This window comes from Callithrix jacchus, chromosome 22, assembly GCF_049354715.1.
Source record: "Callithrix jacchus isolate 240 chromosome 22, calJac240_pri, whole genome shotgun sequence".
Lineage (NCBI taxonomy): Eukaryota > Metazoa > Chordata > Mammalia > Primates > Cebidae > Callithrix > Callithrix jacchus.
The window spans coordinates 10,322,034-10,451,603 of record NC_133523.1 but is presented as its reverse complement, the minus strand read 5'-3'; the positions used below and the strand labels follow the sequence as shown (position 1 = coordinate 10,451,603).

At 52.9% G+C, this 129,570-nt stretch overlaps 4 protein-coding genes across 13 annotated transcripts; 3 read left to right on the top strand and 1 right to left on the bottom strand.

Annotated features, from left to right (window-relative positions):
* Positions 1 to 9,637: 9,637 nt before the first annotated feature.
* On the top strand, positions 9,638 to 10,693 carry LOC100387458 (small ribosomal subunit protein eS10-like). Its single transcript, XM_002761752.3, has 2 exons — positions 9,638 to 9,681; positions 10,243 to 10,693. Exons 1-2 carry the CDS (start codon positions 9,638 to 9,640, stop codon positions 10,691 to 10,693), a joined length of 495 nt encoding a protein of 164 aa, XP_002761798.3.
* Positions 10,694 to 31,670: 20,977 nt separating this feature from the next.
* Positions 31,671 to 92,476, top strand: DOCK6 (dedicator of cytokinesis 6). 8 transcript variants are annotated; one of them, XM_035287006.3, is made up of 50 exons: positions 31,671 to 31,783; positions 40,559 to 40,646; positions 41,298 to 41,473; positions 42,308 to 42,376; positions 42,612 to 42,741; positions 43,350 to 43,562; positions 45,009 to 45,094; positions 47,581 to 47,647; positions 47,747 to 47,896; positions 49,293 to 49,373; positions 49,468 to 49,621; positions 49,785 to 49,912; positions 50,018 to 50,111; positions 50,959 to 51,121; positions 54,850 to 54,967; positions 55,039 to 55,109; positions 55,361 to 55,499; positions 55,583 to 55,684; positions 56,235 to 56,321; positions 56,533 to 56,764; positions 57,028 to 57,189; positions 58,302 to 58,465; positions 59,531 to 59,635; positions 62,726 to 62,818; positions 63,078 to 63,173; positions 64,892 to 65,032; positions 68,040 to 68,153; positions 68,250 to 68,420; positions 69,820 to 69,959; positions 70,048 to 70,217; positions 73,947 to 74,107; positions 74,547 to 74,729; positions 75,966 to 76,092; positions 76,421 to 76,505; positions 77,254 to 77,350; positions 77,494 to 77,628; positions 78,586 to 78,738; positions 79,717 to 79,875; positions 79,992 to 80,092; positions 82,151 to 82,343; positions 82,426 to 82,569; positions 87,249 to 87,380; positions 87,469 to 87,483; positions 88,946 to 89,071; positions 89,172 to 89,261; positions 89,541 to 89,777; positions 90,564 to 90,707; positions 90,794 to 90,900; positions 91,147 to 91,308; positions 92,234 to 92,476. In XM_035287006.3, the coding sequence occupies exons 1-50, from the start codon at positions 31,740 to 31,742 to the stop codon at positions 92,271 to 92,273; spliced, it is 6,339 nt and encodes a 2,112-aa protein (XP_035142897.3). In that variant the 5' UTR covers positions 31,671 to 31,739; the 3' UTR covers positions 92,274 to 92,476. The 8 variants fall into 8 exon arrangements, with proteins under 8 accessions (XP_035142897.3, XP_078216723.1, XP_035142901.3 ...); XM_078360597.1 differs by having other exon boundaries at positions 41,168 to 41,473; XM_035287010.3 differs by lacking the exon at positions 41,298 to 41,473.
* On the bottom strand, positions 51,223 to 53,540 carry ANGPTL8 (angiopoietin like 8). Its single transcript, XM_008987291.5, has 4 exons — positions 53,224 to 53,540; positions 52,863 to 53,024; positions 51,612 to 51,721; positions 51,223 to 51,506 (listed from the first exon to the last, which is right to left on the bottom strand). The coding sequence occupies exons 1-4, from the start codon at positions 53,518 to 53,520 to the stop codon at positions 51,479 to 51,481; spliced, it is 597 nt and encodes a 198-aa protein (XP_008985539.1). The 5' UTR covers positions 53,521 to 53,540; the 3' UTR covers positions 51,223 to 51,478.
* A 1,186-nt stretch (positions 92,477 to 93,662) lies between the features above and the next one.
* KANK2 (KN motif and ankyrin repeat domains 2) lies at positions 93,663 to 127,109 on the top strand. Of its 3 annotated transcripts, none has more exons than XM_017967812.4 (13): positions 93,663 to 93,812; positions 95,556 to 95,778; positions 96,734 to 96,849; positions 97,279 to 98,490; positions 113,824 to 113,991; positions 114,097 to 114,199; positions 116,378 to 116,617; positions 117,240 to 117,327; positions 119,367 to 119,586; positions 120,840 to 120,982; positions 123,231 to 123,431; positions 123,512 to 123,601; positions 126,592 to 127,109. In XM_017967812.4, the coding sequence occupies exons 3-13, from the start codon at positions 96,813 to 96,815 to the stop codon at positions 126,643 to 126,645; spliced, it is 2,556 nt and encodes an 851-aa protein (XP_017823301.3). In that variant the 5' UTR covers positions 93,663 to 93,812; positions 95,556 to 95,778; positions 96,734 to 96,812; the 3' UTR covers positions 126,646 to 127,109. The 3 variants fall into 3 exon arrangements, with proteins under 3 accessions (XP_017823301.3, XP_035142902.2, XP_035142903.2); XM_035287011.3 differs by lacking the exon at positions 93,663 to 93,812 and adding an exon at positions 93,948 to 94,021; XM_035287012.3 differs by lacking the exons at positions 93,663 to 93,812; positions 95,556 to 95,778 and adding an exon at positions 93,948 to 94,021.
* The last annotated feature ends 2,461 nt before the right edge of the window (positions 127,110 to 129,570 follow it).

Genomic DNA, 129,570 nt, shown 5'->3' with positions numbered 1-129,570 from the left:
GCTTTCTCTTTCTCTTTTTCTTTTTTTGAGACGGAGTTTCAATCTTGTTACCTGGGCTGGAGTGCAATGGCGCAATCTCGGCTCACCGCAACCTCCGCCTCCTGGGTTCAGGCAATTCTCCTGCCTCAGCCTCCTGAGTAGCTGGGATTACAGGCACGCACCACCATGCCCAGCTAATTTTTTGTATTTTTAGTAGAGACAGGTTTCACCATGTTGACCAGGATGGTCTCGATCTCTTGACCTCGTGATCCACCCGCCTTGGCCTCCCAAAGTGCTGGGATTACGGGCTTGAGCCACTGCACCCGGCCTTTTTTTTTTTTTTTTTTTTGAGATGGAGTCTTGCACTGTCGCCTGGGCTGGAGTGCAATGGCAAGATCTCAGTTCACTGCATCCTCCACCTCCCGGGTTCACACGATTCTCCTGCCTCAGCTTCCTGAGTAGCTGGGACTACAGGCATGCGCCACTACACCCGGCTAATTTTTGTATTTTTAATAGAGACAGGGTTTCACTGTGTTAGGCTGGTCTCGAACTCTTGACCTCGTGATCCACCCACCTTGGCCTCCCAAAGTGCTGGGATTACACTCCTGATCCAAGGTCAGGAGTTCGAAACCAGACTGACCAACATGGAGAAACCCAGTCTTACTAAAAATACAAAATTAGCCTGGCATGAGGGCACATGCCTATATTCCCAGCTACTCGGGAGGCTGAGGCAGGAGAATCACTTGAACCCGGGAGGCAGAGGTTGCAGTGAGCCGTCAGCCGAGATCACGCCATTGCACCCCAGCCTGGGCAGCAAGAGCAAAACTCCGTCTCAAAAAACAAAAAAGAGGTCCTTGGAAATAAGGAGCCTGAGAGCCAGGGGCTGAGGGCCTGGAAATGGGGGCACAAAAAGAGGTGATAAATAGGTATACAAGAGAGTGTGGGAAAATGTAGGGTGCAAAGGAGGGCTGGGAAACGTGGGCTCAAAGCAAGGCAGGAAATGGGGGTGCAAAGGAGGGTGCAGGAAAGGGGGACGCAAAGGATGCGAGATGGAAACTTGGCTGCAAATGAGCGTGGGAAAACAGGCTTAACCGATGGTGGGAAAATAACGCTCAGCTGCAAGACCGCAGGGTGAGTAGCAGAGGGCGCTGTAGACTTGGGAGCAGCTCCTGGAAGGAACTGGTCAGAAAGGAACCTGGGCCGGCTGCACGCGGCCACGCCCCTCGACCCTCCGGGCTTCACTCCAAAGCCGCATCTGCAGCCTCGCGCGTCCCCTGGCGGCGGCCAGTGGAAGCGCGGCCCTACGTGCCGGGGCTGGGTGGGCCCGGGCTCTCCCAGCCAAACACGTCCAAAGGCGCCCCGGTACCCCAGGGACCCCGCCGCCCAGCCCGTCGGCGTCAGAAAATGAAGCAGAAATAGCTTTCCCTGCCCCAAATCCCTCCATCATACACACACACAGAATTGATGCGAAGAGACAGAATTGTGCAGGAAACCGACGAATCACGGGCTTTGTTGTTGTTGTTGACACGCGGTCTCGCTATGTCGCCTAGGCTGACCTCTAACTCCTGGGTTCAAGCAATCCTCCTGCCTCGGCCTCCCCAAATGCTGCAATCACAGCGATGAAGCACTGCCCGGCCAAGAGGAGATTTAATATCACTGTCCGATATATTCTTGTCATGTGTTGAGACATTTATCTCTCTACATGCTTGGTCTCCTTATTTTTAGGGGATTGCAATTTTTTAATTTTTAATTTTGTGGGCACCCAGTAGGTGTATATATTTTCCAGGATGACATATAGTTTTTAAAAGCACAATTAACCAAAAAATGGAATGTGTTGAATACAATCACACACAGAATATTTATGTCAACGACCCATATTAGTCTACGAACTCTCCTTTTTTTCTTTTTTTCCTTCACGTTGAGATGGAGTCTTGCTCTGTCGCCCAGGCTGGAGTGCAGTGGCGTGATCTCAGCTCACTGCAACCTCTGTCACCCAGGCTCAAGCAATTCTCCTGCCTCAGCCTCCCAAGTAGCTGGGATTACAGGCACAATGTCACCATGCCCGGTTTATTTTTGTATTTTTAGTAGAGATGGGTTTCACCACGTTGGCCAGGCTGGTCTTGAACTCTTGATCTTGTGATCCACCCGCCTCGGCCTCCCAAAGTGCTGGGATTACAGGGGTGAGCCACCCCATCTGGCTTAACTCTCCTTCTTAAATTCATGTGTTTGTTGTCAAGTGCAACAATTGGGTGCTAGGAGCACCGAGCAACAAATAGCAAATGAGCAAGACCTCAGCTTGACCTCCCTTAAGGTCAGAGAGGAGCTCAGCAATAGGCTCACCTGGTCGCTCATTTATGTAAAGTTTGCTGCAGAGATGTACTTGTTTACGCCTCACAAAACCAGGATCCATCCTTGACAAACGGGCATTTTATGGTTTCAGGGATTTTAGTAGCAGCTGTTGGGGAAGGAGGCCAATCAGAATCCACCACCCAATGAAAAAGTCTGGGGCGCACAAACGAAAGGTGCCAGTCCATCCCCTTGGCATCCATCAGTCACCCATTCCGGGAGTTCCCAGGTCATGGACCTCAGCCCTCACTGGGGACGAACACAGCTGTGTCACCAAGTTTCAGCATCAGGGGTTGACACTGTGGCAGCAGAGGATCACAGTGGTAATCATTGCTACCAAATGAAAACAGCATTTCCACCATTAGGGATTTTTTTGTTTGGCTGGTTATTTTGTAACATTTTATTTGTTTGCCCATGTTCACATTCTGCCTTACGGTTTAAGCTTTGTGCTCTGTATGGTGGGTCGGGAGGCACTGAGGAGTGAGCTGAAGACCCTTGTCAGGCCGGGTGCCGTGGCTCATGTCTGTAATCCCTGCACTTTGGGAGGCTGAGGCTGTGGATCACTTGAGATCAGGAGTTCAAGACCAGCCTGACCAACATGGCGAAACCCCACCTCTACTAAAAAAACTACAAAATTAGCCAGGCACGGTGGCTCACACCTATAATCCCAACACTTTGGGAGGCGAAGGCGGGCAGATCACGAGGAGATCGAAACCATCCTGGCCAACGTGGTGAAACCCTCTCTATTAAAAATACAAAAATGAGCTGGGCATGGTGGTGCATGCCTGTAATTCTAGCTACTCGGGAGGCTGAAGCAGGAGAATCGCTTCAACCAGGAAGTTAGCGGTTGTGGTGAGCGGAGATCGGGACACTGCACTCAGTCTGGACGACAGATTAAGACTCAGTCTCAAAAAAAATAAAAAATACAAAATTAGCTGGGCGTGGTGACCGGTGCCTGTAGTCCCAGCTACTTGGGAGGCTGAGGCAGGAGAATCGCTTGAACCCAGGAGGCAGAGGTTGCAGTGAGCTGAGGCTGTGCTGGAAGCCTGGCGATACAGTGAGACACTGTCTCAAAAAAAAAAAAAAAGAAAGAAAGAAAGAAAGAAAGAAAGAAAAGCTCATAAATAGCTTGTGGAGATTTATTACAGGCAGACCTGTAACAACCGCAAACGGACTTTTAAAACCTTCTGGGGAATGTTTTTCCTTCTAGGAATTCCTTCTACAGATTTATTCAATTGCACATAGGCCAAGAGTTGGCAGATTTTTCTGGAAGGAGCCAGAGAGTAAATATTTTCCGCTTTGCACACCATACCATCTCTGTTGGGACTGCTATTGTAGCCATAGAAAATATGTAAATGGACAGTATGTAAATATATGTAAATGAACAAGTGTGACTCTGTCAAAATAAATGTTATTTATAATAGGAAATGGTTTTGTTATTTACAAAAAACGGCAGCGGAATGTAGTTTTGCTAACGCCTGCTCTTAAGCCTAGCTTGACTTGTGAATAACTGGAAACAAGTGCCCTTTTTGTTTTTTTGGTTTCTGGGGTTTTTTTTGAGACGGAGTCTCACTCCATCACCCAGGCTGAGTGCAGTGGCTCGATCTCAGCTCACTACAACCTCCGCCTCCTGCGTGCAAGCGATTCTTCTGCCTCAGCCTCCCCAGTAGTTGGGACTACAGGCATGCCCCACCACGCCCAGCTAATTTTTGTATTTTTGTTAAAGGACATGGTTTCACCATGTTGGCCAGGCTGGTCTCGAACTCCTGACATCAGGTGATCCACCCGCCTTGGCCTCCCAAAATGCCGGGATTACAGGCGTGAGCCACCGCACCCAACCTTAAATGCTCTTTGAATGTATTAATAGCTCATTAAGATTGTCCAACTAGAAAAAATGCTAAAAAGCTGAAAAAATGAATGCAGAATTCTTTTTTGCTTTTTTGGAGACAGAATCTCACAGTGCTGCTCAGGCTGGAGTGCAGCGATGTGGTCATTGTTCACTGTAGCTTCAAATTCCAGGGCTCAAGTGATCCTCCCACCTTCTGAGTAGCTGAGACTATGGGCACACACCACCCTGCCGGCCTATTGCTTTTTTCTTTTTTGGTAGAGACAGGCTCTAGCAATGGTCTTGAACTCCTGGGCTGGTCTTGAACCCCTGGACTCAAGTGATGTGCCTGCCTCGCCTCCCAAAATGCTGGAATTACAGGAATGAGCCACCATACCTGCTCAAATTCTTGACTAAAAGAATTGACAAGGGTCGGGCGTGGTGGATCATATTTGTAATACCAGCACTTTGGGAGGCCAAAGCAGACGGATCACTGGAGGTCAGGAGTTCGAGATCAGCCTGACCAACATGGTGAAACCCCCATCTCTACTAAAAATACAAAAACTTGGCGGGGCATGGTGGCTCACACCTGTAATCCAAGCACATTGGAGGCCAAGGCAGGCAGATCCCCTGAGATCGGGAGTTCAAGACCAGCCTGACCAACATGGTGAAACCCCATCTTAAAAAAAAAAATTAGCCGGGTGTGGTGTTGGGTACCTATAATCTCAGCTACTCAGGAGGTTGAGGCAGGAGAATCGCTTGAACCCAGGAGGCAGAGGTTGCAGTGAGCTGAGATCACGCCACTGCACTCCAGCCTGGGTGACAGAGCGAGACTCCATTTCAAAAAATAATAAAATAAATAAAATGGTTAAAATGACAAAATTTTAAGTTACATACATTTTGCCACAATAAAAAAGATAAATGTTGTAGAAGGAACAGGACTTCAAGGCCTCCAGGTGGGAAGGGAGGGAAATAACTCGGCCCAGTATCTGTGAACGTTCTTGCAATTCCTAGAGAACTTCACATCCAGCTCCAGTTACCTTGGGCCTTGTGGGTTGAATCAGGTCACCACAAAACTCATATCCACCTGGAGCCTCAGTTGTGACTTTATTTGAAAACAGGATCTTCAAATAAAAAAAAAAGAAAGAAAAAAAAGGAAAACAGGAGATCTTTGCAGATGTCATTGGTTAAACATCTTGAGATGAGGTCAGCCTAGATTTTGGGCAGGTCCTAAATCCAATATCTCGTCAATATCTGATGTCCTTATAAGAGACAGGAGCACGGTCGGGGGCAGCGGCTCCTGCCTGTAATCCCAGCACTTTGGGAGGCTCAGGCAGGTGTACTGAGGCGAAGAGTTCAAGATCAGCCTGGCTAACATGGCAAAACCCTGTCTCTACTAAAAATACAAAAAAATAGCTGGGCGTGGTGGTAGGCACCTGTAGTCCCAGCTACTCGGGAGGCTGAGGCACGAGAATCACTTGAACCCAGGAGGCAGAGGTTGCAGTTAGTCGAGATCGCGCCATTGCACTCCAGACTGGGTGACAGAACAAAGTGAGACTCTGTTTCAAAAAAAACAAAAGGGAGAGAGAGAAAGAGAGAAACAGGAGAGGAACACTTGGACACAGAGGAGAGAAGGCCACGAGATGGAGGAGGCAGTGACTGGACGTGGCCAGATGCCAACGCCCACCAGGGGCCACCAGAAGTTTGAAGACGCAAGGAAGGAAACTTCCCCAGAGGCTTCGGAAACAGCAGGGCTCTGTCGGCACCTTGATTCAGACTCTGGCCTCCAGAACAATGGAAGAATAAATTCTTGGTGGCTGGGCGCAGTGGCTCACACCTGTAATCCCAGCACTTTGGGAGGCCAAGGCGGGCGGATCACCTGAGATTGGGAGTTCAAGACCAGCCTGGCCAACATGGTGAAACCCTGTCTCCACTAAAAATACAAAAATCAGCCTGGTGTGGTGGCGCAGGCCTGTAATCCTAGCTACTCAGGAGGCTGAGGCAGAAGACTTGATTGAACCTGGGAGGCGGAGGTTGCAGTGACCTGAAATTGCACCACTGCACTCCAGCCTGGGCGACAGAGGGAGACTCTGTCTCAAAAAAAGAATAAATTCTGGTTTTAAGCCAGCAAGCTGGTGGTGATTTGTTACGGCAGCTCCCAAGAATCTTACACAGACAGGAAGCAGTGGGTGGGCTATGACATATTTCAGCTGCCTGTGGGGGCTGAGGAACACAGCACAAGATTGGGGAAAAGGGTCCACGTCCGGAGAAGGAGAATTTTTCTTCCATCTTTTTAAAAATTATTTATTATTACTTTTTGAAAAGGTCTCACTCTGTTGCCCAGGCTGGAGTACAGTGGTGCCATCATAGCCCACTGCACCCTCCAACTCCTGGGTTCAAGGGATCCTCCCAGCTCAGCCTCCCTAGAAGGTGGGACCACAGCCATGCACCACCACACCCAGCTAATTTTTTTTTTTTTTTTGAGACAGAGTTTAGCTCTTGTTGCTCAGGCTGGAGTGCAGTGGCGCCATCTCAGCTCACCACAACCTCCGCCTCCCAGGTTTCAAGCGATTCTCCTGCCTCAGCCTACAGAGTAGCTGAGATTACAGGCATGTGCCACTGCATCCAGCTAATTTTGTATTTTTAGTAGAGACGGGGTTTCTCCATGTTGGTGAGGCTGGTCTCGAACTCCCCACCTCAGGTGATCCGCCCACCTCAGCCTCCCAAAGTGGTGGGATTACAGGCATGAGCCACTGTGCCCATCTTAATTTTTTTATTATTATTTGTAGAGACAGGGTCTCCCTATGTTGCCTAAGCCCCTGCCCCTGGTCCCTTTTTTCCTTAAGAAGAGAGATAATGTGGCCGGGCACAGTGGCTCAAGCCTGTAATCCTAGCACTTTGGGAGGCCGAGGCAGGTGGATCACGAGGTCAAGAGATCGAGACCATCCTGGTCAACATGGTGAAACCCCATCTCTACTAAAAATATTTTTAAAAAATTAGCTGGGCATGGTGGAGTGTGCCTGTAATCCCAGCTACTCGGGAGACTGAGGCAGGAGAATTGCCTGAACCCAGGAGGTGGAGGTTGCAGTGAGCCAAGATCGCGCCATTACACTCCAGCCTGGGTAACAAGAGCGAAACTCCATCTCAAAAAAAAAAAAAAGAGAGATAATGTTCAGATCTCGCTGGTGACTTTGACTTTTAAAAACTCAAGGCACAAGGCCAGGTGCAGAGGCTCACACCTGTAATCTTAGCACTTTTGAAAGCCAAGGTGGGAGGATCGCTTGAGGCCAAGGGTTCGAGACCAGCCTGGCCAACATGGTAAAACCCTCTCTCTACTAAAAATACAAAAATTAGCCTGGCCTTGTGGCAGGTGCCTGTAGTCCCAGCTACTCGGGAGGCTGAGGCAGGAGAATTGCTTGAACTCAGGAGGTGGAGGTTGCGGTGAGCCGAGATGGCGCCATTGCACTCCAGCCTGGGTAACATTGAGATGCGGCCTCAATAAATAAATGAATAAAAATAAACTGTGACGTCTGAACAATGTTATGCTCATTTTATAGATGGGAAAGCTGAGGCCACAGCCTCTAGATAAACTAAGACTTTTTTTTCTTTTTTTGAGACAAGAGTTTTGCTCTTGTTACCCAGGCTGGAGTGCAATGACGCAATCTCTGCTCACCGCAACCTTCGCCTCCTGGGTTCAAGTAATTCTCCTGCCTCAGCCTCCCAAGTAGCTGGGATTGCAGGTGCCCACCACCACCCCCAGCTAATTTTTTGTATTTTTAGTAGAGACGGGGTTTCACTATGTTGACCCGGCTGGTCTCAAACTCCTAACCTCAGGCGATCCACCTGCCTTGGCCTCTCAAAGTGTTGGGATTACAGGCGTGAGTCACCGCGCCTGGCCAACAAAGACGTTTTTATCAGGCAGTACCATTGAAGAGCGTGTAAAATCCCTTCCCAGGAGCTCAAGGCAAAGGCCGAATAATTCTTTTTTTTTTTTTTTTTTGAGTTGGAGTCTCACCCTGTCACCCAGGCCAGACTGCAGTGGCACGATCTCGGTTCACTGCAAACTCCATCTCCCGGGTTCAAGCAATTCTCCTGCCTCAGCCTCCCGAGTAACTGGGACTACAGGTGAACGCCACCATGCCCAGCTAATTTTTGTATTTTTTTCTTTCTTTTTATTTTTATTTTTATTTTTATTTTTTTAAGACAGGGTTTCACCATATTGGTTAGGCTGGTCTTGAACTCCTGACCTCAGGTGATCCACCCGCCTTGGCCTCCAAAGTGCTTGGATTACAGGCGTAAGCCATCCTCAGTACAAAAATTACAGGCCTAATTTTTGTATTTTTAGTAGAGACAGGGTTTCACCATGTTGACCCGGATGGTCTCGCTCTCTTGACCTTGATCCACCTGCCTCGGCCTCCTAAAGTGCTGGGATTATAGGCGTGAGCCACTGTGCCCGGCCTGAGATGGGTTTTTGTCATGTTGCCAGGCTGGTCTTGAACTCCTGACCTCAAGTGATCTGCCCGCTTCGGCATCCCAAAGTGCTGGGATTACACTTGTGAACCACTGCGCCTGACCCAAATTAATTCTTTATTGCCTAGTGCTGGGCACCAGGCCCTGGAGGCCGAGAGCCCAAGATTAAGCCACGTCAGCTCAGTAGTGATCCCAGGTGAGGGCCCTACCCTAGCCCAGAAGATCGGTCACCGCAAGATTAGCAAAAATGCAGATACGATGCAGGATGAGCTGCTTGGTGCTGTGTTATTCAACCTATATCCCAAAAGAGAAAAGCCCAGAGGGTTACATTCTTCAGTGATTTGTAGTTCCACACTAACAGCAATAATAGTAATAAAGGGCCACGCACGCTGGCTCACGCCTGTAATCCCAGCACTTTGGAGGCTGAGGCGGGTGGATCACGAGGTCAAGCGCTGGAGACCAGCCTGGCCAACAGTGAAACCCCGTCTCTGCTAAAAATACAAAAAAATTAGCTGAGAGTGGTGGCAGGTGCCTATAATCCCAGCTACTCGGGAGGCTTAGGCAGAAGAATTGCTTAAACCTGGGAGGCGGAGGTTGCGGCGAGCTGAGATCGTGCCACCACACTCCAGCCCAGACGACAGTGCAAGACTCCTTCTAAAAAACAACAGTAATTATGAAGGTAGGTACAGTGGCTCACGCCTGTAAATCCCAACCCTTTAGGAGGCTAAGGAGGGCAGATTCCTTGAGGCCAGCAGTTCCAGACCAGCCTGGCCAACGTGACAAAACATTGTCTCTACTAAAATAACCAAAAAAATTAGCCAGGCATGGTGGCTCACTCCTGTGATCCCAGCTACATCGGGAGGCTGAGGCATGATAATTCCTTGAACCCAGGAAATGGAGGTTGCAATGACCCAAGATCACACCACTGCACTCCAGTCTGGGCAACAGAGCGAGACTGTCTCAAAAATAAAAACAATCGTAGCTTCCTTTCCAGCCCTGGTCCCTGCAGCGGCCACGATGTTGATGCCTAACAAGAACCAGACTGTCATTTATCAACAACTTTTTTTTTCTTTTTTCGAGACAGAATCTGGCTCTGTGGCCAGGCTGGAGTGCAGTGGCACCATCTGAGTTCACTGCAACCTCTGCCTCCTGGGTTCAAGCAATTCTCCTGCCTCAGCCTCCCAAGTAGCTGGGACTACCGGCAGGCACCACCACGCCCAGCTAATTTTTGTATTTTTTAGTAGAGACCGGGTTTCGCCATGTTGGTCAGGATGGTCTTGATCTCATGACCTGTGATCCACCCACCTCGGCCTCCCAACAACTTTTTTTTAAGACAGAGTCTCCAGCCTCTGTTGCCAGGCTAGAGTGCAGTGGCAGTATCTCAGCTCACTGCAACTTCTGCGTACCAGGTTCAAGCAATTCCCCTGCCTCAGCCTCTCCAGTAGCTGGGACTACAGGCATGTGCCCCACGCCTGGCTAAGTTTTTGTATTTTAGTAGAGACGAGGTTTCACCCTGTTCGCCAGGATGGTCTCAATCTCCTGACCTCATGACCCACCTGCCTCGGCCTCCCAAAGCGCTGGGATTACAGGCGTGAGCCACTGCGCCTGGCCGCATGACCTCCTTTTAAGGAGGAAGTCATGGTGGCCAGCAGGGATGTCCACGTGCCCAAGCACCCGGAGCCGGCAGACAAGAACGTGCCCAACTTTCATGACACGAAGGCCGTGCAGTCTCTCAAGTTCCGAGGCTACCTGAAGGAACCATTTGCCTGGGGACATGTCTGCTGGTGCCTTACCAATGAGGGCATCCAGTATCCCTGTGACTACCTTCATCTGCCCCTGGAGATCATGCCTGCCACCCTATGCCACAGCCGTCCAGAGACTGGCAGGCCTCGGCCTAAAGCTCTGGAGGTGAGTGACCTGCAAGACTCAAGAGGGGAAGCCGACAGAGGTACCTGCAGGCAGAGTGCCATTCCCCCTGGAGCCGACAAGAAAGCCGAGGCTGGGGCTGGGTCAGCAACCGAATTTCAGTTTAGAGGTGGATTTGGTTATGGACAAGGTCAGCCACCTCAATAAAATTGGAGAGGATATTTTGCATTAAACTCATAGTGAAAAAATAATAAAAGTAATAATGGCACGGGCTGGGCATGGTGGCTCACGCCTGTAATCCCAGCACTTTGGAAAGCCGAGGTGGAAGGATCACTTGAGCCCAGGTATTCAAGACGAGCCTGGGCAACATAGCAAGACCCTGTCTCTACAAAAAATACAATTAGCTGGGTGTCATGGCATGCACCTATAGTCTCAGCTACTTGAGAGGCTGAAGTAGGAGGATCACTCGAGCCCAGGAGGTGGAGGCAGCAATGAGCCATGTTTGTGCCACTGTACTCCAGGCTGGGCACAGTGGCTCACGCCTGTAATCCCAGCACTTTGGGAGGCTGAGGCAGGTGGATCATTTGAGGTCGGGAGTTCAAGACCAGCCTGACCAACATGGAGAAACCGTGTCTCTACTAAAAATACAAATTAGCCGGGTATCGAGACCAGCTGGCTGTACAGACCCCCACCCAGGCGGTGCTGAAGGCATTAAGGAGCAGACATCCAGATAGAACAGTAGAGTGGGGCTGTCCGGGGGCCACCAGCCTTCCGAGCTGAGAACCTCAGGGGCTGACGGCATTCCGGGCTGAGGGCCTGGAGCAGACACTGACCCGTGTAGTTACACTCTCTGAATAGGTGATTATTATTAACAAACAGGTGTCCTGTGTTTTCTCACAGAAGCAAGATAAACCAGGTAGGCAGCGGGTGCCTATTTACCACAGATCAAGGACAAATGAGAGAGCATTCTCCCCAAGGGAGCCTGGGTGCAGGGTCACCTATCCTGGGCTTAAAGAATTGTTTTAACCCGTGTGTGATATGTGTATACTGTTTTGCTACTTTAGAATGCCCCAAGCAGTTTTCCACTTGACAGGGGCGGGGGGTGGGCGGCCAGGTGTTCGTTACCATCCTTCTCAGAAAACAATATAATTTTATCATACAGTCAGCATTTCTCAACAGCCAGGCATGGTGGGGGGCACCTATAGTCCCAGCCACTCGAGAGACTGAGGCAGGAGAATCGCTTGAACCCAGAAGGCGGAGGTTGCAGTGAGCCAAGATCACACTACTGTACTCGAGCCTGGGCAACATAGTGAGACTCCGTCTCAAAAAAATAAAAAGAAAAAGAGAAAAGAAAATCCAAAGTCAGAGACAGCAAGGGGTAGAGGCAACATTTGAACTCAGGGCCTCAGTCTTAAGCACCAGATTTTGGGATGCACCTGTCTTGTCTTTTTCCTCATAGTATTTACAATCATATTTTGAAGCCACCACAGCCTTGGAAGTTCAATGGTGTGGAAAAGCCATCCCAATATGGTGCTAGTGGACACAGCAATTTCCAGTGTTGTTTTTCAGGACAATTCCATCTCTGAAAAACTCACACAGGTACCTGATCCAAAGAGAACAATGGCAAGAAAATAATCCACACACGTGCCGGCATTGGCGGGCAATGCTGTAGTCCCAGCTACTCGGGAGGCTGCGGCAGGAGAATCGCTTGAACTCAGGAGGCGGAGGTGGCAGTGAGCCGAGATCGTGCCATTGCACTCCAGCCTGGGCGACAGAGTAAGACTCCGACTCAAAAAAAAAAAAAAAAAGAAAGACTTATTTTGGCCTTTGCTTCGAACTTTTTCTTTTCTCTTTTTTTTGAGACAGGGTCTCTCTCCGTCTCCCAGGGTGGAGTGCAGTTGTGCAGTCATAGTTCACGGCAGGCTCAAACTTCCAGACTTTTTAACAGAGACAGTGTTTCACCATGTTGGCCAGGCTGGTCTCGAACTCCTGGACTCCAGCAATCCACCCATCTTGGCCACCACACCCGGCCTTACAACTGTTTTTAAAGGCTGGCCCAAGTGCTGTCCGAAGCTGAGGCCTCTGCATTCTTGGGAGGGTTTACTTGCTGTCTCAGCGGATGCTCCCTGCTGAGCCTGGCGGGAAGGGTTGGGGGACACTGGGAACCAGGATCTCAACTTGGACCAGGGCAAATGAGAGGTAATTTGGGGGGAAAAAAACAGCTCTGACCTGAAACTTAGCCAGGCCCTCATGGTTCACAGAAAACAACCCACCCAGCACAGGAATTCTCAGGGGTTGGGTCCACGCTGTGTTCTGTGCTTCTCTTTCTCTTTTAGAGGATCTGGGAGATTTGGTGCATGAATCTCCTCTTTTTTTAAACAGTCTCCATCTGTCGCCCAGGCTGGAGTGCAGTGGCGCAGTATCGGTTCGCTGCAACCTTCGCTTCCTGGTTTCAAGCGATTCTCCTGCCTCAGCCTCCTGAGTAGCTGGGATGACAGGTGCCTGCCACCATGCCCAGCTAACTTTTTGTATTTTTAGTAGAGACGGGGTTTCACTATGTTGGCCTGGCTGATTTTGAACTCCTGACCTCGTGATGTGCCTGCCTTGGCCTCCCAAAGTGCTGGGATTACAGGTGTGAGCCACCGCACCCGTCCGCCTATGAATTTCTTGAAGCCTTTACTTCATGCCAGGTGCTAGAATGATCTGGAATCCTCAGATCCATGCTTAGAGGTAGGTGCTACTGTTATGCCCACTTTACAGATGAAGCTTGCCTGTCATCCCAGCACTTTGGGAGGCCAAGGACAGCTGATCACCTGAAGTCAGGAGTTCAAGATCAGCCTGGCCAACATGGCAAAACCCCGTCTCTACAGAAAATAGAAAAATTAGCTTGGCACCATGGTGAATGCCTAGAATCCCACCTACTCAGGAGGCTGAGGTAGAGAACTGCTTCAACCTGGGAGGTAGACATTGCTGTGAGCCGAGACTGTGCCACTGCCCTCCAGTCTGGGCAACAGAGCGAGACTCTGTCTCAAAAGATAAAAAAACAGATAAGGCTCACTGCTTGAAACAGGCCCAGATTTGAAGACGGGTCTCCTGACTCCAAGGTCTGCGATTTTTTTCTGATGGGTGACATCTGCTCATTCACTAATTCATTCAGCTTTTCATTCAATAAGCATCCATTGAGCACCTAGTGTATGCCAATTGTCATGCCAATAAAGACGGAGGTAGTCCCTGCCATCTTGCATTCAAATCTTTTTTAATTTTATTTTTTTGAGACGGAGTTTTGCTCTTGTTGCCCAGGCTGGAGTACAGTGGCATAATCTCGGCTCACCTCTGCCACAACCTCTGCCTCCCAGATGCAAGTTATTCTCCTGCCTCAGCCTCCCAAGTAGCTGGGATTACAGGCATGCACCACCACACCTGGTGAATTTTGTATTTTTGGTAGAGACGGGGGTTTCTCCATGTTGGTCAGGCTGGTCTCGAACTCCCAACCTCAGGTGATCTGTCCACCTCTTTTTTTTTTTCTTTTTATTAAGGCAGGGTCTCAGTGTGTTGCTGAGGCTGGAATGCAGTGGCGTGATCCTGGCTCACTATGGCCTCAGCCTCCCCAGGCTCAAGTGATCCTCCTACTTCAGCCTCCTGAGTAGCTGGGACTACAGGCATGTGCCACCATGCCCAGCTAATCTTTAGAGGTATAGTTTTTTATGTTTGTTTTGTTTTGTAGAGATGGGGTTTCACCATGTTTCCCAGAATTGCCATGAGTCTGACATATTCTCAAACTCCTGGGCTCAAGCGATCATCCCGCCTTGACCTCCCAAAGTGCTGGGACTCCAGGTGCATGCCACTGCACCGGGAATTGGCCTATTATTATTATTATTATTATTATTTAAGCAATCTGAGTCTTTTCCACATTGGTTTGCTCACTGTGTGTCTTCAGTGCTTCGTATGTAATAGGACCTCAGTAAAGACCCACAGAGTCTTCATTAAAGCCTCAATGAAACGAGGAAATCCTGATGTCTAGAGTCTGAAGTCTAATTCCTGAGTACCAGCTCCAGCTCCGCGTCTCAGTAGCTGTGCCACCTTGGGCCCATCACTGGGCCTTATAGGTAAAATTGGTTCAAGAAGTGTTTTCACACAAGGACACAAAAAAATCAGAATTACCCCGCTGGTAGGAATGTCCACTGGGGTAGCAGCTTTGGAAAACAGTCTGACAGCTTCTCAAGAGGTTACACATAGGGCTGGGTGGGGTGGCTCACACCTGTGATCGCATCACTTTGGGAGGCCAAAGTGAGTGGTTCACCTGAGGTCAGGAGTTTGAGACCAGCCTGGCCAACATGGTGAAACCCTGACTCTGTCTCCAAAAAAAAAAAAAAAGAATGGCCAGACGCCACTCAGGCCTGTAATCCCAATGCTTTGGGAGGCTGAGGTAGGAGGATCGTTTGAGCCTAAGAGTTCAAGGCCAGCCTGAGCAACATAGGGAGATTCCAGATGGCTCACCCCGGTAATCCCAGCACTTTGGGAGGCCAAGGTGGGCAGATCACCTGAGGTCAGGAGTTCAAGACGAGCCTGACCAACATGGAGAAATCCCGTCTCTACTAAAATTACAAAAAAGTGCTGGGCATGGTGGGAGGGGGTGCCTGTAATCCCAGCTACCTGGGAGGCCGAGGCTGGAAAATTGCTTGAACCTGGGAGGGGGAGGTTGTGGAGAACCAAGATGGTGCCATTGCACTCCAGCCTGGGCAACAAGAGCAAAAGTTTCAAAACATTTTTTTTTAATTTAAAGGAATGATACAGTCATACATGCTACAGACGAATCTTACAAACCTGAAGCTATGTGAAAGAAGCCAGACTAGCAGATTCCTGGTTGCTTAGGGCTGAGGCACAGGGACAGGGACAAGGGGAGGGACGGCTCAAGGCCGTCGGGCTGCTTTTCGAGGAGATGGGAGTGTTCCAGAATAGAGTGGGTGATGATTGTACAACTCTGAATATAGGAAAACCCACTGAATTGTACACTTTGAGTAGGTGAATTCTATACTAGGTCAACCATATCTCAGTAGAGCTGTTTTTAACAAAAAGAAGTTTTTGCCTCTAGGCTGAGAGTGAGGAGAAGCTGCAAGCCAAACCTCGTCCCAAAGCCAGTGGTCCATCCAAGAGGCTAAATGTGCAGCCCAGGGGCTCAACCTAAAATTAAGAGTAAACCGGCCGGGCGCGGTGGCTCACGCCTGTAATCCCAGCACTTTGGGAGGCCGAGGTGGGCAGATCACCTGAGGTCAGGAGTTCAAGACCAGCCTGGCTGCAGTGAGCTATGATTATGCCACTGCTGTCCAGCCTGGGTGACAGAGTAAGACCCTATCTCTAAGACAATAGCAACAAAAATGAAATACAGCAAGCTTGCTTATAAGTGATCAGCTAAGTTTACGAAAAAGTAAGAGAAATCTCCAAGAGACGCAGAGGAAGGGAAGTTTCTGAGGCTCTGACTCCCTTAAGGGATTTTCTGGGAACTCCATTCTAGGAAATCAAATGAAAGTAGTCCCTGGGATTCCTGGCAGAAGAAAGAGCAAATCTTCCCTGAAAAATCAGACCCTCAGTCAGGGCCCTCAGGATTCTTGACTGTTTGATCACAGTCAAAATCATAAAACATACAAGAACATAGGCCACCATGAGTGAGAGTCAGCAGAAAAAACAAACAGTAGAATTAGGTCCCCTCAAGACGCCTGGCACTGGAACTAATAGTGATACATTATTTAAAATATTTTCAGTGGTTCTTCTTCTTCTCTCTTTTTTTTTTTATCACCGATTCTTACTCTGTCACCCAGGCTGGAGTGCACTGGTACGATCTTGGCTCTTTGCAACCTCTACCTCCTGGGTTCAAGTGATTCTCATGCCTCAGTCTCCCGAGTAGTTGAGATTACAGGTGCATGCTGCCACACCTGGCTAATTTTTTGTTTTGTTTTTCTATAGAGATGGGGTTTCACTATGTTGGCCAGGCTGGTCTTGAACACCTGACCTCAAATGACCCACCTGCCTTGGCCTCTCAAAGTGCTGGGATTACAGGCATGAGCCACTGCACCCGGCCACGTCTACCTACTTCCGAAGGGCAACCTGCTTACTCACAGTCTTACTGATTTAGACCAGGCACAGTGACTCGCGCCTGTAATCCCAATGCTTTAGGAGGCTGAGATGGGAGGACTGCTTGGGACCACGAGATTAAGACCAGCCTGAGCAACATAGCAAAATCCTGTCTCTATTTTGTAAAAAAAGAAAAAAATAATGTCATCTAGCCAGGTATGTTTTTTTTATGCCTGTGGTCCCAGCTATGTAGGAGGCTGAGATGGGAGGATCACTTGAAACCAGGAGTTTAAGACCAGCATGGGCCACATAGCAAGACCCCATTTCTTTTCTTTTCTTTCTTTTTTTAGGCACAGTCTCGCGCTCTCACCCAAGCTGGAGTACAGTGGCATGATCTAGGCTTGCTGCAACCTCTGCCTCCCAGGTTCAAATGATTCTCCTGCCTTAGCCTCTGCCTGCCAGGTTCAAGCCATTCTCCTGCCTCAGCCTCCCAAGTAGCTGGGACTACAGGAACATGCCACCATGCCCTGCTAATTTTTGTATTTTTGGTAGAGACAAGGTTTCCCCATGTTGGCCAGGCTGGTCTTGAACTTCTAACCTAAGCTGATCTGCCCACCTCAGCCTCCTAAAGTGCTGGGATTACAGGTGTGAGCCACTGTGCCTGGCCACAATACCCCATTTCTACAAAAAATTTAAAAGTTAGCCAGGTGTGGTGGCATGCACCTCTGGTCCCAGCTAGTCAGGAGGCTGAGGAGGAAGGATTGCTTGACCCTAGGAGAGAAAGGCTGCAGTGAGCTGTGTTCACACTACTGCACTACAGCCTGGATAACAGCCTGGCTGGGCACAGTAGCTGGGCACAGTGGCTCAGGACTGCAATCCCAGCACTTTGGGAGGCTGAGGCAAGTGGATCACTTGAGGTCAGGAGTTTGAGACCAGCCTGGCCAGTGTAGCGAAACCCCATCTCTACTACAAATACAAAAATTAACTGGGCATGGCGGCACATGCCTGTAGTCCCAGCTATTTGGGAGGCTGAGGCATGAGAATTGTTTGAACCTGGAAGATGGAGGTTGCAGTGAACTGAGATTGTGCCACTGCACTTTGGCCTGGGTGACAGAGGAAGACTCTGTCTCCAAAACAAACAAAAAACACAAAGGCCGGGCACAGTGGCTCACACCAGTAATCCCAGCACTTTGGGAGGCCGAGGTGAGTGGATCACCTGGGGTTGGGAGTTTGAGACCAGCCTGACCAACTTGGAGAAGCCCCTGTCTCTACTAAACATACAAAATTGCCGGGTGCAGTGGCTCACGCCTATAATCCCAGCACTTTGGGAGGCCAAGGCGGGTGGATCACGAGGTCAAGAGATCAAGATCATCCTGGTCAACAAGGTGAAACCCCATCTCTACTGAAAATACAAAAATTAGCTGGGCATGGTGGTGTGCGCCTGTAGTCCCAGCTACTCGGGAGGCTGAGGCAGGAGAATTGGTTGAACCCAGAAGGCGGAGGTTGCGGTGAGCCGAGAATGTGCCTTTGCACTCCAGTCTGGGTAACAACAGCGAAACTCCATCTCAAAAAAAAAAAAAATACAAAATTAGCTGGGCGTGGTGGTGCATGCCTGTTATCCCTGCTACTCGGGAGGCTGAGGCAGGAGAATTGCTTGAACCTGGGCAGTGGAGGTTGTGGTGAGCCGAGATCATGCCATCTCACTCCAGCCTTGGCAATAAGAGTGAAACTCCATCTCAAAAAACAAAGAGAAAAGATGGGGAGGTATGGGCACAGAGACAGGCATGAAAGGAATACTGTGTGAAGACACAGTAATAAGGCAGCTGGCTCTGAGCCAAGGAGAGAGACCTCAGAAAGAACCAACCCGGCTGACACCTTCTTGTTGTAAATCCCCCCTCCAGAACTGTAAGATGCCCTGTTGTATAAGCTGCCCTGTCTGCGGTGCTTGGTCCTGACAGCCTTAGCAAACTCATACACGTCCCCTCTTCCCAACTGGTACTTCCCGGCATCACCACCTCCCAGACAAAGTACTTGTACTGAATCCTTGTCTCAGTGATGGCTTCCAGGGAACCCAAACTAAGACAAGGACACCCCAGGGTGCAAAAGGTGGCATGGGGAAAGAAGAGAGTCTCAGGGGAGCACTGTCATGCAGAGAAAGGAGAGGAGAGGTCTTGAGGGAAGAAGAGCCAGACCTCAGTGACCGAAGCTACCGTATTTGCTCCCGGAACCCATGAGAAAAACTTAACAGTGTGGTGGTGGTGGGGAATCCCAAATCGGAACCTTTTCTGTGCTTTTGAGCCACAAAAGAAAGTTGTGGCTCATTGGTTCACAGCCACAAAGGAAATGGTTTCCAGTTGGGTGATGGTTTGCTTTTGTTGTTGGGGAGGATCTAACCTCAATGTTCCTGCTGCATCCTGGGCAATGGGCTCCTTCTGGCATGTTCTCTCTCCTGTTTTTCAAGTTTACTTTTTTTTTTTTTTTTTTTTTTTTGAGATGGAGTCTAGCTCTGTCACCCAGGCTGGAGTGCTGTGGCACAATCCCAGCCTCACTGCAACCTCCACCTCCTGGGTCCAAATGAGTCTCATGCCTCAGCCTCCTGAGTAGCTGGGATTACAGGCACATGCCACTACGCTTGGCCTGTTTATTTTTTTATAGATGGGATCTCACTATGTTGCCCAGGCTGGTCTCAAACTCCTGACCTCAAGCCATTCCTCCATCCTCACCCTCTTGAGACACTGGGGTGTGAGCCACCACGCTCAGCCTTACCTAGCTCACATATAGGATTTCTGTGGGTTTTGCTTATTTGTTTGTTTGTTTGTTTGTTTTTGAGACACAGTCTGGCTCTGTCGCCCAGGCTGGCGTGTGGTGGTGCCATCTCAGCTCAGTAATGCCTCCACCTCTCAGGTTCAATTCAGATGAATTCTCCGTGCAGCCTGGGCTGGGCAGAGCACAATCTAGAAATTTCATGCACAATCTGGAAGAGTTAGGGAGAGAAGGAAGGGAGAAAGGAGGGGGCATGCGGAAGCCGGAAGATTCACCAGTTAACAATTGCCCACGCCTCCCTCGGAATGCGTTCTGCTTCTCCCAGTCATGCACCCAGAAAGCATTGAGCATGTACTGTGCTCCAGGCTGTGTGCAGGGCGATAGAGACAGAGTGAGGCACAAGAAACCACATAGCCAGCTGGGTGCAGTGGCTCACGCCCATAATCCCAACACTTTAGGAGGCTGATGCAGGAGGACCACTTGAGGCCAGGGGTTTGAAACCAGCCTGGGCAACATAGTGAGACTCCGGCCTCAACAAAGAAAACGAAAAATAATAGAATTAGCCAGATGTGCTAGCATGCCTATGGTCCAAATCCTTGGCAGGTTGAAGCAAGAAGATTGCTTAAGCCTGGGAGTTTGAGACCAGCCTGGGCAACATAGCAAGACCCCATCTCTACAAAAATCAAAATAAATTAGCTGACCATATGATGTGCATCTGTAGTCCCAGCTACTTGGGAGGCTGAGGTGGGCTGATTACTTGAGGTCAGGAGTTCGAGACCAGCCTGGCTAACATTGTAAAACCCCGTCTCTACTAAAAATACAAAAATTAGCTGGGAGTGGTGGCGTGCGCCTGTAACCCCAGCTGCTAGGGAGGCTGAGGCAGGAGAATCACTTGAACCCAAGAAGTGGAGTTTGTAGTGAGCTGAGATGGTGCCACTGCACTCCAGCCTGGGTGACAGAGCAAGACCCCATCAAAGAAAGGAGAGAAAAGGGAGGGAGGGAGGAACTTTGCAAAGTGGGCTGGCTGCAGTTTGTACGGTGGGTCACCCTATTGTCTCAGCAGGAATGACTGGGATTTTCGAGGATAAATAACCACATTCCCAGATTCTCACAGACCCATTTCCCCTGCAAATGTCTCTCTCTATATATAAATGCAGCAAAATTTCCTTCCAGAGAAGTGGACAGTTCTGTGAACTTTAACACCTGTCCAGATTCATGGAGCCACCAGGGACATCAGACACAGCTGCTGCAGCCCCCGAAGCTCCCTGGAGCTGCCCCTCTGTCATCAGCCCCTCCCCCCAGCCGCAGGCAGGCACGGATCCGTCTGCTGTCTCACACTGTGGTTTTTGCCTTTTGAGAACGTGATATAACTGGAATCATACACTATGGGGACTTTTGAGTCTGGCCTCTTTCAGGCAGCATCGTGCATTTGAGACTCATCCAAGTACTTGCTTGTCTCAATAGTTCGCTCGTTTCTGTTGCTGAAGAATATTCCATTGTAGGGAAACACCCTGGTTTGCTTCACATTCACCACTGAGGGACAACTCCATTGTTTTAAGCCATGGGGGATGATGAATAAAGCTGCTATCAACATTCACGCACAGGCTTTTCCTTTATTTTACTTTTAATTTTTTTAGAGACAGGGTGTCACTCTGTCACCCAGGCTGGAGGGCAATTAGTGTGATCATAGCTCACTGCAGCCTTGAACTCCAGGCTCAAGGGAGCCTCCTCCCTTGGCCTTCCAAAGCTCTAGGATTACAGGTGTGAAGCACTATTTTGAGGCTTTCAATTTATTAATTTATTTTTTAGAGACGGGGTCTTGCTATGTTGCCCAGGTTGGAGTACAGTGGTGCAATCATAACTCATGTAACCTTGAACTCCCAGCCTCAAGTGATCCTCCCACCTCAGCCTCCCAAATAGTCATGCCCAGCTCATGTGCAGGCTTTTTGCTTCTTTGCATCTTTGCTTTTGAGACAGAGTCTTGCTCTGTCGCCCAGGCTAGAGTGCAGTGGCACCATCTCAGCTCACTACAACCTCCACTTCTTGGGTTCAAGCTATTCTCATGCCTCAACCTCCTGAGTAGCTGGGACTACAGGTACCTGCCACCACCCCCAGCTAATTTTTGGTTTTTTAGTAGAGATAGGGTTTCAATATATTGGCCAGGCTTGTCTGAAACTCCTGGCCACAAGTGATCCACTCACCTCAGCCTCCCAAAGTGCTGTAATTTATAGGAGTGTGCCACTGTACCCAGCCATATACAGGTTTTTGTGGATATCCATTTTCTTTTTTCTTTTTCTTTTCTTTCTTTCTTTTTTTTTTTTTTTTTTTTGTTGTTGTTGTGAATATCCATTTTTATTTCTCTTAGGTCAATACCCAGGAGTGGGGTTGCTGGGTCATAGAGTGCTTGCATGGTGAGTGTTTTAAGAACCACCATTTCCACCGGGCGTGGTGGCTCAAGCCTGTAATCCCAGCACTTTGGGAGGCCGAGGCGGGTGGATCACAAGGTCAAGAGATCGAGACCATCCTGGTCAACATGGTGAAACCCCATCTCTACTAAAAATACAAAAAATTAGCTGGGCATGGTGGTGCGTGCCTATAATCCCAGCTACTCAGGAGGCTGAGGCAGGAGAATTGCCTGAACCCAGGAGGCGGAGGTTGCAGTGAGCCGAGATCACGCACTCCAGCCTGGGTAACAAGAGCGAAACTCCATCTCAAAAAAAAAAAAGAACCACCATTTTCCAGGCTGGATGTGGTGACTCATGCCTATAATCCCAGCACTTTAGGAGGCTGAGGCAGGCAGATCATGAAGTCAGGAATTGAGACCAGCCTGGCCAACATAGTGAAACCTCGTCTCTACCAAAAATACAAAAATCAGCCCGGCATGGTGGCACACGCCTGTACTCCCAGCTACTTGGGAGGCTGACATAGGAGAATCACTTGAACCTTGGAGGAGGAGGCTGTGGTGAGCCAAGATGATGCCACTGCACTCCAGCCTGAGCAACAGAGCAAGACTCTGTCTCAAAGAAAAAAAAAAAAGAAAAAACAAAAAAAATGCACCATTTTGCATCCCCACCAGCAGCGTATGAGGGTCCAGTTTCTCTGAATCTTCCTCAGCACTTGGTGGTGTTGGTATTTTTCATTTAGCCATTCTAATAGGTGTGAAGCAACAGTCTATTAAAGCTGGCCTTGTGAGCCGAGGTGCAGGATTTGAACTCGAGTCCCTGGGCATCTAACCACAGTATGGTGTCACCTCCTTTTCTTTGTAGAGCTGCTGGGCTAAGAAAATGTGGTCCCTCTAAAAGGTGGAGCTTTGTGAAAGTCATTGCCACCCGCTCTGAACGGTTGTGCTTAGAAGGAAATATAGGCCGGGTGCAGTGTCTCACACCTGTAATCCCAGCACTTTGGGAGGCTGAGGCGGGCGGATCACTGGAAGTCAAGAGTTCGAGACCAGCCTGGCCAACATGGTGAAACCCAGTCTCTTCTCTACACAAAACAAAACAGGGCGAGGCATGGTGGCTCACGCCTGTAATCTCAGCACTTTAGGAGGCCGAGGTGGGCAGACCACGATGTCAAGAGATCAAGACCATCTTGGCCAACAGGTGAAATCCCATCTCCACTAAAAATACAAAAATTAGCTGGGCTTGGTGTCGTGCACCTGCAGTCATAGCCACTCAGGATGCTGAGGCAGGAGAATCGCTTGAGCCCAGGAGATGAAGGCTGCAGTGAGCTATGATCGTGCCACTGCACTCCAGCCTGGCAACAAAGTGAGATCTAGCCTTTAAAAAAAAAAGCGGGGGGAGGGGGGTCCATGCAGTGGCTCATGTCTGCAATCCCAGCACTTTGGGAGGCTGAGGCAGGCAGATCAATTGAGGTCAGGAGTTGGAGACCAGCCTGGCCAATATGGCAAACCCCGTCTCTAATAAAAATACAAAAAAATTAGTCAGGTGTGGTGGTGTGCACCTGTAATCCCAGCTACTAGGAAGGTTGAATCAGGAGAATCACTTGAACCCAGGAGGCACAGGTCGCAGTGAGCCCAGATCATGCCACTGCACTCCAGCCTGGTGACACAGTGATACTCTGTCTCAAAATACATAAAAATAAGTAAATAAAGATACAAAATTAGTCAGGTATGGTGGCACACACGCCTGTAATCCCAGCTACTCAGGAGAGTGAGGCAGGAGAACCACTTGAACCCAGGTGGCAGAGGTTGCGGTGAGCTAGGACCGCACCACTGCACTCCAACCTGGGTGACAGAGCACGACTCCATCTTAAAAAAAAAAGTAGGGGACTGGGAACGGTGACTTATTCCTATAATCTCAGCACTTTGGGAGGCCGAGGTGGGCAGATTACCTGAGGTCAGGAGTTTGAGACTAGCCTGGCCAACATGGTGAAACCTATCTCTACTACAAATACAAAAATTAGCTGGGTGTGGTGGCGCGCACCTGTAATCCCACCTACTCAGGAGGCTGAGGCAGGAGAATCGCTTGCACCCACAAGGCAGAGGTGTTGCAGTGAGCCAAGATCGCGCCACTGCACTCCAGCCTGGGCGACAGAGGGAGACTCTCTCTCAAAAAAAAAGAATGTATCAAGATTGGATCATTAATTATAATAAATGTTCAGCAGGATGTAAGGTGTTAACAGGAGAAATTGTTGGAAGGGTGGAAACTTTCCACCATCTGCTCTATCTGCTGTCATTTAGACTACTCTAAGCAATAAATCTATTCGTTAAAAAAAGAAAAGCATCCCTCCTGCTTGTCCCCCAGTGCTACCAGTTTCTTGGAAGACTGAAGAGAATGTCTGGAAAATCAGGGAAATACAGATATCTACATTTTTCCAAATATTTTACACAAAACGTGGCCTCAGCCAGGTGTGATGGTTCACGCCTGTAATCCCAACATTTTGAGAGGCTGAGGCAGGAGAATAGCTTGAGGCCAGGAGTTTGAGACCAGGCTGGGAAACAAAGTGAGACACTGTCTCTAAAAATAAAATATTTTAAAATGATGTGAGGTCCTGGGACAATGTACATGTCAAGCGTCCGGTGGCTGGGCCATCTGTTCAAAGAAAAACAGGAAGCCTGTGGCCTGCCCCTCTGGCCTGTCTAGGCCCAGCTTTTGTCTTTGTGACTTAACTTTCAAAGGCGGGCCTGGACACCCTGGGTTGGCCTCCAGCTTCCTTCCCTGGCTCCGGAAACTGCAGGAAAAAAAACAACTCAACATGTCAGCGTCTCCCGCAGTTTTGTGCTCTGCAGAAGCCACCTCACTGGCTCCATCACTGCCCTGTGAATGCAGCACTGAGGTTGCTGCACCCACTTTGCAGATGAGGAAACTGAGACCCAGAGGGATCCAGGTGACGCGGTCCAGCTGTGTGGCCAAGTCAGAACTTGAATCCAGGTCTCTCTGGACTCCAAATCCTACTCATGACTGTTCCTACTATGAGTTCATCACCGATTGCAAGACACCCATTCATTCACTCATCCATTCATTCATTCAAGTAATTCACCAATTGCCAAAATGCATCTGAAAAACCAGGGGAGAGATTCCCTGGTGTGGGTTCGAGTCCTACAACTCCAGTATTGTGTGATGTTTTTTGTTTTTGTTTTTGTTTTTGTTTTGAGATGGAGTCTTGCTCTGCCACCCAGGCTGGAGTGCAGTGGTGCGATCACGGCTCATTGCAGCCTCCACCTCGCAGGTTCAAGCGATTATCCCGACTCAGCCTCCCTAGTAGCTGGGACTACCAGGCACCCACCACTATGCCTGGCTAATTTTGTATTTTTGGCTAATTCTGTACAAAGGGTTTCACCATATTGGCCAGGCTGGTTTCAAAGTCCTGATCTTGTCCCTTTATGTTATTCCCCCAACCAGCCTGAACTGCTTGTTTTGCTCCTCAATTCTCCATGTAGCAGCAGGGTCCTCTGCCTATGGGCAGGACGGGGCAAGTGTCCTGGGCTGGTTGGGCCCACCATTTCCACCACAGGCACCAGGGGCCAGTGGGTAGCCTCACTCAACCTCCCTCTTCCCCGTCCCCCCAACACCTCTCAGTTTGGGAGGCCCAGGCAGACTCTCCTTTCCCTGCTGTAGGACTGCTTGCTCCCACCACACTGATGGTATCAACACTGGACACCAGGGGACAGAGAAGCCTTAGGGTCCTCTGGCCGATGGGGCCCTGTACTACTCTGGCTCACTCATTCTCTTATTGAGCACCTATAGTATGCACAGCCCTGTCCTGGGTGCTGGGGACACAGCAGTGAATAAGGCAGAGAGGCCAGGCACAGTGGTGGCTCATGCCTGCAATTCCAGCACTTTGGGAGGCTAAAGTGGGAGGATTACTTGAGTCTAGGAGTTCCAGGTTACAGTGAGCTGTGATCATGTCATGGCACTCCAGCCTGGGTGACAGAGCAAGAGTCTGTCTCAAAAAAAAAAAAAAAAAAAAAAGCGTGGGCAACATAGCGAGACCCCATCTCCACAAACAATTTTTTTTTTTTTTTGAGACGGAGTTTCGCTCTTGTTACCCAGGCTGGAGTGCAATGGCGCGATCTCGGCTCACCTCAACCTCCGCCTCCTGGGTTCAGGCAATTCTCCTGACTCAGCCTCCTGAGTAGCTGGGATTACAGGCGTGCACCACCATGCCCAGCTAATTTTTTGTATTTTTTTAGTAGAGACGGGGTTTCACCATGTTGGCCAGGATGGTCTCGATCTCTTGACCTCGTGATCCATCCGCCTCGGCCTCCCAAAGTGCTGGGATTATAGACCTCGTGAGCCACCGTGCCCAGCCCCACAAACGATTTTAAAACTACCTGAGTATGGTGGCATGATGCCCCTGTGGTCCCAGCTACTCAGGAAGCTGAGGCAGGAGGATTCCCTGAGCCCAGGAGATCAAGGTTGCAATGAGCTGTGATTGCATCATGACACTCCAGCCTGAGCGACAGAGCAAGACTTCATCTCAAAAAACAAACAAAAAGATATTTATGGAGTACCTACTAACTGTCAGGTGCTAGGAACCCCACAGGGACAGGTAGCCCAGCAACTGGGATATGACTGGGGCCTCCATGTGGGAGGCAGCGGGCAGAGGCAGCGATGTCCAAGCTGAGATTTAAGGGACAAAGAAGGGTGCAGGCAGATCACAGTGGGTGGCACAGTATTCTGGGTGGAGGGGGCAGCATTGGGCAGCGGCGTGGGTGAGGGAGATGGTCTTCGGTCCCACTCTTTTTTTTTTTTTGAGATGGAGTTTCGCTCTTGTTACCCAGGCTGGAGTGCAATGGCATGATCTCGGCTCACCGCAACCTCCGCCTCCTGGGTTCAGGCAATTCTCCTGCCTCAGCCTCCTGAGTAGCTGGGATTACAGGCACGCACCACTGTGCCCAGCTAATTTTTGTATTTTTAGTAGAGACGGGGTTTCACTCTGTTGACCAGGATGGTCTCGATCTCTTGACCTCGTGATCCACCTGCCTCGGCCTCCCAAAGTGCTGGGATTACAGGCGTGAGCCACCGCGCCTGGCCCTCAGTCCCACTCTTACTCTCACATGCAGATGGACTCCCTGTTCATCCACAGTCAGTCCATCTGCCCAGAACCCACCAATTTCTCGCCTCCCCAGTATCCTCACCCCATCCAGGCCTACCATCTCCGACCTGGACCAACACCGTCCTTCCTCCCTGGTCCACCAGCTCCAGCCTCATGCCCAAAATACGTTCTCTGTGCAGCGGAGCAGAGGAGGCCAAAGTCCCCTGCCGCCACACTCAGCCTCTATTTGAGCAGTCAGGGGCACCCCAGCCGCACCCAGCTGAGTCAGGGCTGATGGTGCCCTGGAGAGAAATATCCTCCCCAGTCAGGTCTGGCAGGCACTGGGGCGGGGACTGGGCTCGAGGTAGCTGGGGGAGGGCCTTTGATCGGAGGGATCTTTAAAGCAGCGTTTCCACCAAGGCAGGGCATGGAGTCACTGAGCTCAAAGCCCCCTTGGGCTTAGAGAGGAGATCAGCCAACAAGGGCCTGAAGCTGCTGCTTCAGGGTTCAACCTACCTCCCAATGTCTGTGTCTCAAGCTGTGACTGACCATGAACTCTCAGGGAGCCAACAAGGAAACTGGGGCTCAGAGAAGTTGAGCAGTTTACCCCAGGTCACACAACCAGGTCCAATGGAGACCCAGTGAGACTTCAGATATAACCGCTTTGGGGTCAGGCTCCCTGGATCCAAATCTCGGATCTGACACTGATTCACGAAGCTAAATTAGGGCGAGTCCCCTCTCTGGGTTTTCCTCAGTTTCCTTATCTGTAAAAGGGGCTAATGGCAGCACCCACCTATGGGAAAGGGAAGAGGGAACTGTGTCCTGGTATTGAGAGGAGCGTCCAGGAGGCCGGGGCGGCTGGAGAGGATCGAGAGAGGGAAAGAAAGGGAGGAGGCAAGGCAGGGAGGAGACAGGGCTGACCGTGCAGGGCCTTGTGGGTTGTGGAAGGGCTTTGCTATGTTTTGTTTGTTGTTTTGTTGCTGTTGTTTTGAGACAGTCTCACTCTGTCGCCCAGGCTGGAGTGCAGTGGTGCGATCTCAGCTCACTGCAACCTCTGTGTCCCGGGTTCAAGCAATTCCCTGCCTCAACTTCCCGAGTAGCTGAGACTATAGGCAAGCCCACCACACCTGGCTAATTTTTGTATTTTTAGTAGAGATGGGGTTTCACCATATTCACACTGGTCTCCTGACCTTGTGATCCACCCGCCTCGGCCTTCCATAGTGCTGGATTACAGATGTGAGCCACTGCGCCCAGCTTGTTGTTGTTTTGAGATACGGTCCCACTGTGTTGCCCAGGTTAGAGTACAGTGATGTGATCTCAGCTCACTGCAACCTCTGCCTCCCAGGTTCAAGTGATTCTTCTGCCTCAGCCTCCCAAGTAGCTGGGACTACAGGCACGCACCACCACACTTGGCTAGTTTTTGTATTTTTAGTAGAGATGGGGGTTTCGCCATGATGGCCAGGCTGGTCTTGAACTCCTGACCTCAGGTAATTCACCAGCCTTGGCCTCCCAAAGTGCTGGGATTACAGGCGTGAGCCACTGCGCCCGGCGGGTTGTAGGAGGACTTAGGCTTTGACCCTGAGTGAGGTGGGAGCCACGGAAGGTTCTGAACAGAGAGGGGGACCTATGCAGGTGTTCCCAGGCTCTTTCTGGCCACTGATGCAGGAACAAGCTGGGGGGAAGATGAGCAAGAGAGCTGGGAGACCAGATATAAAGGGGGCTGGACGGGAACTGGGCTAAGAAATGTGCAAATCTTCACTTATCTGCGAGTTTCCTGCCCAGCCCAGCTCCCAGCAGCCTGAGAGGCAAGGCGGGGCCTTTTGAGAGACTTCAGGGTGACGCTGGGTGGGGCACGGCAGGGAGTGATGGGCGGAGTTCCACCTGGTGTCTCCCAGGCCAAAGTGGCTGGACCACTCTGGGCAGGCGCGTGGGCTGTGTGCACAGGTCGCATGCCAGGCGGTGAGCAGCCCCACTGCAGCCTGACCAGCAGGATGCTCTCCTGGGTCTGAGTGGCAGGGTTTGGGGATTCCCTTACAATCCAGGCCTCCTTCCTATAGGTTCAAGGACTGACATGGATTCACTGGGCAGCAAGGCAAGAAACTATGTCTCAGGGCAGGCGAGGTGGCTCATACCTGTAATCCCAGCACTTTGGGAGGCCAAGGCAGGTGGATCACTTGAGGTCAGGAGTTCCAGACCATCCTGGCCAACATGGTGAAACCCCGCCTCTACTAAAAATGCAAAAATTAGCCAGGCGTGTTGGCAGGCACCTGTAATCCCAGCTACTTGGGAGGCTGAGCAGGCAAATTGCTTGAACCCAGGAGACAGAGGTTGCAGTGAGCTGAGATCACACCATTGCACTCCAGCCTGGGAGACACAGTGAGACTCTGTCTCAAAAAAAAAAGCCAAACAAACAAACAAAAAAAAAAACCCTCAAAAAACTCTGTCTCTCTGGGCCTCAGTTTCCTAATCTGTAAATAGAGGATAAAAATCCGCCAGGCGCCGTGGCTCATGTCTATAACCTCAGCACTTTGGGAGGCCGAGGTGGGTGGATCACCTGAGGTCAAGAGCTCTAGAGCAGCCTGGCCAACATGGTAAAACCCCGTCTCTACCGAAAATACAAAAAGTTAGTCAGGCGTGGTGGCGGTTACCTGTAATCCCAGCTACTCGGGAGGCTGAGGCAGAAGAATCACTTGAACCCAGGAGGCGGAGGTTGCAGTTAACCAAGATTACACTGCCTGGGCAATAAGAACAAACCTCTGTCTGAAAAAAAAAAAAAGGGGGGCTGGGCATGGTGGCTCACACCTGTAATCACAGCACTTTGGGAGGCCGAGGTGGGTGGATCACAAGGTGACGAGATCGAGACCATCCTGGCCAACATGGTGAAAACCCGTCTCTACTAAAAATACAAAAATTAGCTGGGCATGGTGGCGCGTGCCTGTGATCCCAGCTACTCAGGAGGCTGAGGCAGGAGAATCACTTGAACCCCAGAGGCAGAGACTGGGGTTGCCCAGGCTGGAGTACAATGGCAAGATCTTGTTGCCTGGGCAACCAGAGCGAAACTCCACCTCAAACGAACAAAGCAAAAAACAAAAATAGAGGTTATAATGCCGGTAACCTGTAGACAGGAAGGAGAAGAGCACACGCAGAGACCCTGAGGTAGAGCCAAGGCCTGGTGTGATTCAGCCTCAAAGTCTCCCTGGGGCATTTGCTGAGCAGGGAAGGAAAGGCTGTCCAGGAGGACTTGGCAGTGCAGAGGCATCCAGGTGGAAAAGGGGTGAGCCCCTCCAGAGGATCTTGTGGGCTGGACAATTCTCTGAAAATGATGCATGGGTGCTGGGAGAGAGGCCAGTGGGGAGAGGTTTGAGACCGCAAATTAACCAAGACATCCCCACCTCTTCCTCTTGGTGGAGGCAGCCCGGCCAGTCCAGACTTCCAGACTGGCTCACTCAGGTTCCACTGCACAGACCTGGGTCACATCTCCTGGCACCCCAGTGCCCAGCCAGGCTCCTCTGCCTCCCATGCTCTAGACTGGGAACATGGCCCATGCAGGCCCTGTGAGTCACTCTGAGCAAGCACCTGAACACCTCTGTGCCTCAGTTTACTCATCTGTAAAATGGAGGAAAACGGTAATTTCTTCTGCATGTTGAACTGAGGGCTAGACGCAATGACACCTTTTTTTTTTGAGACAGGGTCTGGCTCTGTCACCCAGGCACAATCACAGCTCACTGCAGCCTCGACCTCGCAGGCTCAAGCAATCCTCCCGCCTCGGTCTCCCAAGTAGCTGGGATTACAGGCACACAGCACCATGACTGGTTACTTTTTGTATTTTTGTGGACACGAGGTCTCATGTTGCCCAGGCTGGTCTCCAACTCCTGGGCTCAAACAATCCTCCTGCCTTGGCCTCCCAAAGTGCTGGGATTACAGGGTTGGGCCACCACCCACCGCCACGATTATACTTACAGGTGTGATTATGAGATACACAAAGGTCGTTACTGTTTTCCAGCCAGTTGTAGGAGAGCTAAAGAGCGCCCCCACCAGATCCCGGGAACCTACAGCCCACTCAGCCTGGGTCCCAGGGCCTCCCCTCCCTCCCTCCCTCCTTAGCCTGTTTCCCCAGCCCCGGTCCTGGGGTGAACAGAGCAACCCCCTCAAACCCCGGGAGCCTAGGTCTCAGCGCCTCCCTTCCCTCCCTCCGCCCTCAGCCTCAGTTTCTCCAGCCCAGCTCCTGAGGTGGAAAGAGGGGCCCCGCCAGCCTGGGAGTCTGGGGTCCATCCAGTCTGGGTCCCTGCACCTCCTCTCCCCCACTTCCCTCCTCAGCGTCAGTTTCCCCAGTCCTTCTCTTAGGGTGGAATGAGCGTCCCCCCCAGTCCGGGAGTCTCAGTTTCCCCAGTCCTTCTCTTAGGGTGGAAAGAGCGTCGTCTCCCCCAGTCCGGGAGTCTCAGTTTCCCCAGTCCTTCTCTTAGGGTGGAAAGAGCGTCGTCCCCCCCAGTCCGGGAGTCTCAGTTTCCCCAGTCCTTCTCCTAGGGTGGAAAGAGCGTCGTCTCCCCCAGTCCGGGAGTCTCAGTTTCCCCAGTCCTTCTCCTAGGGTGGAAAGAGCGTCGTCCCCCCCAGTCCGGGAGTCTCAGTTTCCCCAGTCCTTCTCCTAGGGTGGGAAGAGCGTCCCCCCCACCCAGTATGGGAGCGACCCACCCAGCCTGGGTCCCAGGGCCTCCCGTCCGTCCCCAGTCTCAGTTTCCCCAGTCCCCAGGACTCCAGTCGACCCCTCCGCCCGGCAGGGGCAGCACGGAGCGGCCCGGGCCACCCGGAAGGGCCCCGCCCCCGCCCCCGCGCCGGCCCCGCCCCGCCCGGGCTGCCCAGAACCGGGAGACGGCGGCGGCTGCGAGGCCCGGGCGCGGGGCGGAGGCGGCGGCGGGACGCGGGGACCATGGCGGCTGCTGAGCGCCGCGCCTTCGCGCACAAGATCAACAGGTAGGGGGGCAGCGGGGCCCCCTCCCGCCTCCCTCACGTGGCCCGGCCCCGCCCCGGGGCGGTGCGACCCTCCCCGCCCGGGCGCCCCCAGTTCAACCCCTTTCCGCCTGGGCCCGGGTCCCGCCCGCTTCCTCCGGCCGGGGCTGGGGGCTGGAGAAGGCGGGGAGGGCGGCGGGGGTCCCAGCGGGGTAATCCCAGCTGGGAGTCGCGTCCGAGCCGGGAGCGCTATGGCGGCTGCCGTTCTGCCTCCCAGACGCGCGGGGGCGTGTCCGGAGGGCTTCGCGGAGGAGGCGGCGCGGGGATGCGGGTGCCGGGCGCCCCCTGTACTCCTTGCGCGCCCGGTCCGCGTCTCTTGGCCCCTCACTGTCCCCGCGCCCCCTGAGATCAGGGTGGGCCGGACTTTCTGTTCCCTTGTCAGTGCCTGGTTTGAGGCAGGGCAGCTCCAGGCTCTGAGATTTGGGAACAGAGATGGGCTCCTTGTGGCTTTTGAAACACTTCGAGGAGTTTCCCGTGCCCTTCCCCCTCCAAGGTCCGGTGCCCAGCTGTCGGGGGGGAAGGGGGACAGCTGTGGACGCCCCCCCCCCGCCCCCCCGCACTCAGTGCTTCAGGCTCTCCCAGCACGGGCTGGACCGCGCTGGGGATGGATGGGTGATTGAATAGAGGGAGTGGAGGCTGGGGACAGAACCAGCTGGTGGGCAGACGGGGGAGGGGACAGACGCCAGGCGCTGGGGGATCCATTTTCGTGACCACTGGTGACTGTGAGAGTCACAGCCTGGGAGGGGGATGTCAGACTCTCTGGGGCTGAAAAACCTCGTCCTCATTATTGGGAAGGGGGGTCTTTGCACAAGGGTGGGTTCAGAAACTCAGATATCCTCTCCCCCGGAGACATGTCCTGACTGCCCCCAGGTGAAAGAGCCGCCCTGTGGGTTGGGCCCTGGTGTCCTGTAGACAACCCAGTCTTGGGATGTAGTGGCGGAGAGAGAGACCAGAAGCCTCGTCAAATAGATTCCCTGTCACTGCTAAGTGCTGTGGAGACAAGAAGGCAGGGAAGGGTGATGGGAGCACGCGGGCTGCTTGAGATGTGCGAGGTGGGTCAGGAAGCCCTGGATGAGCAGGTGCTTTTGAGCAAAGACCTCAAGGAGATGAGGAAGGGATCAGGGCCTGTTTGTGGGGGAAAAGAGTACGGAGGGTTTATGCAAAGGCCCTGAGGCAGGAACAGAGAGCTGGAGAGGGCAGTAGGAGTAGAATGTGCAGGGTCCTGTGGGCTGTGCGAGGGACTTTGACTTTTGACCCTAAGTGAGGTGGGAGCCATGGAGAGTTCTCAGCAGAGGAGAGATGTGGTGGCTGGGGCATAATGGCTGGGCAATTTTTATGTTCTATGATTACCTTTGTCTGTAAATTGGCTCTCTGTCTTAGACCTTTGGCGTCTTTGAGGCTGCAAACATTACTTTCTGTTTCTTTTTCTATTCTTTTCTTTCTTTCTTTCTTTTTTTTTTTTTCCGAGACGGAGTCTCGCTGTGTTGCCCAGGCTGGAGTGCCATGGTGCGATCTCGGCTCACTGCAACCTCAGCCTCCCAGTTCCAAGCAATTCTTGTGCTTTGGCCTCCTGAGTACCCGGGATTACAGGCGCCCACCACCACACCCAATTTTTGTATTTCTAGTAGACGGGATTTCACCATGTTGGCCAGGCTGGTCCCAAACTCCTGACCTCAGGTGAGCCATCTGCCTTGGCCTCCCAAAGTGCTGGGATTACCGGCGTGAGCCACTGAGCCCAGGCTTTTTTTCTTCTTCTTCTTCTTTTTTCGAGACTGGGTTTTCCTCTGTCACCCAGGCTGGAGTGCGGTGGTGACACCTTGCTTGGCTCACTGCAGCCTCAGCTTCCCAGCTCAAGTGATCCACCTGCCTCAGCCGCCCAGGTATGGGACTACGTACAGGTGTATGCTGCAACATTTGGCTAACTTTTCAATCTTTTGTGGAAACAGGATCTCACTATCTAGCCCAGGCCAGCCTCAAACTCCTGGATCAAGCAATCCTCCTGCCTCGGCTTCCCAAATGCTGAGATTATAGGCGTGAGCCATTGGGTCTAGCCTGCTGTTTCTCTGCATTTCAGTCCCTATGTCCTTGGGTCCTGGGTTTTCCTCAAGTGAGAAAGAGGGGTTTGGGTAAGACTGTAGAGCTCAGGGTAAGAGCAGAGAATGGTCCTGGGGCCCTAGTGAGCTGTGAGCGAGTGGCCCAGGCCTTCCAAAGCAGGCATCCAGGTATCTGGATACTCAGAGCTGTTTCTATATTCATCTGGTCATCCATTCAGTCATTTATTCCACAAATGCCAAATTAACCTGAATATGAGGCAGTCCTGATTTCTAATGAAAAGATTCTTTGTTTGTTTTTTGAGATGGAGTTTCACTCTTGTTGCCGAGGCAGGTGTGTGATGGCGCAATCTCAGCTCACCGCAACCTCAAGCAATTATCCTGCCTCAGCCTCCCAAGTTGCTGGGATTACAGGCGTGTGCCACCACACCCAGCTAATTTTGTATTTTTAGTAGAGACAGGGTTACTGAACCTGAGGGGTACTTTTTTTGCTTTTTGTTTTATTTTTGAGACGGAGTCTCGCTCTGTCACCAGGCTAGAGTGCCATGGTGTGGTCTCGGCTCACTGCAACCTCTGCCTCCCAGGTTCAAGCAATTCTCCTGCCTCAGCCTCCTGAGTAGCTGGGACTACAGGTGTGTGTCACCATGCCTAGATAAGTTTTGTATTTTTTGTAGAGATGAGGTTTCACCATGTTGGCCAGGATGGTCTCGATCTCTTGACCTCGTGATCTGCCTGGCTTTTCCTCCCAAAGTGCTGGGATTACAGGCATGAGCCACTGTACCCTGCCCTGAAACTGAGGTTTAAAGTGGTTGTCACTCTCGGCCAGGCACAGTGGCTTACACCTGTAATCCCAGCATTTTGAGAGGCTGAGGCATGCGGATCACCAGCCTAAACAACGTGATGAAACCCCGTCTCTACTAACAATACAAAAATTAGCCAGGAGCGGTGGCACATGCCTATAATCCCAGCTACTTGGAGGGCTGAGGCAGGAGGATCACTTGAACCCAGGAGGTGGAGGTTGCAGTGAGCCAAGATCAGGCCATGGCACTTCAGCCCGGACAATAGAGCAAGACCCATCTCAAAAAAAAAAATGGTTGTCACTCTTGAAAGTGTCCAAGGGGAAGTGAACCGAGAACAATTTTGGAAACCATTTTGTGAAGATGGGATCTTACTGCGTTGCCCAGGCTGGTCTCAAACTCCTGGCCTCAAGGGATTCTCCCACTTGGGCCTCCAAAGTGTTGAAATTCCCACTCTCGAATATCCCCCAGCATCTTTATCCGACTTCTTCCCGGGCGCCTCTCACAGTGACATCTTCATTTTCAGCCTCAGATGGCTGATGTGAGCCAGTTACGTTTTGCATTTAAAGAAGTAATGGCCGGCCGGGCGTGGTGGCTCACGTCTGTAATCCCAGCACTTTGGGAGGACGAGGTGGGCGGATCAGGAGGTCAGGAGTTCGACACCAGCCTGGCCAAAATGGTGAAACCCAGTCTTTACTAAAAATAAAAAAATTAGCCGGCGTGGTGGCGCGCACCTGTAGTCCCAGCTTCTCGGGAGGCTGAGGCAGAAGAATCGCTTGAACCCGGGAGGCAGAGGTTGCAGTGAGCCGAGATCGCACCCACTGCACTCCAGCCTGGGAGACAGAGCAAGACTCTGTCTCAAAAACGTTAAATAAATAAATAAATAAATAAACATTTTTAAACCATTAAAAAATTTAACAAAACAAAGTCAGAAACCCAGCTGCCTAGAACTGTCTTTAAGGACAAGATGGTGGCAGCAAGCCTTAACTGAGAACTTACTGTGTGCAAAGCCTTAACTCAGAACAGCGCAAGAACGTGGGCAGTGTCCTGAGCGTCGAGGCTGAGAGGCTGGTGGTCACTGCTCTGTGCTCCGTGGCTCCTCATGCAGAGCCCTGTGATGCCGTCAGCTGGCTCCGTGGCCGTGGTATTGCAGACCCGGCCTTTTCCACTGCAGCGGCCTCTCTCCAAGGCCAAGGGGAAGATGAAGCTGGAGGCCCAGCCGTCCCTCGTCCCCTCTCCCTCCTCTGGAGCAGCAGCTGCAGAACAGCTGGGACCAGGGCACAGCTTTGTCCCCTGTCCCAGCATCTTTTGTAAATTATCCCCGATCCCCTGTGTGCCCAGGGTTCTGGAGGCAGCGGCCCAACTTGGGGAATTTGAAGACAAAAGCCCTAATTTTTCACATCCTTTGACTTTCCTACAAGCGCCGTTCTCACCCGTCAGTAGAAGCAAGACTCTTAAGAGACTGTTAAGAGTAAAATAGACGGACTATGGGGCTGGAGGAGGGAGGCCGGAGTCTCAGACTAGAGACCTCCACATTGTGTGAAGGTGAAGATCAAGTTTTGTTTTTGACCCATGCGATTTTTTTTTCTTTTTTGAGACAGAGTCTCGCTCTGTCACCCAGGCTTGGAGTGCAGTGGTACAGTCTCGGCTCACTGCAACCTCCACCTCCCAAGTGCAAGTGATTCTCGTGCCTCAGCCACCCAAGTAGCTGGGATTACAGGCGTATGCCACCGTAGCTAGCTGACTTTTTGTATTTTTAGTAGAGACGAAGTTTCACCATATTGGCCAGGCTGGTCTCGAATAGCTGACCTCAAGTGGTCTGCCTGCCTCAGCTTCCCAAAGAGCTGGGATTTACAGGCATGAGCCACTGCACCAGTCAATTTTTTGCTTTGTTTTGAGATGGGGTATTGCTCTATCATCCAAGCTGGAGTGCAGTGGCACAGTTGTGGCTCACTGCAGCCTCTACCTCCCAGGCTCAAGCAATCCTCCCACCCCAGCCTCCTGAGAAGCTGGGACTACAAACACCTACCACCATGCCTGACTAATTTTTTAATTTTTTGTAGACTGGGTCTCTGTGTTGCCCAGGCTGGTCTCAAACTCCTAGGTTCAAGGAATCCTCCTTCCTCAGCCTCCCAAACTGTTGTGATAACAGGCATAAGCCATTATGCCAGCCAGACCCATATAGATTTTAATTGAGAGGCCTCCAGGCTGAGTGAGGTGGCTCAAGCCTATAATCCCAGCACTTTGGGAGGCCCAGTGGGTGGATCATCAGGTCAGGAGTTTGAGACCGGCCTGACCAACATGGTGAAACCCCATCTCTACTGAAAATACAAAAAATTAGCCAGTGTAGTGGTGGGCACCTATAATCCCAGCTACTTAGGAGGCTGAGGCAGGAGACGGGGGTTGCAGTGAGCCGAGATCACACCACTGCACTCCAACCCAGGGGACAGTGCCAGACTCTGTGTCCAAAAAAAAAAAGAGACCTCCAGACAGGGCTGAGACACCCCGTCTGGAGGCCTTGGTCTGCCCTGCCCCGCCCCCATCCTGTCCTTAGAGGCTTCTCTACCTGCCACACACACTCATCTCATTGATGGCCCCTGGGCCATGGCGTTTGCAGGAGTTGCCATTGCACTTTTTTTGAGCACGGCTGTTTTTTCGGTGTTTTGCCCTGTCACCCAAGCCGGAGAGTAGTGATGCAGTCATAGCTCACTGCAGCCTCCAACTCCTGGGCTCCAGCGATCCTCCCACCTCAGCCTCCAGAGTAGCTGGGACTACAGGCACACACCACCTCGCCCAGCTAATTTTTAAATGTTTGATAGAAATGGGTCTTGCTACAACTTTGTCCCCACCTGGGGAGGCTTGTGGGTAACCCAGCTCCCTGGTGAGCGCTAGGTCCATGAGCGGCTGAGAGATACGTTTATTTCTTCAGTATTTTTCAGGGTTCAGTTTACTCAGTGACATGTGCAGGCTGGTCTTGAACTCCTGGCCTCAAGCGATCCTCCTGCTTCAGCCTCCCAAAGTACTTGGGATTAGAGGCATGAGCCACTGTGCCTGGCTGAGCACAGCTGTGTTTTATTTCTTGTTTTTTGGTTTTTTTTTTTTTGAGATGGAGTTTCGCATTTGTTGCCCAGGCTAGAGTGCAGTGGCACGATCTCGGCTCACCACAACCTCCACCTCCCGGGTTCAAGCAATTGTCTCGCCTCAGCCTCCCGAGTAGCTGGGATTACAGGCATGCACCACCATGCCCAGCTAATTTTGTATTTTTAGTAGAGATGGGGTTTCTCCACGTTGGTCAGGCTGGTCTCGAACTCCCGACCTCAGGTGATCTGCCCACCTTGGCCTCCCAAAGTGCTGGGATTACAGGCGTGAGCCACCACACCCGGCCCAAGCACAATAAATAAATAAATAAATTTTTATTGTGAAAATGTACTGATCACTCCACTGCATACCTTGTTGTCTCAGAAAAAAAAAATTACAAGCACACAGGAAACTGGGACGCAGAAGGGAGTCAGGCCTGAACACTGAGGCAATCAGCTTCTCTATTTTAAGAGGGACTGAGGCCCAGAGAGGGTAGCCTACCTGCCCAAAGCCACACAGCTAGAAGACCTGGGGCTTCCCCTCACGCAGCAGATTTGGGCAGGTCGTAGAAGACTGGGAGGGACTCACTCATTCTATCAAAAAAAAGTAGGAGGTGGGCAGATCGCTTGAGGTCAGGAGTTCAAGACCAGTCTGGGCAACATGGCGAGACTCTGGCTCTACTAAAAATAGAAAACTTAGCCAGGCGGGTGATGCAGACCTGTAATCCCAGCTCCTCTGGAGACTGAGGTGGGAGGAGGATCACTTGAGCCTGGGAGGCAGAGGTTGCAGTGAGCCGATATCACGCAGCTATACTCCAGCCTGGGTGACAGATCAACCCTGCCTCAAAACAAAACAAAAAAAACATAGGCTGGGCATGGGGCTCACACCTATAACCCCAGCACTTTGGGAGGCCAAGGCAGGTGTTTCACATGAGGTCAGGAGTTTGAGACCAGCCTGGCCAACATGGCGAAACCTCGTCTCTGCAAAAAATATAAAAAACTAGCAGGGCATGGTGGTGGGCACCTGTAATCCCAGCCACTCGAGAGACTGAGGCAGGAGAATCACTTGAACCGTGGAGGCGGAGGTTGTGGTGAGCTGAGCTTGTGCCGTTACACTCCAGCCCAGTCAATAGTGCGGGACTTGGTCTCAAAAAAAAAAAAAAAAGTAGTGAGCGCCTGGTATGTGCAAGGCCCTCTCTGGGGGTGACACAGCTCCAGTTCCTGCCTTCACAGAGACCCCAGGGAGCAAGAGTCTCCACACTGAAAGCTCGGAGCCTTGTCTCGAGGCCTTTCCACCTGCTGTGACCCTGCCTGGCATCCTCCTCCACCCCACCGTAACTGCATGGCTCTCTGCCTCCCCTCCTGAGCTCAGCCAGAGGAGCTGGAGACCTGAGCCGTCCCTGTTCCCGCTGGCTCTGCTCCGCATTCCTGCACAGTCCCCTCTGCTACAAGTGTTGCCCCTCCACCCTCATCCTCCCTGATTTTGTTTTGTTTTGTTTTGAGACAGAGTCTTGCTCTGTCACCCAGATTGGGGTTCAGTGGCACGATCTTGGCTCACTGCAACCTGCGCCTCCTGAGTTCAAGCAATTCTCCTGCCTCAGCTTCCCGAGTAGCTGGGACTATGGGTGTCCGGCTAATTTTTGTATTTTTAGTAGAGACGAGGTTTCCCCATGTTGGCCAGGCCCGTCTTGACCTTCTGATGATCTCAGATGATCTGCCCACCTTAGCCTCCCAAAGTGCTGGGGTTATAGCTGTGAGCTACTGCACCTGGCCATCCTCCCTGATTTTGAAGGCCTGCTCAAGTGGCCCAGGAAGACCCCAGGGCCCACCTTGGTTGCATGGGGTTACTTAAAAGGCCTCCCAGCTCTGGGCCCCGCAGGCCAGATTGACCTCTAACACAACGGCCTCTCATCTCAGGATCTCTGCAACTTCAGGCCCGGCCCCAGGCTCCGCTCTGCCCAGCAGCCCTCTGAAGTCAGGGCAGTAGCTACAGATGGGGAAACTGAGGCTCAGAGGTAGAAATGCCTTACCCCAGGCCTCATAGCAAGGATGGGAAGGGATGTGTGATCTGGATGGGGTCCAGGGGGCAGGGCTGGGTATGTTGGGGAACACCAGGATGGACAGAGGTCCCCCAGATGAGGGAACAGAGGCCAGGGACCGGTGGGCCTCCCTTCAGATCTGGAAGGCCACAGGCCCAGCTGGGAGGGGAAGGAGAGTCTCTGAGTCTCTGATGGCTTCAGACCCCACTGTGGCAGCGTTCCCATCTCCTGATCTGTGCTTGATGGGGAAGGGGTTGGGAGGGCCCAAGGCCTATCTCTGGGGAAACTGGGGAGCTCTGGGCCCCCAAAGCCTCAGTAGTCCTGGTTCTCTTGCCCCTCAGCCTATTTATTCCATTCCACAATCTGGATTTTCCTCATAGAAAGAATCTGTCGGCAGGCTGGGCACAGTGGCTCATGCCTGTAATCACAGCTCTTTGGAAGGCCGTGGTGGGCGGATCACGAGGCCAGGAGTTCGAGACGAGCCTGGCCACCGTGGTGAAACCCCGTGTCTACTAAAAACACAAAAATTAGCTGGGCGCAGTGGGACATGACTGTAGTCCCAGCTACTCAGGAGGCTGTGACAGGAGAATGGCTTGAACTTGGGAAGCAGAGGTTGCAGTGACCACACCACTGCACTCCAGCCTGGTGACAGAGCAAAATTCCATCTCAAGAAAGAAAAAAAAAAAAAAAGAATCTGCTGGCCCGAAGCCTGGGTTCTCAGGGCCCCGCTGCCTGAGTTTTCCTGCTCCCAACGGGACGCTCCCTGCCTTTCCAGGACAGTGGCTGCAGAGGTGCGGAAGCAGGTGTCCCGGGAACGCAGTGGCTCCCCCCACTCCAGCAGGCGCTGCAGCAGCTCCCTGGGGGTAAGTATTTGATGGCCGCCCCCAGCCCCTAGCCCCCTGCCCTCTCTCAGACAGAGGTCCAGGCTTCCTTATCTTAGGTCCTATCCCACTCCTCCTTCCTGTGCCCTGGCCTGTGGGGAAACAGAGGGACCCAGCAGTGTCAGGGGAGGGAGTCCCTGCCCTGGTCTTAGTACTGTCACCAGTTCCTGTGGCCACTCTCCCTGCAGCTGCTTGTCACCTTGTGGGTTGTTGCAGGGAGTGGCTCCCTCCTGATCTTGCCCACCTCCTGAGGCTTAGACCACCCAGAGGGAATAGAGGAGGGGGATATTGGGGGAGGGGAGTGACTTTCACCTGAGAGGGGTGGGGCCACCTTGCCTCTTGCCTGGCCTCTGTCAGTGTTTCTTTCCTTCCAACATTAGTTCCTGCCCTTTCAGGCATGGGGTGTGGTTTCCTTCCTGGAGCCCCTGGAGGGAGGGGCGGTGCAGGGAAAGCTGAGCTGGGGGTGGAGTCTGAGGTCACCGTCCTCCATGGCTCCTCCGTAGCTCCAACACCTCCATGGCTCCCACCGCCCTCCTGTTTGGGTTTGAAGCCAGCACGCACCCACTCCCACCTCACGCGCCCCACCCTCAGCCTCCCGGGCAGTGCGACCACAGCCACTCTGCTCCAATCCAGGTCCCGCTGACTGAAGTTGTCGAGCCGCTGGACTTTGAGGATGTGCTTCAGAGCCGGCCACCAGAAGCTGAGCCTGGGCCCCTCAGGGACCTGGTAGAATTCCCGGCTGACGACTTGGAGCTGCTGCTGCAGCCCCGGGAATGCCGGACCACGGAGCCCGGGATCCCTGAGGATGAGTGGGTTCAGCCTCACCCTCTCTACCTATGATTCCACTCTGCCTCTGCCACTCCCGTAACAGCCCGAGTTCAGCTCCTGGCTCGGCAGTGACCTTGCTCAAGCCGTGCTTTTTCTCTGAGCCTCCCTCTCCCCTTATCTGGAGTAGGCAGGACAGTACCAACCTCACAGTCCAGTGGGAGGATTCACAGAGGCCCTGACTCTGTTTACCCTGATTTTCTTTCTTTTTTTTTGAGACAGAGTTTCACTCGTATTGCCCAGGCTGGAGTGCAACGGCACAATCTTGACTCACTGCAGCTTCTGCCTCCCGGGTTCAAGCGATCCTCCTGCCTCATCCTCCCTTGTAGCTGGGATTACAGGCGCCCACCACCATGCCCAGCTAATTTTGTATTTTTAGTAGAGACATGGTTTCTCCACGTTAGTCAGGTTGGTCTTGAACTCCCGACCTCAGGTGGTCCGCCCGCCTTGGTCTCCCAAAATGTTGGGATTACAGGCGTGAGCCACCGCGCCCGGGCTTTTTTTTTTTCTTTTGAGGCGGAGTTTTGCTGTTGTTGCCCAGGCTGGAGTGCAGTGGCACGATCTCGGATCACCGCAACCTCCGCCTCCCATGTTCAAGTGATTCTCGGGCCGCAGCCTCCCAAGTAGCTGGGATTACAGGGATGCACCACCACACCCGGCTAATTTTCTATTTTTAGTAGAGATGGGGTTGCTCCATGTTGGTCAGCCTGGTCTTGAACTCCCAACCTCAGGTGATCCGCACACCTCGGCCTCCCAAAGTGCTGGGATGACAGGCGTGAGCCACCGTGCCCGGCTACCCTGATTTTCTTTTGCTGCAGAAAACTGGATGCCCAGGTGAGGGCGGCGGTGGAGATGTATGTTGAAGATTGGGTCATCATCCACAGGAGGTGGGTCTGACCTGGGGGCAGATCGGGGGTTTGGAATCCAAAAGGGCTGAGCTGCTGTCTGCAGCCAGTCCTGCTGTGTATCTGCCCACCACCCCTGCAAGAGCAGGCAGACTCGTCTGGTGGAGCACAAGGAGGGTAGCCACGCAGGCACCATGGTGTGGATGTGTCGGAGCACACTGGGGAGTCCTGGGGGGCCCTCAGCCCTCCCTGCCTGCCCAGCCCCATTTCCTGCTAGATACCAGTACCTGAGCACCGCATACAGTCCCATCACCGCGGAGACGCAGCGAGAGCGACAGAAGGGCCTCCCCCGCCAGGTCTTTGAGCAGGACACTTCTGGAGACGAGAGGTCCGGCCCTGAGGACTTGGTGAGGAAGCCCCTGGCTGGGGTCACTGCAGGGGTTTGTGTGTAGGCTCCGGCCTCAGCTTTTGATCACATGTGACAAGAAATGACCCAAACAGCCTTGAGCGCAAACGGAATTACATCAGTCCCCATGAGTAAAAAGTTAGAGGTAGGCCGGGCGCGGTGGCTCACGCCTGTAATCCCAGCACTTTGGGAGGCTGAGGTGGGCAGATCACGAGGTCAGGAGATCCATCTTGGCCAACATGGTGAAACCCCATCTCTCTATTAAAAATATAAAACTTAGCTGGATGTGGTAGTGGGTGCCTGTAGTCCCAACTACTTGAGACGCTGAGGCAGGAGAATCACTTGAACCCGGGAGGCAAAGGTTGCAGTGAGCCAAGATTGTGCAACTGGGCAACTGGGCAAGACTCTGTCTCAAAAAAAGAGTTGGGGTGCTCTCTAAAGTTTCTTGAAAGAGGATAAGCAAAACCCCCAGGTAACCCTTACAGTGATGACCGTCACCCCTGTCCCTCTATTTCCCCATCTCTAGAATGAGAATGAGGACACTCTCACCAGAGTGGGGTGAGGGTGTATACAGTTGGCACTCAGTGCTTGTGCACTCTCCACTGGCAGGATGACTCCCGGCGCGGCTCGGGCTCCCCAGAAGACACCCCTCGAAGCAGCGGAGCCTCTAGCATCTTTGACCTGAGGAACCTGACAGCTGACTCACTGCTGCCCTCACTGCTGGAGCGAGTGGCCCCGGAAGATGTGGACCGGCGCAATGAGGCCCTACGGCGACAGCACCGGCCCCCAGCCCTGCTCACCCTCTACCTGGCGCCTGACGAGGTGCGTGCCCCTTCCCAGATATCAGCCAGCCAGAATTTACTGGGGGCCTATTGTATACTTTATGTTCCTTCAATAGCTTCTAGAGATTGACATCTACTGTATCCCATGTAATAATCCAATCAGCATTTATTGGGCGCCTACTCTATCCCCTGTGTTTATTCAGTAGCTTTTATATGTGGACACCTACTATATACTCCTACATTTCTCTAATCATCAACACCATAGGAAAGGTCAAAAATAGAAAATACATTTTTAAACATTATTATTATTATTTATTTATTTTTTTTTTTTTGAGACGGAGTTTCGCTCTTGTTACCCAGGCTGGAGTGCAATGGCGCAATCTCGGCTCACCGCAACCTCCGCCTCCTGGGTTCAGGCAATTCTCCTGCCTCAGCCTCCCGAGTATCTGGGATTACAGGCATGCGCCACAGTGCCCAGCTAATTTTTTGTATTTTTAGTAGAGATGGGGTTTCACCATGTTGACCAGGATGGTCTCGATCTCTTGACCTCGTGATCCACCCACCTCGGCCTCCCAAAGTGCTGGGATTACAGGTGTGAGCCACTGCGCCTGGCCATTTTTAAACATTATTTATCCAACAAGCATTTATTAGGTACCAACTGTATATCCCTACATTTAGTCAATACACAAATGCCTACTATATAGTTCTCTATTTAATCAACCAATATTTGTTGAGCACCTACCACATATGCCTTTATTTATCGAACCAGCATTTATTTGGTACCTAGTATATACTCACTCCTGTGTGTGTTTAGCCATATACTGAGCACTGACTATATACGCCCATATTTATTCAATCAGTACTTATTGAGTGCCTTATTGGGTGTATATCCCTATATATCTCATATCGGCATTTATTGAATGCTTTCTGTGTATGCTTATGTTCATCCAACCAACTTTTAGTAGGCACCTATTGTATACCTCTGTAATTATTCAACTAACATGTTGGCACTGGGGATATAGTCATGAATAGAGAGACCTAGTCCCTACCTTCAGAGTTTACTAGTGGAGGAGAGACCCCTCTTCTAGGAAATGATAACCCAGACAGAGCAGCACCATGATAAGGTGCTGGGCATCATCCTTCACAAGGTCCCCAGTGTCCCAGCCACCATGGCTCATTACACCAGGACACTGTGGGCACCTGGATGAGGTGCCTGTCCAGGCCTCAGGGGTCAGGGAGGACTTCCTGGAGGAAGTGTTGGTTGAGCTGAGATCTGAACAATGAGCAGACATTGGCCAGACAAGGAGGAGCAGGAGAGGAAGGGTACTCCAGGCAGGGGAACAGCATGTTTGTAAAGGCTCAGAGGCAGGGGCGGAAAGAAGCTTAGTCAGGCTGGGGTAGAGCTGGTCTGAGGCTGGGCACTCCAGGCCCTTCCTGGAGGATGTCCCAGCTGCTCCTACCCAGCCCTCGCCCCCACTCTTGGCAGGATGAAGCCGTGGAACGCTGCAGCTGTCCAGAGCCACCCCGTGAGCACTTTGGACAGCGGATCTTGGTCAAGTGTCTGTCGCTCAAGTGAGTGTCCCTCTTCTGAGAGGCATGAAAGGACCACATGGGTTCCAGTGGAGTACACACTACATGAGCAGTGCCATTACCATGTGTGGCCCTGTCACCTATGAGGACACCTATGGCCACCACATATGCCTATATTTATCCAACCAACCTTTGCTCGGTACCCAGTGTATACTTCTGTGTTTGTATTTATTTATTTATTTTGAGACAGAATTTCGCTGTTGTTACCCAGACTGGAATGCAATGGCACGATCTCGGCTCACCGCAACCTCTGCCTCCTGGGTTCAAGCAATTCTCCTGCCTCAGCCTCCCAAGTAGCTGGGACTACAGGCGCCACCATGCCCAGCTAATTTTCGTATTTTTAGTAGAGACGGGGTTTCACCTTGTTGACCAGGATGGTCTTGATCTCCTGACCTCGTGATCCACCCGCCTTGGCCTCCCAAAGTGCTGGGATTACAGGTGTGAGCCACTGTGCCCGGCCCTCTTTTTTTTTTTTTTTTTTTTTTTTTGAGACGGAGTTTCACTCTTGTTACCCAGGCTGGAGTGCAATGGTGCGATCTCGGCTCACCGCAACCTCCGCCTCCTGGGTTCAAGCAATTCTTCTGCCTCAGCCTCCTGAGTAGCTGGGACTACAGGCACGCGCCACCATGCCCAGCTAATTTTTTGTATTTTTTTTTTAGAGATGGGGTTTCACCGTGTTGACCAGGATGGTCTCGATCTCTTGACCTCGTGATCCACCCACCTCGGCCTCCCAGAGTGCTGGGATTACAGGCGTGAGCCACTGCGCCCGACCTCTGTGTTTGTATTTAGCCATTTATAGGGGGAAGTAAGACTTCCTTTTTCATTATCCCAATTTGCCAATCTTTAAGTGCCAATTGTATGCCAGGATCGGCTCTCAGCCTCTCATGTATATGAACCCATCTAATCTTCACCACAACCTCATTAAGTGGGCACAAGTGGGGAAACTAAGGCAGAGAGTGGTAACATTATCATGCCAAGATCATACGACTTGTGAGGCTGGAGTCTGGCAAGCTTGCCTACTTTGCTGCTGGGATCCGGGGTTTGGTGGGGAGGCTTTGGGGCGGGCGCTAGTGACCCTGGGCCTGGCTGTTAGCCTCCCAGGGCCCCCTCCACACCAGCCCCCAGGGAGCAGCAGAAGTGCGTGGGAACAGAGCTGAACAGGATGTGGACTTGGACCTGAGCCTGGCCCTTCCTCTCCCCACCCCGAGTTCCTGCCTGGATCGGGGCAGGAAAGGGAGGCTCCATTCTGGCCTGAGGCCTGGGTGGGCCTCTTGCCCTAAACACAAGGATTGGGAACTGGCTCTGTGGGCTCATCCAGTCATTCAACAAACACTTATTGGCCTGGTGCGGTGGCTCACGCCTATAATCCTAACACTTTGGGAAGCCAAGGCGGCAGATCACCTGAGGTCAGGAGTGCAAGACCAGCCTGGCCAACATGGCGAAACCCCGTCTCTACTAAAAAAAACAAAAATTAGCCAGGCGAGGTGCAGGCACCTGTAATCTCAGCTACTTGGGAGGCTGAGGCAGGAGAATAGCTTGACCAGGGAGGTGGAGGTTGCAGTGAGCCAAAATTGTGCCACTGCACTCCAGCCTCAAAAAATTAAAAAAAAAAAAAAACACTTATGAAGTCCCCACTGTATACAGGACACATAACCATGTGATGACCACACAGAGCCGGGATAAGACATGCTCAAAGGGCCTAGAGTCCTGGAGGAGGCTCCTGAACCAGCTTGAGGGTGGAAGGGGTATCTGGGACAGCTTCCCTCGTAGGGGGATGTATACACGGAGACCCGATGAGGAAGAGGAGCTGGCTGAATAGAGGGGATAGAAGAGATGTAAGGGGTACACCACACACAAAAGTGGGGAAACGAGTATTTAGGCACCCCTTCCTTCTGGAGATGGGGGAGTATGAGACCAAGCGTGGGGCAGGGTGGGGTGGGGTGCAGCCCCCAGGATTTTGTGCTGAGCCCTGCTGGGGAAGTTGGGAGTGCCCAGTGTTTCAGTTTGGAGGTATGTGGTGAGCAGGGGCCAGCAAGGTAGAGTGAAACAGAGAAGCAGGTATGGTAGCCGTTCAGGTGAGCAAGATGGGAACTCCATGCAAAGTGACAGTGGTGGCAGATGACACCCCAGGAAGGAGGGACGGGAAAGCCCAGAAGTTGAGAATTTCAAGATACGGGGATTGTTGAGCCCAGAACTGCTCCATACCAACTGAACAAGGGCTGTGGATGCAGGGAGGAGGAGCACTGTGTGAGTTATTTACTGATCGTGTAGGGAAGTGGGGGGGGGGGACTTCAGTGCCTCGGTTTCCCCATTTGCAAAATGAGGTACCTTTTCTGTAAGCCCTTAAGTGGTGGTTCCAATGCGGTCCAGTGGGAGTCAGTGCCCCCACGTTGGGTCTCAAGAGGGAGTGGGGTGTGTGGATGGCGGGGGGTGTCAAGGAGAGCCCCCTCCCTCCCATTTACTTCCAGGTTTGAGATTGAAATTGAGCCCATCTTTGGGATCTTGGCTCTGTACGACGTGCGGGAGAAAAAGAAGGTAGGAGCCCCTTTTTTCTCTTTCCTCCCCTTCCTCCTCCTTGTTGGGGGGCTGTGGGCTTCCTAGAGGTGGTGGCCCAGCTGCCTCTGGTGTCCCCAGATCTCAGAGAACTTCTACTTCGACCTGAACTCGGACTCCATGAAAGGGCTGCTTCGGGCTCATGGCACCCACCCGGCCATCTCCACGCTGGCCCGCTCCGCCATCTTCTCCGTGACCTACCCCTCGCCTGACATCTTCCTGGTCATCAAGGTGCCTGCTGGGGCTGGGCAAGGGGGTGGTAATGGTGAATGTCACTGGTTCAGTCCCTGGCTTCACAGAATGAGACAGATACATCACCAAGGAGGGTAATGAGGGCTGGTGTGGGAGAAACACAGGCAGGGAGGAGGCCCCTGACCCAACTCAGGTGCGGAGAAATCACTGAGAGCTTCCAGGTGGAGGCAACAGTTCAGCTGAGAACTATAAGTGGGCAGCCTGGGGAGAAAAGCAATCCCTGGGCACACGTAACAGCTTGGGGGTCCTCGGAGGTGGGTGAGACACTATTGGGAAGTTTGTGGACAGATGAAAGACCTAATTGGCACCCTCATTTGAGACTTTCTGTTTCTGGGAGTGAGGTCAAGTTTCTTTTCTCAAAATCTTCAATTAGGTAGCAATGATGAAATGAATTCAGTGTCCACAGGCAGGTGCTGCTACCGTCACGCTTCACAGGAATTCCTCCTTCAGTCCTCACCACAGGCCCCAAGGTGGAGGGGTGCATGGCTCCCATTTTCCCCAATGGGGAAACCGAAGCACAGAGTAGGTAGGGTCCCACTGCCCAGGGTCCCACAGCCCCTGAATTGTCAGGATTGGAGTCTAGGCTTCATGGCTCAGAGCCATGCCCAGAGTGGCCTCTGTTTACACTAACGAAAAAAAAAAATTAGGGAAGGCCAGGCATGGTGGCTCATGACTGTAATCCCAGCACTTTGGGAGGCTGAGGTGGGAGACTCTCTTTAGCCCGGGAGTTAGAGACCAACCTGGCCAACATGGTGAAACCCAGTCTCCACTAAAAACAGAAAGTGGCCAGGTGCGGTGGCTTGTGTCCGTAATTGCAGCTACCCAGGAGGCAGGAGAATAGCTTGAACCCAGGAAGCGAAGGTTGCAGTAAGCTGAGATCCCACCATGTACTTCACCCTGGGCGACTGAGGAAGACTCTGTCTCAAAAAAAAAAAAAAAAAATTAGGGCAAGACTGGGGCATGATGGTTCATGCCTTGAATCCCAGCACTTTGGGAGGCAGAGGCGGGGGGATCACTTGAGCCCAGGAGTTTGAGACCAGCCTGTGCAACATAGCAAGACCCCTGTCTCTGTATAATAAATGCATGCATACATAAATGTAAATAAATAAGTAAATGTAGGGAAAATATCACCAGCTAAAGGTGGGCTTAGAGTTTGCCGGTGGATCTGAAGAATGGGAGGGAGTAGCCACCAGGCAGGCCAAGCACTAACCCTTGATCCCAAGGACAATGGGAGCCATGGGAGGTGTTGGAGCAAAGGCCTTCATATAATAGGAGTGTCTGAGGGCCCATGATGGGTCCAGGACGCTGGGGAGCCGGGAGGAGGGGACAGAGGGTTTGGGCAGTGCCTCGCTGGAATCATTCATCGGCCCCGCAGCTGGAAAAGGTGCTTCAGCAAGGGGACATCAGTGAGTGCTGTGAGCCTTACATGGTGATGAAAGAAGTGGACGCCGCCAAGGTAAGCGTGTGGAGGCTGAACTGGGGGCAGGGTAGATCCCTGACTCAGCAGTCCTGGGATGCTGAGAGGGCAGGGGATGGGGATCTCCCCATAGAACAAAGAGAAGCTAGAGAAGCTGCGCCTGGCTGCCGAGCAGTTCTGCACCCGCCTGGGCCGCTACCGCATGCCCTTCGCTTGGACGGCGGTGCACTTGGCCAACATCGTGAGCAGCGCTGGGCAGCTGGACCGGGACTTGGACTCGGAGGGCGGTGAGGAGGCGGGGCTAGGGGCGGGGCTAAATGGTGGGGCTGCCCGACCTGGGGCGGGGCTACGGGGCCCGGGGGTGCGCCCTCTGCTGGCCGAACTGTGCCGCCCCTGGGTCTCCCAATTTCATCTCGGTCCCCCGTTTGTCATTGTCACTGTCTCCTCTAGAGCGCCGGCCAGCCTGGACAGACCGCCGCCGTCGGGGACCCCAGGACCGGTCGAGCAGCGGGGACGATGCCTGCAGCTTCTCTGGCTTCCGTCCGGCCACACTAACTGTCACAAACTTCTTTAAGCAGGTGTCCTACCCTGGTGCCAGGGACTCCCCCATTCCCCACTGGCCACATCATCCCTGGGGACCCCTAGCCCCCTGGCCCAGTTTGACGGCAGCGGGTCCCATGTAGGAGGCTGAACGACTCAGCGATGAGGACCTCTTCAAGTTCCTGGCTGACATGAGGCGCCCATCGTCCCTGCTGCGGCGACTTCGTCCTGTGACTGGTACGTGGCACACCCTGTCCGTACACAAGATGTGTACACTCTCAGTCACTCAACAGACCTACACCGACAGCACCTACTGTGCCAGGCACCAAAACCCAACAATGACCGTGATGGACAAATCCCTGACCTCAGGGGCTGGCTGCACCTGCTAATGGGGACCACAGATGAGAAGCAGAGATGGATATCCCATCAGTGGGGGGCTAATAGCAGGGGACAGGCAGGGGTCCTGGGGACAGAACTGATCAAATGTAGGGGTAAGGCCAGGGTGCAGTGGTTCAAGCCTGTAACCCCAACCCTCTGGGAGACTGAGGCAGGAGGAGGATCATTTGAGCCCAGGAGTTCAAGACCAGCCTGGGGGCCAGGTGCAGTGGTGCATGCCTGTAATCCCAGCACTTTGGGAGACCGAGGCAGGTGGGTCACCTGAGTTCAGGAGTTTGAGACCAGCCTGGCAAACATGGTGAAACCCCTTCTCTACTAAAAATATAAAAATTAGCTGGGTGTGGTGGCTCACACCTGTAATCCCAGCTACCTGGGAGGCTGAGGCAGGAGAATCACTTGAATCTAGGAGGCAGAGGTTACAGTGAGCCAAAATCTCCAGCCTGGCAGAGGTTGCAGTGAGCACTCCAGCCTGGGCAACAGAGAGCGACTTCACCTCAAAAAAAAAAAAAAAAAAAAAAAAAAACAGAAAAATGTAGGGCAAGAGACAGCAGAGTTGAGGGCAATTTCTGTCCCTGGCATCTGAGGTACACAGCCCCAGTCCCCAGAGAACACTGTGGGAGACTCTGCCAGAGGGTGGGCTGGGCCAGGAGGCTCCCAGGCAGGTGCAAACCGGTTCTTCCCTCCCCAGCCCAGCTCAAGATCGACATTTCTCCAGCTCCTGAAAATCCCCACTTCTGCCTCTCCCCTGAGCTGCTTCATATCAAGCCCTACCCGGACCCCAGGGGCCGGCCCACCAAGGAGATCCTGGAGTTCCCTGCCCGAGAAGTCTACTCCCCCCATACCAGCTACAGGTACGGCCTCCAGGGCCCAGCTGGCCACCTAATGGGGGGTAATTCCTGCATCATGCTGGGTGGGGTCTCCCAAAGCTGAGTACACACATAGATACCCCGAGTGAGATGCCACGACTCTGCTTTAATGAGGGGCGTATAGCCATGAAAGGGTACATGTCCTTCCTCCACCCCTCCGCAATGGGACAACGTCCTCCACCTTTGTCCCCACCCACGTCCGTCTCTGCTCTGTGCTCGGAAGTGGGGCCCGGCGCCCTGGCTGATCGCAGTGGACAGGCAGTTCCTCCCTGCAGAGGGGCCTCATGGGGCACGGCAGTGTCCATTGCAGCATGACTGGTCCTCAGTTCCATCCAGGCAGGTTCAAGCTGGGAGCGCTGCTGTGTGGAGTCTGGGAAGGGAGATGTGGCTCAGCCCAGGCGAGGGGTCCCCTTTCCAGCTGCCCTGTGTGCCCCCAATCCAGCTGCCCCTCCTGCCAAAGTCCCACCAGGCTCACCTCTCCTGGATCTGTCGCAGCCTGTGCTGCTGTGCCACCATCTCCCGCCTCTGCCGCTGCATGTGGCCTGCGAGGGCCCACAGGATATGGCTCTGCTTGTCGGCGTGAGCCTGTGGGGGTCAGAATGCAAACTTCAGCTGGCGGCCACCTCACTTCCCATCCCCTGGCCCCCTTCCCAGGCCCCCCTATTGTATGTTTGACCCAGCAAGTCATCAGTGCTCTTTGGCCTCAATTTCCCTATCTGTAAAATGGGGATTAAATAGGACTTCTTCATAGGGTGGTGGTCAACATCATATGGATTATTAAAGGGCATAGAACAGTGCTGGGTACTTACTGGGTACTCGCAAAATGTTACCAGTTTCTCTAGTAGTAAGAATTTATTGGCTGGGCACAGTGGCTCACGCCTGTAATCCTAGCACTTTGAGAGGCCGAGGCAGGCAGCTCCTTTGAGGCCAGGAGTTTGAGACCAGCCTGGCCAACATGGTGAAATCCTGTCTCTACTAAAAAATACAAAAATTAGTTGGGCGTGGTGGCGCATGCCTGTAATTCCAGCTACTTGGTAGGCTGAGGAAGGGGAATCACTTGAACCCAGGAGGTGGAGGTTGCCGTGAGCCAAGATTGCGCCACTGCACTCCAGCCTGGGTGACAGAGTGAGATTCCATCTCAAAAAAAAAAAAGAAAGAAATTGGTCAGGCATGGTGGCTCATTTACCGATAAACCCAGCACTTTGGGAGGCTGAGGCCGGCAGATCACGAGGTCAGGAGATCAAGGCCATCCTGGCTAACAGGGTGAAACCCCATCTCTACTATAAATACGAAAAATTAGCTGGGCATGGTAGTGTGTGCCTACAGTTCCAGCTACTTGGGAGACTGAGGCAGGAGAATCGCTTGAACCCGGGAGGCGGAGGTCACAGTGAGCTGAGATCATGCCACTGTACTCCAGCCTGGGTGACAAAGCGAGACTCCATCTAAAAAAAAAAAAATTTATTCAGCACCAACTGTGCCCATCCCATGCTGGATATTTTACCTGCACTGAGTACCTGGCTCTACTGGGAGATATGAGGTGTTGCCCTTATTTGCAAATGGGGAAACTGAGGCACACAAAAGGACATGGGTTTTGTCCGGGGATATGCAGGGTAGGGGCCACGGAGCTGAGAGGCTGATCTGGGAAATCTTTGGGACTCAAGGTGCAGAAGCAAGTTCTGGCCAGGAATCAGGGTCTCAGCCCACTAGGGCTGGGGGAGCCCCTTACCTTTAAGGCCTCCAGTTCTTCGTAGGCATGCCCCAGCCAGGCACTCCTCAGCTGGGCTTCTAGTTGTCGCACACCGTCTTGTAGAACCTTCTGTGCCTGGGCCACCTCCCCCAGCACCTCAGCTGTGGCCTCTGCATGCAGCTGCAGAATATCCTCCTCCTTCTGCTTAATAAACAGTGGGTCACTAGTAGGATGACCAACTCATCTTTGTGTACCCAAGACTTGCCGGATTTTATCACTGAAAATCTTGTATCCCGGGAATCCCCTCAGTCCTGGGCAAACCAGGATGACTGGTTACCCTAGACATAAACTCCACTTTGGACTCCTGGCCACCCCGCAGTGTCCCAGCTACAGTACCCACCTGAGTCTCCAACAGGCTTACTCGAAGTTCCTGGGCTGCCTCCCGGCCCTGGCTGACCTCCTGCCCCAGGAGTTCCACTGTGCGGCCATAGAGACCGAGGTTGCTCCTGGCCTTGGCCAGCCGTGTCTCCGTGGTCCTGTACACACCATTGAGGGCCTGACCCAGCTGCAGGGTCCCGTGGAAGAGCAGGGTCAGCTCCTCATGGCGTGCCAGTTCTGTGCCGCCCCCAGGGGCCACTGAGGCAGGCCGGGCTACCATTGCCAGGGCCCACAGGAGGCACAGAGCGAGCACTGGCATGACGGAGGGTCTGAGTGTGTAGCCACAGCACTGCCACCGATGCCTTTTATGCCCCACACCCCGCCAATCCCCGGTCAATCATTAACTGGCCAGCCGGGTGCCCCACGTTGCACAAGGGCCTGGCGGTGGTGCGATAGTTGCATCAGGCAAATGTCCGGCTGGGCCACGCTGGGATCACGCTTCCTGGGGCTCAGGGCCAGGTGTGGGTGAGGGGCACTGGGAGAGGACGGGCTCCAGACCCTGCTGGGAGTTGCTGAGACTTACCATGCTGAGACTGTTTCTCCCTCTATGAATAGGCATCACAATGATGACGGTCATAATGGTAAAGAATTTATAAGTACTGATGGTTTGCCCAGAGCTGTTCAGCTGCCATTACAATATCTGCTCTTGTTCCCTCCCACACATTTGCCACACTGCGGGGGCTTTTATTGGCCTGGTTCGTGGCCAAGGGAGCAGGTGCAGGTGGCGGAGACTTTCCCAAGGTCACGCAGCCTGACCCAAACCCTGCATATGCCTGGATCACCACTGACTGCCATTTTACTCCCTGGGTGATTGTGCAAGTGCCTCAGTTTCCCTGCTTGTAAAATGCTGGTGATGTTTGTCCTGCCTTGTGAGCTACCTGTAAGAAGTAAATGGGTTATTTCATGTTGAGTGCTTAGGACGGAGCCTGGCACACAGTAGGTGCATTTAGTGTATTGTAGTAGTAGTGTTTGGTGCAATTATTGTCATTGTTGTTATTTTATCCTCATCAGTATCATTACACAGGCTCAGCTGTGTATAATGGAGTGCCCATTATACACCCAGGGAAACTGAGGCCCAGAGAGGGGCCAAGGCATGTACAGAGTTGCCCCTGAGGGAAGGAGGCAGGACTCTGACTCTGGCCTCAGTTTCCCCACCTGAGAAATAGGCCTCATGACCCTAGTGACCTCCTGAGGGAAGGGCAGTCAGGCCCCTGAGTGCAGCTTAGGCTTGACCACTGGCCACATGAGCGACCTTGGAACTCTGGCCCTGAGTGCCTCGCTGTTCTCTGCCTTCTGTGTATCACTGTGCCCATGAGTGCCTCCAATGTGCCTCTATTCCCTCCCTCTACCACGTTGTCCCCAGTCTGTGTTTTGAGGGTGCTCACTTGTCCCCCACCCTCTGCCCTCTGTCCTATCTCCTGCCTGATGCCTGTATTACCTCCTGCCTGGTCCTCAATGCCCCAGCCTCGTGACCCACTCTCCCCGGACAGTCTGTGCTCCCAGCCAGCCTTGTTCCATCAGCCCAGCTTTGTATGTGTGCACCTTCAGGGGCCCTGTCCCTCTGATGCCCCCATCCTGTCCCCCACAGGAACCTGCTGTATGTGTACCCGCACAGCCTCAACTTCAGCAGCCGCCAGGGCTCCGTGCGCAACCTCACCGTGCGAGTGCAGTACATGACGGGCGAAGACCCCAGCCAGGCCCTGCCGGTCAGTGGCTGTGCCCCAGGGAAGCGGGGCAGGGCATCCCCCGTGGGTCCCTCATGCATCCACTCCCCCAGGTCATCTTCGGCAAGTCCAGCTGCAGTGACTTTGCCCGTGAGGCCTTCACACCGGTGGTCTACCATAACAAGTATGTAGGGACATGAGGACCTTGGGGGCACCATGGAGGCAGGAAGAGTCCCTTACATAGACACAAAGGGCAGCACTGATGGGAATACAGGACAAAGGGAGGAGGAGGCTCCCAGAGTGCTAATAAGGGAAACTGAGGCAGAGAGCAGGAACAGTGGAGCCCACAGCAATGAGGGGGTGGCGCGGCAGAGGCAGCGGGGCAGACAGTGGGGACCCTAGCCCCCTGCAGATCCCCCAGCCCGATTCCACCAGGTCTCCCGAGTTCTACGAGGAGTTCAAGCTGCGACTTCCGGCCTGCATGACGGGGAACCATCACCTGCTCTTCACCTTCTACCACGTCAGCTGCCAGCCCCGGCCGGGCACCGCCCTGGAGACGCCCGTGGGCTTTACTGTGAGCTGTCCCCTCCCTCCCTCCCCCGGAGCCCTCCTCGTCCCCAAGCCTGGCCACAGACCTGACCCCCAGCCTCTCCCCAGTGGATCCCACTGCTGCAGCACGGCCGCCTGAGGACCGGCCCCTTCTGTCTCCCGGTGTCCGTGGACCCGCTGCCACCCAGCTATTCTGTGCTCACACCTGACGTATGTGCCCCAGAGCTCCTGCCTGCCAATGCACAGTCCCAAGAAGCCCTCCCAAGTCACCTGCCTTCCTTCCTGTCCATCCGAGAGGCTGGTTGTCCTCTACTGCATAGCTTATCATCCCCGTTAATGCCTCGCTGTTAAGATGGCAGGCACGTCCACGAAGATTCCCATCACCTCTCTGCTCCATTCCCACTTTAACCACCTGATCGCTGTCCCGGCCCCTTAACACCTTACCATTCCCCACGAGTACACCATCATTAATGTCCCAAGGCCGTGAATCTACCTATGCCATCTCCTGACCTATGCAATGATTATTCATTCACCCTGTGTCTCCGTTCTCTGTCCCCCTCCTTGGCATGTGGGTTTCCAGCCTGCCCCGTGGACCCCCTCAGTCTCCTGGGACCAGGGCTGGGGCCAGGGTGCTCGGCTGCACACCCCCCCCCCAGCCTGGGCTACACTCCAGCTGCAGTGTTGCAATGGCTGGGGCTGCTGGGTGACCTGATCAGTCGGGGAGGGTGACCAGTGCCCACCCGGTGCCTCCCTCCCACAGGTGGCGCTGCCGGGCATGCGCTGGGTGGATGGTCACAAGGGCGTGTTCAGTGTGGAGCTCACTGCTGTGTCTTCTGTGCACCCCCAGGTACGGGGTGGGACGGGAACCCAGGAGTCCTGCCCTGCTCACCCTTGCCTGTCCTAGGATTGAGTAACAGTTGCCAGTGGTGAAGTCTGGCCTCACACAGTGGACGTGACTTTGGTCAGCTGGTCCCAGCTTACAGGGAATCTGCTGATTCAGGCGGGGGTGATCTTCATCCCCTGGGGCCCCACCCTGCTAACCCCACATCCCTACCCAGGACCCCCACTTGGACAAGTTCTTCACTCTGGTGCACGTCCTGGAGGAGGGGGCCTTCCCATTCCGGCTCAAGGATGCTGTGCTGAGCGAGGGTAATGTGGAACAGGAGCTGCGGGCCAGTCTTGCGGCCCTGCGCCTGGCCAGCCCCGAACCCCTCGTGGCCTTCTCCCACCACGTGCTGGACAAGCTCGTGCATCTGGTCGTCAGGCCTCCCATCATCAGTGGCCAGATTGGTGAGTGACTTTGGCCCCAGATCTGTCTCTCCTTCCAGCACATGGCTTCTCCATCCCGAGGAGCTCTTCTATAAGCCCGTTTAGCTCTCTGGCCATTTACCTTACCTGAGAAGTGACCCCCAGCCCCCTTCACCCAGAGAAGGTCTTCTGTGACCCTTTAATGGGGTCATGATCCCTCGAATCCTGATGTCTCTATATTTGGAAAGTGGGCGGGGAGGGGAGAGGCCTTGGGCCCTGGAACTTGACCTCTGCTTGCCCCACAGTGAACCTGGGCCGTGGAGCCTTTGAAGCAATGGCCCATGTAGTCAGCCTTGTCCACCGGAGCCTGGAGGCAGCCCAGGATGCCCGCGGCCACTGCCCACAGCTGGCTGCCTACATTCACTATGCCTTTCGACTGCCTGGCACTGAGCCCAGCCTCCCGAGTGGTGAGTGTTTGTGGGAAACCCTGGGAGACAAGAACTATCTGGGAGAAGAGGCCAGTTGTGGTTCATGCCTGTAATCCCAGGACTTTAGGAAGCTGAGGTGGATGGATCATTTGAGGTCAGGAGTTCAAGATCAACCTGGCCAACATGGTGAAACCCTGTCTCCTAAAAATATAAAAATTAGCCAGGGCCAGGCATGGTGGCTCATGCCTGTAATCCCAGCACTTTGGGAGGCTGAAGCAGGTGGATCACTTGAGGAGTCAGGAGTTTGAGACCAGCCTGGCTAACATGGTGAAACCCTGTCTCTACTAAAAATACAAAAATTAGCTGGTCGTGGTGGTGAGTGCCTGTAATCCCAGCTACTAGGGAGACTGAATCACTTGAACCCAAGAGGCGGACATTGCAGTGAGCCAAGGTCATGCAGCTGCACTCCAGCCTGGGTGACAGAGTGAGACTCCATCTCAAAAAAAAAAAATCAGTCAAGCCGGGTAGCACACATCTGTAGTCCCAGCTACTCGAGAGGCTGAGGCAGGAGAATTGCTTGAACCTGGGAGGCAGAGGTTGCAATGAGCCGACATCAAACCACCGCACTCCAGCTTAGACGACAAGAGCAAAACTCTGTCTCAACACAATAATAAGAGTCAGGGTCTTACTCTGTTGGCCAGGCTGGAGTGCTAGAGTGCAGCGTCATGACCATAGCTCACTGCTGCCTTAGACTCCTGGGTTCAGGTAATACCATTGCCTCAGCCTCTCCGAGTAGCTGGAACCACAGGCATGCACTGCAATGCCTGGATAATTTTTTCATTAATTTTTTGTAGGAACAGAGTCACGCGATATTGGCCTGGCTGGGCTTGAACTCTTGGGCTCAAGCAATCCTCCCGGCTCGGCCTCCCAAAGTGCTAAGATTGTAGGCATGAGCCGCTGTAAAACTATCCTCAGTTTTTCAATACCCCCCACATCTTTGTGAGGCAGCAGCTGTTATACCCATTTTATAGATGAGGAACTTGGAGGCTCAGAGAAGAAAAGTGATTTTGCAAAGATGGGCTGAGTAGGAAGGGACTGAGAGGCATCACATCAGGTGGGTGGGTGGTTGACCCTATTCATTCCATCCTCAGGGGCCCCTCCAGTGACAGTACAGGCTGCCACACTGGCCCGTGGCTCTGGTCGCCCCGCAAGCCTCTACCTGGCCCGTTCCAAGAGCATCAGCAGTAGCAACCCCGACCTTGCTGTGGCCCCTGGCTCTGTGGATGATGAGGTTTCCCGCATCCTGGCCAGCAAGGTAGGGCAACAGGGGCCCTGGAATCTCCAGCCTCAATGGTTGTGGCTGCCACCCGGGTGGGCGAAGAATCTCTGTTGATGAGGCATGGGAAACAAGAGACGGTAACATGGATGGAGGCTTAACTCTGGGCAGTAGAGTTGGGCTGGGCTGTCACAGGCTGTGGCGTATGGGTCAGACTTTGTACTGAATTCTGTACTTCATGACTGACCCGAGGATGGGTGGTGGAACTTGGCGTGGCTGAACAAAGAGCGGCATGTACCTAGTGTAGTAGGTGCATATACACATTCACCCCACGCATACGCCTGCACGGGTGCGTATACACATTCACCCCAAGCATACGCCTGCACGGGTGCGTATACACATTCACCCCACGCATACGCCTGCACGGGTGCGTATACACATTCACCCCACGCATACGCCTGCACGGGTGCGTATACACATTCACCCCACGCATACCCCTGCACGGGTGCGTATACACATTCACCCCACGCATACCCCTGCACGGGTGCGTATACACATTCACCCCACGCATACCCCTGCACGGGTGCGTATACACATTCACCCCACGCATACCCCTGCACGGGTGCGTATACACATTCACCCCACGCATACCCCTGCACGGGTGCGTATACACATTCACCCCACGCATACCCCTGCACGGGTGCGTATACACATTCACCCCACGCATACCCCTGCACGGGTGCGTATACACATTCACCCCACGCATATGCCTGCACGGGTGCGTATACATATTCACCCTATACTTGTATGTACATGGGTCCATGTACACATTCACCTCATGCATATATATATACAGGTGTGTATACACATGCATCCCATGCACAGATGGACAGGGGTGTGTATGCATGCACCCATGCACACATATACACAGGTATGTATAGGCATGCACCTGATGCACTTACATACATGTGCACATTTTTCAGGATTTTATGTGGGTGCACACGTGAGCACATGTATGGTCCAGAACTGTGTTCATGCTTGGTGTTTCATGCTGCTTTCCCTGCCCTCCACTGGGGATGCTACCACTTCTCCGTGTATCTCCAGGGCATCGATCGCTCACACTCCTGGGTGAATTCTGCTTATGCTCCAGGAGGCAGTAAGGCTGTGCTGCGGCGGGCGCCCCCTTATTGTGGGGCCGACCCCAGACAGGTGCCCTTCCTACCTGTTCCTGCACTCATGTGACACCACCTCAGCATGAGCTCCTCTCACCTCACATTTTTGGCTGCATCTGACTAACCTCAGGGGGCTGCCTGAAGGAGGTGGCAGACCCATCTCCTGCCTTTGTTTGGGGCTGAGAAGTCTGTGTTTAGACGAACTGGGTCATCTTAACTGGCCTTTTGCTGCCACATAGGCCACAGTCTCAGGGAGAGACGGAAGGCACAGGGGTGAAATGCAAATAGCATGCAAATGAACTGCCAATCCAGTCACCCATCACCTCACTGCCCTGCATGGCCTGTTCACCTCCCTTTAATCCACCCCGTTCATGAGACTCTCAAAGGGCTGGAATTGAGCCTCTTGGCTTCCCTATCCCGTTTTAGACAAAGAGCTCCCCTTACCCTGCCTTTTTCCAGGTACCTGGTGTGGTTGAGGGTGGGTTTTGCCTTCAGACAGACCTGGCTTCAAGTCCTAGCTCTGCTGTGAGCTCACCCTGTGCTCTGAGCAATTGCATGTATCTTCCTGAGCCTCAGTTTCCTCATTTTGTAAAATGAAAATAACACTCCAAATTTTCAGATGCAGTTTGGGCTCACTAAAGTGTCCCCCCAGCAGTCCTGAGCCTGTGCTGGAGTTAGGGCTGAGGACACTGCCAGCGGGATTTTGTTGGGATGATAGATTCTTGGTCTGGCCTTGACCCTGAGCTTCTAGCTAGCTGGAGAAAGAGACATGGATCAAACAAATGGATAAGCGTATAATCACACAGCGTGGAAAGGAAGCAAATAGTACCCGAAGGCCAGCTTCCCTCTGCTTGGTCTTGGGGGCCTCTCCACGGGGGAAACATTTTTTGCTGGGACCTGAAGGGCAAGATAGAGTCAGCTAGGGAAGGGTGGGTGGGTGTGGGTATTCCAGGCAGAGGGAAAGGCACATACAAATATTGGGACCAAGGTCAGAGGGCCATAGGCAGGGAGAGGAGGCCACAGGACTTGTGTCCTTACACACTTGGCCCTAGGGCCTATTCCAGCGCTGTGCCCATCACCAAGGCAACCTGTACCCTACGATAGGCCCAGGGGACCGTTAGCAGAGCAAGCAGGGGGGCCTTAGAGCAGTCATTTCCTTGGATTGCTGGGAATCTGGAAATCTGGGTGACATGAAGCCTGGGCCTTTTCAATGGAAGGCCCTCCTGGTGCACACTGAGCAGTCAGGGCATGGCTGGGGCTGGGGTAGCTGGAGAGAGCCCTCAAGTGTCAGAGTAGGTCCCAGGGCTGGGTCAGCTCTGTCATCAGACCTCTTCTTCCTGCGAGCAGCCTCACCTCCCAGCCAGCGAAGGAGGAAGCAAGAGTGGAGCTTGAACAACTCTGCCCAAACACATTTCACAGTTGGGCACTGAGGCTCAAGCCAGGCTCGGACAGGCTCGGACAGGGCCAGGCTTAGACCCTCGGGCTCTCCCTGCTTTTCCCGGCACCTCATCCACATCTCACCTCCTCCATCCTCATCTCACCTCCTCCGTCCTCATCTCACCTCCTCCGTCCTCATCTCACCTCCTCCGTCCTCATCTCACCTCCTCCGTCCTCATCTCACCTCCTCCGTCCTCATCTCACCTCCTCCGTCCTCATCTCACCTCCTCCGTCCTCATCTCACCTCCTCCGTCCTCATCTCACCTCCTCCGTCCTCATCTCACCTCCTCCGTCCTCATCTCACCTCCTCCGTCCTCATCTCACCTCCTCCGTCCTCATCTCACCTCCTCCGTCCTCATCTCACCTCCTCCGTCCTCATCTCACCTCCTCCGTCCTCATCTCACCTCCTCATCACCTTGTGTTTAACCCTCTGTGTCCACACACCCTCCTCCCCCTCTGCACCCTCCTCTGTCCACTATGCTTACTAACTGGGTCACACTCTGCCCCTCGTCCACATTCACCCTCACCTCCTCTGGCCACACACATTCTTGCTGTCTACATTGATTTCATCTCCTCTGCCTTCACCCCACCTGCCATGCGCCCATTCCCAGCCTTCATGTGTTCTCAGTCCTGCTCCATCCACACTCCTCCTGCCAGTTTTGGTCACACTGCTTTGTCACTCACCACCTTACTGTGTTTTCATTGTTATTCTCACCTCCTCCATCACATTCTTTTTTTGTGAGATGGAGTCTTGCTCTGTCACCCAAGCTAGAGTGCAGTGATACAGTCAGAGCTCGCGGCAACCTCCCAGTCCCAGGGTCAAACAATCCTCCTGCCGTGGTCTCCTGAGTAGCTGGGACTACAGGCACACGCCACCAGCATTTTTTTTTTTTTTTTGAGCCCAAGTTTCCCTCTTGTTGCCCAGGCTGGAGTGCAGTAGCACAGTCTCGGCTCACTGCAACCTCCGCCTCCCAGGTGCAAGCGATTCTCCTGCCTCCGCCTCCTGAATAGCTGGGATTACAGGCATGCGCCACCATGCCCGGCTAATCTTTTTGAATTTTTAGAAGAGACGGGGTTTCTCCATACTGGTCAGGCTGGTCCCAAACTCCTGACCTCAGGTGATCCACCCGCCTCAGCTTCCCAAAGTGCTGGGATTACAGGCATGAGCCACAGCGCCCAGCCTATTTTTGTTTATATATATAATTTGTATATATATATATATATATTTAGTAGAGTCAGTGTCTCACTATGTTGCCCAGGCTCGTCTTAAACTCCTGGGTTCAAGCAGTCCTCCTGCCTCAGCTTCCCAAAGTGCTGGGATGACAGGTATTGAGCCACCCTCCCAGCCTCACATTCCTCTCCCACACCCACACGCCTTGATCTTGACTCCTCAGCTGTCTCCAGCTCCTCTTTTGATTGTCCCTGCCCCCACTGCCCTGTCTACTCCCACAGCACCCTGGCCATGCCAAGCAGCCTCCCATACCCACACATGCTCGCCCATCTCATTCCTGCCTGCCCCCACTGCCCGTCCGTGGCCCCATCCTATCCTTGTGGAATCATTTCTTTCTTTCTTTTCACACTGACCCACCTCCTTTCCCCACTCCCCGTCTGCGTGGACACATCTCTCCAGCCATATAGCCCTCCCCTTCATCCACACTAACCCTCTCCTCGCCATCACATCCCATCGTAGGCCATTGACTGCATCTCTAGCCGAGCCTCCTCCTACCTCGAGGGCTCCTCCTCAGCCCCACCAGCCATCCAGCCGAGCCGCACTGTGCAGAAGGTAGTGGGGGGAGGGGTGGATGACTCCATTTGTGTCCCAGCCCCCAGCAAAGGGGTCCAGTGTTCCTCCCCCAACCAGAGCCCAGCAGGGTCCGGCGAGCCCAGGGAAAGGGCACGTCCACTCCTCTTGCCCCTCTCCTGCGTCACTCCTGCTGCACTAACCCAAGCCCAGCAGCTGCATCCTCCCCTGGCATGCCGTCCAGAGTGGGTACTGGAGGGGGTGGTGCCTGGCGCTCTGTGACCCCTGCCTGTGTCCCCAGCTGCTTCATGAGGAGCTGGCTCTGCAGTGGGTGGTGAGCAGCAGTGCAGTGCGCGAGGCCATCCTCCAGCATGCCTGGTTCTTCTTCCAGCTCATGGTGAGACCCCCTTCTCCCTGCCTGGTGGCAAGATACCCCCAAGAAGACCCCCTTCCCCTTTTTTTTTTTTTTTTTGAGACGGGGACTCGCTATGTTGCCCAGGAGGGAATGCAGTGATCCCACTATTGATCAGCATTGATCAGCGCAGGAGTTTTGACCTGCTCTGTTTCTGACCTGGGCGGGTTCATCCCTCCTTAGGCAGCCTGGTGGTCTCCTGCTCCTGGGAGGTCACCATATTGATGCTGAACTTAGTGCGAACACGCAATCGGCATAGCACACTGCAGCCCAGAACTCCTGGGTTCAAGCGATCCTCCAGCCTCAGCCTCCCGAGTAGCTTGGACTACAGGCACGTGCCACTGCCCCGGCATCCCTTCCTTTTTTAAGAGAGAAGCCCCCTGAGATTGCAGCTGAGATATTTGAGAAACAGCCCCAAGAGACCCATTTCCACTCCTAGAGAGATGAGAGGTACTTAAGGTGGTGTCTCCATGGAGAGACTGTACCTGAAACCCCCTTCAGCGAGAGAGAGAGCCCCCCCTTCCCTATGAGACTCTTTAGGGACAGAAACCGCTAAGAGACCCTGACCCAGACAGGAGACCTCCATCCTGCAAGAGAGATTCCTGGGAAGAAAGGGAAAGCTGTGCCGGGCATGGTGGCTCCTGCCTGTAACCCCAGCACTGTAGGAGGCTGAGGTAGGTGGATCACCTGAGATCAGGAGTTCAAGACCATCCTGGCCAACACAGTGAAACTCTATCTCTGCTAAAAATACGAAAGTTAGCCGGGCATGGTAGCATGTGTCTGTAATCCCAGCTACATGGGAGACTGAGGCAGGAGAATCGCTTAAACCCAGGAGGCAGAGGTTGCAGTGAGTCAAGATCATGCCACTGCATTCTAGCCTGGACAACAGAGTGAGACTCTGTCTCAACAACAAAAATGAAAGCTTTCTTTTTTTTTTTTTTTGAGATGGAGTCTCGCTCTGTTGTGCAGTCTGGAGTGCAGTGGCACAGTCTCAGCTCACTGCAGCCTCCCAGGTTCAAGCAATCCTCCTGCCTCAGCCCCCCTAATAACTGGGATTACAGGCACGTGTCACCTTGCCCGGCTAATTTTTGTATTTTGTTATTTCTTTCTTTCTTTTTTTTTTTTCTTTTATCCTGTCCCTCTAGAGAAAAGTTTTGTATTTTTAGTAGAGACTGGATTTTGCCATGTTGGCCAGGCTGGTCTCAAACTCCTAACCTCAGGTGATCTACCCACCTAGGCCTCCCAAAGTGCTGGGATTATAGGCATGAGCCACCACCCCCTTCCCAAGGGAAAGCTTTCTGATCAAGGTAGAGACATCCCTGAAACTCTTCAATAGGTGCATTGAATGCCCCCTTCCCAGGGCCTGCTGGCCATATCCCCTGAGCTCCCTTCAAGTCCAGTGCCTCTAGCCCTACCCTTTGTCCCACCTCTGGACTTTGCCCTGGTGAGACCTGCATAAGCCCCTCCCATACCCTCTCAGCCTTCCCACTCCTGTACTCCTGGGATGCTCACAGGATTGGCCCATGGCTTTGTCAAGCCCCAGCCACCCACATCCCTCAGGCCTCAACTTCTGCCTGCAGCTATGGAGCTCAAACGTACCTTCAGCCCACCTCCCTTGCTACTAAAGCCACGCCCCTTCTGTCAAGCCTCCTCCACGCACAGCCCTTCAAGCCCCACCCACAGCCCTCTCACCTTACCTCCAGGTGAAGAGTATGGCGCTGCACCTGCTTCTTGGCCAGCGACTGGACACACCCCGCAAGCTGCGCTTCCCTGGGCGCTTCCTGGACGACATCACTGCCTTGGTGGGCTCTGTGGGCCTGGAGATCATCACCCGTGTCCACAAGGTGGGAGATGTGGGGTCTCAATGTGGGAAGTAACCTCAGGGAGGACACAGCCAGCCAGGTGTGGGCACCAAGCCTGTCCAGTGCCTCCCGGCTGTAAGACTAAGAATCCACTTTGCCGGGGGCATCCGTTCATGTATTGTTTCTTGAGTGCCTGTGGTGTGCACAGCCCTGTGCTGGGTGTAGCAACATAACAATACACAAAACACCCAAATCCTTACCCTCATGGAGCTTTCAAGGGGTGAGCTGAAGAAAGTGAGGGATCATTCCATGGGATGTCTGGGGGAAGACCAATCCAGGCAGGAGGAATAGCAGATGCAAAGGCCGAGGCAGGACCATGCCTGGCGAATGGATGCCTAGATTGCCGTGGATGAGGAGGAAAATGGGGGTTGGTGGGCACAGGGACAGGGTAGACCCATTAGCCCTTAGCAGCCAGAGTATACAGCAAGTGCTCAATAAATGGATGTCGATGTTCTGAGACCCTGACAATGGACTTGTTCAGGCCCTGGATTACCAATTCCAATGCCCTTGAGGGCTAGAAGCCAACACTAATCATAATAGTAATAATATTGAGCTTTTTTTATTTTTTAATTTTTAAAAGCCAGTCAAATTTAGCAGTGGGGGGTTGTATACCAACTTTAGTGACACTGATGTTAATAGGTTCTGATAACCCACCACCATCGGACTAGCCAATAGTGAGCATTTATTGAGCACTTACTGCATATCTATAGCACTTTATCTGGATCGTGTCACAGAATTCTCACAACCTCACGAAGTTAGTATCGTATCGCCATTTTACTGATGGGGAAACCGAGGCATCGAATGGGTGAGGAGCTTACCCTTGAATTGCATGACTGACAAGGGCCAGAATGAGGTTTTGAATGTGAGCCACCAGCTCCAGAGCCCTTGCTGTCAATACAAATTTCAGTTGGGAAAGTGGGGGCTTATGGTGGACTAGAGAGCAGATGTCCCAGCTAACAGGGGCGACCATCACGCAGTCCAGCCAATGGAAACCCTGCAGGAATGCGGCTCAGCTGTGGCCAGCTTGGCTGTTTTTGGTTTTGGTTTTGAGGTAAGGTCTCTTTGCTCTGTCACCCAGGCTGGAGTGCAGTGGCATGATCATACTTCACTGGAGCCTCGACCTCCTGGGCTCAAGGGATCCTCCCTCCTCAGCCTCCCAAGTAGCTGTGACCAGAGGCACAAGCCACCATACTCAGCTATTTGTTTTTTATTTTTATTTTTTTTAGTAGAGTCAGGGTCTCACAATGTTGCCCAGACTGGTCTCCAACCCCTGAGCTCAAGGAATCCTCCCACGTTGGCTTCCCAAGGTGCTGGGATTACAAGCCTGAGCCACCATGCCTGGCCAGATTGTCTGGGGTTTCTTTGGGTGTGGTTTTATTTTTTATTTTATTTTATTTTATTTTATTTTATTTTTGAGACAGAGTTTTGCTGTTGTTACCCAGGCTGGAGTGCAATGGCATGATCTCGGCCCACCGCAACCTCCGCCTTCTGGATTCAAGCAATTCTCCTGCCTCAGCCTCTGGAGTAGCTGGGACTACAGGCACGCACCACCATGCCCAGCTAATTTTTGTATTTTTAGTAGAGACGGGGTTTCACCTTGTTGACCAGGATGGTCTCGATCTCTTGACCTCGTGACCCACCCACCTCGGCCTCTCAAAGTGCTGGGATTATAGGCATGAGCCACCGCGCCCGTGGTTTTTTGTTTTTATATTTGTTTTTGAGACAGGGTCTCACTTTGTTGTCCAGACTAGAGTGTGGTGGTGTGATCGTGACTCACTGCAGCCTCAAACTCCTGGGCTGAAGCAGTCCACCCACCTGAGCCTCCAGAGTAGCTGGGGCTACAGGTGCATGCTACCATACCCAGCTAATTCTTTTCCTTTCTTTCTTTCTTTTTTTCTTTTTGTAGAGACGGGGTCTTGCTATGTTACCCATGCTAGGAGATGGTCTGGTTTCTAAAGTGAAGTGGGGCCTCCGGATTTGAGGGGAACCTTCCAGATTTTTGAACTGGCATTCTGGCCCAGGTCAACCCTTGCACAATCCCACATGACCTCCAAGCTGGTCTCAAAGGTTCTGACCTTGTCTCACTGGAGCCTTCCCAGGGGCTGATCCAGATGGTGAGGAAATTAGCCCAACAAAGAGATCTAGGGAAGAACAATGCCCTTGAGAATCCACCTTTTTTTTTTTTTTTTTTTTTGAGATGGAGTTTTGCTCTGTTGCCCAGGCTGGATTGCAGTAGTGCCATCTCAAGTCACCGCAACCTATACCTTCTGGGTTCAGGCAGTTCTCCTGCCTCAGCCTCCTGAGTAGCTGGGACTACAGGCGTGCACCACCATGCCCGGCTAATTTTTATATTTTTAGTAGAGATGGGGTTTCACCATATTGGCCAGGCTGGTCTTGAACTCCCGACCAAGATGGTGCCATTGCATTTCAACCTGGGCACCAAGAGCAAGACTCATCTCAAAATAAATAATAAAACAAAATAAGTCGGGGGCGGTGGCTCATGCCTGTAATCCTAGCACTTTTGGAGGCTAAGGTGGGTGGATCACCTGAGGTCAGGAGTTCAAGACCAGCCTGGCCATCATGGTGAAACCCATCTTAAAAATAATAATAAAATAAAAAATAAATGATGCTGAGAGCGGATCAGTTAGGGCAGAGGCTAATTCGCTTCCAACTCACAAGTGATTTAAATAACCAAAGCATTAAGTAGGTTGTGGAGGTGTCACGGTGTGGGTCTGGCCCTGGCAGTTCACCAGCACGCATCTGCTTCTGCCGTGTAAGTGGCTGCCTCACTTTCCCCTCAAATCCCATTGGCCAGAATTGTTCATGTGGTTCCACTGCAAGGGAGGCTTGGAAATGTAGTCCCTCCCCAGCTCTGAACTCTAGACTAGAGAGGGCGAGAGGACCTTGCAGTAAGAGCTAAGCCCCTGTGAGGGCTGAGGTTTGGGGAGGAGGTGTGGATGTGTCAATTGACAGGTCCCTGTGTCCCCAGGATGTGGAGCTGGCCGAGCGCCTCAACGCCAGCCTAGCCTTCTTCCTCAGTGACCTTCTGTCCCTGGTGGACCGCGGTTTCATCTTCAACCTGGTCCGGGGCCACTGCAAGCAGGTAGGAGTGGGCAGGGTGGGGCAGGGTGGGGTGGGTGTGGCGTGGATGCTGGGTGGGGCGATGTTGACATCACTGCTGCCCGCCCCTCTCCTACAGGTGGCCACAAGGCTCCAGTCATCCCCCAATCCAGCTGCTCTGCTGACCCTGCGCATGGAATTCACCCGCATCCTGTGCAGCCACGAGCACTATGTCACCCTCAACCTCCCCTGCTGTCCCCTGTCACCCCCAGCCTCGCCCTCCCCCTCTGTGTCCTCTACCACCTCCCAGGTAGGCTGGCGTCTTTGACCTACCACCTCTCACCTCAGTCCATCTCATCGGGTTCCCTCATTTCTTCCCCTTTCACAGTGGGCCATTGCCTAGGTTAACTGATTCCTTATCATCAGGTTCCCTCATTTCCGCCCCTCTCACAGTGGGCCATTGCCTAGGTTAACTGATTCCTTATCATCAGGTTCCCTCATTTCCGCCCCTCTCACAGTGGGCCATTGCCTAGGTTAACTGATTCCTTATCATCAGGTTCCCTCATTTCTGCCCCTCTCACAGTGGGCCATTGCCTAGGTTAACTGATTCCTTATCATCAGGTTCCCTCATTTCCGCCCCTCTCACAGTGGGCCATTGCCTAGGTTAACTGATTCCTTATCATCAGGTTCCCTCATTTCCGCCCCTCTCACAGTGGGCCATTGCCTAGGTTAACTGATTCCTTATCATCAGGTTCCCTCATTTCCGCCCCTCTCACAGTGGGCCATTGCCTAGGTTAACTGATTCCTTATCATCAGGTTCCCTCATTTCCGCCCCTCTCACAGTGGGCCATTTCCTAGGTTAACTGATTCCTTATCATCAGGTTCCCTCATTTCTGCCCCTCTCACAGTGGGCCATTTCCTAGGTTAACTGATTGCTTATCATCAGGTTCCCTCATTTCTGCCCCTTTCACAGTGGGACATTGCCTAGGTTAACTGATTCCTTATGTTTGACTTTTTTTTTCTTTTTTTTGAGATGGAGTCTCACTCTGTCACCAGGCTGGAGTGCAGTGGCATGATCTCAGCCCACTGCAACCTCCACCTCCTAGGATCAAGCCATTTTCCTGCTCAGCCTCCCGAGTAGCTGGGACTACAGGCGCACACCACTACACCCAGCTAATTTTTGTATTTTTAGTAGAGATGGGATTTCACTCTATTGGCCAGGATGGTCTCAAACTCCTGACCTTGTAATCCACCTGCCTTGGCCTCCCAAAGTGCTGGGATTACAGGCGTGAGCCAACGTGCCCGGCCATGTTTGACTTTTTACCTCTAACCCTTCATCTCTCCTATCATTCTCAGCAATTTCCCAGAAGGACTTCTTTTTTTTCTCTTCTAATTAAAAGAACCAGAAAGACTAACTTCTGATTTCTCTCCCCTAAATCCTAACTCCCAGCCCAGTGTTTGATCCGCGATTTCTAAGTCCTCTGACTTTTGACCCCATTCCCTCTTACATCACAGATGGGTTAACCTCAGCCTCTCACCTCTGGCCTTGAAACCCATATCCACTGTCACCTCCAGATGACTTGACTTCAGTTTCTCATCTGTGGCTACTGGCACCATGATTTCTGTCACCTCTCAGATGGCTTTAATGGTGACCTCTCACCTCTGACCTTGACTGTTGGCATCCCCCATTTTCCCCCCACTCTCTGCAGAGCTCCACTTTCTCCAGCCAAGCCCCGGACCCCAAGGTGACCAGCATGTTCGAACTGAGTGGACCCTTCCGGCAGCAGCACTTCCTAGCTGGGCTCCTGCTGACGGAGCTGGCGCTGGCCCTTGAGCCCGAGGCTGAGGGGTGAGTAGAGGCCCTGTCTAGACTCAGGGAAGGTGGGACAGTCCAGGAGCCATGTCCATCCTGTCCTGAGCACCCCATTATCCCATAGGGCATCCCTGTTGCACAAGAAGGCCATCAGTGCTGTGCACAGCCTGCTATGCAGCCACGACACTGACCCCCGCTACGCTGAGGCCACTGTGAAGGCTCGTGTGGCTGAGCTGTACCTGCCACTGCTATCGATTGCACGGGACACCTTGCCACGGCTGCATGACTTTGCTGGTCAGTGGGCCAGGGGAGAATGTGGTCACATGATCCAGGGACTTGGTCACAGAAGGCACAGGATAGGAAAGGTGGGAGAACACAGTCAGGGGTACGAATATAGGCATTAGGATTAGCAGAGAAGTTTAAAGTACTGGGACAGACTAGTCAAGTCATAACCTCTCTGAGCCTTAGGTTTCTCCCCCGTAATGGGAACAGTAATAACACCAACTACTTCATAAGGTTATGTGAAAATGTGGGGGGCTGTAGTACTGATATATTTTCAGCCTACAATAGATGGGAGATGATATTGTACCATTTATTATTTTCTAAGAGCAGAAAGTGGGGAACATCCAGGTGAGAAAATGATTGGAGTTAATTGATTCACTCATTTTCAACAAACACTTATAGGTATTGTTGGTGCAGTATAATAGTTGGAAGCACAAAATTGGGATTTGTGGGTTGATGCCTTTCATCAGTTTGGGGAAATTCTCAGCCATTCTCTCTTGAATTTTTTTCTGCCTTATTTTCACTCTTCTCTCCTGGGACTCCAATTACATGTATATTAGGCCTTTTGATCACAGCACACATCTGTTATACCCTGTTCTGTTTTGTTTTGTTTTTTCATTCTTTCCTCTCTATAATTTAATAGAGAAATTTTTTGTTCACTGTGAGTTCACCACTTGTGGCTTCTGTTGTGCTGAGTGTCCCATTGACCCCATCCACTGAGTTATTTTTTTATTATTATTATTATTATTATTATTGATGGAGTTTCACTCTTGTTGCCCAGGCTGGAGTGCACTGGCGCAATCTCAGCTCACCACAACCTCCACCTCCTGGATTTAAGCAATTCTCCTGCCTCAGCCTCCCAAGTAGCTGGCATTACAGGCATGTACCACCATGCCTGGCTAATTTTTTTCTATTTTTAATAGAGACAGGGTTTCTTCATGTTGGTCAGGCTGGTCTCAAACTCCCAACCTCAGGTGATCCACTCACCTCGGCCTCCCAAAGAGCTGGGATTACAGGCGTGAGCCACCGCACCCAGCCCATTGGAGTTCTTAATTTCAGATATTGGGGGGTTTTTGCCATTGTAAAATATCCATTTGATTTTTTGGTAGATCCAAATTCCCTGTCGAAATTCTCCATCTTTTGTCTCATTTTTGCTCAACTTTTTTCTAATTTTAAAAGTTTCTGTTTGCTGACTTCCAGATTTGATCATCTATGTATCTGCTTCTGTTCTTTTTCTCTTTTATCCATCACATTTTCCTGCCTCATCACTTGCAGTTTTTTTAATTATATTCTGGGCATTGCATAGAAAAGATCCATAGGGATGAAGCAATGTCATCCTTCAGTGAGAAGTCTCCTTTTCCTCTCTTGGCAAAAAGGATAATGGGCTGATCACCTCAGTTCAATCAGGAATTGAGCTAGGCTGGACTAAGTTAAATTTTATTTAATTTTAAATAAAATTAAAAAGTTTATTTAATTAACTTTATTTAGACTCAGTCTACCTTTTGTTTCAGGAGACTCTAGGGCAAGATCTGCTATATATTTGTTGGCAACTTCTCCCTCCGTTAAGACTTTTTAGGAGAGAAAATGGGGGGTTATCTTGTTAAGAGCATAGATTTCAGAACCAGACTGTTGAGGATAAAATTGTAACTTTTGGGCTGGGCACAGGTGGTTCATGCCTGTAATCCCAGCACTTTGGGAGGCCAAGGCAGGTGGATTGCTTGAGGTCAAAAGTTCAAGACCAGCTTGGCCAACATAGAGAAATCCTGTCTCTACTAAAAATACAAAAAATTAGCTGGGCGTGATGGCGGGCACCTGTAATCCCAGCTACTTAGGAGGCTGAGACAGGAGACTCGGTTGAACCCCGGAGGCAGTGAGCTGAGATCATGCCATTGCACTCCAGTCTGGGCAACAAGAGTGAGACTCCATCTCAAAAAGCACAAAACAACAAAAACAAACAAACAAAAAACAATAAGCATTAGCTGGGCATGGTGGTGGGCACCTGTAATCCCAGCTACTTAGGAGGCCGAGGCAGGAGAATTGCTTGAACCTGGAAGATTGAGGTCGCAGTAAGCCAAGATCATGCCATCACACTCCAGCCTGGGTGATAAGAGCAAAACTCTATCTCAAAAAAAAGCATTGTAGCTCTTCCATTTACCTGCTATCTGACCCTGGGCAAGTAAGTTAACCTCTCTGTACCTGTTTCTTCATCCATAATGTGGGACTAATGAAAGTACTTATCTCCATAGGGTTGTTTTGATAATTAAGAGTTATTTTTTAGGCTGGGCATGGTGGCTCACGCCTGTAATCCCAGCACTTTGGGAGGCCAAGGCAGGTGACAAGGTCAGGAGTTCAAGACCAGCCTGACCAACATGGTGAAACCCCGTCTCTACCAAAAATACAAAAAAAAATTAGCCAGGCATGGTGGTGGGTGCCTGTAATCCCAGCTACTCAGGAGGCTGACGCAGAATAATCACTCGATCCTGGGAGGCAGAGGTTGCAGTGAGATCACGCCACTGCACTCCAGCCTGAGCGATAGAGCAAGACTCTGTCTTTAAAAAAAAAAAAAAAAAAAAACGAATTTTTGTTTTCCTCAAGCTGCTATGATTTGGAGGAGTGAATATTTTTAAGGTCCTAGAGCAGCACCTGGCACATAGGAGATGCTATATCAGTGCTGACTGATGCTATGGTAATAGCATCAAGGCCAGGCACGGTGGTTCACGCCTATAATCCCAGCACTTTGGGAGGCCGAGGTGGGTGGATCGCTTGAGTACAGGAGTTGAGGACCAGCCTAGACAACCTAGTGAGACCATGTCTCTATAACAAATACAAAAATTAGCTGGGCCTGGCAGCACACACCTGCAGTTCCAGCTTCTCGGGAGGCTGAGCTGGGAGGATCACTTGAGTTCAGGAGGTTGAGGCTGCAGTAAGCCAAGATTGCACCACTGCACTCCAGCCTGGGTGACAGAGTGAGATCCTTTCCGAAAAAGAGAAAATAAAATTGGCCAGGCACGGTGGCTTACACCTGTAACCCTGACACTTTGGGATGCCAAGGCAGGCAGATCATTCGAGGTCAGGAGTTTGAACCCGCCTGGTTAATGTGGTGAAACCCCACCTCTACTAAAAATACAAAAATTAGTCGGGCATGGTGGCGTGCACCTGTAATCCCAGCTACTTAGAAGACTGAGGCACGAGAATTGCTTGAACCTGGGAGGCACAGATCGCGGTGGGCCGAGATGGTGCCTCTGCACTCTGGCATAGGCGACAGAGCAAGACTCCATCTAAAAATAATAAGTAAAATAAGCGAGTTCCAGGAACAGACAACCAGAGACCCACTCTTGGGACTGTTGTGAGGGAAGACTTCTTTTTTTGTTCCCAAGACAAAGTCTCGCTCTGTTGCCCAGACTGGAGTGCGGGTGCAACGGTGCAATCTTGGCTCACTGTAACCTCCACCTCCTGGGTTGAAGCAGTTCTCCTGCCTCAGCCTCCCAAGTAGCTGGGATTACAGGCCCCAAAACCATGCCTGGCTAATTTTTTGTATTTTTAGTAGAGACAGGATTTCACCATGCTGGCCAGACTGCTCTCAAACTCCTGACCTCAGGTGATTCACCTGCCTCGGCCTCCCAAAGTGTTGGAATTACAGACATGAGCCACTGTGCCTGGCTGTGAGGGAAGACTTCTGAAATCTGAGATAAGGACAGCGTTTACCAAGGCTTTATCTCTCCCTCTGTCCTTCCCTGCCAGAGGTCCCAGGTCAGCGGTCAAGACTGGCCTCAATGCTTGACTCAGACACAGAAGGTGAAGGGGACATTTCGGGCACCATCAACCCCTCTGTGGCCATGGCCATTGCTGGTGGCCCCTTAGCCCCTGGCTCCCGGGCCAGCATCTCCCAAGGGCCACCAACGGTGAGTAGGGAGGCTTGTCCCCACAGATGTCATTCATTTTGAATGAGAGAAGCCATGTATCAAGATACAGATTGGGCCGGGTGCGGTGGTTCACACCTGTAATCCCAGCACTTTGGGAGGCCAAGGCAGGTGGATCACGAGGTCAAGCGATCAAGATCATCCTGGCCCCAACATGGTGAAACGCTGTCTCTACTAAAAATACAAAAATTAGCTGGGCGTGGTGGCGCGTGCCTGTAGTCCCAGCTACTCGGGAGGCTGAGGCTAGAGAATCATTTGAACCTGGGAGGTGGAGGTTGCAGCGAGCCAAGATGGCACCACTGTACTCCAGCCCGGCAACAGAGCGAGGCTCCGCCTCAAAAAAAAAATAAAGTACTGATTGGCCAGGATTCATCTCACATGGAGAAAATGGAAATTGACTTTGATTCCTCTCCGGCCCCAGGCTTCTCGGGCGGGCTGTGCCCTCTCTGCTGAGTCAAGCCGGACCTTGCTGGCGTGTGTGCTGTGGGTGCTGAAAAACGCAGAGCCAGCGCTCCTGCAGCGCTGGGCCACTGACCTGATGCTCCCCCAGCTGGGACGTCTCTTGGACTTGCTGTACCTCTGCCTGGCTGCCTTCGAGTACAAGGTTCGAGGGTGTGGGCAGGAGATGATGGAGGAGGCAGGCTAAGGATGTACTCAGGGCTGCAGGCTGAGTGGAAAGGGGTGGACTGTCTTTGTGCAGAGAACTCTGTGGGACTGAGAGTAAAGGGGTGGACTGTCTTTGTGCTGAGCCAAGGAATCAAGTGAGAAATGCCTTTGTAAATAGAATTTGGAATGTGGAGGCCAGGTATGGTGGCTCACGCCTGTAATCCCAGCACTTTGGGAAGCCGAGGCAGGTGGATCACTTGAGGTCAGGACTTCGAGACCAGCCTGGCCAACATGGTGAAACCCTGTCTCTACTAAAAATATAAAAACTTAGCCAGGCATGGTGGTGCATGCCTGTAGTCCCAGCTACTTGGGAGGGTGAGGCAGGAGAATCGCTTGAACCCAGGAGGCAGAGGTTGTAGTAAGCCAAGATTGCACCACTGCACTCCAACCTGGGCAACAGAGTGAGACTCCGTCTCAAAATAAAAAAAAGATCGGCCAGGTGCAGTGGCTCACGCCTGTAATCCCAGCACTTAAGGATGCCAAGGCTGGCGAACTGCTTGAGCCCACGAATTTGAGACCAGCCTGGACAGCATAGTGAAACCCCATCTCTACAAAATATACAAAAGTTAGCTGGGCATGGTGGTGCAAGCCTGTAGTCCCAGCTACAGAGGTGGCTGAGGGGCATCGCTCGAGCCTGGGAGGTGGAGGTTGCAGTGAGCCAACATCGCGCCGCTGTTCTTCAGGCTGGGCAACAGAGTGAGAAAGATTCTGTCTCAAAGAAAAAAAACTGGTAAAAATTTAGAGGAAAGAGGTAAACTGTCTTTAAGCACAGGAGCCTGGAGGTGAGAAACAGCACAAAGAAAAAGATGGGGCGAGGCCGGGCACGGGTGGCTCACGCCCGTAATCCCAGCACTTTGGGAGGCTGAGGTGGGCAGATCACGAGGTCAGGAGACCATCCTGGCCAACATGGTGAAACCCCGCCTCTACTAAAAATACAAAACTTAGCTGAGCGTGGTAGCACCATGCCTGTAATCCCAGCTACTCGGGAGGCTGAGGCAGGAGAATCACTTGAACCCAGGAGGCAGAGGTTGCACTGAGCTGAGATTGCACCACTGCGCTCCAGCCTGGCAACAGAGTGAGATTCTGTCTAAAAAAAAGGGGGGGGGAAGGGCCAGCTCAGGTCCCACCGAAAAGAGCAGAGTCGACCTTGAACCCCAGTTCTCTGCCCTCCCAGGGGAAAAAAGCCTTTGAGCGCATCAACAGCCTCACATTCAAAAAGTCACTGGATATGAAGGCGCGGCTGGAGGAAGCCATCCTAGGCACCATCGGAGCTCGACAAGAAATGGTTCGGCGAAGTCGTGGTAAGAGGGTGACACATCCACATGTCCCCATCCCACCAGCTGCTCCCACCTTGTGTCAAGGGACCCCATGAATGGGGCTGTCCCTCGCTTACTTTCTGCCTCACTTTTCCGGGGGAGAAGTCCAGGCGTCATCACCGTACACATGGGCCTGTGCATCCCCATCTGTCACTCGTGTCTGCCCATGTGTGTCCACCGAGCAGGCTTCTGCTCCACCCAGTGTCCTCATGGGTCAGCCCACCCGAATATCTTCATGCCTGTGCATTTCTCCTGGTGTTCACATGTGCCCTGTGTTTTTACGCATCTGTGATCATGCGCCCACGCGCCTCAGAGAGGAGCCCATTTGGGAATCCGGAGAACGTGCGCTGGCGGAAGAGCATCACACATTGGAAGCAAACCTCAGACCGCGTGGACAAGTGGGTGTGGGTGGGAGGGAGTTTGCTGGGTTCAGAACGGTTCAGGCTGAGGAGGGAGGATCGCTTGAGTCCAGGAGTTCAAGACCAGCCTGGGCAACATAGTGAGACCCCTGTCTCTACAAAAAATTTTAAAATTAGCCAGGTGCTGGGTGCAGTGGCTCACAAATGTAATTCCAGCACTTTGGGAGGCCAAGGCGGGTGGATCACAAGGTCAGGAGTTCAAGACCAGCGTGGCCAATATGGTGAAACCCCATCTCTACTAAAAATATAAAAGTTAGCCAAGTGTGGTGGTGGGTGCCTGTAATCCTAGCTACTTGGGAAGCTGAGGCAGAGAACTGCTTGAACCCAGGAGGAGGATGGAGGTTGCAGTGAGCCAAGATTGCGCCACTGTACTCCAGCTTGGGCGATGGAGTGAGACTCTGTCTCAAAAAAAAAAAAAAAAAAAAATTAGCCAGGAATGGTGGCATGTGCCTGGTCCCAGCCACTCGCAAAGCTGAGATAGGAGGATAACTTGAGCCTGGGAGATTGAGGCTGCAGTGAGCTGTAATCACACCACTGCACTCCAGCCCGGGTAACAGAGTGACACCCTCTCTCAGAAAACAAAAAAAAACATACATACAAAAAAAAAAAAAAAACAGAACAGCTTCAAGGGAGCCAGCAGCCCCGGACTGCCAGGGGAAGGAGAGAGCTCAGCCATGGAATAGGATCTCACCCTGAGTGGGGCCCCAAGTCCCGCTTCCCCTTCCAGGACCAAGGATGAAATGGAACACGAGGCCTTGGTGGAAGGGAACCTGGCAACTGAGGCAAGCCTAGTGGTTCTGGACACACTGGAGATCATCGTGCAGGTAGGGCTTGATCCAGCATCTGCCTTGTGCTCTGAGCCCAGCTGCAGTGCTCCGTGACCTCTGATTCCATAATGCCTCCCCTTCCCTGTCCCCATAACCACCCTAGGCTCTAACACCAGGATTTCTGACTCCCTCCCTTCCAGACGGTGATGCTGTCAGAAGCCCGGGAGAGCGTCTTGGGGGCAGTGCTGAAGGTTGTGCTGTACAGCCTGGGCAGTGCCCAGAGTGCCCTCTTCTTGCAGCATGGCCTGGCCACCCAGCGGGCCCTTGTGTCCAAGGTGAGCACCACTCAACAACCATGATTCTTAGAAAGCAACAGAAGCTCTAGGCTGGTGCGGTGACTCACGCCTATATCCCAGCACTTTGGGAGGGCAAAGTGGGAGGCTTGCTTGAGGCCAGGAGTTTGAGACCAGCCTGGGCAACACAGCAAAGCCCCTATCTCTACCAAAAATTTAAAAAATTACCTGGGACTAGGCATGGTGGCTCACACCTGTAATCCCAGCACTTTGGGAGGCTGAGTTGGGAAGATCATGTAAGCCCAGGGTTGGAGACCAACCTGGGCAACATGGTGAGACCCCATCTCTACAAAAAAATCAACCAAGTGTGGTGACATTCACCTGTGGTCCTAGCTGCTAGGAAGGCTGATGATCACTTGAGCCCAGAAGGTCAAGGCTGCAGTGAGCCATGATCATGCCACTGCACTACAGCCTGGGCAACAGCATGAGACTTGTCTCAAAAAAAAATGTTAGCCAGACTGGGTGGCACACACCTGAGATCCCAGCTACTAAGGAGCTACTAGGGGGGCTGAGGCAGCTGGGGCAGGAGGATGGTTTGAGCCTGGGAGTTCAAAGCTACAGTGAGCTGTGATCACACGACTACATTTTCAGCCTGGGCTGCAGAGTGAGACCCTGTCTCAAAAAAAAAAAAAAAAAAAAAAGAGTACCTCAATCACTAAGTGTAAGTGCTTACTATGTGCTTTGCAACTCCACTGAGCAGACTGCTTTGCCACAGTTTACAGTGGAAGGCAGGCAGGATCAGAGTGGCCAAGGCACTCACCCAGGGTCACACAGCAAGGCGCTTAAACCCAGGTCTGACTCCAAACCCAGTGGCCCTTGGCCAAAGAGGACAGAACACAAACAGATGTCTCTGCCCAAGCAGTCCTCATTTGGGCCACTCCCATTGTGAGCCAGAATGGGGAGGGGCTGGACAGTGTCTGTCTGGGTCCTGGGGGGCAGTTCCCGGAGCTGCTGTTCGAGGAGGACACGGAGCTGTGTGCCGACCTGTGCCTGAGGCTCCTGCGACACTGTGGCAGCCGCATCAGCACCATCCGCACACAGGCCAGCGCCTCGCTGTACCTGCTCATGCGACAGAACTTCGAGATCGGCCACGTGAGTGGGGCAAGGAGGCGTGGTCCACACAGGGTTCTGGTCAGGGTGGCCAGTGGGGTCTCGGGGCCATAGAGGGAGTGAGAGATGGGGAGGCAGTCCCTAAGCATAAAGGGCAAGAGGAAGGCTCAGAATGAAATTGGGGTCAGGTGCCCTGGCTCATTCCTGTAATCCCAGCATTTTGGGAGGCTGAAGTGGGAGGATCACTTGAGACCAGGAGTTTGAGGCTGCAGTGGGCCATGATTGCACCACTGCACTCCAGCCTGAGCAACAAAAACAAAAGGTAGGCTGGGCATGGTGGCTTACGCCTGTAATCCTAGCACTTTGGGAGGCCAAGGCAGGAGGGTCATTTGAGGTCAGGAGTTCAAGACCAGCCTGGCCCACACAGTGAAACCCTGTCTCTACCAAAAATACAAAAATTAGCTAGCCGTGGTGGCATGCACCTACAATCCAAGCTACTCAGGAGGCTGAGGCAGGAGAATTGCCTGAACTCGGGTGACGGAGGTTGCAGTGAGTGCACTGCACTCCAGCCTGGGCAATAGAGTGAGACTCCATCTCGGAAAAAAAAAAAAAACGGAAGAGCTGCGCATGGAGGCTCACGCCTGTAATCCCAGCACTTTGGTTTTGGAGGCTGAGGCGGGTGGACCACCTGAGATCAGGAATTCGAGACCATCCTGGCCAACATAGTAAAACCATGTGTCTACTAAACACAAAAAATTATCTGGGCATGGTGGCGGGTGCCTGTAATCCCAGCTACTAGGAAGGCTGATGCAGGAGAATCACTTGAACCCAGGAGGCAAAGGTTGTAGTGAGCTGAGATTGTGCCATTGCACTCCAGCCTGGGCAATGAGAGTGAAACTCTGTCTCAATAAAAAAAAAAAAAAAAGAATGCAAGGGCCAGGTGGGCAGGTTGAGCAGGCCCTGAGGTGGGGTCTGGAGTCTAAGACTGCCAGCTCCACTCGCCCTCCCCTGTCCCTGCAGAACTTTGCCCGCGTGAAGATGCAGGTGACCATGTCACTTTCATCCCTGGTGGGAACAACGCAGAACTTCAGTGAAGAGCACCTGCGACGTTCACTCAAAACCATCCTCACCTATGCTGAGGAGGACGTGGGGCTGCGGGACAGCACCTTTGCGGAGCAGGTGACACCTGCTGGGCCCCCTCCCCGCCTCCCCTTCACGTAACGCCCGATCCCACCACCTTGGCTCCCTTCACTTCCTATCGCTCTCACTGGCCCCTGCACATTCCCCGGCTCCAGGTCCAGGACCTGATGTTCAACCTGCACATGATCCTGACGGACACGGTGAAGATGAAGGAGCACCAGGAGGACCCTGAGATGCTCATCGACCTCATGTACAGGTGAGGCGGAACAGCCCGCACCCCATCAGGTACAGAGAGAACAGGGATGAGAGGAGATGTCTGAGGAGGTGAGGAGGGAGCAGGGGAGGGGGACAGGTGAGCAGACATGAGGGTACAAGTAAGGAGAGAAAAGGTGAGTAAACAGGTAAAGAGGATGCCAGATGAGAGCCAGGTCAGGTGAGGGGACAGGTGAGCTGCCCACAGGTAAACGGATACGAGATCTAGAGACTAGACCCGTTGAGGAGTGTAGGAGCGGACGGACGCATGATGGGGATGGGGGAGGTGGGGCGTATTGGAGGGAGAGGTGGGTAGCAGGTGAGATGGTGCACAAGCAAGGGGAAAATCATGAGTTCAGGTGACTCAGGTTTCCAGGATAAGTGAGGAGATGGGGGAATAGAGGAAGTGGGAGGTGCTGCAGAGGTGAGGACAGTTGAGTAGGATGGACGGGTTAGTGGGAAACAGGCACGTGAGCGGGTGAAGAAATGGACAGGTGAGGACACAAGTGAGGGAGTGTCTACCCCTCACCTGTCCACCCCCTCATCTGTCTGTCCTATACCCTTCCAGCGGGGGATTTAGAAAGGAGACATATGATGACACAGGTGACAGGACAGACAGATGAGGGGATGGACAGGTCAGGGGGTAGGGAAGTCAGGGCGTGGACAGGTGAGGACACAGGTGAAGGGATGGTCTGGTGAAGAGATGGCCAGCTGAGATGAACAGGTGAGGAGGTGGACAGGTAAGGAGACAGTTAAAGGGATGGCCAGGTGAGATGAACAGGTGAGAGAGTAGACAGGTGAAGAAAGTGAGGGGTTGAACAGATGAGGGGACAGACAGGTGAAAGGGTAGACAGGTGAGGGGTAGACAGGTGAGGGGATAGACACGCAAGAGGGTGGACAGGTGAGATGGTGGACAGGTGAGGGGGTAGACAGATGAGGGAATAGACAGGTAAGGGGTGGACAGGTGAGAGGTAGATAGGTGAGTGGACAGAGGTGAGGGGACAGACAGGTGAGGGGGTGGACAGGTGAGGGGGTAGACAGGTGAGGGGGTGGACAGGTGAGGGACAGACAGGTGAGGGGGTGGACAGGTGAGGGACAGACAGGTGAGGGGGTGGACAGGTGAGGGGGTGAACAGGTGAGGGGGTGAACATGTGAGGGGGTAGACAAGTGAGGGGGTAGACGGGTGAGGGGGTACAAAGGTGAATGAGTGAGCAGGTGAGGGGGTGGATAGGTGAGGGGATAGACAGGTGGGATAGACAGGTGAAGGGATGGACAGGTGAGCGGGTACAAAGGTGAGTGAGTGGGCAGGTGAGGGGGTAGATAGGTGAGGGGATAGACAGGTGGGATGGACAGGTGAGGGGGTGGACAGGTGAGGGGTTGGACAGTTGGGGTGGACAGGTGAGGGGTAGACAGGTGAGGGGGTGGACAGGTGAGGGGTAGACAGGTGAGGGGGTGGACAGGTGAGGGGGTGGACAGGTGAGGGGGTGGACAGGTGAGGGGTAGACAGGTGAGGGGGTAGACAGGTGAGGGGGTACAAAAGTGAGTGGACAGGTGAGGGGGTGGATGGGTGAAGGGGTACAAAGGTGAGTGAGTGGACAGGTGAGGGGGGTGGACAGGAGAGGGGGTGGACGGGTGAGGGGGTACAAAGGTGAGTGAGTGGACTGGTGAGGGGGTGGACAGGAGAGGGGGTGGACGGGTGACGGGGTACAAAGGTGAGTGAGTGGGCAGGTGAGGGGGTGGACAGGTGAGGGGATAGACAGGTCGGTAGGGTACAGGTGAGGAGACTGGCTCGTCAGTGGGAGACAGCAGGACAAATGAGGAGGAATATGACTTGGAGGAATATGTAAGGCAGGCACGTTAAGAGATGACTGGCCAGCATGTGAGAAAACAGGTGAAGGGAAGACAGGTGGGCAGACAGGTGAGGGAGTGAGTGAGGGGATGGGGTACAGGTGAGGAGATTGGCTGGTGCTTGGGGCAGACCTGGGGGTAACCAGTGAAGGGGATGGACAATTGGGAAGCAGGTCCCCTCCTCACATCCCCCCTCACCTCACCTCGACTCCAGAATTGCCCGGGGCTACCAGGGCTCGCCAGACCTGCGGCTGACCTGGCTAAAGAGCATGGCCGGGAAGCACGCGGAACTGGGCAACCACGCTGAGGCCGCCCAGTGCATGGTACACGCTGCCGCCCTCGTGGCCGAGTACCTTGCCCTGCTCGAGGACCGCCGCCACCTGCCCGTGGGCTGCGTTTCCTTCCAGGTGAGCGGTGAGGGAGTGGGGGGGTGGCAGGCAGCACATGTGCAGTGGAGACCATGATCTGATGCCACCTCTCCCGCACCAGAACATCTCCTCCAACGTGCTAGAGGAGTCTGCCATCTCCGACGACATCCTGTCGCCCGATGAGGAGGGCTTCTGCTCTGGCAAGCACTTCACTGAGCTGGGGCTGGTCGGGTTGCTGGAAGAGGCAGCTGCCTACTTCACCATGGTGAGACTGTGGGGACTCAGGGCAGGAGAGGGGCCTGGGGGTAGGAGAGGGGGCTCAGGCCAGGGAGGCATCGTCGGATCTGCTTCCTAGACTCTTCCAGCAGGGGACTTAGAAAGAAGGAGAATTGGCTGGGCACTGTGGCTCACACCTGTAAGCTGAGCACTTTGGTAAGGCTGGGGCAGGTGGATCACGAGGTCAGGAGTTTGAGAGCAGCCTGGCCAACATGGCGAAACCCTGTCTCTACTAAAAATACAAAATCAGCTAGGCATGGTGGCAGGTGCCTGTCATCCCTGCTACTCGGGAGGCTGAGGCAGGAAAATCGCTTGACCTCGGAAGGCAGAGGTCGTGGTGACCCGGGATCACACACTGCACTCCAGCCTGGGTGACAGAGTGAGACTTTGTATCAACAACAACAAAAAAAAAGAACTGGATTCTCAGAGGCCCTGTTATCTGCCTTTGCCTCCATGAGACCCTGATGCAGGCACAGGCAGCAACCCTAACCCTAACCCTAAGCCTAACCCTGCTACAGCAAGCCTTCCATGCACTGCACATACTTTCAGTTTTCCTTTCTCTTTTTTATTTACAGTCTCACTCTTTTGCCCAGGTTGGCGTACAACCTGGTGGGGCAATGGTAGCTCACTGCGGCCTTGAACTCCAGGCTAAAGCATTCCTCCTGCCTCAGCCTCCCAAGTAGCTGGGACTACAGGCATGTGCCACCATGCCCGGCCAATTTTTAAATTAGTATATACTTTTTTCTTTGTGATATTTTATGAGATGGGGCCTCCACTCTGTCACCCAGGCTAGAGTGCAGTGGTGTGATCATGACTCACTGCAACCTTGGTCTCCAGGACTCAGGTGATTCTCCTACCCTGGCCTCCTGAGTAGCTGGGACTACAGGCACACATCACCACGCCTAGCTAATTTTTTATATTTTTTTGTAGAGATGCGGTTTTGCCATATTTCCCAGGCTGGTCTGGAACTTCTGAGCTCAAACGGTTTCCCTGCCTCAACCTCCCAAAGCGATGGATTACAGGCATGTGCCACCACACGCTGCCAATGTTTAAATCTTTTATATAGAGAGAGTCTTATTATGTTGCCCAGGCTGGTCTCAAACTCCTGGCCTCACTCAATCCTCCCGCCTAAGCCTCCCAAGTAGCTGGGACACCCAGCAATGCTTGAAACTTTCTATACTAAAATAAAAATGGGTCGGGTGCAGTGGCTCATGCCTGTAATCACAGCACTTTGGGAGGCTGAAGCGGGAGGACTGCTTGAGGCCAGGAGTTTGAGACCAGCCTAGGCTAGATGGCAAAACACTGTCTCTACAAAAACTACAAGAAATTCGCTGGGTTGGTGGCACGTACCTGTAGTCCCAGCTACTCAGGAAGCCTGAGGCAGAAGGATCATTGGAGCCCAGGAGGTTGAGCTGCAGTGAATTGTAATCGTGCCACTGTACTCCAACCCTTTGTGAAAGAGTGAGACCTCGTGGCAAAAACTAAAGAATTTGGATATTCACATGCATCTTCAACTTAGAGAAGCTCCAGCTTAAAGCAAATCCCAGGCTGAGCATAATGGCTCACTCCTGTAATCCCAGCACTTTGGGAGGCACAGGCGGGCAGATCACCTGAGGTCAGGAGTTCAAGACCATCCCGGCCAACATGATGAAACCCCGTGTCTACTGAAAATACAAAAATTAGCCGGGCGTGGTGGTGCATGCCTGTAATCCCAGCTACTCAGGAGGCTGAGGCAGGAGAATCGCTTGAACCCGGGAGGCAGAGGTTGCAGTGAGTCGAGATTGTGCCACTGCACTCCAGCCTGAGGGATAGAGCAAGACTCTGTCTCAAAAAAAAAAAAAACCTAGCAAATCCCAGCAGTTTTCCCATCACTCCCACAAGTGCCCCCGTGCAGCGCTTTCTGATAAAGACCCTTTTACAAAACTCCTATCGCAGCCAAGTTCATGGTCATCCTGTAACATCGTTAACGTCATTTCGTGGCAGTCTAGACTCAGATGTCCTGATCTTGTCCAGTGTATCTTTTTGGGGATAACTTGGTTAGAATCAGGATCCCATAAGGGCCCACAATGACTGTGGATGATCTGTGTCCTAAGTTTCTTTTTCTTTCTGTTTTTAGAGACAGGGTCTTGCTTTCTTGCCCAAGGTTGGAGTGCAGTGGCTCAATCACGGCTCACTGCAGCCTTGACCTCCTGGGTTCAGGTGATCCTCCCACCTCAACCTCCTGAGTAGCTAGGATTATAGGTGTGCACTGACATACCCAGCTAATTTTTTTTTCTTTGTTAATTATTTGGGTTTTTTTGTTTTTTTGTTTTTTTTCTGAGAGATGGGGTCTTGCTATGTTGTCCAGGCTGTACTCAAACACCTGGACTTATGCAATCCTCTCACCTCAGCCTCCCGAAGTGCTGGGATTACAGGTGTGAGCCAGTGTGCCCAGCAACTGATTTTCCACTGTTGTAAACAGGTTTTCGGCCGGGCGTGGTGGCTCACGCCTATAATCCCAGCACTTTGGGAGGCTGAGGCGGGTGGATCACGAGGTCAAGAGATCAAGACCATCCTGGTCAATGAGACCATCCTGGGGTTTCAAGGTGAAACCCCGTCTCTACTAAAAATACAAAAATTAGCTGGGCATGGTGGTGCGCGCCTGTAGTCCCAGCTACTTGGGAGGCTGAGGCAGGAGAATTGCTTGAACCCAGAAGGCGGAGGTTGCGGTGAGCCGAGATCGCGCCATTGCACTCCAGCCTGGGTAATGACAGCGAAACTCCGTCTCAAATAAAAAAAGGTGGGTTTTCTTCTCTAGTTTGCCTGTTCGTATGAGGGCAGTTGGTGGCTTCTGCCCTGCATCTGACTTGCAGGAGCCCTGGGGCCTTTGCGCCGTGTGTTTCTCCGGTTTGTGCGAGGCTGGCTGCTTCCCTGTGATGTCGCTACTGCTTCTCGGTTCCTCGCATTTCTGGGGAACTGACAGTTTCACCTGAGCGAGATTTCATTTCAGTGAGAATCGAGGTCACACTTGAAGTCAGGTGTTCCACTGAGATTTCTTCCGTGGTGCTGGCCCTTTAGTGACATTGTATTCATTACTGTCACTTTGCTAGATTCTTGGAGACAAAGGCTTCAGGGGTCGGGAGTTCAAGAGCAGCCTGGGCAACGTGGAGAAACCCTGCCACTACTAAAAAGAAAAAAAATATATAAATGGAGGGTGTTGGGGGAGGAAAAAAAAGTAGCTGGGCATGGGTGCAGTGGCTCATGACTGTAATCCCAGCACTTTGGGAGGCCAAGGCAGGCAGATCACAAGGTCAGGAGTTTGAGACCAGCCTGGCCAACATAGTGAAACCCCATCTCTACTAAAAATACAAAAATTAGCCTGGTATGGTGGCAGGCACCTGTAGTCTCAGCTACTCGGGAGGCTGAGGCAGAATAATTGCTTGAACCTGGGAGGCAGAAGTTACAGTGAGCCAAGATCGTGCCACTACGCTCCAGCCTGGGCAACAGATGAGACTCCATCTCAAAAAAAAAAAAAAAAAAAAAGCCAGGCTCAGTGGCTCACGCCTCTAATCCCAGCACTTTGGGAGGCTGAGGCAGGCAGATCACCTGAGGTCGGGAGTTCGAGAGCAGCCTTACCAACATGATGAAACCCTGTCTCTTAAAAAAAATAAATTAAAATTAAAAATAAAAATAAATAAATAAATAAATAAAAATTTAAAAGCCATGCTCACACAAAGGCCTCAGGGAAGAAGCCAGGGAGTGGACACAGACCTTCTGACAGTCAGCAAATCTCACAGGGTGCCTGTTTTGAGCCAGGCTTGATGCCAGCACCCTCTGGGGGTTAGGGGCATAGTACCACATGCCAAGAGGTAGTTGGGCATAGCGGTCATGGGCCCAGGGCCAGATGGGCTAGTGTTTGGGTCTTGGCCCTGAGGAACGCCTCCATATGTCTGAGACTCAGTTTCTCCTTTGGGGAGTAGGGGAAAAAACACTCTGCTTCTCCCATCGACGAGGGAACATAGAGGGTGAAGGGCAGCTGTACATCATACCTGTCCCATAGAACATTCTTGTTAGAAGGTGCAAAGGGGCTGGGTGCGGTGGCTCACGCCTGTAATCCCAGTACTTTGGGAGGCCAAGGCTGGCAGATCACAAGGTCAGGAGTTCAAGACCAGCCTGACCAATATGGGGAACCCCTGTCTCTGAAAAAGTGGTGAAAGGCTGTAATCCCAGCTAATTGAGAGGCCAAGGTAGGAGGATCACTTGAGCCCAGGAGTTCAGACCACCTGACTCTATCAAAACTAAAATAAACTTAGCTGGGCATGGTGGCATTTGCCTGTAGTTCCAGGTACTTAGGAGGCTAAGGTGGAAAGATCTCTCGAGCCCAGGAGTTGGAGGCTACAATGAGCTATGATTGTAGCACACCACTACACTCCAGCCTGGGTGATGGAGTGAGAACCTATCTCAAAAAAAAACCAAAAAACAGAAGTGGTGAAGACCCTGGAGCCCTCTGTAGGAGCTGAGTGGGAAGGCTCAGCCACCATCTGGGATGGGGGTGGTCAGGGTGGGCTTCCTGGAGGAGGTGATGGAGGGTGGGTAGGAGCACAGAGGATCACGGAGGAGATGGGTAGACAGGAGCACGGTGGAGAGGGGGAGACAGTTTGGGGAATCCTGACCACACCTCACCCTCAGGGCGGGCTCTACGAGGCGGTGAATGAGGTCTACAAGAACCTTATCCCCATCCTGGAAGCCCACCGTGACTACAAGCGGCTGGCTGTGGTACATGGCAAACTGCAGGAGGCCTTCACCAAGATCATGCACCAGGTGGACCCAGGCCCGCCCTCCAGGCCCCACCCTCAGCCCCACTCCTCATCCCCAAGGCTGCTGACCTTGGCCCTTCTCTCCCCCACAGAGTTCTGGCTGGGAGGTGAGTCAACCTCGGTGGACAGCCACCTGCTTCTGGGACCCCCATGAGGAGTGGCCAGCAGCCATCAGTGAACACCAGGGGGTGCCAGAGGAGCATGGCCGCTGGCTGCTGGGGCTGGGGCTTAGCGGCCAGGACGCATCCACCCCATCACTTCCCTCCCTTCCCCAAAAATGCACCCCCCAACCCGCCCCAGATCTTGAGGGCAGCTTGTGACTCAGTCAGCTGGGAGCTCTCCAGAGACACCCCTCCCTCTGCCAGGGCCAGCTTGGTCACTGCAGGGGGGGGGCGGGGTGGCTGTGACTCCCTCATGATCTCTTTCTCATCTCTCTGGGTCTCTCACATGGCTTTCCCTATCTTGCTATCTCTCCATCTCTGTGTCTCTTGGTCTCTGTCCCTCCCTGCCTCCCCAGCTTCCAGCCTCCCCCATTTCTGGTTAATGTGTCCCCCGCTCCACCCCTACCCCAACCCTGCTTCTTGCCTGCTTAGGTCTATTTTTAGGCATCTCCTAGTTTGGGGAGAATTTTCTGGCCAAAGATGGCAGAAACCCAGAGTGCAGGCAGGCATGCTGGGTGGGAGCCGGGTGGGGCGGGCAGGTCCTGTCCCTCCCCAGTCTCTGATCTCTCTCATGGAGTGATTCTTACGGGGCAGTGTTAACCAGGACCCTGGGGGTTGAGGGCACTCTGACCTCTGACCTCGCCCATGACATTGTCTCTCTGTGCCCCACACCTCTGGCCCTACCATGTCTGCACCACCCTCCCCGGATCTGCCTTGGTAAGTGAACGTGCAGCCATCCCACTAACTTTCCAGTCATGGGGCGGTGTTCTTGGGGTGGGAGGGAGGGGGTTCCTTCTTCCAAACTTAGGGCTGGGGACAGGAGGAGGGGAATGCCATGGAACAAGGGAGCCAGAGCCCTGTCCCAGAGTGAGAAGCAGCCATCCCTTCCCTCAGCCATTCAAGCATTTATTGGGCACCAATTGTATACCCAGTTTTGTGGGCAAATCAGGGCAGGGAAAGGGAATGTGCTGGAACAAAGGAGTCAGACCCTCGGTCCCAGAGTGAGAGATAGCCATCCCTTCCCACAGCCATTCAAGCATTTATTGAGCACCTACTGTATACCCATTCTTGTGGGCAAATCAGGGGAGGGGAAGGGGAATGCACTGGAACAAAGGAGTCAGAGCCTCTGTCCAGAGTGGGAGACAGCCATCCCTTCCCTCAGCCATCCAAGCATTTATTGGGCACCTTTTGTATACCCTGGACACACCTGTGAGCAATACAGCCCCAATCCTAATTTCATCTTGCAATCCATGCCCCAATGTGTTCAGGGTCCCCTGCCTGTGCCCAAGCCCTGGTGGTCTCAGGGTCCTCACACTCCCATCCTGACACTCAAGGAGACCTGTCTCTGGGGCGGGGAGACCTCCAGCAGGGGCCTCCCAGACAACCACACCCCTTCTCACAGCCCCAGCGAGTGTTTGGGACATATTTCCGCGTGGGCTTCTATGGTGCCCGCTTCGGCGACCTGGATGAGCAGGAGTTTGTGTACAAGGAGCCATCGATCACGAAGCTGGCAGAGATCTCACACCGGCTGGAGGCACGTCCTTATGGTGGGGGGTGGAATGGGGTGTGGGGCTACCTTGGGGATGGAGTAGGGGCTGTCCCTGGGTGGCCCCGAGTCAGCCCTGTGTCCCCAGGAGTTCTACACGGAGAGATTTGGTGATGACGTGGTTGAAATTATCAAAGACTCTAACCCTGTGGACAAGTCCAAGCTGGACTCACAGAAGGTGGGTCCCCCGACTGTTTCCCCAAAACCCTACGTTCACAGAGACTCCAAGTACTATTTCTAAGGACCCTCAAATCCTCTTTCTCTGGGAAACCCCAATCATATTTCACGAGGGACCCCAAAACCTATTCCTCAGGGGATTCCCAAACATCCAGACATAAGACAACCTAGAAATCCCAAAGTCCCCAGATGCAGGGATGCTCAGATCCCCTCTCCAGGAGCAGGGTCTGGGCTGTGCATGCTGCGGCCGTGGGACCCTCACACCCGACCCTGCGCGCAGGCCTACATCCAGATCACGTACGTGGAACCGTACTTTGATACCTACGAGCTCAAAGACAGGGTGACCTACTTCGATCGCAACTATGGGCTTCGCACTTTCCTGTTCTGCACGCCCTTCACACCGGACGGGCGCGCGCACGGGGAGCTTCCGGAGCAGCACAAGCGTAAGACGCTGCTCAGCACCGACCACGCCTTCCCCTACATCAAGACTCGCATCCGTGTGTGCCACCGGGAGGAGGTGGGTGGGACCCTGGGCCCAGGGTGGGGAGATGGGGGGAGGGAAGACACAGGGACCCAGACCCAAGGTGGCCCACGGATCTCTGACCCAGAGAGGGGTGGCACAGGGACCCTAGACTAGATTCACAGGGAGGGGAGGGGAGGAGACATCAGAGCCAGGGGGACCTGGGAGGCAGGATGCAGGGACCCCAAACCCAGGGTAGCCCCAGGGATCCCAGACCCAGAACGAGGAGGCACAGGGAGCCCAGATCTAGGAAGGCCCAGCAAAGAGAGGTGTGGCCCAGGTACCCCAGCATTGGGCTGAGAAGATATGGGGACCGTGAATTCCAATCTCTAAACTGAAACCTCCACCTCCAGACCCAGGGATTCTAGACCCACATAGGGGAAGCACAGGGACCCCAAATCTAAGAAGGCCCAGGGAAGAGAACTCCAGGAATCCCAGATCCGGGGGGAGAGATGTAGATACGCTAGACCAAGAAATTGGCTCATGTACCCCAGAACCAGGCTGGGGACCCCAAACTCCAACTTCCAGGCGCAAACCTCTACCTCTAGACCCAAGGAAGTCTGGAGACCCCAGATGTCAAGCCCCTGCACTCCAGGGCAACACACCCAGCAGACCCAAGGCTGGAACCCCCAGAATCAGACCCAGGAAGCCCCCCAGGTTTTGTTCATTGCCTGGGTTCCAGGACCCCCTTTTGTTCCCAGTGGGGTGTGAGCTGCCCCCAACTGGCTTCGATCAGGACACCTTCAGTCCCAGCAAGAGCATGCCCCTCCCCTCACCCTGCAGACAGTGCTGACGCCAGTGGAGGTGGCCATTGAGGACATGCAGAAGAAGACACGGGAACTGGCCTTTGCCACCGAGCAGGACCCACCAGATGCTAAGATGCTGCAGATGGTGCTTCAGGGATCTGTGGGGCCCACCGTGAACCAGGCACGACTGGTGGAAGGGGGATGCAGGCCCCACGGGGGACTCCAGGCACCATACAGCCTGGCTCACCAGTCCCTCTCACCCCACAGGGTCCCCTGGAGGTGGCCCAGGTGTTTTTAACAGAGATCCCAGAAGACCCCAAGCTCTTCCGGCATCACAACAAATTGCGGCTCTGCTTCAAGGATTTCTGCAAGAAGTAGGCACAAAACCCTCCAAGAGGGGCCTCGTGCCTGCCTGACCTCCGTATCATAGCTCCCTGCCTACCTGATCTCTGCACGGCTCCCCCAACTCCTTGATTCCCATTAAGTCTGCTCTTCCTACCTGACTGCCTACTGCAGGTCTTTCTGCATGTCGGGCCCCGCCTTACAGATGCCCCCACCCCTAGTCCTGCTTCCAGTCCAGTGTGCCAGTCTCTGAGCATCTCTCGCCCTCTGGCCCTCAGATGTGAGGACGCACTGCGGAAAAATAAGGCCCTGATTGGGCAGGACCAGAAGGAGTACCACCGCGAGCTGGAGCGTCACTACAGCCGCCTGCGGGAGGCTCTGCAGCCCCTGCTCACCCAGCGCCTGCCCCAGCTGCTGGCACCCACCCCACCTGGCCTCAGGTGCCTGCCCCGCTGCCCCTCCCCTATCCGAGAGACTGGAGAGAGAGACACAGAGGCAGGCTGGGACAGATACAGGATGGGGGCTGTCGTACACGTACACAGCAACATGTTCGATGGTAGCTTGGATTTGGTTTTGTTTCTGGATTTTTTTTTTTTTTGGAGACAATGTCTCACTCTGTCGCCCAAGCTGGAGTGCAGTGGCACGATCCTGGCTCACTGCAACCTCCACCTCCCAGGTTCCAGCAATTCCCCTGCCTCAGCCTCCTGAGTACCTGGGATTACAGGTGTCTACCACCACACCCAGCTAATTTGTTTTTTTGTTTTTTTTTTTGTTTTTTTTTTAATTTTTTAAAGATGGGGTTTCACTATGTTGGTAAGGCTGGTCTTGAACTCCCAACCTCAGGTGATCCGCCCACCTTGGCCTCCAAAGTGCTTGGATTACAGGCATGAGCCACCACGCCCGGCCATTAGTTGTATTTTTAGTAAAGACAGGGTTTCAGCATGTTGGCCAGGCTGGTCTCGAACTCCTGACCTCAGGTGGTCCACCTGCCTTGGCCTTCCAAAGTGCTGGGATTACAGTATGAGCCACCACCACACCCAGCTTCGGTAGCTTCAGCTTTGCGTCAGCATCTGAGTGTGTCATCCAGGTGTACAAAGGCAGGGCAGGTTCTAAGCAGTCATTTCCCTGCTATATGAATTCATCTTTCTGAGCCTCGGTTTCTACATCTGTAAAATGGGGAGGATTCATACCTTCCATGGTGGACTGCAAGAGAGAATCTGAGAATCCCATAGCCAGATCAGGGGCAGGAGAGACGCCAGAAAGATCCTCCGAGGAGGACGAGGAGAACAAAGAAGATCTGGGCTGGGGCGGTCTATGGAGTTGGGGCCCCATGGCCACGCTGACACACCTTCATTCCTTTCCCAGGACCTCGAACAGAGCAAGTTTCCGAAAGGCAGACCTCTGAGCCCGCAGGGACCAAAGCTGCACCTAGAGGAACAGGCACCCAGGCCTCAGCTGTCTGCTGGGAGGAGTCCCCCCTGGTGCCCACTGGGCCATGGAGTGACCATATTGCACTTGGGGCTGCGCCCTCTGTCCCTGTGTCCCCATCTGTGTGTGCACTGATGCTTCCTCCTCCCTTTTTTAATTTAAAATGGTTTTTATAAGCAACCTGTGCAGTGTGGTGCGGTAACTAGGGGCTGGGTCACATGCTCGTCACGTGGTCACAGTCCACACTGCCCCATATCCACACATCCTGCATCATCAATGGAGACGCCAAGAACCTACTGGGTGCCAGGGACATCATAACAACAGACACAAATGTCACATGCTTAATGGCAATAATGCCTGGGTTTTTGGTTTTTGGGTTTTTTTAAGAGACAGGGTCTCCACTCAGTCCTCCAGGTTGGAATGCAGTGTCACAGTCATGGCTCACTGCAGCATCAAACTCTGGGGCTCCAGCCTCCTAAGTGGCAGGAATTATAGGCACGTGCCACTATGCCTGGCTTTTTTTTTTTTTTTTTTTTTTTTTTGAGATGGAGTCTCGATCTGTCACCAGGCTCGAGTGCAGTGGTGCAACCTCGGCTCAATGCAACAACCTCCGCCTCCTGGGTTCAAGAGATTCTCTTGCCTCAGCCTCCCTACAGGCTTGTGCCACCAAGCCTGACTATTTTCGTATTTTTAGTAGACGGGGTTTCACCACGTTGGCCAGGATTGTCTCGATATCCTGACCTCCTAATCTGCCTCCCTCAGCCTCCCAAAGTCCTGGGATTACAGGCATGAGCCACTGCACCCAGCCCACTTTTTTTTTTAAGAGACAGAGTCTTGCTCTGTTGCACAGGCTGGTCTCAAATTCCTGAGCTCAAGGAGTCCTCCTGCCTCAGTGTCCTTAAACACAGAGATTACAAGTGTGAGCCACCTCGTCAGCCTGACATTTATTAAACCCTTACTGAGTGGCTGGCTGTGTACAAAAGGGCTCCCAGAAAGATCTCTGCAAAAGTAGGCCACTCATTCAGGAGCCTTTTTAACCCGAGGGACCTGCTTCCTAATGGTGAGGCCCCTTCCTAATGGTTAGTGAATTTTCTCAACACTCCTATCAGGTAGCTAACATGATTATCTCCATTTTACAGATGGGTAAACTAAGGCACAGAGCAGCAAAAGTTTGGTGCGTCTGGAATGAGAGTCCAGGTCTGGCCGGCTCCAGCGCCCGGGCTCGTGCAGCCTCCCCTCTCGCGCGGCGGTCACGCCACCGTGTGCCAAGGCTGCGCTGGGCCGCTTCCAGTCCTGGGCCGCCCGGGGGAGGGGTGACCTCCCGCCGCCGCGCCCGCCCCGCGCGCCCTCCCCTAGCTGGGCCCCTGCCAGCCCCACCCGCTCCCGCCGCCCAGCCGTTCCGCCCCCCGCAGCGGCCCAGGGACAGCTGGCGGTGGGGGAACCCTACCTCAGGGACTTAGGGAGGAAGGAAGGACAAAGCCGGACACCCCGGCGCGCACACACACCTGCTGTCCAGGTGAGATCCAGTCTCTAACCAGCGCATTTTTCACCCCCATCCCCCACCGCGCCCGGGCGGCTGGAGGGGGCGGGGCCCGCTGGAGGGCGGGGCCAGTTGGAGGGGCGGGGAGGGGCGGAGCCACCCCTGAGGGCTGGGCGCCCGGGCGGCGGCGCGCGAGGACGCACGGGCGGCGGGACGCAGGGACGGCGGCGGCCGGAGCGCGCCAGGCGAGTGGCACCCGGGGCTGGGTAGGGGTTCAAGTCCGGTTTGGGGATCGAGTGTGCACCCCCTCCACCTGCTGTCCTACATCCCACCTCCGACCCTGAGACACGACCTCGCTGGTCTCAACGAGCCGCTGCCTCCAACTCCACCTTCTGTGTCCAAACTTTCCGGACTTGGAGTGTCTCTGTCCCCGCGTCCCTGCCCGCTCCCCATCTTTGACCCCTTACCCGCATCGATTCTTGCTGCCCTGCCCGTTTCCCCAGTCGTGGCTCCCCTCTCCCCGCTCTCCACTGACTGTCCCCCTTTCTGCCTCTGTCTCCTCCCCGCACTGTCCCCCCTCGCTCTCCTCCGCGGCCGTGCCCCAGGCGGCGGGAAGACCGCCGGGCGTCCGGCCGGCTGGGCCTGGGCTTGGCGGCTGGGCCGGCTTGGGGAGCGGCAGCTGTTTGCCATTAGCCGGGGATCCCACAGGCCCCACCCCCTCCCTGCACGGGGCGGGGTCCTTCTTACTCCCCCAAGTTTGGGGCGGGAAGAGAGCCGGGAAGACCCCTGCGATGTGCAGGCAGGTCTGGGGTGGTGGGTTGGGGAGATCTGCGTCCCTTCCCTGAGCTCCCTACATGTCTCCTCTGGTAGTCTCCAGTCTTTCCATCTCTGTCTTTTCCAATCTCCCGCTCCCCAGGGGTTCCATAGCGAGAGAAGGGTCTCAGTCACAGACATCCATCTTCCCCATCACACCCCCTTATCTCCTTTCTCTTCTTATCTGCGACTCGCTGGTCCTCATCGAGGGCGGTCAGATGACTGAGGACCCCCAGACCTCAGTCTTCATATCTGGGAAATGGGTAGTGATATCTGGTGTGGGGTCTGGGGGTGGTGACTTGGTGGGCAGTGGGGGGATCCACCACGCTTAGGTTCACCTTCAGGCCCAGCCACTTCCCCATGGCCCCAGTGACCCGAGGCAAGTCACTGTACCTTTCTGTGCCCTCTGCATCGCCTTGTCTGTGAAACGGGAGGATAACTGCCCATCTCATGGAATTGCCATGACAAAAGAGTTGATGTAAGGCCGGGCATGGTGGCTCATGCCTGTAATCCCAGCACTTTGGGAGGCCAGGGCATGTGGATCATGACGAGATCGAGACTATCCTGGCCAACATGGTGAAACCCCGCCTCTACTAAAAATACAAAAATTAACTGGGTGTAGTGGGGTGTGCCTGTAGTCCCAGTTATTTGGGAAGCTGAGGTAGGAGAATCCAGGAGGCGGAGGTTGCAGTGAGCTGAGATCCCGCCACTGCATTCCAGCCTGGGACAGAGGGAGACTCCACCTCAAAAAAAAAAAAAAGAGTTGATGTTATTATTACTGTTACTAATACCATTTGCCCAGGAGCACCCTCACTTCCCCCCAGCTATTCTAATCCGCTCTCTCCCTGCTTCTCCATCTCTCTCTGGTTGCCAGAAAATATTTTCGATCAACTTCCTGTTGCTCTGGGGCGAGCCTCCAGGCAAATGGAAAAACGAATTTCCTGCAATTGGTGACCTGTGTTCCAGGTGTTGAAAGACAGAGGAGAGGAAAGACAGGGAGAGAGACAGAGACAGAGAGAGAGAGAGAGAGAGAGACGCGGAAGGACAGAGACGTGGAGACAAACAGAGAGAGACTTGGAAAGAGAAAAGGCAAGACGGGACAGGAGAACAAGGACCAGCTCAGCTGCCCCCGGAGCCCCAGCCCTGCCTTCATGCCCAGCAGGTGCCCTACCTGGCCCATCCTCCCAAGGTACCTGCTGCCCTGGCACCCACAAAGGATCCACTCTGGTGGTGGGATGGGCTGGGACCTCTGCAGCATGGTGGCTGGAGGTCAGATAACAGAAAGGACCAGCCAAGTTCAGGCTGGTTATATTGGGGACAAAAGAGCCCTGGCCAGCCTCCAGGGCTGAGGGGGGTTTAGTGAGAGGCTCTGATTGTCCCTCCCTTTTGCAGCCTCCAGGCGCCCCCTCTTACTTCCTCCCCTCCACCCCCACGACTTCCCCGGGCCACCGCCCGGCCCTCTATCCCTACTGCGCCCCTAAGCCCAGACGCATCCTAGGCGGGCAGGAAGTTCTGTGTAGCCCGGCAGTGAAACTGTTTATTTTTAGAGAAAATTGTTTCCATAAAGGGGAAAGGCTTCACTCCTAGCTGCCTCCCCAACTTTTCCCTCCCCAGCCCCCGCTGCCCTAGTCCAGGCCTGACCAAGCTCTCAGCTTTGGGGTCACTGGGTATCCCCTTTGCCATGCTTGGCCTCTCTTTGTCCCCCTGTGTCTGTCTCCTCAGATCCTTGCCAAAAGAGGAGGTTCCCCTCTTCCCCCACCCCTTAGTGCCTCAACCCCCATCTTTCCCTGTGGCCAGCTCTGGGCCTGGGCTGAGGGGAGGGGGTGCAGGAAGGGTGGAGCCTATTAGGCTTGGGGCCCCCCAGCCCGAGGGCCATGTGGAGGCCAGGCTGTGGGAACAGCTGGAGCCTGTCCAGAGGCTGGACAGATGTGCAGGCAGGCAGTGAAGTTTGATTTCTTTGTTCCAGAACTGCAGTGGGGGGAGGGGGTGGGGAACCCACCCCTCCTTCCACAGCCAGGCTGCGTTTGCACCTCTGAGTGGGTCCCAGACCTGGGTGGAGGGCCAGGTGGCCCAGCTGTGGAGGGGGCTGGCCTCATTTCCTCCCCTCCCCCTACAGACTCCTAACTGGGGTTCCCTTTCCCCAGGTAAGCCTCAGCCAGTGCTGCAGGCAGTCTGACTCACAGTCCCTCAAGTGACTTCCAAGGAGCATCTGCAGACAAGAGGATGGCCCAGGTCCTGCACGTGCCTGCCCCCTTCCCAGGTCAGGGGACTCGGGGAAGAGGGCCCTGCCCGGGGGAGCTTCAGTCCTGGAAGCCTGAGGGACAGTGGACCCTGCCTTGGGGGCTTTGAGGGTGGGACACACAGCCCAACAATTAGAGGTCTAAGGGAGTAGGCAGAGTCCTGCCCTGAGAGGGTCTGAGGAGGGTGGCAGAGTCTTATCAAAAAAAGGAGGTTGTCTGAGCGGGGATATAGGGCCCTGTCCTGGGGGCCTTTGGGAGAGGAGATGGCCTAGCACCTAGAGTCTGATGGGGAGGGAGAGCCCTGCCCAGGGAGGCTGAGAGCAGACACAGTCGAGCGCCAGGTGGGCTCCCATCTCTTGGGAATGAACGCCACCTCTCCCGGGCATCAGTCTTTGCCCTAAGAATGGGGACAGCAGGATTCAACAGTTCTGCTGTTTCTCCCACCCCAGGGACCGCTGGCCCAGCCTCCCCACCGGCCTTCCCTCCCAAGGAGCCCGACCCACCCTACTCCGTGGAGACCCCCTATGGCTACCGCCTGGACCTGGACTTCCTCAAGTACGTGGACGACATTGAGAAGGGCCACACGCTGCGTCGTGTGGCAGTGCAGCGCCGCCCCCGCCTGGGCTCTTTGCCTCGCGGCCCCGGCTCCTGGTGGACGTCCACCGAGTCACTGTGCTCCAACGCCAGTGGGGACAGCCGGCACTCAGCCTACTCTTACTGTGGCCGCGGCTTCTACCCTCAGTATGGTGCTCTGGAGACCCGCGGTGGCTTCAATCCGAGGGTGGAGCGCACACTGCTGGATGCCCGTCGCCGTCTTGAGGACCAGGCAGCCACACCCACCGGCCTGGGCTCCCTGACCCCCAGTGCAGCTGGCTCGACGGGCTCCCTGGTGGGCGTGGGGTTGCCACCCCCGACACCACGGAGTTCGGGACTGTCCACGCCAGTGCCTCCCAGCGCTAGTCACCTGGCCCACGTGCGGGAGCAGATGGCAGGAGCCCTGCGGAAGCTTCGACAGTTGGAGGAGCAGGTGAAGCTGATCCCGGTGCTCCAGGTGAAGCTGTCGGTGCTCCAGGAGGAAAAGCGGCAGCTCACAGTGCAACTCAAGAGCCAGAAGTTCCTGGGCCACCCCGCGGGGAGCCGGGGCCGCAGCGAGCTCTGCCTGGACCTCCCCGATCCCCCAGAGGACCCAGTGGCACCCGAGACCCGGAGTGTGGGCACCTGGGTCCGAGAACAGGACTTGGGCATGCCTGATGGGGAGGCAGCCCTTGCCGCCAAGGTCGCTGTGCTGGAGACCCAGCTCAAGAAGGCGCGGCAGGAGCTGCAGGCAGCTCTGGTCCAGCAGGCCCACCCCCAGCCCCAGGCCTGGCCACCGCCGGACAGCCCGGTCCGTGTGGACACTGTCCGGGTGGTGGAAGGGCCGCGGGAGGTAGAGGTGGTGGCCAGCACAGCCGCTGGCACCCCTGCACAGCGGGCCCAGAGTCTGGAGCCTTACGGGGCAGGGCTGAGGGCCCTGGCAATGCCTGGTGGGCCCGAGAGCCCCCCTGTGTTCTGCAGCCAGGAGGTGGTGGAGACGATGTGCCCAGCGCCCACTGTGGCCACCAGCAACGTCCACGTGGTGAAGAAGATTAGCATCACAGAGCGCAGCTGTGATGGAACAGCAGGTAAGCAGGGAAACAGTGGGGGGCTCTTTATTCCCATGGCTCAGCCTGGACCCTCAGAATGCCAGGGTCCAGGCGGGGCATGGTGATGCACACCTGTAATCCCAGCAATTTGGGAGGGCAAGGTGGGCAGATCGCTTGAGCTCAGGAGTTCAAGACCAGCCTGGCCCACATGGTAAAACCCATCTCTACGAAAAATGCAAAACAGCCAGGTGTGGTAGTACGTGCCTGTAATCTCAGCTACTCAGGAGGCTGAGACAGGAGACTAGCTTGAGCCTGCGAGGCGGAGGTTGCAGTGAGCCGAGATTATACCACTGCACTCCAGCCTGGCAACAGGAGACTCTGTCTCAAAAAAAAAAAAAAAAAAAAGAATGCCAAGGTCCAGCGCCAGCCCTGGCCTTCCCCCAGACACATCACTCCAACTCTTAGAGTCTCTGTCTTGTCATCAACAAAACAGGGAGAATCGTGCAGTCACCCTTAGGGCTGTAGCAACCATACAGAGAAATTAGGTGCCTGCCACTTTATCAGTATCCAGAAAGCGGGAGGTGTTTGGGGAAAGTTCCACAAGGCTGTTGGTTTGCGAGGCAGGAATCAATCTCAGAGCAGTTTAAGCAGTGAAAAGGAAATGACAGCTTTAGGCATGGCTGGATCCAGGTGCACGAACATCTTGTTGTTTTGTTGTTGTGATTGTTGTCCGCCTGTAATCCCAGCACTTTGGGAGGCCAAGGTGGGTGGACGACGAAGTCAAGAGATCGAGACCATCCTGGCCAACATGGTGAAACCCCCCCATCTCTACTAAAAAATACAAAAATTAGCCAGGGGTGGTGGTACATGTCTGTGGTCCCAGCTACTCGGGAGGCGGAGGCAGGAGAATCACTTGAACTCAGGAGGCAGAGGTTGCAGTGAGCCGAGATTGTGCCACTGCACTCTAGCCTGGCGACAGAGCAAGACTCCATCTTAAAAAACAAAAAAAAAGGGAGATAGAGTCTCGCTCTGTTTCCCAGGCTGGAGTGCAATCATGGCTCACTGCAGCCTGGACGTCCTGGGTTCAAGCAGTCCTCCCTCCTGAGTAGCTGGGACCACAAGCACACACCACTGTCCCTCACTAATTTTTTTTACTTTTTGTAGAGACAAAGTCTTGTTATGTTGTGCAGGCTGGTCTCAAACTTCTGAGCTCAAGTGATCCTCCTGTCTTGGCCTCCCAGAGTGCTGGGATTATAAGCGTGAGCCACCACTCTGGCCTCAGTGCTCAGATATCATGTATGTAACTTGGTGTCTTTCTCTTTTTGTTTACCGTGGGGGGCTTCCCTTTCAGGCAGGCAAAGAAAGGTGACCTCACTGCCCCAGGCGTTTCCATGTCCAATTTAGTGGAGTGGGCACTCCTTAGTCCAAAGAGGACCTGTAAAAATCCCAGGGGTGGCCCTCATTGGCTGGCCTGGGTCATATGCCCATCGCTGAGCCAATCACAGTGTCACTGGCTGCCCAGCTATGGATGCTGGGGGTAGGGGAGCCCCACCCAAGGCCTGTGGCCTTTGAGGGAGGAAGTGGGTGCTTCCCAGAGGAAGTACTGAGTCCTCATGCCAGGAAAGGGGCTGCCAGCACTGCAGAATGTCAGCTGCCGGGTTGTCCTGAGGTCCCTGGGAGAAGCTACCCAAATGATTCATAATAACGACAGGTGGGCCGGGTGCAGTTGCTCATGCCTGTCATCTCAGAATTTTGGGAGGCTAACACAGGTGGATCACTTGAGGTCAGATCACTCAGGAGCTCAAGACCAGCCTGGCCAACACAGTGAAACCCTGTCTCTACTAAAAATATAAAAATTATCTGGGTGTGGTGGCATGCACCTGTAATCCCAGCTACTCCGGAGGCTGAGGCAGGAGAATCGCTTGGATCCGGGAGGTAGGGATTGCAGTGAGCTGAGCTGAGATGGCAACACTGTACTCCAGCGTGGGTGACAGAGTGACTGTGTCTCAAAATAAGAATAGTGACAGCTACCTGGACATGGTGGCTCACGCCCGTAATTCCAGTACTTTGAGAGGTAGAGGCAGACCACTTGAGGCCAGGAGTTCAAGACTGGCCTGGCCAACATGGTGAAACCCTGTCTCTACTAAAACTACAACAATTAGCTGGACACGGAGACGCACACCTGGATTCCTAGCTACTTGGGAGACTGAGGCAGGAGAAGCACTTCAACCTGGGAGCCGGAGGTTGTACTCCAGCCTGGGTGACACAGTGAAATTCTGTCTCAAAATAATAATGATAATCATAATAATGACAGCTGTTCTTGAAACATGGTGGGGGGGCTCTGCCAGGCACCCAGATTCATGCTGTGTGATACTGGGTGAGCTCAGCACCTAGGCCTAAACATTCCTCTAGAGAGGTGGAGAATTGATGAATTAATGCACACAGTTAAGTGCTGCTTGCTGCTTCTGCTGATAATGTTCTGTCAACCCTGTTGGTTGGTTGGTTGGTTGGTTGGTTGGTTGGTTGGTTTATTTATTTATTTAGAGACAGAGTCTTGCTCTGTCGCCAGGCTGGAGTGCAGTGGCGCAGTCTTGGCTCACTGCAACCTCCACCTCCCAGGTTCAAGCAATTATCCTGCCTCAGCCTCCACAGGTGCTTGCCACCACACCCCGCTAATTTTGTATTTTTACCACGCCCCGCTAATTTTGTATATTTGTATTGTGTTGGAGACCGGGTTTCACCATGTTGGCCAGAATGGTCTCGATCTCTGGTCAATGCTGTTTATACCTGGGGAAACTGAGGCTTAAGGAGAGGATTCATTTGTCCTGTGTCACAGCCAGGAAGTGGCTGAACTGAGGCAGGATCTAAACCCAGGACATCAAGCCTGTAATCGTAGCACTTTGGGAGGCCAAGGTGGGTGGATCACCTGAGATCAGGAGATCGAGACCAGCATGACCAATGTGGCGAAACCCTGTCGCTACTAAAAATATAAAAATTAGCTGGGTGTGGTGGCACATGTCTGTAATCCCAGCTACTTGGGAGGCTGAGGCAGGAGAATTGCTTGAACGCAGGAGGCGGGGATTGTAATAAGCCAAGATTGCGCCACTGCACTCCAGCCTGGGTGATAGAGTGAGACTCTATCTCAAATAATGATAATAATAATGATGATTATAAATAAATAAACCCAGGACAGCTTGAACCTGCAGCAGGTCTCAAAGGTAGGGCCCAAGTTCTCATCCCAGCCTGAGATGCCAGGTGGCCAGAGCCCCTAGCGGCAGACCGGAGGGCACAGGCTGCAGGGCAGGGACCCAGCTGTGTTTTCTCGCTGGCCCGGGTTGTTCCTGGCCAGCTCTGGACACCACCCGCCTGTTCTATGTCTATCCCAAACACCCGGCCCTGCGGTTCTGGCCCCCACCCAGAGGCTCCGCCTGGCCCAGCCTCCAAATCTCTGAAAGGCAACCACCATTCCAGACGTGTCTCCCAGAGCAGCCAGAGGCCTTCTGCCTGCAGGGCAAAGGGACAAACAGACATAGCGATATCCACCTTCTTTGCATTCGAGCTGCTGTCCTGAAAGTTCTTCCTGGAGTCTCATTTTATTCCCTCTTGCTGCAGCCAGCCCCAATTTCTGCCTTGCTTGTGCCAAGCTGGAATGTCTTAATTCATTTCTATATCTTCACTGAGTCTCACTCTGTCGTCCGGGCTGGAGTGCAGTGACACAATCTCGGTTTACTGCAACCTCCACCCTCTGGGTTCAATTCAAGCAATTCTCCTGCCTCAGCCTCCCGAGTAGCTGGGACTACAGGTGCGCACCACCACGCCCAGCTAATTTTTGTATTTTTAGTAGAGACGGGGTTTCACCTTGTTCTTGGCCAGGCTGGTCTCGAACTCCCGACCTCAGATGATCTGCCTGCCTCGGCCTCCAAAAGTGCTGGGATTATAGGTGTGAGCCACCGCACCCAGCCCTTAATTCATTTCTCTATCTTCTCATTCACTGTTACCGAGTGCCTACTATGTTCCAGATTCTTCTGTGCACTGAGGACAAACCAGTGTACAACACAGGCACAGAAACCACTGCAGTATCCGCAGTATCAGTGCCAACATGGTGACACATTCCTGTGGTCCCAGCTACTTGGGAGGCTGAAGGTGGGAGGATGGCTTGAGCCCAGCCGTTCAAGACTGCAGTGAGCCACAATGGCGCCATTGCACTCCAGCCTGGGTGACAGTGAGACCCTGTCTCTATAAATAATAAAAAAAAAAAAAAGCCACTGCAATAAATAAGAAAGAGAGTGCAATAGATGAAGGATGAATTATCATTGCAGAGAATGTGTGGGAAGCAGACAGGATAGGCATGGGGGTGATTCCAATTCTGTTTTCCCTGCTCCTTAGCTCTGTATCTTTGAGCAAGCAATTTGTTTTTTTGAGATGGAGTCTCGCTCTGTCACCCAGGCTGGAGTGCAGTGATACAATCTCAGCTCACTGCAACCTTCACCTTCCTGGTCAAGAGATTTTCCTGCCTCAGCCTCCCAGATAGCTGGAATTACAGGTGCCTACCACCACACCTGGCTAATTTTTGTATTTTTAGTAGAGATGGGGTTTTACTGTGTAGGCCAGGCTGCTCTCAAACACCTGACCTCAAGCGATCCACCCACCTCGGCCTTTGAGCAAGTGATTTAATCTCTCTGTGCCTCAGTTTCCTCATTTGCAAATTGGGAGTCCTGGTGGCACAGTATCGCTGGAATAATGTGTTCATTTGTCCGGGCGCAGTGGCTTATGCCTGTGAGCTCTGGGAGGCCAAGGGAGGAGGATTGCTTGAGCCCAGGGAGTCGAGGCTACAGTGAGTCATGAACTGCCTTCCAGCCTGGGCAAGACCAATCTTGTTGTGGGGTGGGGGGAAAAGAATCAGTTTGTGTCAAGTATTCATCATGGTACCAGGCACATGTCGATATTTGGTGCCTAAGGTAAGCTCTTGGCTCTATAGGCTCTCCAGGGAGCATCTTTGAACGAAGATGTGAAAAGAAAGAAGTCGGCCCGGTGAGGTGGCTCATGCCTGTAATTCCAGCACTTTGGGAGGCCGAGATGGGCAGATCACCTGAGGTCAGGAGTTCAAGGCCAGCCTGACCAACATGGCGAAACCCCATCTGTACTAAAAAAAATAGAAAATTAGCTGGGCGTGGTGGTGCATGCCCGTAATCCCAGCTACTAGGGAGGCTAAGGCTGAAGAATTGCTTGAACCCAAGAGGAGAAAGTTGTGGTGAGCCGAGATCCTGCCACTGCACTCCAGCCTGGGTAACAAGAGCAAAACTCCATCTCAAAAAAAGAAAAGAAAAGAGGCCGGGCGCAGTGGCTCACGGCTATAATCCCAGCACTTTTGGAGGCCAGGCGGGTGGATCACAAGGTCAAGAAATTGAGACCATCCTGGTCAACAAGGTGAAACCCCGTCTCTACTAAAAATACAAAAATCAGCTGGGCATGGTGGTGTGCGTCTATAGTCCCAGCTACTCGGGAGACTGAGGCAGGAGAATTGCTTGAACCCAGGAGGCGGAGGTTGCGGTGAGCCGAGATCGTGCCACTGCACTCCAGCCTGGGTAGAAAGAAGTCGGGAAAAACAATGTTCCAGGGAGGGGCACAGCAGGGACAAAGACCCTGAGATAAGCAGAGGCTCGGGCGTGTCACGGGGGTTGAACAAAGTGGAATGTGATGAGATACACGAGATACAAGATAGTCTGATCACTGGGGGTGAGTTTTTCAGAGCTCCTGGACTGTGAGGAGGAACATTGTGGGAAATGAGATGGCCCAGGGCAAGGAGTTGACAAGTGCTCAGAGGATCCACAAGTGCTCAGGTGACCCACTTGTCACAGGCAGGTCAGCTTGGTGGGTAAATCAGGGAGGGCTCCTTGGAGGAGGAGGCACAGAGGGGCCCAACCTCTTTTTTTTTTTTTTTTTTTTAAACAATATCTTCATAACAGCTGAGTACCATGGCTCATGCCTGTAATTCTTTGAGGGGCCGAGGCAAGTGAATTGCTTGAGCCCCGGAGTTTGAGACCAGCCTGGCCAACATGGGGAAATGCGTTGCTACTAAAAATACAAAAATTAGCTGGGTGTGTTGGTGCATGCCTGTCATCTCAGTTTCTCAGGAGGCTGAGGCGGGAGGATCACCTGAGCTCAGCAAGGTTGAGGCTGCAGTAAGCCATGATTGTACCACTGCACTCCAGAGTGAGACTCTTTCTCAGAAAACAAAATATATAAAATATTCTCATAGCCTTCGGAGGCCCAACCTCTCTGCTGTCTACTGAGGCCACTGGTTTGGTTTTTACTAGAGTAGAAATCCGTGTGCTGTAGCCGAAGGGCAGGGGAGAAGGGAGGCAGGCTTCCCCTCATGCTGGCGAAGGTGGGTGCGGCAGGCAAAGGCCTGGAGATCCCACAAAATCCCCCCACTCCCACCCCCCCACCTGGCAAAGCCATCTCGGGGTATCCATGAACAAAGGAGAAACCTGGTGCTGGGGGGTTCTCCCCACAGCTTTGACATTCCTCTCTCTTGTTCAAAGTGTCTTCCAATGAAAGCAGTTTAAATTCTTTGTGAAAGGTTTGGAAAGTACAGAAAAATCTAGAACAGGCTGGGCTCGGTGGCTCACACCTGTAATCCCAGCACATTGGGAGGCTGAGGCAGGTGGATCACCTGAGGTCAGAGGTTCGAGACTAGAGTGACCAATATGGTGAAACCCCATCTCTACTAAAAATATCAAAATGAGCCAGGCATGGTGGTGCGGTCCTGTAGTCTCAGTACCAGGGAGGCCGAGACAGGAGAATTGCTTGAACTCAGAAGGCGGAGGTTGCAGTGAGCCAAGATCGCACCACTGCACTCCAGCCTGGCTGCCAGAGCTAGACTCCAACTCAAAAAACAAAGAAAAATCTAGAACAAACAAAACCCTTGTAAACCCACCACTACCCAAGTATAGCTGCCATCAAAGCTGCTGCTTTGCTTCTGATTTTTTTTTTTAAGAGATAGAGTCTTTCTTTGTTGTCCAGGCGGATCTTGAATTCCCACTGTCATACGATCTTCCTGCCTCAGCTTCCCAAAGTACCAGATTTTTTTTTTTTTTTTTGAGACAGGGTTTTGCCCTGTCACCCAGGCTGAAGTGCAGTGGTGCAATCACAGCTCACTGCAGCCTCGACACCCCTGGCCTCAGGTGATCCTCCCACCTCCCACCTCAGCCTCCCTAATAACCACAGGTACACACGACCATGCCTGGCTGATTTTTGTATTTTTGGTAGAGACCATGTTTTGCCATGTTGGCCAGGGTCTCAAGCTCCTGACCTCAAGGGATCCACTCACCTCAGCCTCCCAAAGTGCTGGGAGTACAAATGGGAGCTGCCACACCCGGCCTAAATTGAAAAAATAAACGTTTTTAGGCCGGGCATGGTGGCTCACGCCTGTAATCCCAGCACTTTGGGAGGCCAAGGTGGGCGGATCTTCCCACCTTATTATTTTTACTGTTTTTACTAAGATGGGGTCTCACTGTGTTGCCCAGGCTGTTCTCAAGCTCCTGGACTCAAGTGATTCTTCCACGTCAGCCTCCTGAGTAGCTGGGGTTACAGGCGTGTACCTCCACACCCAACTTTTTCTGGTTTTATTGAAGTATACTTAATATGCAAAAAAATGCACCCATTTAATGTATACATTTTTGAGTCTGGTGCTTCAGTTCCTTCATCTGGAGTTGCAAAAGCAGCCATAGACAATACGGAAATGAACGACGACGGCCAAGTTTCAATAAAACTTTATTTGCTACCCTGAAATTTCAATTTCACATACTTTCATGAGTCCCAAATTAAATTACTCTTTCCCATCCATTAAAAAAATGTGAAAGCAGTCCGGGTACGGTGGCTCACGCCTATAATCCCAGCACTTTGGGAGGCTGAGGCAGGTGGATCATGAGATCAAGAGATCGAGACCATCCTGGTCAACAAGGTGAAACCTCGTCTCTACTAAAAATAGAAAAATTAGCTGGGCATGGTGGCGCGTGCCTGTAGTCCCAGCTACTCGGGAGGCTGAGGCAGGAGAATTGCTTGAACCCAGAAGGCGGAGGTTGCGGTGAGCCGAGATCGCGCCATTGCACTCCAGTCTGGGTAACAACAGTGAAACTCCGTCTCAAAAAAAAAAAAAAATGTGAAAGCAGCACCCACAGGCCGAAGCTCCCCACCCTGTGCTCTCTGCTGTCAGTGCCACCCCCACCCCATCTAATTCCTTGCAATCCACCTTCCAGAAATTCAGAAACTTATTTAGACATTGGAGTGTCCTTGAAAAATATGCCTTGTGCGTGTTTAATTTCCTTAAATGGTGTTGTGCTTCAGAGAAACAAAAATCTCTTTCTGTTTCTTATTTCTTCCCCTCCCTACACTATTTTCGAACACTCCACACTGATGTTTGTAAATCTGGTTTGTCACTTTTTATTTTCTTTCCTTTTTTTTTTCTTTTTCTTTTTTGAGACGGAGTATTGCTCTGTAGCCCAGGCTGGAGTGCAGTGGCACAATCTCCGCTCACTGCAACCTCCACCTCCCAGGTTCAATCAATTCTCCTGCACCAGCCTCCTGAGTAGCTGGGATTAGAGGCACTTGCCACCACCCCCACCTACTTTTTGTATTTTTAGTAGAAATGGGGTTTCACCATATTGGCCAGGCTGGTCAGGAACTCCTGACCTCATGATCTGCCTGCCTCAGCTTCCCAAAGTGCTGAGATTACAGGCGTGAGCCACAGCACCCGCTTACCGTCTCACCTAACCCACTCATGGTGGGTACCTGGCTACTTTCAATTTCTGGCCACCATGAACAATGCTAGAGTCATCCTCACACATCCCCTCCTGTGGGACTGCCTGTTCCTGGAGGATGTGCAGCTTCAAGTTCTGTCTCATCCTCTCCAAAAAAAGCTCTCCCTGTCCACACTGCCAACACCATGCTCAGGTTCAAGGTGTCCATTTTCTCATATCCTCACCAACATATGGCTTTATCTGTCTTTCTGATTTTTCTTTTTTTTTTTTTTTTCCGTATTTGAGACAGAGTCTCGTTCTGTCGCCCAGGCTGTGCAGTGGCACCATCTCGGCTCACTGCAACCTCCGCCTCCCGGGTTCAAGAGATTCCTCCTGCCTCAGCCTCTCTAGTAGCTGGGATTACAGGTGTCCACCACCATACCTGGCTAATTATTTTTAGTAGAGACGGGGTGTCACCATGTTGGCGAGGCTGGTCTCGAACTCATGACCTCGTGATCTTCCCTCCTTGGCCTCCCAAACGGCTGCAATCACAGGCGTGAGCCACTGAGCCCAGCCCCATCTTTACCATTTTTTTTTAACCTATCTGATAGCGACTACATAATGGTATCTCCTTACTGTTATGTTTGTTTTTTGAGACAGGGTCTCATCGTGTCACCCAGGCTGGAGTGCAGTGGCACAGTCATGGTTCACTGCAGCCTCAACCTCTTGGGCTCAGGTGATCCTCCCACCTCAGCCGCCTTAGTAGCTGAGACTGAAGGCCTGCGTCACCACATTTGGGTAATTTTTTGTAGAGACGGAGTCTTGCTGTGTTGCCCAGGCTGGTCTCGAATTCCTGAGTTGAAGTGATCACCTCAGCCTTCCTAAGTGCTGGGATTACAGACATGAGTCTTGGAACTCAGCCCTCCTTCCTGTTTTCATTGGCATATCTCTGATAGGCAGTGAGATATGGCTTCTGCGTGTGAGCCTAATAAGCTTCCTCTGTAAGTCATTTACTTGCAGCCTTTGTCCATTTTTCCTCTGAGCAGTTTTTAGAAGTTCCTGGTATCTTGCAGAATCAAGACAGGCAAACTAGGGCCTATGGGCCAGATACAACCTGACACCTGTTTTTCTATCACCCAGAGCTAAGAATGATTTTTATATTTTTTTAAATGGTTGAACGATTTTAAAAGTATATTTTGGGCCAAGTGCAGTGGCACACACCTGTAATGCCAGCACTTTGGGAGGCCAAGGCAGAAGGATCGCCTGAGGCCAGGAGTTTGAGACCAGTCTGGGCAATATAGTGAGACCCCATCTCTACAAAAAAATTAAAAATTAGCTTGGCATGGTGGCACACATGTGTAGTCCCAGCTACTCAGGCTGAGGCAGGAGGGTTTCTTGAGCCCAGAATTTTGTGTGTCTGTGAAGATGGGATTCCACCATGTTTCCCACGATTTTGAGGCTACATCAAGCTATGATCGAACTCCAACCTGGGCAACCGAAGTTGCCTAAAGTAGACCGGGCACAGTGGATCCCGCTTATAATCCCAGCACTTTGGGAGGCCCAGGTGGGCGGATCACCTGAGGTCCGGAGTTTGAGGCCAGCCTGGCCAACATGGTGAAACCTGTCTCTACAACAATACAAAAATTAGCCAGGCGTGGTGGCGGGCCCCTGTAGTTCCAGCTACTCCAGAGGCTGAGGCAGAGAAACGCTTGAACCCGGGAGGCAGAGGTTGCACTCTAGCCTGGGTGACAAGATTGAGACTTCGTCACAAAAAAAAAAAAAAAAATTGCCGGAAGTCCTGCCTGCTTCTCTGTTGGGGCAGAATGGGCTTTGGGTGCTGCTTCTCTGTTGGGGCAGAATGGGCTTTGGGTGCTGCTCTAGTTTATTTATTGGTATTTTTTTCCACATTAAAAAAAAAATAGAGACAGAGTCTCACCCTGTCTCAAAAAAAAATGTCTTGGCATGAACAAGATTATGTGAAATTCAGACTTACCGGATACAGCCACATGGAATCATTCACATACTGTCTGTGACCAGTTTTGCGTTAGAACTGTGCCAGAGTTGAGCAGTTACATTTGACATGACCAGGAATGTCTGCTATCTAGCCCTTTCCGGAAAGTTTCCTGACCCCGTTCTAGAAGATTATCCCTTGCCTGTGCAAATCTTCGGCACCACCCTCCACACCCATGAGGATCTTAAAGGCCTTTGTTTTTGTTTTTGTTTTTGAGATGGAGCCTTGCTCTGTCATCCAGGCTGGAGTGCAATGGCACAATCTCAGCTCACTGCAACCTCCGCCTTCCAGGTTCCTGTGATTCTCCTGCCTCACCCTCCCAAGTAGCTGGCATTACAGGTATTCGCCACCACACCCGGCTAATTTTTGTATTTTCAGTAGAGACTGGGTTTCACTGTGTTGGCCAGGCTGGTCTCGAACTCCTTACCTCATGTGATCTGCCCACCTTGGCCTCCCAAAGTGCTGGGATTACAGGCGCGAGCCACCGCACCCGGCCAGAAGTCTTCATTTTGGGTATAGTCGAGACTATTGTGTTCTGCATTTATGGATTATGCTTGGAGGAATTTTTAAAAGAATCTTAACTAGGCATATTGACTCATACCTGTAATCTCAGCACTTTGGTGGGAAAATTGCTTGAGTCTCGGAGTTCAGGGCCAGCCTACGCAACATAGTAAGACCCTCATCTCTACAAAATACAGAAGTTAGCCAGGCATGATGTTGCATGCCTGTAATCCCAGCTACTTGGGAGGCTGAAGTGGGAGGATTGCTTGAGCCCAGGGGTTAGAAGCTGTAGTGAGCTGTGATCATGGAGCTGCACTCCAGCCCGGACAACAGAGTGAGACCCTGTGACTGACTGAATGAATGAATGAACCCCCTTCCTGAGTCCCTGATACTCTGCTACATTATACCCCTTTAGCTTTGTAGTTGTACTTTCATCTTAATCTTTCACAATTTTTTTTTTGAGGCAGTCTCCCTCTGTTGTCAGGCTGGAATACTGTGGTGCAATCTTGGCTCACTGCAAACTTTGACTCCCAGGTTCAAGCGATTCTCCTGCCTCCGCCTCCCGAGTAGCTAGGATTACAGATACAAGCAACCATGCCCAGCTAATTTTTATATTTTTAGTCGAGATGGGGTTTCACCATGTTGGCCAGGATGGTCTTGATCTCCTAACCTTGTGATCTGCCCGCCTCGGCCTCCCAAAGTGCTGGGATTACAGCCGTGAGCCATCACACCCGGCCCACAATTTCTTTCTTGTGTATAGTATGAGATAGAGATCCAGCTTGACTTTTCTCAGTAAAGTAAGCTGCTTCTCCCAAAACCACACCACTGAATCCACCCTTTCCCACTGACTTGTAGAAACCCCTTCTGTCTTACCCTCAGTGCCCTAAGATTGGAGCCTGTTCTGGGCTGTCTTCTCCGTCCCATTGGTCCATTTGTTAATGCAAAAATGCCCTCCTGTTCTGATGGTTGTGGCTTTGAAATACGTTTTGCTCTCTCACAGACTGACTGTTCCCTTGCTCTTGTTTTGTAAAATTGTCTTAGCTCATCACTGGACTTTAGTTCTTTTGTGTAAATTTTGGTGTCAGCTGGCCCCATTCCCCAGTGGGATAACAATAATTTAAGTATGATCAATTTTATTATTACTTGTTGTTACTCTAGCATTCTATGTCTAACCTTGAACTCCTTAGACTGGAAGGAGCCATCCCAGGTTTTGAAGTCACTTCCTGGCTGGGCGCGGTGGCTCACACCTGTAATCCTAGCACTTTGGGAGGCCAAGGTGGGTGGATCACCTGAGGTCAGCAGTTCAAGACCAGCCTGGCCATCATGGTGAAACCCCGTCTTTTTAAAAAAAGAAAAGAAAAAGAAATGAAGTCACTTCCTGCATTTCTTTTGAGGCAGAATGGGCTTTAATTTTACTCTCGTTTCTTTGGTTTTATTTTTTTCACTTTTCTCTTTTTTTTGAGTTCGAGTCTCAGTCTTTCACCCAGGCTGGAGTGCAGTGGTGTGATCTCAGCTCACTGTAACCTCTACCTCCTGGGTTCAAGCAATTCTTCTGCCTCAGCCTCCCTAGTAGCTGGGATTGCAGGCACACGCCACCACACCCAGCTAATTTTTGTATTTTTAGTAGAGCCAAGGTTTCACCATGTTGACCAGGCTGGTCTCAAACCCTCAGCTCAGGTGATCCGCCTGCCTCTGCCTCCCAAAGTGCTGGGCTTACAGGTGTGAACCAGCGCACCGGCCCTTTTTATTTTTTTTTTTAAGACAGGGGTTCCACTCAGTCCCCCAGGCTGGAGTACAGCAGTGTTACCATAGTTCAGTGTAACCTCCAACTCTTGAGCTTAAGTGATCCTCTCATCTCAGCCATGTATAGTCCCAAGTAGCCGCAGGCACACTCCACTACACCTGGCTAAAAATTTTTTAAAATTTAAAAATTTTTAAATTTTTTGTAGAGATGGAGCCTTGCTATATTGCCTAGGCTGGTCTTAAACTCCTAGTCTCAAGTGATCCTCCTGCCTCAGCCTCTCAAATTTTTTCACTTTTTAAACTATTGTGGTAACATACATACAACATAAAATTTACCATCAGGCCGGGCGTGGTGGCTCACGCCTGTAATCCCAACAATTTGGGAGGCTGAGGCGTGTGGATCACCAGAGGTGAGGAGTTCGAGACCAGCCTGGCCAACATGGCAAAACCCCATCTCTACTAAAAATACAAAATTAGCCTGGTGTGGTGGCACACACCTGTAATCCCAGCTACTCTGCAGGCTGAGGCGGGAGAATCGCTTGAACTCAGGAGGCTGAGGTTGCGGTGAGCCGAGGTCCTGCCGTTGCCCTCCAGCCTGGGCAGTAGAGCAAGACTTTATCTCAAAAAAAAAAAAAAAACCAACTTACCCTGCTAGCCATTTTTGAATATATCATTCAGTGACATTAAGTACATTTGAGTCATTTTTTTTTCTTGTTTTTTTGAGACGGAGTTTCGCTCTTGTTACCCAGGCTGGAGTGCAATGGCGCGATCTCGGCTCACCGCAACCTCCGCCTCCTGGGTTCAAGCGATTCTCCCGCCTCAGTCTCCTGAGTAGCTGGGATTACAGGCACGCACCACCATGCCCAGCTAATTTTTTGTATTTTTAGTAGAGACGGGGTTTCACCATGCTGACCAGGATGGTCTCGATCTCTTGACCTTGTGATCCACCCGCCTCGGCCTCCCAAAGTGCTGGGATTACAGGCGTGAGCCACCACGCCCGGCTGTGTTTTGTTTCTCTTATGTTTTTTAAGAACAGGATCTCTCTATGTTGCCCAAGCTGGTCTCACACTCCTGGGCTCAAGTGATCCTTTCACCTCAGCCTCCCAAAGTCCTGGGATTACAGGTGTGAGCCGCGCAACTGTCACCCCCATCCATCTTTAGGACTTACTCATCTTTCCAAACTGAAACTCCGGCCCCATTAAACACTCACTTCCCATTCCCCTTCCCCAGTCCCTGGCACCCACTGTTCTATTTTCTGTCTGTTTAAATCTGACCACTCTAGGGCCATGCGCAGTGGCTCACACCTGTAATCCCAGCACTTTGGGAGGCTGAGGCAGGCAGATCACCTGAGGTCAGGAGTTCGAGATCAGCCTGGCCAACATGGTAAAACCCTGTCTCTACTAAAAATACAAAATTTATTTTGTATGGTGGGCACCTAAAATCCCAGCTATTCAGGAGGATCCCTTGAACCCAGGAGGCAGAGGTTGCAGTGAGCCAAGATCGCACCACTGCACTCCAGCCTGATCGAAGGAGTGAGAGTCTGTAGCTAATAATAATAATAATAATAAATCTTGACGACTCTAGGGACCTCGCGTGAATGGAATCATGCAGTGTTTTTGTCTCTTTTGCATCTGGCTTCCTTCACTTAGCACGTTACTCCACCTCATTTTATGGCTTCCCCAGGATTTCTTTTTTTTTTCTTTTTTTTTGTTTTTTAAACAGGGTTTTACCATATTGGCCAGGCTGGTCTTAAACAAGCGTGAGCCACCACTCCCAGCCCATCTGATTTTTTTTTTAAAGAGGCAGGGTCTTGCTCTGTTGCCAGGCTGAATTTGGCATGGTCTCTGCTCACTGCAGCCTCCACCTCCTGGGTTGAAGTAATTCTCCTGCCTCAGCCTCCCACATAGCTGGGACTATAGGTGTTCACCACCACACCCGGCTAATTTTTGTGTTTTTAGTAGAGACAGGGTTTCACCATGTTGGCCAGGCTGGTCTGAAACTACTGATCCACCCGCCTTGGCCTCCCAAATTGCTGCGATGACAGGCATGAGCCACCACTCCCAGCCAGAGCTTACGTTTAGAGCTCACTCAGGCTGAAGCCAGGAATATCCACAGGGTTGTCCCTGTCCCTGACTAGCTGTTGGGCAGGCACCAAACTGAGGTTGGAAGTGCATTCTGCCACCTGCTCAAGGGGTGACCTTGGCAGCTCTGTGCCTCAGTTTCCTCATTCATAATAATCCAACTTCCCTCTGAGGTCCAGGAAGACTAGATGTGGTAACACGAAAATCAGCCCTTGGACAGCACCCAGCCTGGGGTGTGTGACCCACAGTGTGGTTGTTTGGCTTTTAGCAGACACCTCATTTCCTGTCCCTCCAGACCTCCCACAAGTTCCTGTTGAATCATCCTCATCACCCCCAGGGTCCGAGGTAGCCTCCCTGACAGAGCCTGAGAAGACCCCAGGCTGGGTGCCCAACCAGGACACCGCCCACAGGGAGCCCACCAGGCAAGCAGCCTCCCGAGAGTCTGAGGAGGTCAGGGGCGCCGGTAAGTGGTGGGTGGCCACCAAGAGGGACGGGGCACCTGAATGACTTCAACTTGGAGTGTGACCTTGAAGGGTTCTCACAACACCACTTCTGTCCTCCCCTCCAGGCGGGCCTCTGGCAGGCGTGCAATCTATCATGAAACAGAAAGAGGAGATTGCAGACCACACGACCCACCAGAGGAGCCTCCAGTTCATGGGGATCAATGGCGGGTGAGAGGAGAAGATTCCCCCCCACTCCACACTTCCCACCCCTTCTTCCATTCATCCACACACAAGAGCCTCCTAATTTCCTCGTTCCGAGCCCCTTACTTTGGTTAATTCGTTTAATCAAACCACAATGGAGAGATGAGAAAACTGAGGCATGAGGAGGCTGAGCGCGTTGCTGGAGCTCCCTTGGTATCCCAGGGGTCGGCCTGGGGTGGCCTGGCTCAACTGCTCAGGGTGTAACTACTGCACTGCACTATCCCACGGAAGGTGCCGGACTCCGCTTCCTGCCCTGACAGAGCTCCTGGTCCAGTGGGGAGCTGGGCGCTGATGGGGAGTTGGAGCCACTTATCAGCTTGTGGTTGGAGCTGTGAGGGGGACACTAAGGTGGTACAGGGGCCTCAAGAAAGACACAGGTCGCCGGGCACGGTGGCTCACGCCTATAATCCCAGCACTTTGGGAGGCCGAGGCGGGTGGATCACGAGGTCAAGAGATTGAGACCATCCTGGTCAACATGGTGAAACCCCATCTCTACTAAAAATACAAAAAATTAGCTGGGCATGGTGGCGCGTGCCTGTAATCCCAGCTACTCAGGAGGCTGAGGCAGGAGAATTGCCTGAACCCAGGAGGCGGAGGTTGCTGTGAGCCAAGATCGCGCCATGGCACTCCAGCCTGGATAACAACAGTGAAACTCCATCTCAAAAAAAAAAAAGAATGAAAGACACAGGTGACAGGTGGCCCTAGGGGGGTTCCAGAAGGAGGAGACGCAGGTGCTGCAGGAGAAGTAGAAGCCAGCAAGGTAAAGAGAGGGCATGGGGAGGGCTCTCCTGGCAAGGCACAGTGTGGATAAAGGCTCAGAGGCGGGAAAGCAGACATGAGAAGCAGGAGGTGCAGGAAGTGATAGTTGGTTTGGGGCCTTGAATGCCGAGCCTAGAAGCTTGATTAAGTTTTGTCCAGAGGCAGCAAGAAACAGGAGAGAGCCCTGTTTTCAGTGGGATGAGAGTGTGAATCACCTGTGTTAAAAGGGCTAGAGGGACCAGGCGCGATGCCTCACGTCTGTAATCCCAGCAGTTTGGGAGGCCTAGGCAGACGATTCATTTGAGCTCAGGAGTTCAAGACCAGCCTGGCCAACATCATGAAACCCCATCTTCACTAAAAATACAAAAAAAATAGCTGGGTGTGGTGGGCACAGTTCCAGCTACTTGGGAGGTGGAGGCAGGAGAATCGCTTAACCCAGGAGGCAGAGGTTGCAGTGAACATAGATCTCACCATTGCACTCCAGCCTGGGCAACAGAGCAAGACTCCATCTCAAAAAAAAAAAAAAAAAAAGGCTAGAGGTCGTATGCAATGGCTCACACCTGTAATCCCAGCACTCAGGGAGGCTAAGACAGGTGGATCACCTGAGCTCAGGAGTTCGAGACCAGTCTGGCCAACATGGCAAAACACCGTCTCTACTAAAAAATACAAAAATTAGCCAAGCACAGTGGTTTAAGCGGTAGTCCCAGCTCCTCTGGAGGCTGAAGCAGGAGAATTGCTTGAACCCAGGAGGCAAAGGTTGCAGTGAGCTGAGATTGCACCACTGGGCAATAGCCTGGGCAACAGAGTCAGACCCGATCTTAAGACGGGGGTGGGTGGCCGGGCGTCGTGGCTCATGCCTGTAATCTCAGCACTCTGGGAGGCTGAGGTGAGTCGATCACTTGAGGCCAGGAGTTTGAGATCAGCCTGACCAAATAATGAAAGCTTGTCTCTATTAAAAATAAAAACAGCTGTGCATGGTGGTGGGCGCCTATAATCCCAGCTACCCAGGAGGCTGAAGCAGGAGAATTGCTTGAACCCGGGAGATGGAGGTTGCAGTGAGCTGAGATCGCGCCACTGGACTCCAGCCTGGGCAACAGAGTGAGACTCGATCTCAAAAAAACAAAAAGCAGGGGGTGGTATTCTAGAAATGTCAAAGAGCCGCAAGTGAAAAGTGCCCCTCACCCCGAGCATGCTCACAACCACTGCTAGCGTTCCCTGAGCGCTTGCTGTAGACCACGTCCTGGCAGCCCTGAAATACCAATACTGCCATTGAACAGAAGGGGAAGCTGATGCCCACAGAGGTCAGGTAGCCAGATCCTTGCCCTCCCTTCCTGCCATTTCTCATCCCGTCTGCAGCGTCTCCCCGCCCTGCTTGTTCCTCCCCAGGTATGAGTCGTCATCCGAGGACTCCAGCACCACAGAGAACATCTCAGACAATGACAGCTCAGAGAACGAGGCCCCAGAGCCGGGGGAGAGGGTTCCGAGTGTGGCCGAAGCCTCCCAGCTCAGGCCTGCAGGGACGGCAGTGGCCAAGACCAGCCGGCAGGAGTGCCAACTGTCTCGAGAATCTCAGCACATACCTCCAGTAGGGGGGGCGTCAGGATCAAATATGGAGGAGGAGATCAGGTCAGTTTTGTGGGTGGGAGGGATTTACGCAGGGCCAGGGGTGGATGACCTCTACCTTGAACCCCACCATTCAAGCCCTTTGAAGGACCCTCCTATCAGTCATGCTCACTTTAGTCTGAATTAGTGAACAATCAGTTGCTCCTTCTGGGCATGTGAAGTTCTGGAGGCTTTGCTAAAGGCCCTGGTGGAAGTATTTTGGGCTGCCGGGGTTAGGATTTAGGGGGCCAGCCCACGTTTATCCTGAAGTTACCCACCTACTTTGGGATGTTCCCTCTACTCGCCTGTCCTGTTTATGTCTCTTTTTTATTTCCCTGGTGAAAAAATTTGCCCTTGGGAAATATTTTCCATTTGCCAGTGGGCATTTAGAATAAACTTTGGCTTGTGTGCCCATTCTCCCTTGGGGGTCTGTGTGTTCCCCACATCTGCCTTTTGGGGTGCAATGTAAATGTGTGTCCCGGGTGAAGGAGGGTCTGAGATGCCACCATTCAGGTGACCCTAGGGTGGGTGACATGGTGCAGAATGTCAAGTCCCTTCCCAGGCACCAGAGTGGGATATGAGGATTTGGAGGGAGAACGCAGGGGGCTGGGGGTTACTTAGTCCCCCGCTTGTCTATTCCTGGCAGGATGGAGCTAAGCCCCGACCTCATCTCAGCCTGCTTGGCCCTGGAAAAGTACCTGGACAATCCCAACGCCCTCACAGAGCGGGAGCTGGTACGGTCTGGCCCTGGGCCCACCCTGGACCCCTACTCCCACCACACCCGTGGCCTCTCCTCATCCTCAGTGACTTCCTGCTCCTGCCTAGTGGGGACTCTAAGACCCAAGCCCAAAGCTTGGAGGCGGGTGGTGCTGGAGTCATGGGCCTCGGAGAGAGGCCAGAGAGATAGGGAGAGGCTGGAGGATGACCGTCACTGGCCGAACCTGGCCCGGGGTTCCTGTTCTTACTGGGAGCTTCCAGAGAGGGACATCCAGATTTCCCTTTTTGGGAATCTACACTTGACTCTGGAGATTATAACCAGGGCCAGGCGCAGTCCCTGTCAATCCCAGTGCTTTGGGAGGTCAAGGCAGGAAGATTGCTTGAGGTCAGGAGTTCAAGACCAGCCTGGGCAACATAGTGAGACCCCATCTCTACAAACAAAATCTTTTTTTTTTTTTTTGAGATGGAGTTTCGCTGTTGTTACCCAGACTGGAGTGCAATGGCACGATCTCGGCTCATCGCCACCTCCGCCTCCTGGGTTCAAGCAATTCTCCTGCCTCAGCCTCCTGAGTAGCTGGGACTACAGGCACACACCATATTGTATTTTTAGTAGAGACGGGGTTTCACCTTGTTAACCAGGATGGTCTCAATCTCTTGACCTCGTGATCCACCCACCTCGGCCTCCCAAAGTACTGGGATTATAGGCGTGAGCCACTGCGCCCGGCCAACAAACAAATTTTTTTTGTTTTTTGAGATGGAGTCTCACTCTGTCGCCCAGTCTGGAGTGCAGTGGTGCGATCTCAGCTCACTGCAACCTCTGCCTCCCAGGTTCATGCAAGTCTCCTGCCTCAGCCTCCCAAGTAGCTGGGACTACTAGCACGCCTGGCTAATTTTTTATATTTTGAGTAGAGATGGGGTTTTACCATGTTGCCCAGGCTGGTCTCCAACTCGTGACCTCAAGTGATCTACCCACTGCAGCCTCCCAAAGTGCTGGGATTACAGGCGTGAACCACTGCATCCAACCTCTACAAATTTTTTTAAAAATTAGCCAGGCATAGTGGTGCTTGCCTGTAGTCCCAGCTACTTGGGAGGTGGAGATGGGAAGATGGCTGGAGCCTAGGAGGGTGAGGCTGCCATGAGCCCTGATCATGTCACTGTACTCCAGCCTGGGCAACAGAGCAGACCCCACCATTAAAAAAAAAAGGGGGGGGTAGCAGGCACAGTGGCTTATGCCTATAATCCCAGCACTTTGGGAGACTGAGGCTGGTGGATCACCTGAGGTCAAGAGTTCAAGACTAGCCTAGCCAAAACATGACAAAATTCTATCTCTACTGAACATACAAAAATTAGCCGGGCGTGGTGGCAGGTGGGTGAAGTCCAGCTACGCGGTAAACTGAGGCAGGAGAATTGCTTGAACCCAAGGTGGAGGTTGCAGTGAGCTGAGATCATGCCACTGTACTCCAGCCCTGGCAACAAGAGCAAAATTCTATCTCAAAAATTAAAAAAAAAAAAGCCAGGCATGGTGGCTCGTGCTTGTAATCTCAGCACTTTAGGAGGCTGAGGTGGGTAGATTACTAGGTCAGGAGATCAAGACCATCCTGGCCAACATGGTGAAACTCCATCTCTATTAAAAATACAAAAAAATTAGCTGGGTGTGGTGGTGGAAACCTGTAATCCCAGCTACTCGAGAGGCTGAGGCAGGAGAATCGCGTGAAATCAGAGGTTGCAGTGAGCTGAGATCGCGCCACTGCATTCCAGCCTGGCAACGGAGTGAGAATCCATCTCAAAAAAGAGAGAGAGAGAAATTATATCCAGGGAGGAGGTGCCCACACCTTCCTCGGGGGAACATGTTGGGGATTGCAGAGTCCGCACCCCACTCTGAGGGTCTTATTGGGACAGGGATGTCTACACTTCCCTCTGGGAGTGTCTGCACTTCCCTTGAGAGCCTTTTCCAGGACAAGGGCACCACACTTTGCTCCAGGGGGCCTGTTGGGGTTGTGGGGATATCCCAGTGGGCCTCCCCGCCCTCACACCCTTCCCCCCAACTCGCATGCAGAAAGTGGCCTACACCACGGTGCTGCAGGAGTGGCTGCGCCTGGCCTGCCGCAGTGACGCACACCCCGAGCTTGTGCGGCGGCACCTGGTCACGTTCCGGGCCATGTCTGGGCGGCTGCTGGACTACGTGGTCAACATCGCTGACAGCAATGGCAACACGGCGCTGCACTACTCCGTGTCCCACGCCAACTTCCCGGTGGTGCAGCAGCTGCTGGACAGCGGTGAGCCCTGCGGGGAGGACAAGGCTCCAAACCAGCTGCTGTCCGCCATCCCCAGCCTGATAGGGAAGCCACTGCCCTCCCTGTCTGATGGAGGAGGAAGATGATGGGGGAGGTGTGGCCTTCTCAGTATAATAGAGGGAACACCTCTCCCAGTCTGACATGGGAGATACCACCTTCCAATAGGATGTGGAGGGACACCTGTTTTCCAGTCTGATAGAGGAGACACCATCTTCCCAGATCCATGAGGGGGTATATGATGGCCCTCCCAGTCTGACGGAGGAGATGCTGCCTTCCCAGTTTGATGGGGGAGATGTGACTCCCAGTTTGATATGGGAGATGCCATCTTGAGAGTCTGATAGAGGGGACACCACCCTCCCAGGCTGATGGAGGAGACACACCTGCCAAGCCTAATGAAGGAGACATCATCTTCCCAGTTCATTGTCGGGGGGAGGTGGCCCTCCCAGTCTGATAGAGGAGATGCTGTCTTCCCAGTCTAATGGTGGAGACACCGCCCTCCCAGTCTAATGAGTGAGACATCACCTTCCCAGTCTAACAAGGGAGACATGACTCTTCCTAGTCTGATAGCAGAGACTCCACCCTCCTGGTCTTATAGGAGAGATGCTGTCCTCCCAGTCTAGTGGAGGAGACACTGCCCTTCCCAGTCTGGTGGAGGAGGCACAGGTCCTACCTTTAGCCAGTGTAATGGAAAAGGAAGAAGTGATCTTAGGGAAAACACGTGGCCCTCCAGCATCCCCAGACACACCTGCAGGATGGAGGTGACATCCCTGGAGCCCTTCTAAGAGAAGGATGCAGCCTCAAGTCTGGGGCTTGGAAGGAAGACGTGGTCCTCAGTTAGGCAGGAAGAAACTTGCCCTTCTGTTGGGGAGACGGCCTCCCAGGCTGATGAAGGACGCAGGGCCCACAGTCTGATGGGGGAGACATGGGCCAGTCTGAGGGTAAATGGCTGTTCCAAATTAATGGGGGAGACCCAGTTTCTGTTCTCAGCCCTAAATACAGATGCCCAGCATCAGGAGCCCCAAATCTGATGGAAGAGGGATCGTCTCCAACTTTAGGAGCCCCTGGTCTAGTGGGGTGACCCAGTGGAGATGGAGGCCTCTGGGCAGAATAGGGTCCTCTGTCTGAGGAAAGGGAGGGATGGGGCATGCTAGACTGATGGAGATGTGATACCCACGTTCCTTGGGGTGGTCCACCAGCAGAGATGCCTGGTCTGAGGGTTCATACCACCCCTCTAGGTGTCTGCAAGGTGGATAAACAGAACCGTGCTGGCTACAGCCCAATTATGCTCACTGCCCTGGCCACCCTGAAGACCCAGGATGACATCGAAACTGTCCTTCAGCTCTTCCGGCTTGGCGACGTCAATGCCAAAGCCAGCCAGGTAGGGTCCCTCAGCGGCTGCAGACCCAGGCGGCTCTTCCTGCTTTATGGCATCCCAGCTGGGTGCCAGGCCCAAACCCAGGTGGTCTAGCTCCAGAGCCCTGCTCTTCATGGCCAGGCTGCCTCTGACACAGGCCCTTCTTGTGGAAACTGGAAGGAGTGGAGGATATTTGGGTCCTTACCTTTCTTAATATGACCCTGTCCTACATCCTGCTGGACAGTTCATTGAACAGCAGCTGGGTTCCCCGGGCTGGACACTGGGGACTCAAATGGCGAATAAGCAGGCATGGTCTCAAGCTCACTAACTAGCTAGTGCTTTGAGACCTACGCATTTCAGGGAGCACCAGGACTGAAGCCAGTATGGACTCAAGGGCTACAGGAAGCCACCAGGGGAGTTTAAGCAGGGAAGTGGCATGCGCTGATCCCTGGTTTGAGAGCTCCCTTCGGCTGTGTGTTGGAAAGCAGAAACAGATGACTGTGGAGGTGACTGGGGCCTATGGACAGGTGTCTGGGCAAAAGAGCAAGGAAGGCCAGGTGCCGTAGCTCACACCTGTAATTTCAGCACTTTGGGAGGACAAGGCGGGCGGATCACCTGAGGTTGGGAGTTCGAGACCAGCTTGACCAACAAGGAGAAACCCCGTCTCTACTAAAAATACAAACTTAGCCAGGCGTGGTGGCGCATGCCTGTAATCCCAGCTACTCAGGAGGCTGAGGCAGGAGAATTGCTTGAACCTGGGAGGTAGAGGTTGCGGTGAGCTGAGATCCTGCCACGGCACTCCAGCCCGGGCAACAAGAGCGAAACTCCGTCTCAAACATAAAGAAAATTAGAAAAAGAGCAGGGAAGCGGGGACCAGGTGGGGACAGTGAGGAGGAGGAGGAGGATTGGCAACAGCCTGAAGACAGCAAGGGAACAAAACAGGGAGCGGTGATGAGCCGTAACAGGCACGACCTGCTTTATCTTTATTGATTTAATTTTGCTTTGATTTCCAAGAAATTTTTTTTAGTGGCTTAATTTTCAAAAAATGAAGGCCAGGCACTGTGGCTCATGCCTGTAATCACAGCACTGTGGGAGGCTGAGTTGGGCAGATCACTTGAGGTCAGGAGTTCAAGACCAGCCTGGCTAACATGGTGAAACCCTGTCTTTACTAAAAAATTAAAAAATTAGCTGGGCATGGTGGCACCTGCCTGTAATCCCAGCTACTCAGGAGGCGGCAGGAAAATCACTTGAACCTGGGAGGTAGAGGTTGCAGTGAGCTGAGATCACACCACTACACCCCAGCCTGGGCAACAGAGTGAGATTCTGTCTCAAAAAAAAAAAAAGGTGAGGCTTGGCAAGGTGGCTAATGCCTGTAATCCCAGCACTTTGGGAGAACAAGACAGGAGAATTGCTTGAGGTCAGGAGTTTGAGACCAGCCTGGGCAGGATAGGGAGACCCCCCCCCCCAACCCTCTATTAAAAAAGAAAGAAGGTGAAATTCACAAAACCTAAGATTAACCCCTTTATTTCTAACTTTTTTTTGAGACAGGGTCTCACTTTGTCACCCAGGCTAGAGTGCAGTGGCATCGTCACAGCTCACTGTGGCCTTGACCTTCTGTGCTCAAGCAGTCCCCCCACCTCGGCCTCCCAAAGTGCTAGGATTACTGGCCTGAGCCACAGCGCCCAAAACTAACCCTTTCAAAGTGAACAGTTTGCCTGGGCAACATGGAAAACCCTATCTATATAAAAAACACAAAAATAAGCCAGGCACTGTGGCTCATGCCTATAATCCCAGCTACTCAGGCTGAGGTGGGAAGATCACCTGAGCCTGGGGAAGTCGAGGCTGCCGTGAGCTGCGATCGTGCCACTGCACTGCAACCCGGGCAACACAGCAAGACCCTGTCTGTAAAACAAAACAATACCAAAAACACTGCTGGCATAAAATACATTCACCCTGTTGTGCAACCAGCACCTCTAATTCCAGAACATTCTCATCACCCCCAAAGGAAACCTGTATCCGTTAGTAGTCATTCATTATTTCTCCCCCTGTCCCTGCTTCTCCTAGCCCCTCACAACTACTCTTCTGCTTTCTGTCTCTATGGATTTATTACTCCCCCACTGGTGAGAAGGGTTGTTTGAGATTCAGAAGGAGACCAGCAAGTTGAGGGTACATTTCACCATCAGAGTATGTGGGAGCTACAACCGGTTCTAAAGCAAGGGTGTCCTGCCCTGGGGCCTGCATGAGCCATAATCCTGTTCCTTGCCCTCCCCAGGCCGGACAGACAGCCCTGATGCTGGCAGTCAGCCACGGGCGGGTGGACGTGGTCAGAGCCCTGCTGGCCTGCGAGGCGGACGTCAACGTGCAAGACGATGATGGCTCCACGGCCCTCATGTGTGCCTGTGAGCACGGCCACAAGGAGATCACGGGGCTGCTGCTGGCCGTGCCCAGCTGTGACATCTCACTCACGGATCGGGTGAGTCTCCAACCAGGTGCACCCCTGGGAGGGTGGCAGGACAGTGTGGGGACATCATTCACAGCACGGATACTTTGCAGGACGGGAGCACAGCTCTGATGGTGGCCTTGGACGCAGGTCAGAGTGAGATTGCGTCCATGCTGTATTCCCGCATGAACATCAAGTGCTCGGTGAGTCTCAACCCGGCAGGGCGGCCGCGCGGCGGGCAGGGCTCTGAGAGGAGACAGATTTGTTTTTGTTTTGAGACAGGGTCTTTTTTTTTTTTGAGACGGAGTTTTGCTCTTCTTGCCCAGGCTGGAGTGCAATGGCATGATCTCTGCTCACTGCAATCTCCGCCTCCCTGGTTCAAATGATTCTCCTGCCTCAGCCTCCCGAGTAGCTGGGATTACAGGCAGGCGCCACCACACTTGGCTAATTTTGTACTTTTAGTAGAGGCGGGGTTTATCCATCAGGCTGGTCTCAAACTCCCAACCTCAGGTGATCCCCCCACTTCAGCCTCCCAAAGTGCTGGGACTACAGGTGTGAGCCACTGCGCCCAGCGAGACAGGGTCTTACTCCGTCATCAAGGCTGGAATGCGGCGGCACAATTATAGTTCACTGCAGCCTCCACTTCCTGGGCTCAAGTGATCCTCCCACATCGGCCTCCTGAGTAGCTGGGACCACAGGTGCGTGCCACCATACCTGGCTGAATTCTGCTTTGTTTTGTTTTCAGACAGAGTCTCACTCTATCACCTAGGCTGGGTGCAGTGGTGCAGTTTCCACAGGTTCAAGCGATTCTCCTGCCTCATCCTCCAGAATAGCTGGGATTATAGCTGCACACCACCATGCCCGGCTAATTTTTGTATTTTTAGTAAAGATAGGGTTTCACCAGGCTGAAGTTAGCCAGGCTGGTCTTGAACTCCTGAGCTCAAGTGATCTGCCCACCTCTACCTCCCAAAGTGCTGGGATTACAGGCATGAGCCACCGCTCCTGGCCATTTTTTTCTCTCTTTTGTAGAGATGGACGTCTCACTATGTTGCCCAGGCTGGGCTTGAACTCCTGGGCTCAAGCCATGCTTCCTCCTCGGCCTCTGAAAGCGCTGGGATTACAGGGGTCAGCCACTGTCCCTGGCCAGAGGGGACAGAGGCTTATGAAGAGCTGATTGTGCATGGGGTTCATGCTGAGGGCTTCATGGTCAGCTGTTTGCTGAGCCCTCATGGTGCCCCAGTGAGGAAATTAATCACAGAGAAGCTGCACGGTCATAGGTGGCATAAGTTTTCGCGCCTGGGTCTGTCTGGTTCCAAATGCACGTCTTAGTCACCATTCACTCATTTGAAAACTATTTATTGAGCACCGGCTATGTGTTAGACCCAGTTCTAGGCAGTCCCCAGGGGTCATAGCACTGATCAAAACAGAAAACAGTATCCACCCACATGGAGGGGGCATTCTGGTAAGAGACACAGTCAGGCCGGGCGTGGTGGCTCACTCCTGTCATCCCAACACTCTGGGGGGCTGTGCACCTGTAGTCCCAGCTACTCGGGAGGCTGAGGCAGGAGAATAGCTTGATCCCTGGAGGCAGAGGTTACAGTAAGCAAAAGATCATGCCACTGCACTCCAGCCTGGGTGACACAGAGAGACTCTGTCTCAAAAAAAACAAGGGAGGTGGGATGGCGAGTGGTGGGGAGGCTGTTGGAGGCCCTCAGAGAAGAGATGACATTTGAGTCAACACCTGGAGAAGTCAAGGAGTGAATCACGTGGTCTTCCAGGCAGCAGGAGCAGGCAGTGCAAAGGCCCTGAGGCAGGAATGTGCCTGATGTGTTTAAGGAGCATTCAGGCCAGATGTAGTGACTCACGCCTGTAATCCCAGTACTTTGGGCGGCCGAGGCAGGTGGATCACCTGAGGCCGGGAGTTCAAGGCCAGCCTGGCCAAATGGTAAAACCCTATCTCTATTAAAAAATACAAAAATTAGGCCAGGTGCAGTGGCTCATGCCTATAATCCCAGCACTTTGGGAGGCTGAGGCGGGTGGATCACGAGGTCAAGAGATCGAGACCATCCTGGTCAACAAGGTGAAACCCCGTCTCTACTAAAAATACAAAAATTAGCTGGGCATGGTGGTAGATGCCTGTAGTCCGAGCTACTCGGGAGGCTGAGGCAGGAGAATTGCCTGAACCCAGGAGGCGGAAGTTGCGGTGAGCTGAGATCGTGCCATTGCACTCCAGCCTGGGTAACAACAGCGAAACTCCGTCTCAAAAAAAAAAAAAATTATTTGGGCATGATGGTGGGCACATGTAATCCAAGCTACTCGGGAGGCTAGGGCAGGAGGATCACCTGAGCCCAGGTGGTGGAGGCTGCAGTGAGCTATGATTGGACCACTACACTCCAGCCTGGCAACAGAGCAAGACCCTGTCTTAAAAAAAAAAAAAAGGCCGGGCATAGTGGCTCATGCCTGTAATCCCAGCACTTTGGGAGTCCAGCCAGGCGGATCACCTGAGGTCAGGAGTTTGAGACCAGCCTAGCCAACATAGCAAAACCCTGTCTCTACTAAAAATATTAGCCAGGCATATGACAGGCGCCTGTAATCCCAGCTACTCAGGAGGCTGAGGCAGGAGAATCACTTGAACCTAGGAGGTGGAGGTTGCAGTGAGCCGAGATTGCACCATTGTACTCCAGCCTGGGCAACAAGAGTGAAAGTCTACCTAAAAAAAAAAAAAGGGAAAGGAAAAAAAAAGCCAAAGTCCTCTGCAAAACCCACCAAGCCCTATACAGCCACCCTCACCTTCCCCATTCCTGCTTCTCTCCCGCTCCACCCACACTGGCCTTATTGCCACGCCCCCTCTGCACTTACCCCAGGGCCTTTGCACGTGCTGTTTCCACTGCCTGGAATTCCCTTCCCAGCTGGCTGGCCCCTTGATGCCATTCACAGCCAGCTGAGACTTCCCCCTCCCTGACCAGCCACTGTCCACTCTCATTCCCTTCCATCCCTCACCCCCATGAAGCTCCTTGGCCCCAGTCACGAGTTTGCTTCTTCAAAATGGTGCCCCCAGATCGCCGCCTCCTTGGGGCCAGGGGCCATGCCTCCCTCCCACTCACCCACCACATCTACCAGGCCAGCCACCACATCGGCGCCTCGGGGAATTGGCAAGGATCCCAAACGAAAAGAATGCTGCTTCTCCTTTCAGTTTGCCCCGATGTCGGATGACGAGAGCCCTGCATCGTCCTCGGCAGAAGAGTAGCCGTGAGGGAGGCCACACGCTGACCTCCCCTGGGGCCAACCATCCCTTGTCCCCGTCTCCTCCTTGTTCCCGTTCATCCCTGACCCACCCCACTCCCGCTCCCCAGGGCCCACGGCTCAAAGGCAAGCACATTTTCCCTCTGCTTCCCTGGGGGAGCCCGACAGCCACAGGACTCCAGCTCCAAGCGGGTTTTCTTGGCTCCCCGGTTCAAAGCAGCCGCAGCGCAGACCGAAGCGAAATTCTTGTATACATTGGCGCCAGTGCCGATGCTGGGGTGTGGGTTTTATGAAGAACATTGAGAACAATCAGCTGGTAATTATGGATGGAGGAAGAGGGAACAGAAAAAAATATTGTATTTTTGAATCCTGTTGCAGAAGCGGGGGGCGGGAGTCTTATGATTTGTTGCCAGATTTGAAAGTCACTGGAACTTGCCTCTTTTCATTTTAATGCTAAGTGTTCTTTCACTCCGGCTGGGGCTCACCCTTCATCCCACACATTTAATTGTCTGATGTATTGTTAGGTCCACTGCCTCCCAGACGGCTTTGTTAGGGGAATTTTCTTCTGATGGCTTCAGAAGACAGATTTTGTCCCTGTCACCTCTGTCTTTTTATCCTCATTCAAATGGAGGGACTCAGGACAGGCTCTGTGACTTATAGGGAACCAATTCACAATGAGAAATTACGGGCCAGGCATAGTGGCTCACGTCTGTAATCCCAGCACTTTGGAAAGCCAAGGCAGGAGCTTGAGCTTGAGCCCAGAAGTTCAAGACCAGCCTGAGCAACACAGAAAGACCCATTTCTACAAGAAATGTACAAGTTAGCTGGGTGTGGTGGTGCACGCCTGTAATCCCAGCTACTTGGGAGGCTGAGCCCTGAGGTCAAGGCTGCAGGGAGCTATGATCACATCACTGCATTTCAGCCTGGGCCACATGGCGAGATCCTGTCTCAAGGAAAAAAAAAAAAGAGCAAGAGAGAAATTACTCAGAAACCCATCCCTTCCCCACATGGAAGCCTTGGCAAAGGTTAATTTTCCTAGAAAATCCTTCAGACCTGGAGATGCAGGAAAGGGATCTGGCTCTCAGGTTGGCTTCTGCATCCCCCCACCCTGCCAGGCCCCAGACTGGTCACAGGGCCATCCTGTTCCTCCCCGGGGCTCCAGAATTTCTCTCCTCAAAGGAAAGACAACAGGGCATGCGCTTGTTGGCAAAGCACAGGGCCAGCTCCCAAAAACCCCATGTGTGCACGATTAAAAGTTGGCTGTCCCCAGGCCTCTCGGCGCAAACTTAAAGAGACAGGGCTTTGCTGCAAACCAAACATGGGCCAGCTGGGTTTTTTAACAACCCAGAGACTTTCCGGAGCTGCCTGGACCAGAGCCTGCGGGAAACGGGGCTTGCCAGAGACACTCACAGTTTCCTTCATGGCCTGCTCTGTCCCTTAAGAATCTCCACATCATTTTCTTTCTTGTGCCTTTTCCTTGGTGAGCAAGAGAAAGGGAAGGGTTCCAAGCCTCTAAAAATGTGCCTTGTGATCAGGAGTGTGCTCCAAACCAAATATGTGTGCTGCCCTTTGGAGGCCAGTGAGCTCAGCCTCCACGGCTTTAAAGCCAAATTTCAGCAAGAGAGTGCAGAGAGCTCGCGGGTTCATGAAAAAAAGCAAAGCACTGGTTTCTCTCCTTAGAAAAGTAGGTTTCTTGGCTCAATGTAGATTGGCTTGCTTTGATTTTTAGTGAAGGGAATGTACATAAAACAAAACAGGGCTTGGCTGGTCAAAAGAGACAAGCAGATGGCAGGATGGATGGAGGATGGATGGATGGATGGATGGAGGATGAATGGATGGATGGATGGATGATGGATGGATGGATGGATGGAGGATGAATAGATGGATGGATGGATGGATGGATGGAGAATGAATGGATGGATGGATGGAGGATGAATGGATGGATGGAGAATGGATGGATGGATGGAGGATGAATGGATGGATGGAGAATGAATGGATGGATGGATGGAGGATGGATGGATGGATGGAGGATGGATGGATGGATGATGGATGGATGGAGGATGAGTGGATGGATGGAGGATGGATGGATGGATGGATGATGAATGGATGATGGATGGATGAGTGGATGATGGATGGATGGATGGATGGAGGATGAATGGATGGATGGAGAATGAATGGATGGATGGATGGAGGATGGATGGATGGATGGAGGATGGATGGATGGATGATGGATGGATGGAGGATGAGTGGATGGATGGAGGATGGATGGATGGATGGATGATGAATGGATGATGGATGGATGAGTGGATGATGGATGGATGATGGATGGATGGATGGAGAATGGATGGATGGATGGAGAATGAATGGATGGATGGATGGATGATGGATGGATGAATGGATGATGGATGGATGGATGGATGATGGATGGATGAATGGATGATGGATGGATGATGGATGGATGGATGGATGGATGATGGATGGATGAATGGATGATGGATGGATGATGGATGGATGGATGGATGAATGGATGGATGGAGAATGGATGGATGGATGGAGAATGAATGGATGGTTGGGTGGATGGAGGATGGATGGATGGATGGATGGACGGACAGTTGGATGGTGTTTGCATGTAAATTGCAGAGAAAACAAAACCAAAGCTGATTGAGAACCATTGCTGGTGTCTGAGGGGGAAGGGGCAGCTTTGAGAAGCGGTACAAGAGTCCTATGCCTGTGCCTCCAGCCCTGGAGCCAGCCAGCACATTTATTTTAAGCTCCTAGAAGCAACTCCTGGGCCGAGAAATGTGTGACCCCTGAGATGGGTCCATGCGTCTCTGCACTTCCTTCTCTCCGTGGGCTACAGGGATCCTGCCGTGTGCCCATTCTCTTCTCACGCATCTCTGTGAGCTTTAATTTCACTTTCTGATCACGG

What these genes read in the sequence shown, in the direction of transcription:
- KANK2 (XM_017967812.4), top strand. Translation starts at nt 96,813, where the DNA reads ATGGCCCAGGTCCTGCACGTGCCTGCCCCCTTCCCAG. An exon ending in TCAATGCCAAAGCCAGCCAG is followed by an intron (nt 120,983 to 123,230) that starts GTAGGGTCCCTC and finishes TGCCCTCCCCAG; the next exon opens with GCCGGACAGACAGCCCTGAT. An exon ending in GCATGAACATCAAGTGCTCG is followed by an intron (nt 123,602 to 126,591) that starts GTGAGTCTCAAC and finishes TTCTCCTTTCAG; the next exon opens with TTTGCCCCGATGTCGGATGA.
- DOCK6 (XM_035287006.3), top strand. Translation starts at nt 31,740, where the DNA reads ATGGCGGCTGCTGAGCGCCGCGCCTTCGCGCACAAGATCAACAG. An exon ending in AGACGCCCGTGGGCTTTACT is followed by an intron (nt 55,500 to 55,582) that starts GTGAGCTGTCCC and finishes GCCTCTCCCCAG; the next exon opens with TGGATCCCACTGCTGCAGCA. An exon ending in CATCATCAGTGGCCAGATTG is followed by an intron (nt 56,765 to 57,027) that starts GTGAGTGACTTT and finishes CTTGCCCCACAG; the next exon opens with TGAACCTGGGCCGTGGAGCC.
- LOC100387458 (XM_002761752.3), top strand. Translation starts at nt 9,638, where the DNA reads ATGTTGATGCCTAACAAGAACCAGACTGTCATTTATCAACAACT. An exon ending in ACTGTCATTTATCAACAACT is followed by an intron (nt 9,682 to 10,242) that starts TTTTTTTTCTTT and finishes CGCATGACCTCC; the next exon opens with TTTTAAGGAGGAAGTCATGG.
- ANGPTL8 (XM_008987291.5), bottom strand. Translation starts at nt 53,520, where the DNA reads ATGCCAGTGCTCGCTCTGTGCCTCCTGTGGGCCCTGGCAATGGTAGCC. An exon ending in TAAGCCTGTTGGAGACTCAG is followed by an intron (nt 53,025 to 53,223) that starts GTGGGTACTGTA and finishes TTTATTAAGCAG; the next exon opens with AAGGAGGAGGATATTCTGCA. An exon ending in CTGCGACAGATCCAGGAGAG is followed by an intron (nt 51,507 to 51,611) that starts GTGAGCCTGGTG and finishes CTCCCTTCCCAG; the next exon opens with ACTCCACACAGCAGCGCTCC.